At 39.3% G+C, this 121,896-nt stretch overlaps 6 protein-coding genes, 1 long non-coding RNA gene and 1 pseudogene across 12 annotated transcripts; 3 read left to right on the forward strand and 5 right to left on the reverse strand.

Moving 5' to 3' along the window:
• The first annotated feature begins 14,641 nt into the window (after window positions 1–14,641).
• On the forward strand, window positions 14,642–17,257 carry LOC131313795 (nucleobase-ascorbate transporter 6-like; annotated as a pseudogene).
• A 39,145-nt stretch (window positions 17,258–56,402) lies between these two features.
• On the reverse strand, window positions 56,403–65,628 carry LOC131315016 (BAG family molecular chaperone regulator 4-like). The gene is made up of 6 exons (XM_058344055.1): window positions 65,375–65,628; window positions 64,296–64,516; window positions 63,770–63,889; window positions 63,390–63,509; window positions 63,177–63,323; window positions 56,403–56,816 (listed from the first exon to the last, which is right to left on the reverse strand). The coding sequence occupies exons 1-6, from the start codon at window positions 65,505–65,507 to the stop codon at window positions 56,727–56,729; spliced, it is 831 nt and encodes a 276-aa protein (XP_058200038.1). The 5' UTR covers window positions 65,508–65,628; the 3' UTR covers window positions 56,403–56,726.
• A 9,243-nt stretch (window positions 65,629–74,871) lies between these two features.
• LOC131313586 (uncharacterized) lies at window positions 74,872–80,959 on the reverse strand. The gene is made up of 3 exons (XR_009196248.1): window positions 80,495–80,959; window positions 80,279–80,360; window positions 74,872–75,460 (listed from the first exon to the last, which is right to left on the reverse strand). It is a non-coding gene; the product is annotated as an uncharacterized LOC131313586 (long non-coding RNA).
• Window positions 80,960–84,349: 3,390 nt separating this feature from the next.
• LOC131313231 (multiple organellar RNA editing factor 2, chloroplastic-like) lies at window positions 84,350–88,991 on the reverse strand. Its single transcript, XM_058341428.1, has 4 exons — window positions 88,320–88,991; window positions 87,276–87,373; window positions 87,119–87,184; window positions 84,350–84,860 (listed from the first exon to the last, which is right to left on the reverse strand). The coding sequence occupies exons 1-4, from the start codon at window positions 88,751–88,753 to the stop codon at window positions 84,718–84,720; spliced, it is 741 nt and encodes a 246-aa protein (XP_058197411.1). The 5' UTR covers window positions 88,754–88,991; the 3' UTR covers window positions 84,350–84,717.
• Window positions 88,992–91,002: 2,011 nt separating this feature from the next.
• On the forward strand, window positions 91,003–98,566 carry LOC131312914 (BRCA1-associated RING domain protein 1-like). Of its 5 annotated transcripts, none has more exons than XM_058340936.1 (13): window positions 91,003–91,156; window positions 91,277–91,330; window positions 91,875–91,945; window positions 93,010–93,078; window positions 93,213–93,571; window positions 94,624–94,995; window positions 95,122–95,222; window positions 95,784–95,970; window positions 96,073–96,182; window positions 96,960–97,044; window positions 97,227–97,392; window positions 97,555–97,673; window positions 98,026–98,566. In XM_058340936.1, exons 1-13 carry the CDS (start codon window positions 91,068–91,070, stop codon window positions 98,359–98,361), a joined length of 2,118 nt encoding a protein of 705 aa, XP_058196919.1. In that variant the 5' UTR covers window positions 91,003–91,067; the 3' UTR covers window positions 98,362–98,566. The 5 variants fall into 5 exon arrangements, with proteins under 5 accessions (XP_058196919.1, XP_058196920.1, XP_058196921.1 ...); XM_058340937.1 differs by having other exon boundaries at window positions 91,004–91,156; window positions 94,660–94,995; XM_058340938.1 differs by lacking the exon at window positions 91,277–91,330 and having other exon boundaries at window positions 91,053–91,156.
• A 53-nt stretch (window positions 98,567–98,619) lies between these two features.
• On the reverse strand, window positions 98,620–102,916 carry LOC131312915 (protein NRT1/ PTR FAMILY 5.2-like). The gene is made up of 4 exons (XM_058340941.1): window positions 102,723–102,916; window positions 100,609–100,826; window positions 99,892–100,463; window positions 98,620–99,605 (listed from the first exon to the last, which is right to left on the reverse strand). Exons 1-4 carry the CDS (start codon window positions 102,850–102,852, stop codon window positions 98,741–98,743), a joined length of 1,785 nt encoding a protein of 594 aa, XP_058196924.1. The 5' UTR covers window positions 102,853–102,916; the 3' UTR covers window positions 98,620–98,740.
• Window positions 102,917–111,820: 8,904 nt separating this feature from the next.
• Window positions 111,821–115,984, reverse strand: LOC131313710 (heterogeneous nuclear ribonucleoprotein 1-like). Of its 2 annotated transcripts, XR_009196276.1 has the most exons (3): window positions 115,477–115,955; window positions 113,074–114,111; window positions 111,821–112,370 (listed from the first exon to the last, which is right to left on the reverse strand). XR_009196276.1 is itself a non-coding variant. In XM_058342163.1 (2 exons), the coding sequence occupies exons 1-2, from the start codon at window positions 115,696–115,698 to the stop codon at window positions 113,146–113,148; spliced, it is 1,188 nt and encodes a 395-aa protein (XP_058198146.1). In that variant the 5' UTR covers window positions 115,699–115,984; the 3' UTR covers window positions 112,823–113,145. The 2 variants fall into 2 exon arrangements, 1 of the variants encoding a protein (XP_058198146.1); XM_058342163.1 differs by lacking the exon at window positions 111,821–112,370 and having other exon boundaries at window positions 112,823–114,111; window positions 115,477–115,984.
• A 3,466-nt stretch (window positions 115,985–119,450) lies between these two features.
• Window positions 119,451–121,682, forward strand: LOC131314437 (protein JASON-like). The gene is made up of 4 exons (XM_058343060.1): window positions 119,451–119,779; window positions 120,072–120,163; window positions 120,305–121,358; window positions 121,431–121,682. Exons 1-4 carry the CDS (start codon window positions 119,690–119,692, stop codon window positions 121,512–121,514), a joined length of 1,320 nt encoding a protein of 439 aa, XP_058199043.1. The 5' UTR covers window positions 119,451–119,689; the 3' UTR covers window positions 121,515–121,682.
• The last annotated feature ends 214 nt before the right edge of the window (window positions 121,683–121,896 follow it).

The following is a 121,896-nucleotide window of genomic DNA, read 5'->3' on the forward strand; positions in this document are numbered from 1 at the left end:
AAAATTTCGTTAAATATTTAAATTTTATTTTAATTACTTGGATTTGCTACTAAAAAATTTCTTTTTAATTTTAATAATCCGTCATAATTAGATTTGAGATTTATAAAATTATATATTTTCACGCCGAGTAATCTAGTCATTTTCTAAAGACAAGTATGCTTGTAGAAGCACTTGTATATTTTTTTTTTCTAGTGAGTTAAATAAAATCTTTAAATTATATTTCTTGGCTAGAAATCCTACTTGGCAAGTAGAATTAGTTTCCAACCAATTCGTTAGAAAACCCTAGTTACCGTTTCAATCTAATTACGATTTCCTAACCCTAGATGGACCTTTTTGACCGTCTTTGAGCCTTATGAAACCCTCCGAACCCTATTGAACCATTAGACTGTAGGAGTAATTATTTTATTCCTATGTTTAGTCATTTCACTTTACCTAGCATCATTACTTACCCTACCTATTGGATAATAAAGGCAAGGGAAAACTTTAACCTTTGGTCCATAAATGTTAGGAAAAATATTATCCCTTGGACAATAGATTCCCATGACTAGTCATATCAAATTATTACCAATATTCCTTTACCCCTTGGTCCATAATTGTTAGGGGAATTTTTGTCTCTTGGTTATTAGACCTTTGACTTGCTAATAAGCATGACAAGACAAGTCATACTTGGAATCTCATCATTTTGCTTCCAAGGAAAGCAATGCTAGCTTTGCCATGCATGCACACCTATGTTCTAGTCTTAAAATCCTAGACTTACTTTCCTAGATTTTCTTGGATGTATATAGATACAAGAGAGAGAGAGAGAGAGAGAGAGAGAGAGAGAGAGAGAGAGAAAGGCCGGATGGAGAAAGTGGGGTGGAGTGTGTGCATGAGTTTTGATTACTTACACAAGCAACATTTATAGCCTTAAGCCTATTTTTGACCACTTTCCAACCCATTTCTAGTCTTTCAAAGTACAAAGCTAGCCCATGATTTTATTCTTTCTTGCAAGCAACCTCCCCATAGACTTGACAAGTCCAAAACCCTTCATGATGGCCTAAGATTTGGCTTAAAATGGAAGTGACAAGTCATGGAAGACTTGGCATGCTTTCAAGCTTGATTGGACATGACAATGGAGCAAATCCATGGGAGAGAGAGAGAGAGATATGGCCAGCCATATGGAGGGAGGAGGAGCTCAAGTTTTGGCTATAAATAGCACCCCATGTTTGCCTTTCAACTCACACCTTCACTCACTTCTCTCTAGAAATCATTTCTGTTTTTCCAGGCAGCCTACTGCCCTTCGTAAATCCTCAGTTTTCCCCTGCTTAGGCTAGTTTTTAGAACCAACTCCCTTCGGGAAAGTTGTAGAGCACTTCGAGACCTTAAAGTTAGACCCAAGAACCATCCCAATCGGTGAAGAAATGACAAAGATATTGGCATCCGAAGTTCAGTAAAAATCTCGGATTCCTATTTCCAGACAGCCTACTGTCTTCTCCTTTATCACCGTTTTTCTCCTACCTAAAGTAGTTTCTAGGACCAACTTCCTTCACGAAAGTTGTAGAGCACTTCGAGGGCTTCAATTTCGACCCAAGAACGATCATATTCGGCCAAATATTGACCGAATTACGGCCATCCAAAGTTCTGTCCAGATTTGCGATTTCACCGCCCGTAGAAAACTTTCAACTAGCTTATTCGGCCCCGACTAGTTTCGGATCAAGGTAGATAAATCTCTACTCATTCTCCCGAGTATAACTTAGTTATTTTTGTTTATGATAAGGCAAGTTAAAGTATTAGGAATAATTAGCAAGCTCGTTTTACAAAATCTTGAAATGACATTACGATCATGTAGATTTTCTCTACTCATAAGTATAACCCCTTGATCCCTAAACTCTACGTATAGAATCGTACGTTAGATAGTAGCATGTTATTGATTCAAAGTATCAACATCCTTATTGTTTTCCTTAAGTAGATAAGGTTATCTAGTGTTTAGTTTCAAGTAGATAAGGTTATCTATCGTTAAAAATGCATGATTGTCAATAATTTATCTCACTAATGGAGGTATGATCATGTTAGATAAATGACTTTGTCTTAAATAAACATATGTTGTATTGAATTTCTCAAAAAGAAAGAAAGAACGATTTTCGAAAGATAGAATTTGACACTTGAATAGAAGAAATCGTATTTTGATCCTTAAGGTGGTTTTGAGCATGAGTAACAATATAGAATTGGATGATCTTGTTAGATCACAATGAATGATTTATGGTTGCGTATGTGAAAAGTCCTACCGCGGAGTCTATGCATGAAAACGAGACACGAAAATCGAGGAAGTAGAAACATGGCACCTAGGGTATGGATAATGATGAGATGTGTTTTGAAACCGCAATGTGGCCGGATTTGGTAGCCCATTATGTGTATGGAAACCCACGATGCGGCCGGACGTGGTAGCCCATCGTGTGGATTGTGAAAACCGCAACGTGGCCGGACTTGGTAGCCCGTTGTGTGTATGAAAACTCGTAATGTGGCCGGACTTGGTAGCCCATTGCGTGGATTGTGAAAACCACAATGTGGCCGGACTTGGTAGCCCGTTGTGTGTATGAAAACTCGTAATGTGGCCGGATTTGGTAGCCCATTGTGTGTATGGAAACCCACGATGCGGCCGGACGTGGTAGCCCATCGTGTGGATTGTGAAAACCGCAACGTGGCCGGACTTGGTAGCCCGTTGTGTGTATGAAAACTCGTAATGTGGCCGGACTTGGTAGCCCATTGCGTGGATTGTGAAAACCACAATGTGGCCGGACTTGGTAGCCCATTGTGAAGATTGCCAATGGGGCCGGACGTGGTAGCCTCCTTGGTAATGTGGCTTGGTTATCCGCGGAGAGGAGCCAATGCAAGTTTTGTGTGCCAATGGGAACCCGGTGCGGCGGAACCATTGTGAGGATACTCGGGAACCCGGAACGGCGGAACCGAGGTTGGGTGTGTTAAAAAAAAAAGAAAACGGATTTTTGAAAATGTTGATTTGGTGATGAAAAGTGAAAATGGAGACACGGTCTACGATGAGTCGCGTAGGAGAAACACGGAAATCTTGGACACCAACGATAGATGATTAACGAATGTGGATGTGTCATTGTTAACTGTGTATATACGTATCATGTGGAAATTGATGCTTTATTATAGCCTTGATTGTAAATTAAGGTTGGTGGGTAAGGATTTCCTATTGAGCATTGTAGCTCACGGTGTTGCCTTTTTGGTGACCCTGACATATTATATGGGTGGCGACGCCGGTATAATGTGTCAGATTTCTTAGATGAACAGGATAAGATGTACACCGTGGAAGCTTTGGGAGCAGAGGAGCTTGCTAGGATGGAAGAGCAAGCAGAGTAGTATTAGGAACCCTAGTTTCCTTCCTTGTTGAATAAATGTACCCTTTCCTTATGATGTATTTATGATGTAATATTGAGCCAGACTCTCTTTATTATATAATAAATGCCTCATTTAACGTACCCAAAATTGGGGGCGTTACACCTTGGCACGCTTCGTGACATTCTTGACCACCAAATGTCCTATGAGGCTCCTAATGATGTCGTTAGGAGCCGGTGACAATGAAATGTGTCACGCCCTCGATTTTCAACATGAATAAATATTCATTTTCAGACTAAAAGACCTCGCATAACATAAATAGTACCCAAAAGATTTCCCACCTGTTTAACTTTATAAACAAGTCCCCAAGTTTATAGAATTACAACATTGGTATCACGGCCCAAATTAACTTAGATACATGTACTAACAAGTTGATAAGTTACAAACAGTTTAGTCAAAAGGAAATTCTAGAATAAATAGTTACAAATCCATCTTTATCAAAGAAAGTCAATTATAATATGTTTAAGTAACTAATGAAGTTAGCTTTCAAAAATGTCCTTCACATCTATGCACACGATGCATACATACTATTGTCCGGTATTCGAACCTGAAAAGAAAGATTAGGTTGAGCTACACTAGCACAGTAGAAATTTTTTTTACCAATTATATGTTTAAATATGAAGCCGAGTGCAAAATGAGATGACAAGGAGATGTAGTTCAATCAAGAGATATCAACGAACTCATAGGTATATAGACGTTCATTACGATCGCTCAAGGATATACCATTATCACAAAAGCCACACAATTCACAAGACACACGCATTCTACCAACTTAACATGACTCGCTATCTCAAACTCCCACCATCGGTATTTCCACCCCTTGCGTTACCGTATAACACTACGAGGATTACCGTGTTATCACCCCTTGCGTCCCGATGATCCCAAACGACTCGAGTCACCGTATTACCACCCTTTGCGTTACAAGACCCGTCTAAGTCTCTGTATTACCACCCCTTGCGTTACGAGACTTTCTAAACCAACTTCAGACTCAAACAACTACCTTTTCACACAATATGCAAGTTAGGACTCCCTTATGTCCACCTTCATAGATGAGACTTCATACAATATGCCACGTTATAACATATGTGTCATAAACATTCACAAGTGCCAACAATCCATAGAAAGTACTTAAAAGAAGCTTTAACTAAGTAATTCCTTAGTCATTCCTCACTAACGGAAGGCCAATGGGTCACGAATATCATCCACTAATCATATGAAGTCAAAACGATAGAATGAGGATCTCAGGGGTAGCCAACGGATGTTGGGAGACCGATATACCTCCACTCTAACGATCATAACTTTCTGTGTACTGAGAGTCTTAAGACGATTTTGGTGGCATTGAAAAGCTAACTTCAAGACCTTCGAATCGATATAAAGTTTGCATGAATCAGACTTCGGACGAGGAAGTTATGGCCGTTTGAAGTTGGGCTGAAAGCCAGAAGACGAGCAGAATTTCCAAAGAGGGGAGGGATCGATCCCTCCTCTCAAGGGGATCGATCCCCAAGGTGAAAATTCCAGATTTGAAGTGAGGGATCGATCCCTCATGCTTAGGGATTGATCCCTGGGCGATTTCGGGCAATTTCTGCACTTTTTCGACAGCTTTCTAGAGAACAAAGGGGGACGATCAAGGTTCGATTACCACACAAACTCAACATATAAACACATAAAAGAGGTAAAGAAGTTCCTACCTCGTGACGATAACCAAGATCTATGATATTTGAACGAGCCCTATCCTCTTTGAACTTCAAAACCTTGATTCAAGCTTGACCCAAGGACTTCCGAGCTCACGAACGCGAATGAAAGGCCGAAGGGAGGTTGATTCTTGGAGTGATTGAGTGATTGAGTGGTGTTTTGAGTGAGAGAGCAAGAGAGGGAGAGAGAGAGACGGCAGAGAGAGAGGGAGAACGGCAGAGAGATAGAGAGAGATACAAGGAGATAATTCTATCTCCTATAACCACACACACACTATTTATACCTCAAAAGCAAATCACACTTTTACTCCCTCTAATTCTCATTCATTTTCTTTAAACCCCAGTTCAATTATCTACCACATAAATCCTATTTTTTTTCAATTAGGCATTAATAAGACATTTCGATAATTATAAATATACGGGTCTCAACAAAATGTGTACCGTTGGGCACTTGAACACTTGGATAAATCCCGGAACATCCCTTGGCGTTCGAATCCACCTTTTTAGCACATTTAACCTGAAACACACACAAAAATACCTTACATGCATTATCGAATAAAAAACGATGACTTAAATATATAAAAGCTACCAATTAGAGGATTTAAGCCCCAAGATCATACAATCTTGGGTGCCAATCAGACTGTAAAGAGAATTGGAAGGAAAACGTTTAGGGAGAGAGAGAGAGAGAAAACCAAAAATAATGCGAATAAACACCAAAGACTATATTGCTCAATCAAACTTTCATTACCAAAAAAAGGGCAATAAAAAATCATTACCAAAAATCAAGCTTTCAATCAAGCTGCCTGTAAAAATATATCACCCAAAAATCTGCCATTATATTATTTCTCCCAATCAAATCTTTCCAAAAATTTGCCATGGCAACTAATTTTTTTGTAAATTAGGTCCTTCCAATCAAGCTTCTCGTAAAAAAATGTCACCAAAAAATCTGCCATTGTATCTTTCCAAAAATTTTGCCATGCCAACAATTAAGATTCCCGTGATTGAATATTGACTGAACATTTCCAAAACTTGAACATTCAAACTAAAAAACTCATTTCCAAAAACTGAAAAAATCACTCTCAACTGTCAGATGAAATCAATCTGAACTATTCAATGCCAAGGGTTGAATGAAGGGTGGAGATTTGTGTAGAGAAATGTGTGTTAAGCCAACGGTCAAGATTTGTGTAGGAAAAATATGTGGACTACCATACCATCACGAATTGTATTATAGACTAGGAATTGCTCGTGCCTGAAGGTACTACTCGAAATTGATATTCAACTCATATCCAATTTTGAAGGCCAATATCCCATTTGCAAAATTCTAACAAACTAATAGATGTAGCACCCATACCTGAAGGCACTTATTGCAGCCATTTAAATTCATGCCAATTTGACCACACTACAAATTTATCATATTTGTCTTCCTTTTCGTTTTCACAACGTAGTTGTGTGCATCTCTAAATCCTTCGTATGTTGCTTTAGTTTTATAAGGACTTAACCTTGGTTCAACGTATTTGATTAGCATATCACAAAGCTAGAAGTAGAGTGGAGGTAACAAATCATAGTAAACGATTTATAGAAATTTGTAGAAGAGTACATGGTCATGGTTTAAATTACTAATGCATGATCAATATTCAAACAACATAAATTTTTTTAAAAAAACCAGTAAGTATGGAAGAATCATAGCACTTGAATGGCATTTTCTTTTCCCATGCCCGTGGATGTCACCTTCTTTTTTTCCCTGCACTTTCCTCCAGGTTTTTCTTTTTTCTTTTAGAAAGATAGAAATGTATAAGGAAAATAGGGATAAAGTTACTCGATGAGGTGAACACATATGTAAGGAGAATAGGAATAGAGTTGTTCGGTGAGTTTACCTTCGCCACACGCATGTCATTTGAGGGTCCATCACGGATACCAATATCCACGTTCCATGTTCGACGCAACTAAAATTTAAATAGTATAAAAAGATGCAGGAATATTAGGAAAAAAAACATGCAAAAAAAAAAAAGAGAAATGAAGGATTTATCGTTGTTTGGCTCAAGATATCACAAAACCGCCCTATTTCGAAGAATTAGTAATCTATGCGGAGGGAGCACATTAGTTAGAGATAATAAAGATGCGTATCTAAAAGATTAAAAAGGGACTTACATGGACAAAATTCGAAATGTCATCCATGATAAAGAGATCCCTTCAAATTAGCTAGTCTAAAATAAAAGACATGAAAGTATAACTAACCAAGGTTTTATTTTACTAACCAAGATTACAACGCATAAATTCGATAGTATTGGATTTTTCAAAACAAAATACATGTCGTATTTGCAAAAGGGAGCCAAAATAGTAAATAAATAATTGACTGATATCAAAAATTGTGAATCTCTACAGTTTGTGTGAGAGATGTTGGATGTTTAACTCATTAAAAGCAAAACTTGACTTTATTGTCCACGCAGATTGATGGATCTGCTTTTTGGTGGCTTTGTTTTCACCAAGTCTTTGAATGGGAATGCCTAATTTCTGTTATGGATCGGAAAAAAGGTTTCAAATCTCATCTTGTAAACTAGACGAATCAGAAAGAGAAACATTAAAATTGGTTTCAAAATGCCCCATAGTACTCAAGATATCACAAACCGCCCCATAGTTGCTTAACAAATCACTCATAGTACTCAATAAATAAGCATAATGAAAGAGCAATTGATTTAGTAAAACCCAATTTATAAAATGAATGCAGAAGTTGAATCAAAGAATGGTGAGGGAAAAAATTCGAACCCTCTCAATTGCAATCTTGTCACACCAAAAAATGAAGTCATATTCAATGAACCATTTAATCGAACATATTGGACATGCAGAATCGTTAGGTATTTTTACATTAACCTAAGTCCTCAGACTTTGGACTGGTGCATTTGTCTTGGGTTAAAAGAGCCAAAAAGAAAGTAAAGAAGCGTGTTAAGAAAAATTCTGACCAATTTTTCGTAGAATTGAAAATAGGCGAAGATTACAAAGAAGCTAAAATTAGATTTCGTCGCCAATCGTCCTTTTTCTTGTAGTGAACACTTACCCTTTCAAATTAAGAAAGAAAAACCATCCCTTAAACAATTACTAATTCAAGGATGGAATTTCCAATCTACAAACTCACAACCAAAGAAAAACATATGTTTTTGTTCTCTGATTTCCTTTGAAAATCTCAATATCCTCCTACACAGGGAAACAAAATTATAGTAGTTCGTAAACCGTTTATGGAAACCCCTGCTTTTTTTTATTCTCGTTTTGTGCTTAGACTCTTCCAAAGATCTAGCAAAACATGACAATAGAAATTGGAGTCTAGAAGGTTCAGGAAAAAATTACTTCTTCAATAGCAGATTGGAAGGGGGCGAGAGCTGTCGGAGCCGGGGGATCTTTGCGAGGAAGGCTAGAGCCGCTATAGGGGCTCTACATTTAGCATTCAAAGCCAATCCTTACCAGCATTCATTACCAAAAATTCTTAGCATTATCCTTACCAAAATTGCACTTAGAATTCATATATTCGACTTAACCAATTCTTCAAAATAAATCATTACCGAAATTGAAAGACTCATTGCTCAACCATTTATTTTTATTATAGATTACCAAAAAAAAAAAAAAACTAAGTCTATCTATGTAACTACATAAATCAACGTAAACATATTAACCCTAAAAACATTGGGGGTATACTGAAAGAAAACAATGAAATACACCAACTTCAATTTTGGAAGCAGAGTGAAATACAAAACCGTATATATGCTCAATATGTGAATAATTGTATTTGACGAAAAATCTAATCCAAAAAAAAGAAAACCGTGAAATATAAAAAAAGAATCTATAATACAAAACCAAACCATCGGTCGTATTAAGCATGTGAAAAAAGGGAAGCAAGATAGAACATTGTATTGGGGGAAATCCCAAAAAAACAATGAAATACACTCACCTCAATTCTTGTTATGCCGATTCGGAAGTAGAGTGAGGGGGGATGGGGGAGGAGAGAGGGAGAGAGCAAAACAATAAAATACAAAACCGTATATTGATTTGCCTAGGAGTTGCCTTCTTACCGTAAATAAAGTGCATTTCATTGCTGTGAGAGTATATTAATTTGCCTTCTTATTGCCATAAATAAAGTGCATTTATTGCCATGGAATTATAAATAGTGTAGTGGGCCGAAATATCCGAGGGGTAAAAGAGTCCTAAAGGGTCTTGCCTATTTGAGCTCATCACGTAGTTGTCTCAGTTCATCTGTAGGTTAAGATATGGGTTGGCATAATGCGTTGACCCTTTTTCCGAAGGATAGGTGGATCCTCTGTGCGTCTCCGAACTTCGGAGGAAATCCGTGGGACGGGTTTCATTTGTTCGGATAAGCTATCATTGTTCAGAATATGTGGTGAACGTTCTAGGAGGACTTCGTTTATTCGGTAAAGTATTTGTTCGGATACCGCCTATGTGGAAGTTTTCGTAAGCTTTTGATGACACGCTGGCTGTAATCGAAGTGACATCTCTGAATGATATGACTTCTCTGACACTGACAAACGCGGTTCTGTAACCTTCATAGAAATGACACCTAATAAATGCACATGACACGTGACGTCATCCTAACGTGGGGCACCATGTGAGTTACAGAACCAGCCTGTGCAGCACTCTACATCTTTGCCTATAAATATAAGACCATGTCCAAAAAGCAAAAGGGTCTGGAAAAATTTACTATTACTCACTTCTCTCTCTTTGCAAATATTCTGACTAAACTTCTCTTTCCTCCTCCCCTTACTGACTTATTCGTCGGAGCTTCTTCCCGGAGGAACAGCCCCCTCTGATTCTGCAGGTACACAAGATCATTTTAACACCCCCATAGTTTGTAGAAGAAAGAGGAAGGTTCAAGAAGATTACGGTAAAATCAGCCCCCACAAATAGCAATATCAATTGTCTTTGATTTGGCCTTGCCGTATAGGATTAGGAATAGCAATAGCAATTATTGCCATGGGAGCTCATTAATTACTGGGGTCTAAGAATGAAAATGAATAAATGGTGAAGATTTATGCAGAAAAATGTGTTACAAATCTAATAATGAAGAAAAATATGTGGACTACCACACCGTCGCGATTTATTGTAGATTGGAGTTTGTGTCATCCGCATGGGTTGCACTGTGTACCCTTTCGTCTGAAGATTGAGCAGCCCGTGGTCCGTGTATAATGAAGACTACCTTTTTTGTGCGCACAAGGACCTGGAGCCCATCAGCTTTTTATATGGGCTTATGGGACATTTTCGCTAAAATTAAATAGACTAAAGCTATTATAAATAAATAAAAAAAGAAGACTAAAACCATGTTTTTTTGGATTTTTAGGCGGTCATTCTCATCGTATATACTATTTAGATTGCGTTCTTTTAAATTTAACTTTGAGAATTTTGTCATTATTTAAATTTTTTTTGTATTTGTTAATTTTACATTATAATTTTGTAGGTCATTGATTTGTCTGAACAAAAATAATCGAAAAAGTAATTTTTTTTACTACTTTTACCTTGTTCCCAGATACTTGTTTCTTGATTTCTTCTGTTTTTCGGGAGGCATGTCTTTAGAGTTTAGAGTAACCTTTGCCAATTATTGACAGTAATACTTTTTATTGGCTCATAATCTGTTTAACATTTTCGCTCACCCAAAACTGTGTTCCTCTTCACCTTCAATCGCTGAAGAAAAGAAGAGAAATTCCTAGAATTTGGGTATTCATAAATCTCCGATTCTCGATCACAAATGATTCCATGTTGCACGAGTTACTGGTTATGGGGAGCTTATCCGCCAAGTCATTCAAGAGTTTGAGGAGCACTTATGTACAAGAGGAGTCAAAGAAGAACGGAAAAAGTAAGTAGAGAGAAAATCGGTCTATCCGATCTTTCATTTCAGTTTTTAGGTAGTTTTTGTGCTTTTTGGTAAACAGACTTCTAATGCAGCGTTTATTTTCAGATAGAAGGTACTAAGTGCAACTTTAGCTCTATTTTGTTGAAGTGGCTTGTACAACTTGTTAGGGTATTGTTAGTTTTTGGTGATAACGTTGTTATGTGTTCGTTAATCTTTTTTAGGTTTCTGATAATTTGTTTTAAAAGGGTTTGGATTTTATGTTAGAGCAACTTTACTTACCATAGAATGCTGGCATGATCTCTTTTTATTTCGCAGTTAACACGTTTATCTTTAGACTTCAGAGTTTTTGAACGAAAAGTTAGGAAAGTACTTTTAAGAGCTACCCTCTTTGAAGTACTTTGGTAATCACTCAGACTCTGCAGCAGCAAGGATCATCCTCCTTTGAATGATTCTCTGTTAGATGTTTAGATCCTACGTTCTCATGACCAAGCTAATCACAAGCAGCTTAACTTCATATTTGTGGTTTCACTAATATATGGTGCAAAATGCAAATAGTTCTGGCATACGCATAAACCCTGAAGTTAGATTTATTACCTTAGCAAAGTTATGTGACTGGTCGTTAGCGTCAAAGTTCAGTGTCAACGGATTATTTTAAATAGAAAAGGACTGAGAGGCAACAACAATAACAACAACAAAAAAACTACTAAAAGCTTAGTTTTTTTTTAAATTACTCTTGGATTTTCCAAGTTTCTTCGAACACCTTGAGGAAAAAGCTGTTAAATCCATTCCCCATAGATCAACTAAATCCAGCATAGGGAGGAAAGAAAAAGAATATAGTGGATTACATTTGTTTAAGCTCGGGTTATGTTTGGTCTAAAGTTGATAATCGGGGAACAGGGATGATAATGCATTTTAAGGCATCATCATGTGATAACCAGAAATAGCCGAAACATTACAATTTACTTGTTTCTGAATTTTTAAATCTGTTAGGCGTAGTAGAGTTCTATTTTGTTTACTTCAAATACAGAGACTTGTGTGGACAGAGAAATCATGTTTTCAATGGGAAAACGTAAAGAATTTTGGTCATTTTTTGATGATAATAAATTCTTGCTTAAATATTTTGCAAAAAACAAAGGCAGGATAGCAAAGAAAGATTTGGTTTATGTACAATTTGGTCTGATATGAGCAAATTCAGCATGTTCTGCATTAGTCAGTGTTACTGGTTATATAATGCATTAATTCTCTCTCAGATGGTTGGGAGAACTGTTGGGAACAAGAGTTGACCCCGTGGGATTTTGGACAGACACCGCCAGTTATTGTACATCTTCAGTAGGCAGGTGCTCTTCCCGAAGGCAGAACTTTGGTCCCTGGATGTGGCAGTGTAAGTTCTTTCACCATCTTGCTGCATTATGACTTATGCCTTCTTGCTCATGAACTGCTATTGTAAGATATGCCTAATGTGAAGAGACATCAACAAGATATGGGACCAAAGACTTTTATGACCTTTGTAAGAGCCACACCTGATAAAGGGCAGTAATTCCCAGTAAGAATGAAATAGCACTTATCTGGCTCTTCAGAAAATAATATAACCCCTACACATGACCCACAGAAAAAAGTACAGAGCAATGTGCATCAAGCTAAGTAATTGATAATTGATCATAAGTTACAATTTGCTTACCCGGTCCACTCTTTTAATCAGTATCTACAAAAATTGTAAAATGTATCTACATCTAGGAAATTTATGTAAACTTGTGTTCACATATGCTAGAATATCACCATCCCTTGATTGTCTCTATTTTTCATCCCCTACTCATGGTTGACAATGGTAATTTTTCCGGTTCCATAACTGTTTTCCCCCATTGTCTTGGTCTCAGCTATGAATGTCATTTGTGATAGGATTATGATGTCGTTGAAATTGCATGCCCCAAGTGTTATGTTGCTGGAGTGGACTTATCAAATAAAGCAATTAAAAAAGCAATAGAGGTGAGCTCTGATTACATTTCAATCCATGCTAAGGCAGGTGGTTTCAAATTGAATATGCATGGAGCCTTTGATCAGAATTTGAAGATAGGAATTGCAGGTGGCCTTATACGTGATAGAAAGGGAGAATGGGTATTAAGTTTCCATAGGAAAATCACCTTGGCTCAATCTAGCGCTGCAGTGGAGTGCTGGGCTTTAAGGGATGGTTTACAATTGGCATCTGATCGTAATCTGATTGGTATTGTTTTGTTGTTGAAACAGATGCATTCGTGCTGTCTAGCTTTTAAAGGAAACTGAGTAAGTTTTGGAAGTCTTGCTCTTTATCAGGAATATAAGAGTTCTTTCTTCACTCAATTTGCTTTTTATTGAATAAACATGATTTCCTTCTCTCCAAATGCTTGCAGTGGCTATCCTATTGGCTTGAGGTGTTTTCTTGGGTGTATGATTGTCACCTATTCTTGGGTTGTAAACTTGTGATAGAAAGAAAGATTTTCTTGCGTTATCTCTGAGTTTGATTTCGTTGTGTTATCTCTCGATTTGATTTGTGATCCCATCTTGTGTCTTTGTTCTGGCATATGCATATACCTTGAAGTTAGATGTATTACCTTAACAAAGTTATGTGACTGGTTGTTAGCTTCAAAGTTCAGTGTCAACGGATTATTTTAAATAGTAAAGATGAATTAGTATTAAACAGTGGCAGGTCCTATATGGTGCTACACTAACGATTTTATTTTGTTGTTTGCAGGAACTTGATGGCAAAGCAAAGCATGTCCGAAATTGGATTCAGGTAGGGAGGTGACATTGAAGCTTCTGAAGAGGAACAAGACGACAGGGGCAAAATTTCTTAATTTGTGTACTTCGGAACCTTTAGCTTTCTATTTACATAAATGTGAATTATCTTATGTCGATCTACCCACCGCAGAGAATGACTGCCTTAACCATGATCAAAACTTTTAGACAACTTTGTCCTGTCAATGGAAAAGCGCAACTTTTGGACAATGTTATTTGCTTCAGCTTGTAACCGTAATTATGTCTCAAACTATGTGTTTGCAACTTCGAATGTATACTTAAAAATCTTGAGCTCTTATGTACATAAATGGAAATTATCAGTTCTTGATCTACCAGTTGCAAGTACTAGCCCTCCCTGGTGGCGTGAGCCTCTCACATCCTCTGTTTTTTCCCCTGAATTTAGACTCTCTGGTTTTTACGTTATTTTAGTTTAGTTTCAGATAGATAGATTCAGTGGGATATACATTGATTTTCTCACATATATCTGTGGATACCTTAATATAACTACCTGTGGTTTCTGATTCTCTGAATCTTTTTGATTCTCTCTTCTTAAAGGTTTATAGTTCCTTTTGTCAATCTTTTCTTTTTATCACTACGTTACTTTTGAATTTAGCATGTTTATTTTTTCTGGTGCCTCCATTTTGCCTTTCCTTTTATTCTTGTACTGAGACCTCTTATTGGAGAGGGAGAAGGCCATTAATTCAGGAGTTTGAGCCTAGGTTTTGTTTGCTATTTTTGCTTATGCAACTCGAGCTATGTGCTTATGGTTGACTTAGAACGACCCAAATTGAACTGTTCTCTTTGTTTACTGGAATCCCTTTTGTATGGTAAATGTTCTTTTTGTTTATCTCTTGTCGATTGAATTGAATCAGATATTGTAAAATTCAAATCCTGACTTCAACTTTACAGTACTATTTTGGGGATTGGCTAGTAAGTCATGTTTACGATTGAAAAAGATGGCGGCAATGTTCGTATCCTTCTTGTCAGCTTGAATTTTAGTAAATTCGTGGTAGCCATTCTGATTCTTATTTGGCCAGACAGCGTTGAGTTTTCGCATTTCCAATTTCACAGTTCAATGTATTTACCTATCATGATGAGGGCGCCTATTTTTTTTTAATTTTGTGGTGCATTCTTTATGCAGCCGATGCTATCCTCCATGGGTTTGAACATTATCTGGTGATGCTAGGCATGACAGTTATCATTCCCACTGCTTTTGTTCCTCAAATGGGGGAAGGGAATATAAGGCCTAACAAGGAAACTAAGCATTTATCATGATTTTGTCATAAATGAGTTAAATACATGTAATCAAACTTTATTTGTTGTTCTTTTAGGAGGAGAAAGCAAAGGTGATCCAGACCCTACTCTTTGTTGCTGGATTGAACACATTATTGCAAACTACTTTTGGGACTAGATTGCCTGCTGTGATGGGAGGGTCATATACCTTTGTTGCAGCCACAATTTCAATTATCCTCTCTGGTCAATTCAATGATCAGGATCCTATCGTGGTTTGTGATATAGATCCCTTGTTGTTAGAGTCTGTGTTGTTTGCGTAGAACATTGATTGTTTTTGTTACTATGTGATGCTTATTAAACACACATAATTAGTATTTGTGCATGTCATGTTCTTTGAAAGTTCTTTTTCCATGTTTGCATATCTAGAAAACCTTCTATCTCTCTGTCTGTGTGTGAGCACACGTGTTGAGAAACATGACTGATTTTCCTGTTTAGTATAGGGTTCACCATACTTCTGCCATCAATAGCATTTTCATGGGAACAATGCTACTGTATTACGGCTGGACGTGAAGTTTCATGCACAGCAACTACTACAAATATTTTCTTCTCTTTACATATGTTCTTTTGGTCACACATTACCCAAATAAAGAGAGGACAAAATCAAGTACTGATATTTTTTTCTAACCTTGTGGTCAATTTTTATTGTCTTATCAGAGATTCAAAAGGACAATGCGGGCAATTCAAGGTGCACTTATTGTTGCTTCAACTCTTCAGATAGTCCTGGGTTTCAGCAGCCTTTGGCGTAATGTCACAAGGTTGGTTCATTATCTTCCGAAACGCATGAAGTTCTAGACCGAGCTTAGCCAACTTGAGTTTTTTCTTATTGTTGTGAACTTGTAACCACAGTTATAGGCATGGACTACACGTAACTGCAGTACTGTCATTTTTCAACGTTACAATAGTTCATCTTATTTCTACTTGTGCAATCCACTAAATTCTCAAACTTTACTATGCTGTTTCACTACATCTACTGAAGTATGTCCATAACCATGATGCTTTTCAGGTTCTTGAGTCCACTCTCAGCTGTTCCTTTGGTTGCTCTTGCTGGTTTTGGGTTCTATGAGTTTGGTTTTCCTGGGGTAGGTGTACTTATACTGAACTTGGATACATTTTGGATTCATGGATGTTACTCTCTTTGCATCCGTAAGCGCGTTTGTATACTTTTTCTGGTTTTTCTTTGTTTCTCTATGGGTTGCCAACTGTTGACTATGTTTTCTAGGTGGCAAAGTGCATTGAAATTGGGCTGCCACAACTCATACTTTTAGTGTTCATCTCACAGGTAAGGTCTTTTAAGGTGTTATAAGTTTCATCCAAATGTTATTTCCTTTCCTCTCTTACATTCAAAATGTTCGAAAATACTTTAAGCTGAAACCATCAATCTCCTTTAATGTCTTCAGTATCTAGCCCATGTGATAAAGAGAGGAAAAGATATCTTTGAACGTTTTGCGGGAATATTTTCAGTTGCAATCGTATGGATTTATGCTCACTCACTGTGGGAGGAGCCTACAATGGTAAAGCACCACAAACACAAGCGTGCTTCCATACTTATCGTGCTGGACTTATTGATGGTGCTCCTTGGTAAGCACATGGTTTCTTGTTACTACTTGGTTATCTTAGCTTTCATTCAATATTATAGTGTTATTATGACTTATTTTTAACCATATGTATGGTTACCGTACTCTCAAACTCTGAACATTAAATGCGTTTCCTCGGGGAATTTGTATGAATTCATCTTCAGTTTCTGCAGTAGGTTTTAGACGGTGGCTTTCGATCTCATCTTCTCTGCGTGAATTAAATCTCATCTTCTCTGTGTGAATTCATCTTCAGTTTGGTTTCATCCGCCTTCGATCTCATCTTTTCTTGTCCACTCCTCTTTCTCTCTTTCTCCATTCGCTGTTTAGAATGAAAGATGCTCTAGTTTTATTGTGCCCAATTTTGATATCTCAGTATTTTTATAGTAGGCTAATCTCCTGATTTGCATGGATTTTAGAATGGAAGATGGTGTGGATTTATTGTGCCCTATTTCAAAATCTGAGCGTCTTTATCGAAGGCTAATCTCATGATTGTTATTTTGCATCAATTATTATGCTATATCTTGGTGATTATAGCATTAATTTTCCCTTTCACAGGAATCACAACTATGGTAAATGAGATGATTGCTTCCCCTGTAAACTGAAAGTGGCTATCCTTTCTCTATGTCCGAAATCGGTTTCCATATAGCAAAAACCCCCATGGGGAGATACATGTGATGCATTTTCCACAAAAACGCAATGAAGAAAGGGATTTGGTAGGATGTCTTTTATTTTTTGGTAATGGGTTTGGTGTCTTGTTTTCAAGAAAGAAAAAAGAGTAACGGGGGGGGGGGGGGGGGGGGGGGGGGCGGGGTGGTGGGGGGCACAGGGAGGATAGGAGAGGAGAGAGAGAGTAAATTTACAGGGGAGTCACATTGTGGTGCAGCAGATGAAACATCGCAAAGGTCTCGGTTTCTCAGCAAGTTTATTGTCCTTCGAAGTGGTATTTCGATAAATTTAAGCAGCATGACATATAGAGTACTGTTTAACTTACCAATACTATTTTGGTGGGGCTAATAATTTATTGTAAAGGGCTTAACTCTTTCTCACATTTTAAAAAAAATTTACTTTGGGTAGATTTAGTGGACTACTATCAGCTCATGTTTGGACTTGACGAAAGGAAGGGACGAGAAGGGAGAACTAAGAAAGTGCATCTTCCCTTGTTTGCTTTGAGATGAAATAGAGGACAAGATAGCAAAATAAAGCAGTGCCTAGGTGCTATGCAGACCCCCCAATGCCTAGATTTTAGGCTCTAGCCGGTAAATATACTTTTTTGCATTAGTTGGCTACTAATCAGCTTGGTCGCGATTAGTACGTATGGTTTATTCTTAATTTATAAGACATTACATGTGTAACAGTAAAAAGTATATGGTGTTAACTGTTGTATGTGATATAGACGTGACATATCAAAGCCCTAAATCGGCTAACAAACTATATAGTAAGTATTATTTTTTAGTTATTACTCGAGTCTTAATTCATTGCTTCCAAGTTTTATGCAATTTCTTATCGAACTTTGGGGGATGGGGGAATTTTTTTAAAGAAGTGGAAAAACCTTTTCCATACTTGCTATTTGTTTTAATACCAAATGCTACGGTTCTTATTTCTGTGATGTGTTTTACTATATCATTTTTACCATAGGTGTTTTTTTTTTTAAAGACAAAAAATTTCATTAATCTCTGAAAATGTTACAAAGATTCATAGGAACAAGGAATGATGACATCAAATTTCTAACCCGAGACCCAAACTATCTACAATGCTAAGGATAATCCTATGCCCATCCTATACCCAATCCCTGAGTTTGGCAAGAAACCAAACACGTAAAACCCATTGGGACAAAGTCCACAACTGTTGGCATAAAAGCCCGGATAAATAAATGACAGAACAAATACCTAAGGGCCAAAAGCCCAAATAATGGGACAAGCCCAACCAATACAGCGCAATCAAACCCTAGCTACTGCCGACAAGATCAGCCGCCAACACCTCCACCAGCCCCACGGCAAAAGGATAGCACCACCACTAGCCACCACACCAGACAGCCCCGAGAGACACCCAGAAGCCGCCACCCCACAATTTTTAGGCCAAGAATCGAGTGATCTCAGATTCTCAGGAGAAACACCGGCGGAGATGCGCGGACCCAAGAAACCACAGCCCTGCCGGGATGGCCTAGCCGTTAGGCAAAACCGGAAAATCCCAACAGGTTGACTGGCGGCCGACCAACGATAGGGAAAGGGAGGGTGGCCGGCGAAGAGAAATAGTGGAAGAAAACCAGCAGGAAAGAGGCCGAACAACAACATGGGCAGGGAACAGAGACTCTGAGTGTCGAAACCAACGCCACCGCGAGCCCCCGAACCATCGTGAACCCGCCTAATTGCAGATCCCAAAAACGAACGGAATCCCTCATCGCCATGAACCCACCACTCCAGATCTGCACATCCTCTCACCACCGAGCATGAAGCAGATGCAAGGGCAAACCACCGCCACGCGCCACCCAACCGCCATGAGCCCGCCGAATCGCAAGCCCCAAAAACAGTCGAAGAGAGCATGGGCAACGGCAAAACCACCACATCCGATCGGCCAAGCATGAACACCTGCACGAAAACAAAATAGGAAAGGGAGCCCGGGGGAGGAGGGTGGTGCACGAAAACAAAATAGTAAGTATTACTTTTTAGTTATTACTTGAGTCTTAATTCATTGCTTCCAAGTTTTATGCAATTTCTTATTCAAACTTTTGGGGACGGGGGAACTTTTTTAAAGAAGTGGAAAAACCTTTTCCATACTTGCTATTTGTTTTGATACCAAATGCTACAGTTCTTATTTCTATGATGTGTTTTACTATATCATTTTTACCATAGGTGTTTTTTTTTTTTAAAGGCAAAATTTTTTATTAATCTCTGAAAATGTTACAAAGATTCATAAGAATAAGGAATGATGACATCAAATTTCTAATCCAAGACCCAAACTATCTATAACGCTAAGAATAATCCTAGGCTCATCCTATACCCAATCCCTGAGTTTGGCAAGAAACCAAACACGGAAAACCCATTGGGACAAAGTCCACACATGTTGGCATAAAAGCCCAGATAAATAAATAAATGACAGAACAAACACCTAAGGGCCAAAAGCCTAAATAATGCAAAAATGATACTCACACAACAATCCAAACACCACCAAATACAACATCTCACATACATATGGGCTCCACACATACTACTATGTGTGGGCCCCACATGTATGTGAAAGGTTGTGTAAGTTGTTGTGTTTGGATTGTTGTGTGAATAACATTGTTGTAAATAATGGGACAAGCCCAACCAATACAGCGCAATCAAACCCTAGCTACTGCCGACAAGATCATCCGCCAACACCTCCACCATCCACCACCAGCCCCACGGCAAAAGGATAGCACCACCCCCAGCCACCAAACTAGACAGCCCGGATAGACACCCAGAAGCTACCGCCGCCCCACAACCGTTAGGCTAAGAACTGAGTGATCTCAGGAGAAACACCGGCGGAGATGCGTTGACCCAAGAAACCACAGCCCAGCCGGGATGGCCTAGCTGTTAGGCAAAACCGGAAAATCCCAACAGGTTGACTGGCGGCCGACCAACGATAGGGACAGGGAGGGTGGCCGGTGAAGAGAAACAATGGAAGAAAACTAGCAGGAAAGAGGCCGAACAACAACATGGGCAGGGAACAGAGACTCTGAGCGCCGAAACCAACACCGCAGCGAGCCCCCGAACCATCGTGAACCCGCCTAATCGCAGATCCCAAAAACGAACAGAAGCCCTTGTCACCGTGAACCCACCACTCCAAATCTGCACATCCCCTCACCATTGAGCACGAAGCAAATGCAAGGGTAAACCACTGCCATGCGCCACCCAACCGCCATGAGCCAGCCGAGTCGCAAGCCCCAAAAACAGTCGAAGAGAGCATGGGCAATGGCAAAACCACCACATCCGATCGGCCAAGCATGAGCACTTGTACGAAAACAAAATAGGAAAGGGAGCCCGGGGGGAGGAGGATGGTGACCCCCCCCACCCCACACACACACACACACACACACACACACACCCACGCACGCACGCGCAGCGGATCTGGAACCAGAAGTCTAGGAGATGTTTTGAGTTTTAGAGAGAGAGAGAGGTCTTTTAATCTTTTTGTGTCCACTTTACCATAGGTTTGTTTGCTGAACAATTCAGATTACTTCTAAAGAACAACGATGTTAATGACATTACATTTGTGATGAGATTGAAGTCTTAAAAGAGCTCTTTCTTAGCTATTTCGAATAGTTGTTGTTCAGGAAGTTGAGTCCCATTCTTGACCCTTTTTGGACTGAAAATGAGGAGGGAGGATTGCATGCGGGCGCACACTCACACACATGAAGAGGGAGAGGACTTATATCCATTTCTGAACTCATACGTATATGCTTTGTCATTTCGATCATTTGTGAAGTTAAGTCAATATGCATATGTTAACCATCTTTCCCTGCAAATCTGATTTTATCTACTTCATTAGGTGATCAGTTCTCATGATGTGGCTTATTGCGCTAAGAGTTTTGATCAGGACCTGGGGAGGACTTGTAGAGAGCATTATCGGAAGCGGTGTTGGAGAAGCGGGGGTTCGGTTTAGGGTTCAGGGTTGTGGCTCTGGGTCCTAATTTCAGAAAGCTCGCGGTGGAACATATTGTCTCTGTATACAATAAGACAAAGAACAGCCGGCTGATTTTGTTGGTAAGCATTTGTTCTTGCATATAAGATTTAGGATATCAGTTTTGTTGTTTTTTGTCTGCTATAGATAAATCTGAGTAATACGAAATGGTTTTGCTTTATTTGTTTATTGTTTGAGTAGCTTTTTGGGTATGGAAAAATGTTTTTCGGGGTTATTGTGTAATGATCGTGATTTTGTTGTGTAGAGATTTGTGCGATGTTTTGAACAGGTCTTAATTTTCAATTAAATCTAAGTTTAAGCAGGATTTATCAGTCTAAGTTTATTACTTGAAGAGCTTGATTTGAAAGCTGCTGCATTGCATTCATTGAAAACCCAGTCTCTGAGGCTTGCTGCACTGCATTGATTCAAATCTGGACAAATTCCTGTACTACTTGCAACTGATGTTGCCAGTCATGGTTTGGATATTCGAACAGTTGATCTTTTTATCAACTGCTGGTGTTAGTACCAATTAGTGTTCCATAAAACTGGATAGATGATGTAAAACTTCAAAATTTGACTCATTCTATACATTTCTCTACAAGAGTAAAAAATTCCCTTCATCTTGCTGGTACAAGGAACGTGGTGGCAGCTTGCATTAGGATAGACAAAGGTCAAAGGCAATGGATAAATCAAGTTATAAAAATTAAAGTTTCATCTGCTACTTTGGTAGAAGTTAAGGCTGGGATTTTGGTTCTTCTTTGGGCTGTTACCAACAATATGAAGGAAGTTTGCATTCAAAGGAACAGTGCACACAACTCAGAAAGAAAAATCAGATTCTTCTCCACCAATTAGTTCCCAATACTTCCCATAGATTGTGTTTCTGGGTTTCATCTGTTTCTATCGTCCATGCTGTCTCAGTTCTCTTTGTTTGTGATTTTTGGTGTTAGTTTGCAGGGGTATGAATTCTGTTCGTGGTTGTTTGCGTGTTGCAGATCATTCATGTAAATCAGCTTCTGCGTTTGTGGGTTGCGTTTACGATTTGGTCTAATATGAGCAAATTCTGCACTTTCTAGATTAGTAAATGTTACTGGTTATGTAATACTACATTAATTCTCTCTCATATGGTTGCGAAAAATGTTGGGAACAAGAGTTGACCCCATGGGATTTGGCACAGCCGACGCCAGAATTTGTACTTCTTCACCAGAGAAGTGCTCTCCCCCAAGGCAGAACTTTGGTCCCTGGATGTGGCAGCGTTAGTTCTTTCACCATCTTGCTGCATTATGACTTATGTCTTGTTGCTCATGAACTGCTATTATAAGATATGCCTAATGGGAAGAGACATCAACAAGATACAGGAACCAGAGACTTTTATGACCTTCACCTAATTGGAATTGCATCTTTTGCATTTGCTGCGTTCCATTTGCTATTCGTTTTTTGCGGATTGAGTTCCATAGGATAAGAGGTGGACAATGGGGTAAAGATTGTTTAGTAAGGTAGAATAGTAATGAGATAATATTGAAGTATATGACAAAGGGTGAAATAGTTGGCAGACATAAAGGATATCTTTCCATGTTCTGTGTTACGTAATCAACACATTTGTTGCTGATTATGTGGTTGGGGAATTTTGAGTAACATAGGCATATTTATCAGATAGGGGAATCTGTATAATGTCAGACAAGTATTCAGTACACGTGTCCGTCCATTCTTAGTATATCTGTGGTTCTTAGGGCTAGGCCTTGAGTGTTAGAATGCAGTTCTCATATTCCAACAAGACTGTGCCTGACAAAAACTGATGGGTGCTTAATTTTTGTTTTCGGATTTCAGATATTAAAAGATCTCATACCCCATAGTGAGCTGAAGAGAGATACAGGATTGTTTTTGTTGGAGGTAGATCTTGCGATGTAGAAAGGCAAGGAACAATTTATAGATACGTTTTGTTGATAATACTGACTGTGAATGACCAGTAATGTGTGTTTGCAGGTGATCAAGTATGTCCAATATTTACAGGAAAAGTTTCAAAAGTATGAGGGATCATATCAAGGGTGGAGTGTGATCTGTGGAGCCTACTAAGCTGATGCTATTGGTAATTTAGGCACTCATCTTTAAGCACTATCTATTAAATGGGCCAATCTACATGGTCGTGTGAATGATCAATTGATATTGCCGGATGGCAGATGCTCATTAAGCCTTGATTACTCCATGCAGTTATAGACATTCTCTTGAACTTTAGGTGTACTAGCCCAAGTGTAAAATGGAACAAAAAACAGAAGATTGAAACCGTAGATGTAATCTCGACTTGGTTTGCATGTGCAGCTTTTTGTTTGGCAACATAGCATGTGATTGTTATCAATTCTGCGGCAAATATGCCACACAGATTTGAAACTGCAAATCACACTGTTAGATACTCCAAGGTTAATTACTAAATTCAGACTGATCAGTTTGATTCGCGTACATCGACTGATTGTTATTATATTTCTCTGTGTTTTCTCTAATCAAGTTTTAAACCAACGGACATGATATTTTTTCGCACGTGCATTGCCCCTAATCAAGTTTTAAGCGTTCAAAATATCAAACACCTCTCTCTCTCTCTCTCTCTCTCTCTCTCTCTCTCTAATTCTAATTCTGATTTCAACCCATAATTCCCGTAGTGATTCGACGGAATTTCATGTTGTAATTCCTATGGGGATTCGTTGTTGCGTTGTTTCCTTGTTGGGTTTGATTTCGTTGCCTGATCTGCGGAGATTTATAGAGGCGTAGATGACAACGACGATTATGCCGTTGATAGCTTTCACCGTTGTTTTGTCCGGAGGTTCTCTGATCAAATCACTCAGGTCTGGCTTTCACCGTTGTTTTGTCCGGAGGTTCTCTGATCAAATCACTCAGGTCTGAAAACCAAATAGTATTTTTCTATCACGAATAGAGTTAGATTATGTCTTTCAGTTAGTCTTTCTGCTATTTTTAAATGAGAAACGTGAAAAATGTATTCAGAAATGAGTGATAAGGATAGTTCTGATAGATGGGAAACCATGGAGTTTCTTGCTTTGGTTTTCATCTGCCCAGATTGTGTCTGGGCAGTTTTTTTTTTTAAAGGGTGAGTTTTATTTGTGGTTTGTAAGGAATCAACTTGAGATTCTTTTCTTTGTCGGCTGCATTTTGGGTGGAGCATACTAGGTGCTCGGTCGCAAGATCTGCTAAAACCTTGTACCCTTGACACATACTGTTGTATTAGGAATCTCGTATCATCACCAAGTCAGGATCAAAATAGGGCTAATTTACTTCTGACAACACCATTTCCCTAACTGATAATGAACCCTAAATTTTAATTTATGCTTTGTCTTTCAAAGTTAGCCCATTCATATGTATCGTAACAATGTGCAATGCATTAGATGAAGTGTTGCGAAGATAAGTTTATTTTCTTTCTTTCTTTCTTTTGTAGTTGTGTTGGTTGTTGAAGTGTGGTTTATGAGGACAGATTAGCTTGTTGACGAGCCTAATGCATCACACATAGCTCCTACAGTTTAGATAGATGGGAATCAAGACTAGGACATATTCTTTGAGGACGCTCATTTGATATGCCTGATGATGCTGCCTTGTCAAATACAGTTACGATGTTGACATTCATATTTGAATTTTAGATTGTGAAAGCTTTTTTATGTACCTCTCTTATCCATAGAACTTATTGCTAAATTATGTCCTTTTGTCCAACAATATGGTTCAAGTATTAGTTTAGGAAATTCTCTTATTAGAAAGTCTTTTAGCAGCACGTGTAGATAATCAGTGAAACTTCCAAGACGTAAGGTGTTTGGTTGAATGTCTTAATGAAGATGTAATTTTTTAGTCTCTGCTGAATACCTATGTACCCCAATACTACATGCGTTGAAACTATAACCTACACATAGTACTATCATATATAAATGTATATAGATTCGTCTTTTACTGTCTCCGTTTGCACAAGAAAAGTTCTTTGATTGGAATGTGAGAAACATATTTAGTGATAGATTTCTAGCCATTCTTTTAATTAGACACATTTCTCATTAATCAAACATTCTATTTGACAAATTTGTGGATTTTGGGGAGTCTTTTACACTTGGGTCTATCTCATTCTGGTAAATCTAACTGCTTTGCTGTTCAAGTACTTCATCCACCTCAAGGCTGGCACTGATGTCTTTTGTTTCGTGACTTTAGTCCATTCCAGTTTTCTTGGACTGAGTTGGTCAGGAATCAAGGTAGGTAAATTTTGATTATGTTGGTTGTTTGGTCATGCCAATGGTGGTTTAGTGGGTTTTGGCAATCTTCTTCCTCTTTTTTCCCTTGCATTGTGAATGACTGGGCTTCTCATGTTTGATACTAGATTACTTTGCTGGAATTCTTTTGCTAAAAATTCTCAAGGCTCGGTTCGAGGGTGTCACTAGCTGCTGCTGTAATTTTGGCAAGTTCTACAGGAGTTAAGCTCAAGATCAATTCCCCTTCTGCCGTTTATGGAGTCAAACTTGCAGAATTTGCTCAAGCTACTGATGCACTTGGGTATTTGGATTCAAAGTTTGCTTGTTTGGAGCCATTGAATCCTGCTGGAAAAGATCAACTGGCTGCTTCTTTCAATTCAAGTGGTTTCAAACAGTTTGGCAACCTATATTCAACTGTTAGGTTTCTTTAGTTTGGGATTGATATTTGTGTGAGGTTGTTTGAGTACCCACTGGTTTTTTTTTTTGGTTCTTTTTTTTTTTTGGTTCTCACATTGATTCCTTATGAACTTGTGGGGCTGAGAAGTAGATGAATGTTGTCGTCTACGGTGGTTGTTTTTTTTTGTACTCTCTCCTCTCCCTTATTAATAAAAGTCTTCTTTGCCGCTTAAAAAAAAAATCTGAGTAGACCATTTACATACACATTGTATTAAATGCAAAAACAATTTCAAAATTAATCCAACAGGCACGATATTTTCGTGCAAAGCATGCGCATTTCAAAATTATCCGTGGGGATTGATAGATTAGGGTTGAGATGAAACTGAACCTAAAAAATAGGGCCGGTCTCTAATTTTCTATAATAAAAAAAATTACTTCCTCCGTCCCAAATAATAGGGCCGGTCTCTAATTTTCTATAATAAAAAAAAATTTACTTCCTCCGTCCCAAATAAGTGTCTGGTATGCAGACTTAGGTTTTACAAAAGATGAATGTTTTTTATTAAAAAATCTAATTTTTTTTCACAATCTAATAAAACTCATTGTTATTTATTCATTTGTGAAAAAATTTGATTTTTTTAAAGAAAAAAATGTATTTTTTTAAATGCCTAAGTTTACACGCCGGACACTTATTTAGGAACGAAGGGAGTACAATGAGCCAGCTCAGATTACAAAACTCGACACAAACAGCCCATTTAGGAACGGAGGGAGTATAATGAGCCCGCTCAGATTACAAAACTCTACACGAACAGCCCACTAAGAAAGCCCATACACAAGACCCTACACAAACGAACGGCCAACTAAGCCAGCCCATACCCTAACCAAGCAACCCAATATACTTACTTCGAAAAAACAAACAAATCTACAGTATACAGGGTTCGATCCCGATGGCGGCAGCTGCCGATCAGCCGACCATAGACGCTTTAGCCGAGGCTTTCGCCGACGTCATCCGCGGTGCGGCCATTGCCGGCACCCTCACCATCCATCCCCAACCACCCCCTCACGGTCATCCCCAACCCCCCCCTCACGGTCATCCCCCACCCCTTCCCGTTACCGTTCCTCTTGCCAATAATGTGAGAGAGTACGATGATGAAATGAATGCACACGGAAGGCTAAGAGAGAAGGAACTTTTCGACTATGTATCGACTATAGAGGGAAAACCAAGTCACAGTCAAGAACCGATATCCAATGCCTAGGATCGATGATCACCTTGATCAATTAAGAGGAGCGACCTGTTTCTCCAACATCGATCCTCGATCAGACTATCATCAATTAAGGATCCGGGATAAGGATTTCCCTAAGACAGCCTTTAGTACGAGATATGGACACTACAAGTTTGTAGTGATGCCATTCGCGCTGACCAACGCTCCGGCAGTATCCATGTGTCTCATGAACAAGATTTTTCAACCCTACTTAGACAAATCTATAGTGGTGTTCATTGATGACATCTACACCCTAACCCGTTCTACTTTAAGGGTTTTTGCACTTCTCAATCCAGCCAGGAGTGCCTCATATTCAGCTACATTATTCGATGCACTGAATCCAAGCCGAATAGATAGTTCAATCAGAACTCCTTAAGGAGGAAAAAGGACAACCCCAATTCCAGAACCAGTATTACATGCTGATCCATCAACGAATAGCTTCCATTCTTTGGGATCCTGTTCGGCTACGGGTTGATCCTTCATGGATGATGTCTTAGCCACCTGTTCCTTTCTTGTAGGAGGCAGGGGAGCAACAGTGGGGGAAAACTCTGCCACAAAATCAGCCAACACTTGGCCTTTGATTGTTGTGCGTGGCTGATATTCGAGATCGTACTGGCTTAACTCCACGGACCATGTCGAGATCCTTCCCGAGAAGTCTGCCTTTCGAAGCAGTGATTTTAATGGATACTCAGTATAAACCACAACCTTATGGCTTTGGAAGTAGTGTGGCAATTTCCTTGTGGCTGTCCTAAATGCCAGGACAGGTTTTTCTAAAGGCAGATATCTCGTCTCTGCATCCAACAATGTCTTGCTAACATAATAAATAGGGATTTGTTCGATCCCCAAATCCCTTAACAGAACTGCACTTACTGCATGCTCGGAAACAGCTAAGTGCATAATTAAAGACTCACCTGGCTGTGGAGTTGACAAAAGTGGGGGTTCTGCCAGGTACTTCTTCAGATCCTGGAAGGCTTGCTCACATTCTGCTCCCCATTCAAATCCCTCTCGCTTTTTCAGTAACTGAAAAAAGGGTCTGCACTTATCACTTAACCTGCTGATGAATCTATTGAGTGCTGCTGCCATTCCAGTCAGCCTCTGGACTTCTTTGGTAGTTTTGGGACTTCGTAGTCTCTGTAGGGCATCAATCTGATCGGGATTTGCCTCTATACCTCTCATCGTTACCAAATGGCCCAGGAACTTTCCTGAACCAACTCCAAACGCACACTTCGAGGCGTTGAGTTTTAACTTGTATTTCTTCAAGATTTCAAAAACTTCTTTCAAATTAGTAATGTGACTTCCTTTTTCTTGACTCTTTACCACCATATCATCTATGTAAACTTCCAAAGTTTTTCCAATAAGCTTCTTGAACATGATGGTTGCAAGTCTTTGGTATGTTGCCCCAGCATTCTTCAGCCCAAACGGCATAACACTGTAGCAGTACAACCCTCGTGGTGTGATAAACGAAGTCTTCTCTTGATCAAGTCCAAACATAGCAATCTGATGATATCCTCGATATGCATCGAGAAAACTCATTCGTAACCAGAGGTTACGTCCACCAATTGGTCAATCCTGGGCAGAGGAAAACTATCCTTAGGGCACGCTTTGTTTAGGTCTGTAAAGTCCACACAGACACGCCACTTCCCATTCTTTTTCTTCACTACAACGGTGTTGGATAACCATTCTGGGTAGTAGACTTCACGTATTGCTTTGGCCTCCAGTAAACGATCGACCTCCTCAATCACTACATCTACATGCTGCACGGCTGCCCTTCGTTTTTTCTGAATGATCGGCTTGTACTGAGGGTCAATGTTTAAATGGTGACGGATCACATCTGCATCCACCCCGGGCATTTCCTCTGGCACCCATGCAAAAACATCAATATACTCCTTTAGAAACCTCATCGATTCAGCCTTTTCGTCTGCTGGTAGTGATTCCCCAATTAAAAAATATCTTTCAGGATCAGTCTCATTGATCTGAATCTTCTCCAAGCCTTCAACCACTTTTTCAGCCAGACTTCTTCCAACATCCTCGATAGTTGGTTGATCAGGTACTTCTAATGTATGAACATGGTGGACCTTTGGGGCTATTTTGATGATGGAAATCAAACACTGTTGTGCCACCTTCTGGTTGCCTTTGAGGACTGTTACCCAAATTATGCAACCTAGAGGGGGGGTGAATAGGATTGCTAGTAATAATCACCGATAAAAATTTATTTCTAACAATCTATGCAAACAATAAGTATGCAATCAAATAGAGAGATAGAGAGATAGAACCCGTTTATAGTGGTTCGGTCCGGATTTGTCCACGGTCCGGCCCTACTCCACTTCTCCTCAAGCAATTACGTGAAGGTTCCACTAATCTTTAAAAGATTACAACTTGTAAGTCTTGTGGGTGCTTACAAAACCGAATGCTTCTAGCTTTTCCGAGGAGCTAGCACAACCGCAAGAGTTTTCTCCGAAAACTCTCTCAAAAACAAACACCCAAAATCTATTAGATTTTGGTCTTCTAAGGTTTACAAGTGATCTCTCTCAATCACTCACTTAGGGATACAAATTGTGAAGAATGATGAGAAGATGAAAGCTCACAATAACAACAAAGTTTTCTCACAACAATAAATATGACAATGGAATAGAATAAGTGTGTTGTTCTTGGATCTAGGAGAGAAGAGGAATATCTTTTTGCTTGGAAAGTGTAAGAGCTTTTTGTTGGGATGAATCAATAATGAACTAAAGTGCTTTATGCTCCTGGTTCTGCTCTCTAGCCGTTGTATCTCAAATCCTGCCGTTGGAGTTTAATTTGAGCCGTTGGATTTAGATCTGGAAATGCACAACTGGACGAAATTTGCTTTGGCCGGTCGTCCGGGCGGTCGACCAGGCGGTCGTCTGATTTGTCGTCCGGTCCCCTCCGGTAGACACACTCCTCTGGTCTGACAGCCGGCCTGTCAGCCGGTTCGTCAACCGGTACCTCATAAAATCATCTAAATAAATCCATTAAGGCATGTATTGAGCTCAATAAAGTCTTTGTAAATATAAATCATGAATCCAAGAGACTTAATGCTATTTTTCAAGGTTACGAAAATATTTAGTCCGTGAAAGAATTTTTCGATAATTTTATATTTGCCGAATAAAAACATCATTGAATTAATCATCAAAATAATTAATAGAGATGCATATAATTTTCCAACAAATTATAATGCATACATTTTTCAACAAGGACTTCAATCCCATTTGATCCTGGGAATTTCACCATCTGGTGATAAGTCGAGGAGACTGCTCTCATCTTGTGCAACCATGTCCTCCCTTTAATTGCGTTATAGGAAGAAGGGACATCAACCACTAGAAAGTCTGTTCTCAACACCACTGATCCAGCCCGAACAGGTAACGTTACCTTTCCAAGGGGCCAGACTGCTCCTGCATTGAATCCAATAAGAGGCATTGTAGACTGCTCTAAGTCTGTTTAGGATAATCCTAGCTTTTTGAACGCGTCTTAGTACAATACCTCTGTACAATTCCCTGAGTCTACTAGAATTCTTTCAATGTCATATTCCCCAACTCGTAGGGTTACGACCAATGCATCATTGTGGGGTATTTGAACCTCTCCCAAGTCATCATCAGTGAATGCTATGCTCTCGTTGCACACATCATTCTCTCGCCCTCTCTTGTTTCCCAATCGCATCACATGCTGATCATGTTTAACCTGCCTTTGCAACAGCCTGACCTCATTTCTCGTATAAGGTGTGGCCAACCCATGTATCATATGGATTACTCCTTTAGGGTTTTGCTCGTAACCCAGCTCCATAGCCTTCCCTTTTTCCTTTGGATCCTCCTGGATAAATTCCTTTAGATAGCCCCGAGAGACCAAATCATCAAAGTGCCTCTTGTACATCTCACAGTCCTCGGTCATATGGCCCCAATCTTTATGATAACTGCAGTGCTGATTCGTAGCACGTTTTGCATCTTTGTCTCCGCCTAGACTCAGGGGCCATTTAAAATATGGCTGATTCTTTATTCGATAAAGAATTCTGTAAATTGGCTCCTTCCAAACTGTAGTGATAAAAAAGAAGGATTTAGGTCAGGAGCTTGCTTGTCCTTGTATGGCTCTTTCTTAGCCTGCCCGTACTCCCTTCTGTCTCTATAAGTCTTGGGCTCTGGCTTATCCACTTTTTTGGCAGGTGCCTTCGGCTGTTCGGCAACCGTCCTGCCATCCTTACGGAGTATGTCATCCTCCATTCTGGCATGTTGCTCTATCCGTTCCATCAATTTAGCCAAGGTGGCTACAGGATGTTTATTCAATGAACGGCGCAGCTCTCCCCAAACAGGCAAACCAGTCTTGAAAGTTGCAATTGCATACTCTTCACTGCAGCTTTCAATCTCATTGAAGGTTTCCCAGTATTTCTTTGCATAGTCTCTGATCTGCTCGTTTTCCTCTTGTTTCATAGTGGAAAGACTTTCAAAGGTCTTTGGGGCTTTTCTGCTTGTCAAGAACCGAGCAGTGAATTCCTCGGCCAACTGCCTCCATCCTCGTATGGACCGTGGGGCCAGTTTATGAAACCAAGATAATGCTACCTTGCCAAGGCTGGAGGGGAACATCTTGCATAAGATGGCATCATCCCCTTCATGCATAAACATGGCCTGTTGATAGTGCTGTATGTGAGCCACGGGATCCGTATTTGTCTCGTAAAGTACGAATGCACCGTGCTTCACTCTGCTCGGCAACTTCGCTTCTTGTAGCCTCTTTGTAAAGGGGGAGGCTGCAATATTACTCAGGGCCTTGCGTGCTGCTTCTCGTGCAGTCACTGTCCCATCCTCTTGCTCCTTTGACTTGTGGGCCGAAGCTTTGACCCAATCAGCATCAGGTCTCCCGTACCTGTCTCGATAATGTTTTCTTGTGTCCTCTTCCTCGGGGGTAGAACTTCGGTCTCTGCTCCTCCTTTTTCGTGAAGAAGCCCTTCTCTCGGGTGTTCGGCTTCTACTTCTTCTTCCCATTTTTTGTGGAGAAGCCTCATGATGCCCTATAACAGGACTTCTGCTCCCTCTTCTGCGTGAATGAGTCTGCTTATGAACCACCAGAGCCCGTCCGTCTCTCTGAAAATTCCTTCGAGAGAGTCCAGAATCTTCTGGGTGCTCTCGTACCCGCTGCAGCTCCCGTATCTCATACTCTCATTTTCTAATTAAACGAGCATACTCCTCGATTTCGCTTCTCTTTTTATCAAGGACATCATCATCATTGTGTATACTCTTTGAACGAGTAACTGACTCCTCTCTTCGATGAGACCTACTCCTTCTCGTGGAGCCAGTAGCAGTTTTGTCCCCTTTTTCTTTGGAGTTATCTCTGTCGTGTCTACCAGTGGGCTTTCTCGGAGCGCCTGGTGGGGATTTATCTCTTCCCCCACCCAACTGGTCCTTTGGACTAAACGGAGTGACTGGATTTTCTTCCATCATGATTACTTTTTCAGAAAAGTTTGTTCTTTCCCACAGACGGCGCCAATTGTAGGGGGATGAAAATAATTGATGCTTCGGTTCAACTGGATTGCAATGGCTTATTCGTGCCTCTTCACCGAAACCCTTATTCGTCGTCTGAACCCTAATCTACAAAATAGACAGGGGGTGAGTGCACCTTTGTCTCTCGTGGCAAAGGCCCTCCGATGCTTTTGTTAGTATCACGTACTAAGAACTAAACCCTAATTATCAGTAGGAAAGCAATAAGAATGCAGTATATTGCGTACCTTTTTCCTCTAGGTTTACCTCATATTTATAGATTTTCGTATGCTTGCTGGCCAAGCATCCCTGTTACCCTAGGATTCCTAACTCGTATAGGAAAACCATGATATCAAGGATTCTCGTTTCCTTTATCAGTTCATTAGAAAAGAGTCCTTTTAGGATTCTTTTCCATTACTGGCCGAACATCCCATTCTCATTGGGTATCTTTCTCAGATCCTTTATTCTCGGGATCTTATTCCTTAACGGAATACCAACATTCTGGATTCTTCCAGAATGTTCCCCATGATCCAACAATTGATTTGGGGTTCTTTCCTTGTTCGGCCATCTCGTTGCCGAACAGACTGCCTGGATCAATGACTTCACTCGTAACTTGGTCCAAACGTAATGAGAATGTCTCTATCTGCCGAACAGTTTAGTTTTACACCACTGACTTTCTCATGTCATTGGCCTTTAATCAGCCGAACAGACTGCATGGACCAAGGACTTCCCATATCATTGGTCCATGTCGCTGTTCTTCATACTGCCCGGTGATAAGTCCCGTCATATTCACCATGTGCTCCCAAACATCACGTGTTCGGCAACTAAATGTATCTGCTCGGGAATACCTCCCTACAATAGCCTGCAATCATTTTATTTGAAAGAAATCGAAAAGAACGGAAAAATGAGCATGCCAACGTCGTTGGTGTCCTCCTAAACTCTAGAACTAGAGAGAGTCTGCCTTACGACACTCGGACAGTTGCCATAGAATCCTCGAATTTTCTTTTCGACGGTGTATCCTTGATTGAATCGAATGTTACTAAAAGATGCCAAAACAGCCTAAGCCTTTGGCTTTTCCACTCTCGAAGTTTCAAATTTTTGATTTCGAAACAACTCGGCGTAGATGGCGTGATACCGTAACCAAAGTGGCGTAAGCAACACTGTGCCAGAGCCTGAGCGGTGTAAGTGATTAGCACTTTTAACCTGGGTGGTGTAAGCATCACGACATTCTCTCCGTTGTCCCTAGTTTTTCAGTTTGAAACCTTGATCAGGTGTTAGACAAAGACTTAGAAAGTGTTGATTTCCCAAAGTCTCATTGGTTAAGGACTTGAAAATTTTTGGTAACGTGCAACATCGAGATGGATGACTCGTCATCGGTCCAAGGCAAAGTCGAACGGGCGCAAGACAGACTCGACGAAAGACATCCTAAAAGCCGCCCTAGCATGCTCCTATGCAAAACAGTCATGAATGTATGTACAGGCATGCGATAAGGAAAGCGGTAACACATAGACAGGATATAGGGGTTAGATACAAATAATCCTACCCTACGGGTTCCTGTCTTAGGATGAAAGGTTCTAATGCTTTATAAGCGCTGTAGAGGCCGGTTTTGGCTTAAGAGGTTCCTCTGACTAGAGCCGCGATATACCTCCTACTGCAACGCGTAGAGCAAAACAATGGTCGAAAGGTAGTACGACTCATCATCGTCCAAGGTTGTTGGGCGTTCGAGGACCCCGGGCTCCAATAAATTATACCGATTACCTAAAACACCTCAACGGGGCTGACCAACTATCGATGCGAACGGAGAATGCCGAAGAATGCTTTGACGAGAGAAAAATGCAATGCTTTTGAAACAAATGCCTTTTGAAGCTTGGCTCACTTTTGTTAATTGAGACTTGGAGAAAATTACACAAGTGAACCATAGTAAAAGCCCCAGTTCGGATTGGTCGGATGCTGAGATCCTGTTATGTTACCATTCCATTCTTCAGCAGCGCGAAGCATACTGTTTTGACAGACTTTTGAAAATTGTTCGATTGTGTATTAATCGTCAAATACCAATCAACGCGATAAGTTCCCCAGCAGAGTCGCCACTGTGGGCACGTGCCCCAAAAATGCTCAATTTTCATGTTCCTTTTTAAGATTGGGGTGCGGCCCTCTTTCGGAAAAGCGTGCGGCGAAACGCCTCGATTCAGAGTCGCCCCTCGGGTTTTAGCGGTGAAAACACCCAAGGAACCAAACTCGAAAATGTTTATCACGTTTTGTTTGATTTTGAAAAAGGCATAGACGGTCCGTCGTCACCTTCGATATCTGAGGTTCGGGAGCCAGGTTACGAGAAGGGAAGGGTTTTATAGCACCCCTCTCGCCCAATCCGGAGATCGGTCTCTACTCAGGCATTTTTATAAAACTTTTGCATTTTTCTCTCATTTGATCATTTTTTAGCTAGTTAGGGCGGGGGAACAGTTAACGGGGATTAAGACTGTAACAACTTACAGTTATGTGATAAAATGTTTATGGATGACTTGCTTGCAATGATGAATATAGATTGAGAACAAGCACTGAGCAACCTGAATAAGTTGGAGTACGCTACCCCGAAGGGACCTGAGCAGGTTCTGCACCAGCATGCACTGGCCGATCCAGCACATGCTGATTGGACCTGCGCACGCCACAACATGACTGGCGTCCTCCACTTATCTGGTCTCACAGTCTTTGTTTGCAACCCTCTGGGCTTTGGAAAGGGACCAGCGCACACCCAGGACAAACCACGCAGTTTAATAGAATAGAATATATACAGTTACAGACATACGAAATGGCTTCAAGCCACGAAAGGCACAGAATACCCCAAAAACAGTGTGGGGATACGAACGAGGCCAAGACTAAACTGAGATGCAAGGGCCAGCCACTGGATCATCATGACAACTGCCGTACGCCAGCCAGTAAAGGCCGTACGCTAGTTTGATCTTGGTCCAATGCTTGGCTTTTGCATCATCTGGGCTGTGGAACATGACCAGAAGGATCCCAGAGGCCTTGTGAACGGATGATAAATAAGCACTAACCATTACAACTAAGCAGTTCTAATCATACAGCAAGCAGTAAACTGATTATTAGCATGCAAGGGTGATCGACAGAAATATAAGTAAGCAAAAATGATGATCGATGATCCCCACGCCAACAATGCACACACTGCCACTATTGGCATACGGCATTACTGGACTGGTGTGCGCCATGATGCATCTCAAACGGCTATCGTATTTTACCAGTTTAAGGCCAGGACTAGTATTGCTTACTAGCCTGGACCTTACAGGTCCCCTTCAAGAGTTGAAAACAGAAAGGAACGCAAAGGTGGTATACCTTTTTGTTTTGAGGTTTGAAAGGTGGTATTGAGCTTTAAAGGTTGAAGATGGAGGTTGTATGGTGACTGGACATCAGTGGGTGTATGGAAATGGGTTGACCTCCTTTCTCTTTCAATGGAAGAAGAGAGATAGAGAGCAAGAAGAGCGAAGAAGAAAGCTTTTACCTTTTAATGTGGCTAACCCCTTACAAATGAATGCAAGGGGGGTATTTATAGAGGAGAGAGGGACTGAGATCAGTTGGGCTAAGGCCTTGTTTGGCTGGTTGATTAACGAAGGGAGCCTCCCATGCATTAAATGCATGGGACTTGCCTTGATGGGGGTGTAGGAGAGAGAGGGAACGTCCCTGCCGAGAGTAATCATCAAGGAGACTGTAGCAGAAGTCAGGGTGGCACAAAAGTCTCATCCATGTGGCTGAATAAAGTTGATTTGACTGAGACTTACTGGCGTGCGCCAGTTGTAACTGAGTCAAAGGTCGTTGACCGACACATGGCAGTTAACTAGCGTACGTCATCAAGGTACTGGCGTAAGCCAGTTGGGTTTTGCCGGGGCTGTTTGGCTCTGGTACGAAGGGTTTGAAATGGGTTTGAAAGAGGTTCGGGACGCTCAAAGCTCAAACATACCATCGTCCTCAGGCTGTTCTCGACCATTAATCATCATTGGGGAAATAAAAGATCAAAAAAATAGCGCTCTCTGGACAGTCCAGAATGGGGTGTCTACATCTGGTGACGGACCAGCAACAAGCCTTTTTCAAAATCAAAATCAAAACAGAGTTACGTTTCAAATTCGGTTCTTTGGGTGACAAACTTTCAAATTGCATAGTTCTAAAAGGGGCGCACCCATTATCTGATTTTTGCGGCATGTGCCCACAGTGTGCTACGTGAGCGAGAAGTGGGGAGCCAGTTGCACGTGGCCCCTCATGGAGAGAGGGCACGGGCGTGAGACAAAGGTGAGGCTGAGGGGCAATGGAGAATGGGATGCCAGAATGTGGCTCCTGTAGAGTTTTTTCAATTCATTGCATGTATGAGTCTATATATATATATATATATATATATATAGAGAGAGAGAGAGAGAGAGAGAGAGAGAGCCCTTCTATTGCGGGCGTCCGCATTTTCCTTATATGCGGACTTCTTTTTTTGAGCCGTTGGATGAGATCCAACGGCTGGGGAAAGGAGGGAAATCTCGCGGGTAAAATAGCACCATGGGTCGGGTAAAATTGGTTCGGGGTCAGACCGGTTCCTACACGCGGATCCTTTTCTTTCCAGCTTCCACTGTACGCTTTGCTTCAAACGGAGAGAGAGAAGAGGGCGATTGAGCGACAACGACGAACAGACCGACGAATCGAACACGAAGAAGATGAAATTGAACACAAAGGTATCTCTCTCTTTCTCTCTCTCTGTCTCTCTTGATTTCCCCCCTCGATTTTCCCCTAGACAAGCAGAAACCCTAACTCGAAATATTTTTTTTCTCCTGTAATACCAGATACATCAAGCTATCTCTCGATCTTGTGAAGGAGAACACGAAATACAACCAAATTAGGGCTCCATTTCAAGGTATCCTACTCTCTTTTCGGATCTGCTTTTTTTTTTTTTGAGTTAGGGTTTGTTCGATTTACCAGAAAATAGCACAGAAATTAGGGTTGTGATATTGGGTTAGGGTTTGTGTATTTTTTTTTCGAGTTATGGTTTTTTACAAGTTAAATTTTCTAAAAATTGAAAGGTCTGTTGTAGAAAATCAGTTCAAGTGAGGGCAAAGAACACAGTAGTTAACTGCCCAATTGTTCGCATTTGGTTCATGCTCTTGATAAAGGTAATTTTGCTAGAGTAATTGTGGTGGAATGGTAGTCCTTCGAAGGCAAACAATATTCATACAACTGTTATTAACTGCCCAATTGTTGTTTCCTAGCTTTTCCAAAAGTTGGATCATTTTTTGATATGAAACAGTACATTGATATTCTGTCAGCCCTTTGGTAGTTCAATTTTCCACTTTTGATTGTTCCATAAAGAATGTCCACTCTGAAATCTCACTGCAAAATTTGCTTGCATTCTCCAAAATGGACTAAGAATGGGATAGTTTTGGGGTTGATCTTGACAAAATTAACAGTGTATTCCTTGACAGTTATAAAGCTTCTTCACGTGATGATCTTGTATTTTTTTGCATCATTACATCTGATGCCTTGTCAACTTTTACAGGAGTTAGAGCGGTGTAGAGAGGAACCATTTTTTGCAATATTAGGTAGACATTTGAAGCCAAAATGTCTTCAAACACAATGGGAAGCCCTAAAAATCAAAACTATATCAAGTGTAAGAACAGGAGCTCTTATAATGGTCATGGCAGCTATAATGAAGTCTTAAGCTTGTTGGATGGGATATTTGTTGTATGTTATGTACATTATGTTAAGAATTGATCTTTTTTGTATTCATGACAAGACCTTCATTAACAGTTTGAATAGTTGTCGCTTGAATTTGTACTCAAACATGATTTATTCTTTGGCTGCTCCTTCTCTTCTTTTATTTGATCGTACTTTATGGTGAAGAATGAGATTCATAGACAGGTTCTTGATCTATCAAAGGAGGTGAAATGGGCTGGTATCCATAGAGGTGGTACCATATTTTTTCACAATTTGGATGGTTAATTTGTCCAGATCCCTCAAGCTGAAGAAACAGTAGTTCTCCCCCACGGAGTTTTTCAATGTATGCTATTATATTGGTGATATTGTAAGTTAGAGCTCGTGCCTTTTCGATAGAAAAAAAAAACAGTATCGGACAAGCATAATACAATTTTTTGAAAAAGTTTGAATTTCTTTTACAAATCGATTCAGAGAACTGACTTTCAGTTGTAAGTCTTTTGCTCCCCTTATTGGTGTATGTTTGTTTCACAATCTCAGCCATCAAAATTAACAAATGATGATGTGTTGCAATCTAAGAGATGGACTGTCATCAGGATTGAACGAAAAGAACTGTTTCTTCAAACAGGGACCAAAAATCAATTTTTTTCTCTACAAGGATCACCCAAACCATCTTTATTCCAAAACTTCTGGGAAAAACTCCCAGAGAGATCATCCAATGAGATATATATATACAAGATTAATGACAAGTGTCACATTCAATGAAGAGCATCTCAACTATGTTGGCACTACATAATCATCACTCATCAGTCAGTATGTACCCAAAACAAGAACAAAGGAAACCAACTAGCCAAGGATTTAATACAAAACATAGAACAAAGGAAGGTTAACAAGCTTCTTTTAACTGCTCAAGCATCACGAACTTCAAGTCAAAATATAGTGTACAAGCCTGATAATACTAAACTTCGACCACAGATGTTCCTATCAAAACTTCCAATGGTACCACAGCAACAACAAAACAGCATCAGAAGCTCATGCATGACCACCAGAACAGTACGACGACCATAAATTGAACAATGCTTGTAGTGGCAACCAACTACAGATCAGATCAACATGTACAGATCAGAACGGACTAGAGTACTAGCTAGACTGCCCACTTTTTCTTTGATAACATCTTGGAGTCTCTCCCATCTTCTCCACTACTCCCAAAAAACCACTTCTTAGCGGTGTACCTGTAATGACCATGCAACGAGTACCACAGTCAAGAAATGCTAAAATTGCCCACTAGTTCTCAAATTAAATGTTAAATAGAGACAAACTCTTAATTAATTTTCGGTATCACGTCATTCTTAACTTGAGGAATGTAAGGTATTTGGGAAGAATTGGCAGATGATTGACACGTTTGAGATAGTAATGGTGAGACTACGTCCATTTCTTCCAAATTTTCCAAACACTGCATTCTAAAAACCAATTCACAAAACACATATTTTTTGTAAGCAGCTTAATGTGAGAAACAGTTCAAACAAAACAGTAGCAAGTTTACATCCTTAAATGCCACGAGATAAAAGTTCAAACAAAACATTCAATCTATTAAAACACCCATCTTATTCGAAAAGAACTATGTGGCAGTCTTAACAGCAACGATTGTACGTACTGTAATAATAATTCTACTAAAGGCTAGCACTAACTTTTTCAGCTCAACCCATTCGACGATCTGAATCTACTAGGCATTACATCTAATACAAACGTACTACTCTCTTTGTTTAAGAAATTAAAATCACCTAAGAATTCAAATCAAAGCACCATAAAATCAATTCAACCAAACTAAAACCCAGCCCCTTTGAAACGTTAGTTAGGATCCATTGGAAGGAAGGAAATATTCAAAAGTAGTAGGACTAGTATACTACTACTCCTATTTAATTGAGCAGCCATAATCGAAGAACCCAAACTCGAAACTAGGATTTTCCTTGTAAACCAATTTTCTTAAATTAAAAAAAAAAACCCTAACTCCAAATAAAAATAAAATGCAGATTTTCCTTGTAAACCTCTTTTTTTTAGCGTTACATTTTCTAGAAAAAAAATGGAAAAAAGATCCAAACCGAGAGAGTAAGATACCTTCAAATGGAGCCCTAATCTGGTGGTCTTTCGTGTTCTACTTCACCAGATCGAGAGAGAGCTTCGTGTGTCTTTGACTAGAGAGAGAAGAAAATCGAGTTAGGGTTTCTGGGGAAAATCGAGAGATCGAGAGAGAGAGAGAGAGAGAGAGAGAGAAGGAAAGAGAGAGAGACCTTGTGGTTGTGGGTCGTCCTCTTCTTCGATCGATCGAAGAAGTTCGTCGTCTTCTCAGCCGCAGGTCGTCGTTCGTCGCCTCTGTTCTTCTTCTCTCTCTTCGTCCGCGTTGAGAACGCGTGAAATGAGGGATTTGGGGGTTTTGTTGGATCCGGCTGCTAAGTCCGGATGACCCGCGGACAAGATTTTACCCGACCCACGTGTGTATATATATATATATATATATAGGGGCTGGTTCTATAGACATCAATTTTGACACAACTTTTGCCACTCTATCTCAACCCTTGAAATGGAGGGTTGAGATTAAAACTCTTAAAATGACACACATACCCAACCTCACCTAATCTCTCTCTCTCTCTCTCTCTCTCTCTCTCTCTCTCTCTGTGTTACGACCCATCCCCTCTTGAGCCTCTCTTGCCCCTTCATATCCGCTTAGAGTCCTCATCGGCAAACCCATCTCCGGTTATCAACCCAGTACTCTCTCTTTCTCTCTCTCTCTCTCTCTCACACACACACACACACACCCACACCCCTCTCTCGAATCCCCAATGAAGCCCTAATCTTCTTACCAATAGATCAAAATCAAAACAATTACCTCAAAACCAGAGAGGAGGATGCTAATTTCTGCAATTGTAATGTGATTTTGCTTTGCACTTGAACTTTTTAGATGTTATTTCCGTCCAGAAATTGAAATGGGGTTATGGGTTCTGAAAATTGAATGTTAATCTTGAATGTTATGGGTTTCCATGGTTTTTTCTTTTTATGCCCATTAAAAAATCTTGAAAGGGTTACACTGGAAATTGGTAAACTCTTGTTGATGCCGACATTGGGAGAGAGAGATGATGGTGTTCGTCGGAGATGGAGGCGCCGAAGTGGGGAGGGGAGTCGCCCAGGGTCATGATTTGTGAGGGTACAAGGAGAGAGAAAACTTTAGAGAGGGGGGGAATTATTGAGTACAATATCCTCTTTTAAGGTTTAATCTCAGCCCTCTATTTCAAGGGTTGAGATGAAGTGGCAAAAGTTGTGTCAAAAATATTGTCCATGGAACCGGCCCCATATATATATATATATATATATATATATATATATATATATATATATATATACACACACGCACGGAATGGTGAGTTTTTCTCTGAAATTGTGTGTGTGGTGTCCCTCCGGTCCCAATAAGAATAGACCGAGAAAATAAATCCAGGGATTCCTGGAAATAGGCCACGTTTGACAACATGTATCATATTCTTCATTGTTACCAGAACAAATGTATATAATTAACAACTGATGGTTAGAGATTATGATCAGGTGGATGATATACACTAGGTGTATTAATTCCACACACGTGCCATGGCCGGACTATTAGGCGGCCTTCTGTCTGGGCTCCTAGCAGAGCCAGCCCTCCGCCGGCTCATACTACGTACCGGTGGGCAACACAAGGGGTGCATTTTACGGGTAGGGGCGGGAATAATCCAATTCCTGAAACAGCTGGTGGTGACATTGCTTGTGATCTGCTGGAACCTTGTTCGTGGGTTTGAGGATTGGTATAGGGGATCCAAAGCGAGATCAGCAATATAAGAGATTGGTATAGGGGATTCAAAGCGCGAGATCAGCAATAGAAGAGATATTAAACAACATAACCAAACCTACCAAACCTATTTAGGTTCGGTAAAAATATATAGGGTTGGAATAAAACTGAACCTAAAAAGAGGATCAGTCTCTAATTTTCTAAACGTGAAAATCTTTGTTTTCTGTTGCCCCATAGAAAATCAAGGAATTGGAAAACACAAATATGATTATGTATGGAGAATTGAAGGAGTGGTGGGGTTTTGAAGGAGTAGTGGGGTTGGGTGGTGAACGTGGGTAAGGATGTGTGTGAGTCAAACGTGGTTTTTTTTTTTCCTTAAAGAAAATGGAAAATCAAGGAATTGTGTGACAAAGGTGAGCGTGGGTTTTTTTTTTATTATTATTAAAGAAAATATAAAATCTTAGAAATTAGAATTTGGGGTTTGAAAGATTGTGGGGCTTAAATACATTCCTATAGGATGTTGTTGATAGATAGATAAATATTAAATTTGAAAACCCATAAAACATGACTACTTCCCTTTCTTTTCGGCACTTCTCTCTTCCTCATCTCCCCCAGTTTATCTCTTCCTCACTTTCGTTCTACACTCCATCACCTCAACCTTTCTCATTCTGCATTCCTACTACCTCCAAACTTGCCCCCTCTCTCTCACTTCCATATACAAACCCACATCCCTTGGGTTCCAAAAATTGATACCCAAATCACTTTTTTAACTGAAAAATTGTGGAGAGAAAAATAGAGAGAGCTCTTCCGAAAGCTCACATGGAGTTTTAAAGGGAGGGTGAAAATCAGGTTGTCACTCGCACCACCCCATCATTCGATTTCAATCCTCCAACCTTTCACACAAATATCAAGCATCCCAACCTCATCCACCAACCAACCAGAAGCAGCCCCGACGTCCACTATTCCTGTCATCTTCTCCGTTTATCCAAAGTCACATTTTTGCTTCTCGTCCGGTACCGAGGTAGACGAATCGCTTCCCTACTCTCCCCTAAGTATATTAAGTTCTTGTATTGTAATTTATGAGTTATAATGTTAAAAATGGAGCCCATGTATCAAATCCCATTAAACTGAACCATGCTCTGTTCTCGAAAAAATTAATGTGACTGTAACAAAAAAAACAGTTTGCATGTTTATGATTTTTATCATGGTTTAGACCTTGCACTATGATGTTAAGCCTAGAAATACTCCTCATCATGAAAAATCAGCCCCTTGAAGTATATAAACATGATTTATGATAATTGTTTTTGCTCATGTGAAGCTACTGTTACCATGCATGTTGCGCTAGAGGATCTCGTTCTAATTACCTTATCATTGTTTGTATGTGAGAATGATATCTTAGATTGCTTAAGTGTATCATTATCATTTAGATGTTAATTTTGTGATCAAAATCTTACTTAAATCAAAAAGGGCCATCTATACTTCGAAAATTGTTATAGCTAGTAAATAAGTTAGAACTAAAACTTAGAGATCCAGGAAACAAGTTATAAGAATAGTAAATAATATTCATGGATCTAAACTAGAAAAATAGTGGCTAAAAATATCACTTATAGCTAGTGTGATAAAAGATTAAAATACTAAAAGTAAAAGTAGCTATTAGTTTTTGTAATTAAACCTATGTTAACAAGAATGGTAAATAGATTTTATACTAATTGAATAGAGTAATACGTATGATGAAATAGCTAATACAAATTACTTTAGTGAACCATATATAATTAACCAATAAAGTATAGACTTTATATGAACAGGTTAAGTTAGTAAAAAAATAAAAGAAAATCAAAAACTATTTAAAAGTATAATCTGTTAGCGAGTTTCAGTTAAAAAGTTGAACTATGGTTACTCTAGTAATTATTGTAAGTAAAGAAACATATGTCGTTATCAAAATATATTAAACAAGTTCATTAATTTTTATTTTTAAGAAACTGTATATATACTAATGGAATGCTTTAGGAAAATCCGAGAACTAAGATCTACCCCTACAGTAACAATTATTATGTTTTAAGTATTAGAACCGAATAAATAATACTTAGATCCTTAGGCCTAACTAAAGTACCAGATATTCTAGAGTTACAAAATTTCTTGTTTTATCCTCTAGGGCCCGATTGGATGCTGTTTTAATTGGGCGTGTTCCACAATACACCCGGATAAGGGATGATGAGACTGATTTAGCTTGATTTGGCAACCCAATTTCCACATGTATTGGACTCTCCCCCTTCTTCGTGTATACACCTCAATCCAGTGTATGAGGTGCTAAATTATTGCCACCCCTTGAGCTTTCCATAATTTAGCCAGCCTAATACACCTGCTTTTTGACCAAAACAACCCTCCTCATCCCCCTCTCCAACGGCTCTCTTTCTTTGTTAACAGAGAAGAAGAAGAAGAAGAAGAAGTTGATCAAAAAAAAAAAGAGAAGAAGAAGAAAGAAGAGAAGATCACCACCACACCTACACAAAAACACACACACAAACCATCAGAACCGCCACAAACCGCCGCCACCACAAACCCCCAATTTCGAATTTCAAACCTTAAATTTCAGAGAAATGAACAGTTAACAGAAACAAAAAGAAGAAGATGAACATCAACAACAGATCAGAGAGAGAGAGAGAAAGAGAAGGGGGGGTTTCACCATGATCGGAGAGCAACAACTTCTTCTTCTTCTTCTTCTTCTTCTTCTTTTCTCTCTCTCTCTCTCTCTCTCTCTCTCTCTCAAGGCGATAAAAACAAAGAAGAGAAGAAGGAAAAATGATTCGGTGCATGTGTGAGTCGTGTGACCATGTATAAAAACAAAGAAGAGAAAAATGATTTGGTGCATGTGGGAGTATTGCTTAATTATGAAAAAATAATACTAATAATTGACAGATAAAATAACTTATAACAAAAAATTAATTCAACTTAACATTTGTACATTTTCATATTAAACAAACCACAAATTGAATTAAATACAATTGAAATTGATTTTTTATTATTTATAAATATTAAATAAATTATTTTTATTTGTAAACTAAATTATTGTTCCTTAAATTGTGAAAAGTAATTAATTTTATTGAATTTTGTTATTATATAATGAATAACCTAATTTCATACTGCATAAGGGCAAATGAGTCATTTAACAGCTTTTTACATCATACACCCTTCCTTATACCACCAATTTATTCTTCATCCAAATCAAATATTATTTTATCCCCCCTCCATAAATGTTACATCAATATGGGACATTTCTTCTTAACTAATACCCCTTACTATCTTAACCCCCTTCATAAATAATACACCCAAAATTTATACGTCATCCAATCAAGCCCCTAAGGTAATAATAGTGAATCTCTGGTCCGATAAAATTTTAAACGAACCAAAAGCATCGGCCTAATCATAATTACGATATTATGTGTTTATTTACTCACACAATATTATTTGATATGTATTTTTTATCTAACTAAAATATATCATGCTATGAATTGAGCTGTTATTGATTGTATTATGTTGTACGTGCTAGAATGGACTTAGGTTCACTGGGTTGTTACGAGTAGTGGTTCTCGTAAATGATGTTAAGTAAATGGAAAATGATAAAGTGTTTGAGGTTTGAGGTTGTGGATGTTATTTGGGCCATGGCTATGGTAAGGGTAACCAATGGGGCCTTGTGTGAGATGGGGGCCCGGTGATAAGATATGTTGTGACACAAATATATGATACGTCATGACAAGTTTCTCTTTGAGGAAGGGAATGGGTCCCATGAGACAGTTACAATTAGTGAGACGTTAATGTATGATACGTCATGAGAAGTTTCTCTGAGGAAGGGAATGGATCCCATGAGACGGTTATAATTAGCGTGGGATAATGGATGTCCGACCCTAATGTACGATACGTCATGGGAGGACTCGATCATCCTGTTATGGTCTTAAGTGAGAACATGCTAAGTACACTACAAGAAAAAGTATGTTCAGTGACGAAAAAATAGTGGCAAAATTTAATTTCGTCGCTAAATGAATATATTTGGCAACGAAAAAATAAATTCGTCACTGTTTTGACAACTTCCGCGACAAAATTATTTCGTCATCAATTATAACTATTTAGCGACGAAAAAGATATTTTCGTCACCAAAGGTACCTATTTGGCGACAAAATAAAATTTTCATCGCCAAAAGAGTAAAAAATGAGACAAAATTATTTTTTGTCGCCAAAAATAACTATTCGGTGACGAAAAAAATATTCCGTCGCCAAATGGGCCAATTTGGCAACGAAAAATATTTTCGTCTTCTTTTTTACGTTTTTAGTGACGGAAAATTTGTTTCGTTGCCAAATGGACACCTTTGGTGACGAAATTTATGAATTACGCTTTGTCACCAAGTATATTTTGGGCATAACTTTTTGCTCAGAACTCCAATTGAGATAATTTAAATTGAATTTGAACAATAACATAAAGAGCTACGACTTTCATGTTTATCAAAATTGATAATTTTAATTGTTCAAAATATATTTTAATGTTAAATATATGTGTTATATAATAGATATTTCAAACATATGTTAAAATGTGTGTGTAATGTAGGTGGTTAAGGCATGCGTGCAAAACCAAGGAGACTCGGGTTTGAAACCCAACAGGAGCAAGAAAGTGGGATTTTTTTCACATTTGAGAATGTCTTTTGTGACGAAAAATTTCGTCACCAATTTATTATATTGGTGAAGAAAAATTTCGTCACCGATGGATAACCTTTGACAAGCCAAGGGGAATAATTTGTGACAAAATTTTTTGTCGTAAAAAAGCAAAATAGATGACGAAGAAAATTTCATCACCACGTCATTTTTCCGTGACGAAATTTTTCATCACCAATACGTACTATTGGTGACGAAAAATAGATTTTGTCACCAGGTAAGAATCCTCGACAACCTTTAGTCGACAAATTTTTTTCGTCACCTATATTATTTGTGACGAAAAACATGCAATTTGTGACAATTTTCATTCGTCACCCAATGCAATTTTTCTTGAAGTGGTACATAATTTAGGTGCGCTCACCTAGGATCCCGGTGCAGGACAAGCAAGAGAAATGGTGGACCAATGAGACGGTTATAGTTAGTGAATATGGGAGGAAAGAATCTTGTGAAGAAGATCCTTAGATTTCATGTAAGTTAATGAATAGTAAAGAAAAGGACGATGTGCTATTATTCTATGTACTTTCTGTGTATTACCAATTTTTATATTGTTGAATTGTTGACTGTAGAGTAAGGGGTTAATAGGGTTAGGATTATTCTACTGGATGAATTATCACTCACAGATACATTTGTATCCTAGTAAATCGGTTGCTTCAGCGATCAATTTGCTAGAGGGTGCAAAATTCAATGGTGGATCAGTTTGCCACAGGAGGAATACTAAGGGCAGAGACCAAGTATGTTTGGGATCTATTAGAGTCGCGCTGGAGATGTCTAAATAAAATTTTAGATTTATTTATTTTTTTGTATATTTGTTTATGTAAATTTTGTATAACGACAAATAAGGGCCTAGTAGTTTATAAAATACAATGTATTTTAGGGTTAATACTTTCGAAATTCCGTGGAAATCGAGGCGTTACAATTCTGGTGACGGACCAGTAGCAAGCCTTTTTCAAAATCAAAATCAAAACAGAGTTACGTTTCAAATTCGGTTCTTTGGGTGACAAACTTTCAAATTGCATAGTTCTAAAAGGGGCGCACCCATTATCTAATTTTTGCGGCATGTGCCCACAGTGTGCTATGTGAGCGAGAAGTGGGGAGCCAGTTGCATGTGGCCCCTCATGGAGAGAGAGCACGGGAGTGAGACAAAGGTGAGGCTGAGGGGCAATGGAGAATGGGATGCCGGAATGTGGCTCCTGTAGAGTTTTTTTAATCCATTGCATGTATGAGGCTGGTGAGTTTTTCTCTGAAATTGTGTGTGTGATGTCCCTCCGGTCCCAATAAGAATAGACCGAGAAAATAAATCCAGGGATTCCTGGAAATAGGCCACGTTTGACAACATGTATCATAGTCTTCATTGTTACCAGAACAAATGTATATAATTAACAACTGATGGTTAGAGATTATGATCAGGTGGATGATATACACTAGGAGTATTAATTCCACACACGTGCCATGGCCGGACTATTAGGCGGCCTTCTGACTGGGCTCCTAGCAGAGCCAGCCCTCCGCCGGCTCGTACTACGTACCGGTGGGCAACACAAGGGGTGCATTTTACGGGTAGGGGCGGGATCCAATTCCTGAAACAGCTGGTGGTGGCATTGTTTGTGATCTGCTGGAACCTTGTTCGTGGGTTTGAGGATTGGTATAGGGGATCCAAAGCGAGATCAGCAATATAAGAGATTGGTATAGGGGATCCAAAGCGCGAGATCAGCAATAGAAGAGATATTTTAAAAGACCTCTGCACTTATGGAAAAAAACATCCGCAATTATTTTGGCAATAAAACTGTTCATGCCGTTAAAGCATATGCTTTGTGGGGAGATGGTGAGAAGTATGACCCGATCGACTAAGCACGGTTGGACTATGTATATATCTTGGTGCTGAGTACATTGTTGTTACTAATTTAATATTTTACATTTATATATGAGTATTATTTTCCATGTAAAACTTGTAACATGGATAATTAGCTGTGAACCTATTGACTTAGTCTCCTACGTTCTTTTACTCCAATAATTCGAACCACTATCCTACTACTACTCCTATACTACTTGCAAAATAATAGGAAGTTTGTTATTACTCGGAAAAAAGCCAAGTGGTCTTGGACGTTTGTTATAAATTTGATGGTAGTGGTGTTTGCAAAAATATTATACTTCCCTTAAGAAGGAGTCCTGCTACACACACAGCAGATCTATGCACAGATTATGAACAGATTTCGTTGTGGAGCCCACCACGGGTCCCACACAAATCATCCGAGCCGTTCATTAAATGTAAAATATTTTTTCAAGGGTCCCCGTAAAAAATAACCTCAATCCGATACCTATAGGTGCTTCATCTAACCATCTAACTTTTCATTCAGATTTTCGGATAATGAAAAGTTATATGATTGGATCGAGAATCTATAGATATCGGATAGAGCTTATTTTTTTCGGAGACTCTTGAAAAAATGTTTTACATTTAACGAACGGCTTGGATGATTTGTGTGAGACCCGTGGTGGGCTCCACAACGAAATCTGTGCACAGATCTTTTGTGTGTGTAGACTTTCTGCTTAAGAAGTGCATTCCATACTCTGACTTCTCTGGATAAATACCTTTTGTAATGACAATATTACCGTCATTTTCTTTTTAAAAAAAAATCACTAGTTACTGTGACTTGTTTTCGAAACAAAACAAGAAAAGGTTTTCTTAGTTTGAACAAGGATCCTTCCAAATGGACAATACGTTCAATAGTGTCAACAATGTATCGAAAGAAAAAAAAAAAAAAAAAAACCCTAACAAATGGAACAATATCTTTATAATATGGAAAATTATCAATTGGATAATACTACCACATACCATTAAATAAAGGGTAGCGCTAATGCCAAGATTCTTTATTTTAATGCCACGACAATTCTGACTGAGAGACTATTATGTCCTCCCTTCACTCGTCGACTCAACTCTTTGTTCTAACAGTTCTGGCCCCTCTCTCTCTCTCTCTGAGCTCTGCTCCCCCTTTCATCTCATCTCATTTTGGGCATCTACCATTTCAGATCTATTTATTTTGAGGAATCAGATGGCGGAGAAAACCAATTGAGGGTCAAACATCCAAGGTCACCAATCTGAATATGATTTTGCAACCCTCATATGATACAGACCCAACCACTTCTTTCCGCACAAAAACAGCGAGATTTTTGGCGATTGGCTCCTTTCGCTCATGACGACAGTGTTTCTTCGAATCGAGCACTACCTGAGTACCATTCACTCAATTTCCATCCGCTATCTAAAGTGTTCTTACCGCATGAAAAAGTAAGAAGCTTCAGCATCAATGAAGTGTGGGCAGAGGAGAAAAAAATCACAGTTTTTCTGTCGGCCCCTTCATCTTTTTGTCTTGTGGACTGAAGAAATTTATATCTCTCTATAAAAACAAACAAGTAGTGCTCCAATTTTCCAATGTCTGAATGTATAAATAGTTGCAGTTTCCGAGTGAGTATCTTGATGAGTTACGTTGGAGGGATGCAATCAAACGGGGCGGTGGCTTTTTGAGGTTGGAAGAGTAATAAGGACCCCAAAAAAGGGAGAGAATGGATGGAAGGGGGTTTCGTGGAGTCGGGAAAAATTGGGGGCGGCAGTAGCTAATTTGTCGTCGGAGTCGTATGCATTGTGCTGTGATAGTGATGATTGGTGAAGCCAAGGGAAGAAGGAATAGAAAAGAAAATTGAGTTGCTCTGTTTTGTGCTAAAAAGGAGGAAGGAGAGAGAGAGAGAGAGAAGCGGGGGGGGGGGGGGGGTGGTTGGGGGAGCATATTGACTGCTTTGACTAACAGGGCTATATTTGTCAAAAAATGTAAGTTGTCGTGGCCTTAACAAAAGGCCTTGTGGCATTATGGCTGCCCTAAATAAAAACCTAGGAGTCTCATTTTTCAACATCTAAAAGAGAGAAGAAAAAATTACAGTTGTATAACAACCGTAAAAAATTCAGGTGAGATATCAAAATTAAAAAATTAACGAAAACTCTAATTTCTAATACTTCACACAAAATATAGGATTCAATCCTATATTGCTCAAAGTGATTTTCTTCTTCTTTTGTGAACAAGTGATGATTTTTTTCTTGGCCGGACACATAGTAAAATTGTGCCCAACACCCTTGCACAATTCACTTGGGAACAATTGGAACGGACTTGCGAACAATTAGTTGGTAAGCTCTGTTGAGTTTTTTGTTTTTTCATTTTATTGGCTGCTATATTGAGCATTTGTCTCTAATGGAAAAAGAAATGGCGGCACTGCTTTTCATTTTCACTTATTTTCGTTTCTCGAATAAAAGATAGATGAAAATGAAGAGTCATGGTCATTTTTGTCAATCAAAAAATTGTTGACCTCTTTTGATGGAGTGATTTACATTCTCAAGATTATTATTAATAGATCTTGGAATGAGTATAAAAAATGTAATTAAAGTACTTACGGAACTGTACGTAAACTTGTGCCCCAGGGGCACCTTGTAGCATTTGTCTTTCAAATATCACTCAGAATCAACTCGCGCGAAAGACTTTTTTGGTAAGTGTACCATTTTATAACTAACCAAACCAGAAAACAAAGGGAATAAATCCCAATACAAGTACCTATACACAGAAGTATAACCTCACTACAATCTACATTTGAAGAAACAAAGAGAGAACAAAAATTACGGGGTAGCATTCCCAAGGACTCTACTTGAGATATTCCACTGGCTACAAAGCCTTTGATTCTCAAGTGAGTTTGGGAAGTCCTTCCAAGCACAGACCCTTGGCCTTATATTTTCATCAAGATGAGCTAGCACTTCATTGGCACTTCTAGGCCTTCTCCCAAATACTATGAAATTCCTTTCAGCCCAGATGAAATACACTCCTGCAGCAAAAGCTAATTTGAACAGCATGGAACGAAAACTTTTGCCTTGACAGAAACTAGTTGCCCAATTCACTTCCATGTTCCAAGCCTTGGCTCTCCGGTAAATCTGGAATCTATGTAAGATCACTTCCCAAATAGAGCTGGAAAAACCACACTCAAAAAACAAATGTTGCAAAGTCTCATCGCATTGGGAGTACAAAACACAACCAGGTTCAATCTTCATGCCCCATTTGCGAAGCCTTTCTTTAGTTGCCAGCCGCTTCAAACATGCTAACCATAAAAGAAAAGACCATTTAGAAACATTATTAGAAGACCAAACAAGAGAGGGCCATGGAAACTTTGGACCTTTGTGTCTAATAGTCTCCGATCGACGTGTGTTTTGTAGTATAAGCACCAGTCAGAGAGATAGTCCGATCCACACTACTTCATCACATCCATCCCTTTGAGGCTTCAAAGAGTCTGGAATTGAAAAGCTGAATTTGTTGCATCAGAGTGGATCTAGGCTTCATCACATCTGTCCCTTTGGACCTTTGTGTCTAATAGCCTCCCACGTGTGTTTCGCGAAAGACTATTTTGCACTCTCACTCTCTAGTCCTGTCAGATTTCAACATTATGAACCTTCAAACATTTGCAGATTGAGCTGTTTCGAAATTTGAATGAGATCCCGAAGTGGAATCCAACATAATGTGATGTATATTTGCCTATTTGGCGTACACCAAAATGGTGTAGCCATGGTTTTATTTCTCGTTTCCGATCCCTCTATTTCCTCCCCAAGTTTTTTCTTCTTCATTTTTACGGACCACCCTGTAAAGCTACCTAAAATCCCTGGTGCATATGTTTAATAAAAATTCGAAGCCTAATTGACGGTGAAGATGAATGATAACCGAACCTAGGGCAATAAAAATTCCGCAAATGATTTTGACACTCTACTATTTAATATATGCTCTCCAAAGCTTGTCTTTTAGTATACTTTAAAAGTTGTGCTATGTGTAATTTTTTATATATGCACTCAAAAACCTATCTTCCAATCTGTTTTGAAAGTTGTGCTAAAAGACAAGTTTTGGAGTCAGAACCGGTCAAAGGGTTTTTAGTGCCCAAGGCCTAATAAAAAAAGTGTATCCTTAAAAAATTAATACTTAACAATTTTTACAGCAACAATCACAATACGAAAAAACCAAACCAATATAAAATTCTACTAATCATTACATATAAACACAAAATACGATATCGTCAAATTTTGGGGGGAAATGATTTTTTGGAGGTGTTATTCGCTGATTTCAGGGAAGTGACTTTGGGGATTTAGTGGGTTGGATATTTGGGCTTATGAGATAGTGGGTTGGACAAACTCATTACCTCTAATTGGGCATTTTTTTCATTCTATTGGGCTTTAAAAGAGTATTACTCAAACCCAAACAGTAAAAATATTAGAGTGCTCCTAAAAATTGGATTTTTTTTGGAAGCCCAAGGCGAGGCTTGGGCCTTAGGGTTGGGCCGGCCTTGTTTGGAGTGCTACGAATACATATATATAAAAAAATAGAGTGCCAAAATTATTTTCCCAAAAATTCTGAAAGCTCCATCACGGTATCACCAACAATGCAGCGCTGACGCATTCGAAGTTCGAACCACCCACGCATATATTTCTGTTCAAGAGCTGGGCAAATACATGGTTGTTCGTATACAGAGGAGGTTGGAAAGGGTCTAAACCGCAAGACGGCTTCTCGAATAGATTCCAACGCCGACCAATCTATTGTATAATATGGGCGAATTGAGTTGGGTTATAAGTGAATGTATTTATAGGTCGCGTTGCAAATTGCCACCTCTACTGTGTACCATATGGCATAACTTACATGATGTTATTGCTAATGAGTTAACCGAAACACGCTATATGAGGCAGCTAAGCTTGTCTTTCAACAATCCAACAAAAATGAATCATGACATTTTATCCGTAAAGATTGATCACTGCATGATTTGTCAGAAGTATCACGTAAAATACCACGCAGCAATCTGGGTGCATCTAATTATCACACATAGGAGATAAAAAGTGATGTCAGTAGAAAGAGAGAGAATAAATATGATAGTCAGGTCACATAAACATTTTCATGAACATTGTAGTTCGGTACATAAATATATTGTGGCATTCTGACTAGCGTGACACAATGTGTACATGGGTTGGGTGAATACTGGTTTGGATCAAGTAGTTGGTTGAGAAAGTCACCCAAAAAGGGTCGGGTGGTAATTCACGTTTTGGGGTGTCGTGAACATTGTCAGCTCATGGGCTTGTTTTTTTTGAGCTGTGCTACTACAGACAACATGTACAGTAGACTTTTGGATCCGTCTCAGATCCAACAAAAATAATTAAAACCGCTCATTTTGTTCAAAATATTTTTTTAAAGGTCCCTACAAAAAATCAACTCCATCCGATATCGTGAAGGGTGTTTATGAAATGTCCATATCTGCTAACTTGCTAGCCTAAATTTTGAAGTGAAATTGGACGTTTCGTAAACACCCTTAATGATATCGAATGGAGCTGATTTTCTACCGAGACCCCAAAAAAAATACTATGAACAAAATGAGCGGTTTCGATTATCTTTGTTGGACCCGAGACGGATCCAAAAATGAGCTGTACGCTCTATCTGTACAGCTGTACCAGTAGCATTTCTGGGTTTTTTTGGCTTAATTTCAAAAACATCACCTCAACTATCACCTTTTGGCAACATGACCTCATCATCTAACAAACCCGACAACATGACCCCCTCAACTATTAAAACTCAACAATTTCACCCCCTTCCCTCGTTTCTGTTAAAAAATTGGATGGACTAAAAGAAAAAGACCAAGGTACCCTTGGGTTAAAAAACACGGTGGGTGGGACTTAGGGAAAAACTCTCTCTCTCTCTCTCTCTCTCTCTCTCTCTCTCTCTCTCTGGATCGATCGAAATGGAAGAAATCCTACAACCCAAATAAATAAATAACCACTGACCACAGCCCGCACCATCTAACTTTTTGGGTTTCGAATTTAATCTAACTCCCTCTTTAATCTAAATTTTTTGCTACATAGAAAACATGCTTGAACTTAGGTCCCTTTGGCTTTTCAAATTTGAATTATTGGGTTTGATTTTCTGGTTATGGAGGTCATGGAAGCTTAGGGTGTAGGGTTGAGGGTTGGGGGATATATATATATACACACACACACACACAGTTATGTTCACATCAGGACTCCCCCCGGATGGGAGATTAGGTCCAGACCTCGCATGTAAGCCGTTATCCAACGGCTGGGATTAAAAAAGAAACTCGCGGATCTAATCTCAGGTAAAATAGCTCCCGGGTCAGCAGTATTTGGGTAAATCAAACACGCGGGTCATCGCTTCCCATTTCCACGACGCGTACCGGGGAGAGCGAGAGAGAGAGAGAGAGAGAGAGAAGAATGACAAACTACGAACAACGAACGATCGATCTACAACCAACGATTTTCATAGATTAGGGCTGCCAACACCAAGGTCTCTAATCTCTGAAAATCGAAGCAAAAAAAGAAATTCAGATGATCGAGATGGAGCCAGAAATCATTCAGATGATCGAAGCAAAAAAAAAACCCATAACTGTTAGTACAAAAAGAAATTCTGGAAATCAATTTCGAGAGAGAGACCTTGGTATTGGCAACCCTAATCTCTGAAAATCGTTGGTTGTAGATCGATCGTTCATAGTTCGTAGTTCGTCGTTCTTCTCTCTCTCTCTCTCTCTCTCTCTCTCTGGAACGCGTTGTGGAAATGGGAAGCGATGACCCGCGTGTGTGATTACCCAAATACTGCTAACCCGGGAGCTATTTTACCCGAGATTAGATCCGCAAGTTTCTTTTTTAATCCCAGCTGTTGGATCTAATCCAACGGCTTACATGCGAGGTCCGGACCTAATCTCCCATTCGGAAGTCCTAATGTGAACACAACTCTGTGTGTGTGTGTGTGTGTGTGTATATATATATATATATATAGAGAGAGAGAGAGAGAGAGAGAAGGAGAGAGAGAGAGAAGAAGAGAAGAAATTTGGGTTCGAGGTTGAAGAAGATAATCTGGTTTGGTATGTAGAGAAAGAGAAAGAGAGGGGGGGTGGGGAGTTGTGTAAAGGGCATTTTAGGGTTCAAATTCATTGATCCGATAAAAACGTTGACAAATGTTAAACACAATTGGCAATATTTTCACTGAAGGGGTGATGATGTTTGATTTTGATAGTTGAGGAGGTCATGTTGGGTTTTTTAGATGAGGTCATGTTGCAAAAAGGTGACAGCTGAGGGAGTATTTTTGAAATTAAGCCTTTGTTAACACAGAAGAAACAGACAAGGCCCTGTTTCAAAACTCCCAATAAGTACTTCTTTTTAATAAAGGAATTTTAAGCTAAAAAATTATATGTTTACGCAAATAATTTTCCTATCAATATAGATTTTGTTTAATAAATCACATTGAGAGGTTTTAATTGGTGCAAAAAAAGTCGAAAAATTATTTTTCATTTACATTATTTTTGAGTTTGAAAATGCTACCTTTTTTTTAAGAATGTTTCTGGAACGGGGCGCACTTCTTTTTGTAAATCAAAAAAGTCAACCAAGAGAACATATATACAGAGAAAAACAGAAATCAATAGAGAGTTCAGATGACAGTTATAGACCCAAAGCAAAAACAGAAAGCTACCAACAGCAAGCATAATAAACGCCCATTACGAAAGGATGGAAGACAAAAAGGAAGAAGGTAATAATCAACAGACCTAAATAAGCTAAGGCAAACAAGAACAACCCATCCGAAAGTTAAAGCCAAGTTTCTGCTGCTGCTATTAACTGATTAACCCGTACCAAAAGGGAAGGTCACTTTAGAAATTCGAGTACTCAATAGGGAATCATAATGTGGAAGTAAACACTGTTGCTTCAATCATCTTTGCCCTTGCACTAATGACATTTGTAGTAAAAAAGAACAATCTGAACTAAAATTGGACAGAGGGTGGACAAAAGTAAACACTGTTGCTTCAATCATAATGTAGAAGTAAACACTGTTGCTTCATACAGTAGCTAATTGAAGTGTTCCCAATCTTGACTCACTGCAGTAGATGATGCAAAGGGTGGAGGGCCACTCACACATTCCTGCTGTCATTGCCCAATGGATTCGAGTTCATTCCCTTTAGAGAGTCCAGTGTATTCAAAATGCTGTGTATACGGACCACCTGTTAAACAAGCTTTATGTTGAATCACAAACAAAATAGGAATCTGAGATTACATTAACTACGTGAATTTCAACCGTTAGCAGCTTGAGTCCCTAATCTAATTCTATGTCATCATTACTTAGGAAAATGAACTTCCATCAAATTGAGGACGATGTTCTAGCGCGGCAGAACAATCCGAGGGTTTTTTTTCCAATGCCAAGCATGAAGCTCTTCAATGTCTTCCACACTAATTATGCCACAAAATCCACATTCGATGCATCCAATAACCTACTAAAGGGAAACTTTAGACAGCGGATTGCAATGATTTCCCACAGCTATCTTGCGTTTCATGGCAATTTTCCAGGAAACTTGAGAAGACCTATGGGAACCAAATGGGGCCCATAAGAAACGCTACTGTAGAAAATAGAAAATCAACCGAATTTTTTATCATAGCTGTGTAACAAATCGCCTAGGGATGACGATTCCACTTGGAGTGCAAATCCACGGTTTAGGGAAGAAATTCCATTCAATATCGACATTCCCATCTAGATAAAAATGCCCCTTCAAACTGGGATGGAGCAATCAAATGTACACAGCAAATGGGTCCAGCCCCCACACAAAAGAAGAATACCCCTAAGCAGATGAGTAGAGACAAAGCAAAGCTAGCAGCCGGAGGAAAAAATGTGAATGGCATAGAAGAAAAAGGAAAGCTAACAATGGAACAGTCCGAACAGAATTTAATACCTTGACAACAATCAACTAATAGCAACCTTCAAACTTGATAGAGAATCAGGATAGAAAGTGAACTACCAAATTAAGCAAAAATAAAAATAAGTTAAATCCACTCTACCACTCTGTATGTCTATGTTCATAAAATAAAGAAAGCAAAATTTGAAATTTAACCAATCTCCAATATTTACCATTAACAAATACTTCATTAAATGTAAGTACCCTCTTATATCAATGCTCCCCAAGGCACCCCACCTTAAACTCTACTATGTGCCATCACTCCCCGCCCTGCCCCACTCTCGCTTCATATAACTGGAGATTTTTACGTATAAGCATGTAAAGCAACGTAACAAACTAGCATTGAAATTAAAACATCATAGAGAACCATGTATCAAGCTGAACCTTGGTCACAAAGTTGTCAATCCGTACCGGCTAACGTACCGTTTTCACTACTAGAATGGTATGTACCGATACCGGTCTGTATCTCGGTACCTTTCCGGATTTACAGCAATTAATATTATATATATATATATATATATATTTGATATATGTATACCCTTTCGAATTTATCACTGTAAGCAATTACTTGTTTTTAATTGAAAAAATTTAATATACTTCACTTCTTTATAAGAAGCAATTATTTATTCTTGTGGTCAGAGAAACATTTTATGTGTGTGCGCATGAGATAAAAGCTCCTTGCTATTTCTTTCCTCGAAAAACCCAGCAGCTCAAACCTTTACTAGTATCTTGGTGACATAAAGAAAAATAAAAAAGCAATAAAGAGGAAGATAAGCAAAAAGCAGTCTGAGCCCTTTGTCCTACCTCTCTCCATCTCCTCCTCTCCTCTTTCCTGAGTTTCCTCCCATCGTTTCTTTCATCTAAAAACCACCATTTTTGCCGATCATGATCCCCCACCTTCTGCCCTTTTGTCTCTCTTATCACTATTTTTCACACTAGAACGGGAAAATCTGCATCTTTAGTGTTCGGAAATCCCAAAAACAACTCAGTTTTTGGTACCGGACGAGATCCAAAAAATGTCTGGAATGACCCGAAATAGCCGGAATGACCACAATAGGGCGGTTTTTGGACCGGAAGAATGGAACTCAGTGTATCAAGCTGAACCTCAGTCACAAAGTTGTCAATCCGTACCGGCTAGTGTACCGTTTTCACTACTGGAATGGTATGTACCGGTACCGGTCTGTATCTCGGTACCGTTCTAGATTTACCGCAATTAATATTTTATATATATATTTGATATATGTATACCCTTTCGAATTTATCACTATAAGCAAGTATTTATTTTTAATTGAAAAAATTTAATATACTTCACTTCTTTATAAGGAGCAATTATTTATTCTTGTGGTCAGAGAAACATTTTGTGTGTATGCATGAGATAAAAGCTCCTTGCTATTTCTTTCCTCGAAAAACCCAGTAGCTCAAACCTTTACTAGTATCTTGGTAACATAAAGAAAAATAAAAAAGCAATAAAGAGGAAGACAAGCAAAAAGCAGTCTGAGCCCTTTTTGCCTACCTCTCCCCGTCTCCTCCTCTCCTCTTTCCTGAGTTTCCTCCCTTCATTTCTTTCATCTGAAAACCACCATTTTTGCCGATCAAGATCCCCCACCTTCTGCCTTTTTGTCTCTCTTATCACTATTTTTCACGCTAGATCGGGAAAATCCGCATCTTTTGTGTTCGGAAATTCCAAAAACAAAGTTTGTTTTTGGTACCAGACAAGATCCGGAAAATGTCCGGAATGACCCAAAACAGCCAGAACAGTCCAGAACAACCAAGATAGGGCAGTTTTTGGACCGGAAGAACGGAACGCAGTGCAGAGTATCCTGTTTTTGCTCCGGTACGGAACGTACCTGCCCGTTCCGGCCGGTACAGAACAGATTTAACAACTTTGCTCGGTCAGATTCTACCGCTAATAATTCTAGGCGTAAACTATGATCTCTTTCCGATTTGCCCCCTTATTGTTTAAACTCAGACACTTAACCCCCTTTAGGTATGAAAATTGGAAATTGAGCAAACACTGTGAAGGGAATAGCTTAATTTACTTGTTTGCCCTCTCACCCTCGGCGGCTTCATTTCTTCCTCAAACCCATTCTCAAGTCACAACCACAAACACCATTCAGACTTCAGAGCTCTCCACTCACAATGATCCCACAGCCCTCACTGCTTAATAAGCCTACAACACACCACCTACCCCAAAATCAAACCCAACCACCATTCTTCTCTCCTCTCCTTGTACCCAATGAACCACCGAAACTGTTAATTAACACAAACCCGAATTATTTGGGACGGTAAGGAATAGAAGATTAGAGTCGATGAGGACTCAACTGGCGGTAGGCTAGATGGTGATGGAGTCTCTCCCTCTCTCGGGGCAATAATTGCGTGGGTTTGTGTTATGGTTAGGGATGAAAGTTTTAACAGAAAAACTAAATTGACCGACTGAACCGATGCATTTTTAACAAATTCGGTCGGTTTTTAAGAGCTATTCGGTTCGGTTTTGAATTTCGGAACTTTTTAAAACTAGAATGACTTAGTTTCGGTTTGGTTTCGGTTTTTAAGTGAAATGCACCGAACCGAACCGACACTTTAACTCTTCCATATGATTTTAATCCCAACCGTTCATTTGTTTGGTAGCAAGTCTCATTTGCTCTCCACGTGCCCAAACAAGGAGTAAAGTTAGAAAGCCTATATCAGAAAAAGCTAATGCCTTGTTTGGCAGCAAGTCTCATTACCTCTATCTCCAATCATTACACTTATTTCTCTCTCTCTCTCTCTCCGTTCATTACCTCTATATCCAATTATTACTCTAATTTCTCTCACCACTCATTACCCCAAAACCAAACCCAAGAATTTTCAAATCTCCATCCAAACAAGGCATAAAACATTGAAGATTCAACTCTCTCTCTCTCTCTCTCTCTCTCTCTCTCTCTCTGCCACATCAATGGCGGCGATCTCCGAGCTATATGTCGTGTGTGGCTTCAATTTAATGAAGGGGCCCATTTGGTCAGTTGGGCCCAGTGTTCTAAAAGACGGCCTAGGCAGCCGATTAATCGGCGCCTAGGCGCTAGGCGGTACCCTACCGCCACGCCTAGGGTCCTAAGCAATTGTCTAGGTGCAGGGCCGATTAATCGGCTAGGCGGGCTAGGCACTAGGCAAATTAGGTGGGGCTAGACGGCTAGGTGGAGCTAGGCGGACGATTAGGCGACTCGGCGGGGAAATTTTTTAAAATTAAGGACTAGGCGCTAGGTGGATTAGGCGGGGTTGGGCGGCTAGGCGGACGATTAGGCAGTGTAATTTTTTATTGGAGTGCCATATTTAATCTTTTGTTTTACTTATGTTGTTATATTTGCTCTCAAACCTTAGGGAGGGGGTAGGAGAATATTTAAAAATAAAATAAAATAAAATAAAATAAATCCATCTAATGTCTAGGCACCGATTAATCGGCCTAGGCATTAGGCGATGCCTAGCCGCCCGACTACCGCCTAACGACTTTTAGAACACTGGTTGGGCCCATGGGTTGCTCTATAAATATGTGTGTTCAACACTCTCTAGGGTTAACCTACTTGTTTTGGTGAGAGAAACCTAGAGAGACAAAGAGACACACTTGTGAGGAGATCGAAGCTTGCAATCCTTATTGAGTATAGTGAATTGATTCGTCCATTCCCCCCGTGGAGTAGATACACAGCCTGTGTATCGAACCACGTAAATCTCATGTTCTTGTTTGCTTTGTTTCTTGCTTTCCTTTCATTCTTTATCTTATTGTTCTTGTTTGAGATTGATTTTGCTTGATAGATACGTTGTGTCTTCCGCTTATCGCACAACAAAGTGGTATCAGAGCCAATGGCTGACTCTCCTGGAAGCATAGGTGGTTGTGGGCTTGCACGGAGACTCTTGGAGGAGTCAGAAAATCCATTGTAACTCTCGATGGAGCCAGAAAATTCATGGTGCATGCGTCAGGTGGCAGGCAGCAAGGTGGCTCTCGATGGAGTGGGTGTGGCTCTCGATGGAGCAGGGATATTCCTAGTGCGTTGCGGCAGGTGGTCGGCAGCAAAGTGGCTCTTGTGGAGTATGGTGGTTCTCGATGGAGTGGGTGCTATGAATAAGCCCGAGTTCGGACATAGTATTGGAGAGGAAATAGATCAATAATTGAGGGGGAGTCGAGTGGATCAGATCGAGGGGAGCTAAGGCCCAATGCATGGTTCCCACATGAGGGGGAGATTGTTAGGAACATCAGAACATGTATGAATGATTGAGTCCCACTTGTAAGGCCTAGGCTTAGCCTTTTAAGTGGATATGGGTCATTGTAATTCAATGTATATTGGGTCCATGTGATGTGGTCTGGACTCTGTGGATACTCCCCAACGGATTGGGCCTACACGCACACGAGAAAACCTCAAGCAGATTAGACTCCCTAACACTATATCACAAATCCGAGTATCTCACCTATTCAATCCCTCATCTCATTCATATAAACAAGATTTATCATTGCTTGCCATTGATTGTTATAAGAAGAAGACCAAATGGGTGTGGGCGTGCCGCTTGTTCAGTGCTCGTGCAGCATCCAAGTTCGATGTTCGATATGTGGTCTGCCTGTTGGGTGCTGGCTGTGAAATCTCAAACTGCAAAACCGACGGCATCGACCGAACCAAACCGCTTTTGCAAACACCGAACCGAACGGTTTCACTCATCAAGTGATCAGTGTCTGTTTTGGATCTTCGAAAACCGTTTGGATCGGTTCAATTGAAATATTGGCAAAAACCCAACGAATTGAACCAATATCATCCGCCGTTTTGATGTTTTGATTTGGGCGATAGAGGTTTGCTTCGTGGAGTGGACGGTGGAAATGGAGGTGGAAGGGTGGTCGATTGTAGCTAGATCCCGATCATTTCTTGCAGAAAATCGAACACCTTAGGATCGTCATCAATTTGGGGGGAGCACCGGAGTATTAGTGTTAGAAAGGGGCTCAAATTTCTAGAGTGAGAAACCCATATTGGTTTCACTGGTTTTCTGGGAGGGGATATGCATTTGTGGGACTCCGCATTTGTGCGAGAATGGAGGGATTATTTATCGAACAAGCACAACTCCTTCAAGTGCCTATGGGGTTTCCGGGAGTAGAACAAATGGAGGACATTATTCCTACAATTGAATCAATTGAGGTTCTTCACTTCTTCTCTAATTTTTAGTGGAGGTAATGCTGCTTTGTCTTGGTGCAAAATATTGGTTATGGAGGTGATGATAACTGTGGTTTAGCAAGAAAAAAATGAATATTATACTTGTTTAGATAACCCATTTATACATAAAAGAGGGGTAATTTTGTCAAAGAAACCTCATTTACAGGTCATGTGTTGCTCAGTTGGTATATTCCATCCAATGCCATTAGGTCAGAGAAGTGGTTTATTGTCATAACATAGTAGACAAAGGGGGCTAAGTGTCTTGAGTTTAAACTTCAAGGGGGTAACTAGGAAATAGGTGATAGTTGAGGGGGGTTTACTATAATTTACCCTAATTCTTCTAGGAGTAAACTGTGAACTCAAAACCATGGTTACAAGTCTACGGTTGTGCATGCGACAAGAATTATATCCAGCGGACAAAAACAAAAAATAAATAATAGCAGCACACTTAGTGGCACTGAGCACAAACCTCAAGCTTTTGCTGCTCTTTCCCTTCTCCTACATCCTTAATGCCATCCAATTTCAGCAGCTGCCCCGTTAGTAACTCAGTTAGCTTCGAGATTTCCTTCTCTCCAGCCTGGGTCCCACCATTCACAACTCCTTTCAGTGCAGCCACCTACAAGAGAACCATCTTAACTCGGAAATAGGAGATAGTTGAGTAATGGTGTATGAAGGGACTCACCTGTTCTGAAAGCTTATCATCCTCTGCTCTGACTTTAGCAACGGCTGCACAAGATGTAAACTCCTTAAGCCTGTTCTCCTTCTCAAGCGGTTCTTCGACTGGGACTTCCACGGATCCCGACTGTTAAACAAAAGAACCAGAAATTACTCCCCAAGGAATGTGTGTAAATAAGGGAGAAACTAGGGCTACTTTTGTTTGAACCTCAAATATCTTTATGGAAATGATAACTTCCGTTATCTGAAATATTTTACCAAGTAAAATAGTGTATATTCGCATGGCTAAAGGTGATATCATTTCAAATTATAAGGAGTCACCTACAAGAGAACCATCTTAATTCGGAAATAGGTGATAGTTGAGTAATGGTGTATGAAGGGACTCACCTGTTCTGAAAGCTTATCATCCTCTGCTCTGACTTTAGCAACGGCTGCACAAGATGTCAACGCCTTAAGCCTGTTCTCCTTCTCAAGCGGATCTTCGACTGGGACTTCCACGGATCCCAGCTGTTAAACAAAAGAACCAGAAATTACTCCCCAAGGAATGTGTGTAAAGAAGGGAGAAACTAGGGCTACTTTTGTTTGAACCTCAAATATCTTTATGGAAATGATAACGAAGTTTCTGTTATCTGAAATATTTTACCAAGTAAAATAGTGTATATTCGTATGGCTAAAGGTGATATCATTTCAAATTACAAGGAGTCATGTAGATATAGGTTACTCTCATGACTTTAATGCGTATCTTGATACATTGTCTTTGCTATGCTGTCTCGGATTCTCTGTTTCATGAAATTTCTTGCAAACACAGGAAACAATTGGAAAAGGATTCCTTTCCCACATTAGTTTACATGGAAAATTTACATTGTAAAATGTTCCACTTCGAAACAAACAAGCCTAGGTAAAAGCAATCTACCTCTTTCTCTGATCTGACTTCAGCAGCGCTAGATAATCTACTGCCCTCACCCTCTTCAAACGTTCTCTTTTTCTTTTTTTCCACGAGAAAAACGTTTGCATTATCATTCACACCCACCATGTCCAAATACTCCTGATCGTCTCTCTCCATTTCTTCGAACAACAATCTTTGTCTATCAGGCTCCAACAGAGTTTCTTGGTCAATATGCATTTTCAGCTCCCCTTTCAAAAACACAAATAAAAGTAAGCCCAAAGCACGTCCGATGTAACAAGCTGCCTATCTTAGCTTTTCTGTATTAGGACATGCTTCAAGTTGAGTGTGTGTGTGTGTGTGTGTGTATTTTTGGTACTTCGGAATATGTATATTGTTATATTTGATTATCAACTACCTCCACTCCACAAACAAAGCAGCATGTACCTATGACAGGGAGAGCATCCTAACACTTCTTATAATTTTTGTTTCTAACCAATACTTATAAATCATAATGAAACAAGCATGTCAAAAAACAAGAAAAAATTCCTCCATCACAAGCGACGTATAGAGATATATGCACGCACCACATATACTAGGTCACCAAGTATAACCTAATCTAATCAACGTTGAAAAGAAATCTATGACCAACCCATTTCCATTCAGTACATTACAAATCATTGTGTTTGCTTCGGGTTTCTTGAACCAACCCCTCTCTCTACGCACAGTACCCAATAAGTTTTCTCTTCAATTATCACTCTTATTTATACATCTATCTCTCTTTATTCATTACCGAAAAACCTCCCTCAAAGCTCAAACCAAAAGAGACATACGAAAAACTAACATGCAAACATGGTTGTCGTCAAATCAACAGTCATGAGGTACCCACAATGTTAAGCACCAATTAACACACGCACACACGTCAAACGGAAGAGAGGAAACAGAAGAGAGAATTCGTATATCTAACAGAGTAACAAAAGCTTATAGAATTTTCTTTCTTATTCTCCCTAAAACCTACTGAAAACCCAGACCAAGTGAAGAAACACAGAAAAAGACCCAGAAAGGAATACTCATCCATTTTCCTTTTTCTCCCGTATAAAAGAAGTTACCAAAAGTGGTATGAGCGGGAACAAGGAGGCAAAGCCGTTCATCGGCATCCAAGACATTGACCCTGATTGTGGGCCCACGACGACGACGACGACCACCGTGAAGAAGATCGGCGTTTCGGCCATGTCCGTCCATGCCCTAATTTCTGCAAGAGCCAAAGCCGAATGGGTTTTGGGAAAAACTTGGGGTATGTTCGGTACTGAATAGTGATTTCTCCATATTCAAAAAAAAAAAAAATAATAGTGATTTCTCCTATAGCTTACTCGACAATTAAATGTCTAAATATTGAGATCTATTTTTAAATTTTAATCGGTAATAATTTATTTTTAATTTGAATCATCTAAAATATTTTTAAACACGTGAGTTTAAATTCTATAAAATTTATTTACTTAAATATAGGCCACACATGTAATTATGGGACACATTTAATTATGGGATAGATGCCACACATCCATTTGAATTTTTTTTGGAGTTCACCCAAGCTCGAATAAGTGCATGGGACGTGTAGCTCTTTTGCACCCAAGTTATGGTTGAGACATACAGTTGCAGAAAAACATATGCTGATGGTTCTCTAAGGAGGTAGGGCCTATGGAGGAAATTCATTTTTTTTTAAATTATTCAAAAAAGTTAAAATTATTTTTTTTCATGCCCGACTAGAATCATGTCGTGCCCATGTCATGCCCAGTTAAGACCATATCGTGTCAGGTCAACTTTTGTGTCGTGTCCGTCCACTTCCGTGCCCGTGTTGTGTCTCGTGTTCACTAAGACTGTAACATGTCGTGCCGCACCAAGCCAAGACTTTGCCTGTAACGTACCGTGCCCATGTCGTGCCGGCTTGGTCCATTCGACACTTCTATTTGTACAGTGTTCCTAGACTTATTAATATTTTAATTTCCGGTTGTTGGTATAAGAGGGTGGAAAAGTCTGTTCACACAGACTTTTTCCAAATTCAAGTGTGGGGCCATTTTGGGTTCTATACAAGCGATTCAAGTCATTCATTAAATATAAAATATTTTTAAAGGGCGTCCGCTAAAAATCAGTGCAATCCGAGAAGTATAGATACTTGATCCAATCATCTAATTTTTCATTATCCGAAAAATTTAGTAAAAAGTTAGATGATTGAATTGAACATTTATATGTCTTGTATTGGACTGATTTTTGCGAGGGCCCTTGAAAAAAAAATACATTTAATTGACGGCTTGAATCATTTTTTTGAAACCCATAGTGGGCCTCACACAACACAATGACCTGTGTGCAATCTGGGTAGAATTCTCTGTGTTGGTGGCGCGGTTGTAAAAGGGCAGAGGACAGGTGCGGGTCCTGCGGGACTAGATAATCGGATAATTGTTATGTACAGGATTATTTCATGTTGGGTGAATATCACTGACACCCCCAAGGTTTTTGATAAGTACAGATTCTCTCTTCAGGTTTTGGTAAATGATTTTGTGATGCATTTCAATTATACCCCACTCGTTCGAAATGCTTACACTGGATTGTGTTGGACCCATCTCGGAGTCCCACACAAATAATTTGAGCTATTTAACTTTGTATAAAACCAATTTTTAAGGGCCCTCGTTAAAAATTGACTAAGCCAAATATCAACAAAAACTTGATTGACTCGTCAAATTTTCAGTCTTTAAAGTTGCGAGGCCCTTAAGAACACATGTTAAACAAATTAAATAATTCTGATCATTTGTGTGGAATTCTTAACTGGGTTCAACACAATCCAGTGTAACCATATCGAACAATTAGGTGTAAGTGAAATGCATTACCAAATCTCAGGGGGTTAAAAATTATTTCTCAAACCTGGAGGGGAAATCTGTACTTAAGGGAAACCTTTGTATGATGCTTTTCCTGAAGATGTGAAAAAGAGATTTTTACCGTACAGAAAAGTGAAACCCATTAAGGATAAACTCATTTTTTATTTACTTCTAAATAGTATAACTTTATTAATAAGAGTACCATTTATTAACACAATTTTACACTTTACTCTCCCACCACTCCCCACCTCTCCCCGTCATCCACTTTTGGCTGGCAACCATCTCCGGCGAAATTTTACTATTTTTTTGGGTTTAGGCCATAGAATTTTAGGATTTACTTTCTTATTTTAGGGTTTTAGCAGTTTAGATACTTTTATAGGATTTTTAGGATGCACTTAATTTCATAAGATTTTAATAGTTTAAATACTTTTATAGAATTTTAGTATGTCAAATTTTTCAGCTGTGGAGTTGGGCTTGTTTGACACAAACACAAACAAAAAAAGAGTTGTGCATACTTTTTAAAAAGTGACCTGAACTTGCGCGTGTATTGGGTCCAAAATTTGGACCCCGCGGTAAAATCCCCGAAACCGCTTCAAAAGTCACCGTAACGATCAAGCAAAGGTGAAGTTAGGGGGTGTCAACAATGAAGAATTTATGTGCAATTGTGGGTTTTCTCTGTAATTAGGAGAGGAAAGGACAAGTGAGGAGGCAAGCTCTCTCACTTTCTCAATTAAGGGCATAATAGTCAATGAACTACAAAATTCATGTTACTAAATATAGGCTCGTGGCATTATCACCCCCCACTCCATATTTATACTTTCAAATTATATATAACTAATTTTTTAGCTCTTTAAAAAAAAAATTAATAAGACCGAAATAAGTGGCCTAGAGCTATTTTAATGAGGTAAAGTACCGAGAGACATAAGAGTTTAACAAATTGAGAAAAGAGAAATATAGTAGCTGCAAACAAATAGAGAGAGCTTGAAATCCGAAATTCAATATACGACATCATACTTTTTGTTCAGAATGCTTCCATGAATATACCGCAGGATTACTTTTCATGGGAATAGTGGAATAACATACTTCCCTACATCTCATACTAAAAATAGAGTTTCAATCTTTGGTCATCGGCCATTTTCACAATGTCAATTCTGCCTACGGGTTGGGGGATTACTTCTGAGTCCTTCATAGCCATTTGCTTCCAGTGTTTTCACTGCAATACCACACCAATACCATTGGCATTCGTCAGAGATTGCCATTCAACAGCGTCCAATATGTTTTACTTGTATGAAAGAACCAGTAGAGAAGAAAACAAGGAGTCTATACCACAATATATAAGGAGCAACTAAATTATCAGAATCTGCATTAGTGAGAGACGAGACTTGCACATTCATGGTACATGGAGGCACCGATGGAAATACTGTAATGAGAGATGCCTGACTCCTGAAGAAACACATCAAAAGAGTCCTGACAGAGAAGAAACAAAGGGAGGATCAATCTCCAATCAAATACATTTACTACTTCTTTAGGAATCACAAATCAAACATTACTTGAACTAACTTACAAGTTTTGAGAAAGGTTCCTTAATAGGGTCTTCAAAAGCTATGAAACAAATTCAACACAGTACGCTCAAAGTCACAGTTGAGGATTCCAACTCTTAAACAACAATACACAACCCATGACCTCATTGGCTGACTTATTGGGCCTGCTACTTCAGTCTGCTGTTTTCCTTCAACAGAAAAGCACATAAATCACTCTAGACACATGATGGCAGATTCCAACCATGCTCAGTTCCTCAAACGCTTACCCTCATAGTTGGTTGTTTCAAAATTTCAAAGCTTGATCACATTCAACTATGATTTTCATACACCTCACAAACACGATCCAAGGACAACTATCCTTGACTTTTTTGGGCTTTGACCACTCAAAATTCTCACAAAAATCCCACAGGGAAGCTACAGAAGGAAAGTTACCTCACAAGTTACAAATAATGCAAGAGCAGATCAGCCGAAGAATTCTTTAGCCTACAGCTCTGCCCGATGTGAACGTCTCCAAAGACATATCTGTACATTATGCAGCAAGTGAAACAGATGGCCATAGAATCCCAGGGAACACAGATGTTCAAAAGGTAAGAATATCGCAATGCTCAGGCCATGCACAACGAGCTTTACCATGTCCCAGTAACAGTCCTCATCCCTCAGAGGGCCATGCTTAGCTGTTCTATGTAAAGCTTAAGAGGTACTAAAATTTAACAAACACCAAGAATATGGAAGGAATAGATCTACCTTTCATAACAAACTTAGATTTTGCATCAGGATGGATGTCGTGCCACATCTCAAGCCATAATTCCCACATTAGAACTGGAGCTTTAACAATGTTCCTGTGGTTTGCTACAAGAAAGCAGACAATGTAAAAAATATATATACAAGAGAAAGAATGAAACTGGATCCATCTATATGAGCCTTAGGTTCTTTCCTATCTCTCCAAGTTGCAAGGCCGTATGGACTGTGTTGATCTTCCATTCTGTTGCTTAGAAGGGAGATAAAGAAGCTTTCATAACATCTTTTTATGCCACTAAGGGAACTAAGGGGACACGAGCATTAAAAATGCCTTAGGTCTTGTGGGCTTTAGCTGCAAGAATGCATATGTGGCTTATTTCACTTTGGGATGCATCATTTCCATCTCTTATTAAACTTTGACCTTCAATGCAAGTGTTGTGCTTAGAAGTGACAAAGTGAATCCACGACAAAGACGAATATGGGAACCAAAGTTTCGTAATTACCTTTGCTCGCCTAGGAGCAAAGAAGCAACTAGTTGGTGGTGACTTATTTCATCCAAGGCTTTTGGCAGCAATATGTATATTATAACAGTGTTTTATCTTTTAAGCATACATCAAGAATAATCATGACTCATGCTCAGCCAAAAAAGTTTCATGTTAAGCATTTTTTTTTCATGCCAAGTATATACTGTCACTGAGCCTTGTATCCTTGAGGCCTACCCTTGTCAAGATCCCAAACAGCTGTCCTTCTCCCAGGAAGATTCTCAGAATCTTGTACTTCACCATAGGTGACCTCATCATGCTGGGAACTATATCCTCTTCTACATTAAGGTGCACTTGTACGTCTGACCCATCGTGCTCTGACTGAATTCATTAACAACCCAAAGAAGCAAAGACAATAAGTTAATTTCTCAATAGGAAATGCTACAACTATCAGATGGTTTAAGAGTGAAGGTGAAAATGAGGCCTCAGTTCCAAGTACATCAGTGCATATTTCGTGGCCCCTTATTTCCACAAATAGGACAGATTAGAGGAGAGAAATATGCAAAGTGAGATTATGGAAAAGAAATTAAATTAAAAAGCCATCAAAATTGAAGTGCTAAATGATGCTGTGAGATATTATCAATTTCCGAGTCTTTGCTCATTTAATCACTGGACAAAATAGTGGGACAGAATAGATCGCATTATTTCTTCTGTAGGATGAAAAACCATCAAGAACAACTGCTGTCATGGTGTATTTATTCTCTTCAAATTTTAGCAGTAATTGAGGATGTTAAATGATTTTCTACTCTCACAGTTTTTGAGAATTTTAGTGAGGGATGACGGGTAAATGCTGCCATAAACTCTTTCTACATTTTGAATATCTCTTTGCCCATGTCAGTCCCAAGTTAAAGCATAATGTGGTATGTGGTGTTAAGAAATAAAAATGATTACATACTATATGAAGCATTTCTATTGAGGCATCAAGACACCCAAAATGCATATGTTGTTGTCGCATGTTGAAAACATACAAGTTAAAAAACTTTCCTCAAAGGGTACCTGCCCTGACAGTAGAGTTCCAATCATGCCCCCATTAAAGTATCCTTAGGGATGGGAATGGGGACGAGGTTGTCCGCAATCTGTGCCAACTGCCAACTGCCAAGACCAAGAAAGGGGTTTCCTGTGACTCTCCGAAACTCACCTATCCTCGTTTGGCCACCATCTTATTTTCTTATTTGAAGCAAATAAAATGGTTTGGCAAAGCAACATGCGTTCTTGATTATTTTTGCACCATTCAGTCCATCACGCATAACAGTAAGTAAATAAGCTATTGTCGATAAAAAAGAAGAAGTAAATAAGCCAGTGCAATAACCAACCAACCCTAGCTTATTTTGTGTTTCGCCTATTTGCTTACTTCAAGAAACAAGCAACTAAGCCAGGTTACCGAGAGCCATTCCTAAGCGCAATAGAAACTTGTTTTGATGTGAGATGTAATTATGGGAGCAAGTAATAGTTCATTACGTGCACTTGAAGGAATATGGTACTTGAGGTGCCCCTGTGATTTTGACTTTTGGTCCAAGCCAATTCTTGCACCAAGAAAGGGAATAGTACGCCACTTGTTCACGAATCCCTCTTTATCATCTAAGCTAAACAACAGACTATTTCAAAGTGGAGATGTAGATGTATGGATCGAGCACCTATAGGTATCGGATTGAGTTTATTTCTCTCGGGGCCTTTGAAAAATAGTTTAAATTTAATGAACGACTCAGATCATTTGTGTGGGACCCTTAGTGGGCCCCACATAGTGATCTGTGCTCAACATGTGCACAAAAAATCTGTGTGAGTAGACTTTCTGTTTTTGCTAGCGCATGACAGAGCCAAAACTTCTACAATGCTCCAAAGTGGTATGGGAGTATGATAATCTCATTAAATTTGAACCCTTAGATTGAAAAGTAGGTAAATTACAACTTTTAGATCAAAATCACTCATAAAAAAGTAGGATGGATTTGCTAAAAATGAGATGATTTTCAGAATTTTTGACGAAAAAATGTAGTATTACGTACCACATAAACATGTTTTATACACCATTCCGTAAGGCAACACTTACTATGTTACATGGCTACACTTCCTTAAAAAACGCTTACTAGGTTTGTTCAGCGGATGAACCGAACCGGCTAATCTGTTCAATTTGCTCAATCCGGACCAAACCGAACCAAACCAAGACATGCTACTGACAGATACGGATCTGAAAATACTAATTGTGGCGGATACTGTTTGGCTCCGGTTCCAATCCACCCAATCCGCAAATTCTTACAAAACACTAGAAAATAGATTGCACTTTAGTACCCGTGGCCCTATTCCCATTAGCATCCAAATCATAAGTAAACTTAAATATCACACTGAGAATCAGATTCTATAAACGCAACCAACCAATTAGCTTCTTAAAAGTGTACTATTGTGCTGTTGTTTGCTTGAATTCAGTTGATATCGAAGTGAAATTCAATTGACCCATGTTTTGAACTTGTTTTGATTTTAGGGTAGACGAACTTGTTTCGATATTAGAGTGGATCAATGTTTAGAATTGTTTAAATTTGTTTAGACTTGATTGGACTTGAAGTTTTGGAGCTTTATTTTCTAATTTTTTGGTGTATGTAAAAAAATAATTAAATTGCATGCTCAAATCCGCTAAAACCGCCCAAACCACATCCAAACCGAACCATTCAAACAACATCACAGACGGTTGACGGATGGAGAAAACAACAAATCGGATTGAGAACCGGAACGATCCATACCAAACCGATCCGCGGGCAGCCCTAACACTTACCACGTTGCTGCCAATACTTACCATAGAATAAGGGGAAAATGACTTGTTAGCATCATCTCCGTAGCCCGTCTTGAGCGCTTTGATGAACTGGCTCCACCCTCCTCCGTCTCTCCGGAGACCTTTGAACAATCTCTCCATTCACAAACAGCTTAGCAGCAAAACATAGAGGATTGAAAACTAGAATCCAAATTTCAGAGGGAAGTAACGTCGTCATCCATCAATTGTTAGGGAATCAGAAACTATCCATGGTTCAAAATTATTTCCTGCCAACACAAAACTGTTTAAATATTGCTGGCACAACAAATATAGAGACAGTATATAAAGAAACAGCAAAAACAACAAAACAATTAGGGCAATCCTGAAAAGGAAACAAAAAATGGACACGATACACCTGAGTAAAAAGCATCTCTCACAAACTTTCACTTAAATCATCCAAAACACTACAAAATAGATGCGACCACCAGAAAAATTAATAACAATTTCAGCATTAATAAAGCATAAAATCCATTATTAAAACAATCAACTAAGGGTGGCGTGGCTCCTGTTGTGGTTACTGTTGAGTGCTGCAGTTTTGCTTAACGTCTTGGTAAGCACCCGCAGCAATGGCTGGTTGTTTGATTGCTGCATCAATTTTCCCTGTTGGGATGGCCTGTGGAGGCATGGTGGTGATTGGAGAAGTTTGGCCGGCGATCGGGTGCTGCTGTCTAATTGTGGGCGGCAGCAGCGGGCAGCTTGGTTGGGTTGAATTTTATCCGGTTAGGCAGGTTGGTTGGGCAGCTTGCGTTGGGCCTAGCCCTCTGGGCTAGCTGCTCTTTTTTGTGCTTAATTATTTGATTCAGACTTTTTGGGTCTTTTGAGGTGTCAAGCTTTATTTGTATTATTTAGACTTGTTTAAGTATTTGGGCTTTGCCCTTTGAATGCATTTTTCAACTTTTGGTTGGATGTACCTTTTCTCTCTCGCCTTAATAAAATTGTTGCTTTTGCCGTTCAAAAAAATAAAAAAAAGATATTGGGTATAAAGGCTGCAGAGAATAATCGTAGTTTCTATTTTCTATCTTCGTACGGGTAAAATTTTCTCGAGGAATTGTAGTTTTCTCTTTTTTTCCCTCATTTCGTTGAAAACTAAGGAAAAGAGTGAAATAAAGGCATGGGAAAGCACGTACGGGGCCATCAATGTGGTGCCGCAAGTTAGCTCCTGTTCCCTCAATACTCTCCCCTAATGGAGTATCTAGAATTAGCCGAAACAACATTTTGATCCTTGATTCTCACACTCGTAAAACCAGTACCACGAGTGGAGTTTGACTTTTCATGGTTAACTTAGAAGAAACGCAATCCTTTTAATCTGCATATGTTGCAGCCCTTGTCCATTAGGTTTCTTGCATTTTTTTTATCCCTGGACTTGAAAGTTGGTACCTTTTTTCTTATAAATATCAACAGGAAGGGCGGCCAAATGTGAATTGCCTCGTTTGGTGGGTGTCTTTTGTTCTCAACTGAAAGAGAGCTAGCTTCAGATTCCTGTTCCCTGGATATAGAGCTCGGATATCGAATAAGAATGCTTCCATGTCCTATCTCAACAGAGACCATACTTGTGTCCCTCTCAAAAAGAAAATCCTCTTCATAAGATACAGATATGTGGGAGGACCTCTGTTTCATGTAAGATCGTGCATAGATCTTTAGTAAGCTTCTCCGCTGAAGATGGCTTTAGACGACCGACACATGTTCTCTTTCTTCCAGGTACCATTGTGTCCTATACAACAGAATGAGCTGGATCTGCAAATCTATAAATGACGTTAATACAAGCATATGATGACAAATTTGTCAAATTCACAAGTGGGACTGACAACACTTGAGGGTGTTCAGAACTTGGGGAACCAAAAAAATTGCCCAGTGAATGAAACTAAAGGAAAAAGCACCCGATTTGTGAAACAACTAAAGATGGGGTTGAGATACATAGAAGATAAAATCTAGGTTTCTATTTGTTGCGTCTCATTGCAAAACAAGTTTAGCATTTATATTGGTAAGACAGATGGAAAATGATGCAACAAGCAGCAGCAAGCCAATAACAAAAAGGGCATCCAAAGACAAATTTGCAGAATTCTATCATACGGATCAATATTCTAGTCCTGCAGTCACATTATTCCCTATACTTCCCTTAAATATTAAAAAACCCGACACGGATCAACCCCCTGGTCCCCCTCTTCTCAAAATATACGATTTGTGTTTTGAAGGGCATTTGCAATTTTGAACTGGAATATGACCCTTCCACTGGAAATTTGCACTATAAAATACTACATTGGCAGAGGTAAAAGATAGGTTCGTGCTTTGTACAGAACCAATATAAACCATGCAGATACAGAGACTAACCAACCTGTCAAATCACTTGCATAAGCACTACCAAACAGTACACAGCTATCAGAGTTAGCTATAGCAAAGCCAGAACTTGAACGGTTACTGGTATCTTCATCTAGACCCTTCCGGAAACCGTGAGTATATTCTGGGTCAACCCCTCCAACTACTGCATTGTTACGGACGTTATGGTTTTGTTTCTTTTTAGCACCTTAGCTTCTTTGTTGTTAATAGATATGCCCCTCACTTTTTGAAAACTTGTAATCCTCAAATTCATCAGGTTCTGCCCTAGCATGAAAAGGGGTGTGGTTTACAAATGTTCCTTTTGTTCTCCACCACGGTCCACAAGCATTACACAATATTGGCTTCTCCGGGGGCCCATTGCGCCAAAGAGGTGTGTCTATAGCGCCATACAAGTGTTTAGAAATAAGTAAGTGGACAAGAATGGCAACATAAGAAAGATACAAAAGCATCAAAGAAAAAGAAGGACCAGCTCATCTAAGGTCAAATTCAGTCAAACAACATTGAAACATGACAGAAGCATCTGCTCGTTTGGAAGAGGTGTGAAACTTGCACACACATGTATGCATATATGACCCCGCATGGCAATGTCATTATTATGCAAATATACAGGGTCTCATTTCTATGTAAATACAAAAAAATGAATGTACGTCACAAGTACACAAGCTGAGGAGAACTACATCCTATAAACCCCTACTTGCAAGGATTTTCTAGTTCAGACATACCTTCTTCAAATTGAAAACTTTTGTAGTTGCTAAATAATATTTAATCACTGAACAAAGTAAGTCAAAATCTATTGAATACATTTTCGAAATAAAACACATTAGAAGATAGAGATAATGGTACAGGAGATCTTTTGATTAAGCTAACAAACAATAAAGATGTAGTCAAATCCATCCGATAGAATGAAAGCAACTGTGTGATTCTCAAGCTGAAGATACAATAGAGCAACAATGTTTTACAAAATGGACTGTGGTTTCCTACTTTCTGTGGGCCAGCACTCAGCTGAGAGACTAAGAATTGAATCACTGTCCCTAAAATCATTTGCATTCTTAGTGCTGTGTTTGGTTTGGTATTTGAAAAGTTTTTTGAAAAATAGTAGGGATAATAAGTGAGGAGAGATAGAGAGAGAAATATTGGAAGTAGGGGGAATCTAGGGGGAATTTTTTGAAAAATGCTTTTTAAAAGGAAAGAGAACACAAATCTTTGCAATTTTAACTCTTAGCTTTTGGTGAGGGCAAGCTCGAATGTGCCAAAAAATGGCAACTGAAAGAACACCGACTCTCAACCAAACCGCACTGACATTTGCACAAGTTAATAGACAAAAAAGGACAATGTGTCTATTGGCAAGAACTAGAAGTCAAAGGAATTGCATAAACAAGGCATTGGTAGTAGGAGTGGATTTATGTCCAAAAGGTTCTCAGGGATTGCAGACAAAGCAATGAAATTGAAGCTCAAATCTGAATTTGAGATCATACAAAGACGTAATTCAATTCCTAAGAGAAATCAAACCGAACGGTTCGACTCAAAAGGCAGTTTAACAATCTCAGTGGGAAGGAGATAGAAGAATGTGACCGAAAATGGATAACTTATGTTGGTTGCGATCATGAGTGTAGTTGTTAGACTAACACCGAGCTAGAGATTTATAAATGAATTTGGACTATCGCAACAGATTTGTTTGGCACTAAGTTTTTCAAAAGCCATAACACAACACGACAATATGAGCCAGAAACGAACTGAGACATAAATTTGACACCGAAAAATAATCAAAAAAGGGGTATTGCAGATGGGTACATTTCTCCAATTTCATTTTCAACACAAATACATCCAAGGCAACTAAGACCCTGTTCGTTTAAAGGTTTTAGATTTTGAATTCTAATAATTATTCTATTTCTATCCAATTATTACTTTCATTTTTCTCTTTATCTATCTCCAATTATTACTCATATTTTCAATCATTAATCTATCTGTCTCTATACTCATTATCTAGAAATCCAAATTTAAAATCTCAAAACGAACATGGTGTAAAACAGCAAAAAATAGAACTAAATATAGACCGCGAAATTGCTCAGTTGTCCTAGGACTCCAAGCCAAATTTCAAGGATAACATATAAAGAAAGAGAATCAATTGGGAATTCCAAAAAAACCAAAGAGGACACAGAACCTATGAAGAACACAAAAAGGGCAACCCAATTCTGAACAAAAAGCAAATCTCGTACTCAAATTAGCATTTTTGTACTGGGAAAGAGGAATAAGTTGCTCTCTTCAATTGCTATAGGTTTTAGGAAGTATAATTCCTCTGTTAATTAAAATCTACCATCCTACTCACTGTCTATGGATATGTATAATTATACTTCTGTTTGTCAGACCTTGTTTCTGCTAATTCTCATTTGCTGGTATGAAATGGTGGCGGCAGACAATTCTGAAAGTGACAGGGAGAGATGTTTTTATTAGTCTTTCTCCAAAGCAGGGAGGTTAGTAGGAATTATTTTCTCAAGTCTTTAGTATTTTAGTTGAAGGTATGGGGCTCCATGTAGCTTCTTCCTGGTTACGACATGCTCATGTGTCATTGCGTAGTCTTTTGCAATTTTCTTTTACACCTCCACATGTAGGATGCTTTGATGCTCTTGTTGGTAGTGGCTACAGAAAACAAACAACACACAGTCATATGCCCAATTTTTTAATTTGGGGTAGCAATGTTTTGTAACGAAACACGTAACCAACCCGAGGTATTGATCACGTAGGAAAGGAAATCAAATGTGGGATGCATTAGATATGCATTGGACCATTACATGTCAAAGTTGGATGAATAGCTGTTGGGTTAAGAGTGAACCCTCTATACTTGTGACTTGTGATCACAAACATCTTACTAACATCCCTCATAATGTTCACTCAGAAAAAGAAAAGAAAAGAAAACAAGACAAACCCCAACATAAAAGGTGATTATTAATTATATGATTATTGCTTTATCTATCTGGTTAGGTAGAGTGTAAAAACACGGTGTTACATTTGATTGTGAGTTTTTGTTGTGGATTTGGATTACGCTTATGGACTTATGCTTGTTTGTGGTGATTGACACCACTTGAGTTGTGGAAGTTTGAAAATTCATCCATTCGAGGAAGTTGTGAATTTGCAAAGAACTGGGGATGCCTATTCAGTGCTGATGCACCGGGTGAATATCTTGGACTTCTAATCATGGTTTTTGTTAGCTGTTGATTCACTTGGAGGTCGGAGAAGTACAATGGGGCGGTGGGAGATACACTATCTTCTCAAATCTCGTACTCAAATTGAGGAGCTTGATAGGAAAAATTCGGAAAAGTTGTCCCTTGGATTTCATGTTCTTATATATCCATCTGCTGATGGATAAAGTGATTTGTTAAACTCATTATATAAGTAACCAATTCTGTACAATATGAACTTTACCTCGTCATAAAGCCAACGAATTTCCAAGCGATCTGGGTTACCACAGTCAGCGACTGAAATTTCTTCTGGAGCTACACAGAGAGAATAGGTCGACCCCATATCAGCTGTATCTAAGAATAGGTCGACCCCATTTCTGCTGTATCTAACAGGAATCTCTTTCTCAAATGTTCACAAACAGTGAGCCCATTGTTATTTACAACTTTTTAGATGAAAATTCCAACACCCGAAACCAGGTAAAGCTAGGAGAAACTAGGCAGTAAAACTTCAAAACTCCTTGAGGACTGAAAATGTAGACGATATCAGCCAATACCATCATAACAATTGTTGGATATCTTGATATATATTTGCGAACCCATTACCTAACAGTTTAAGTTTTAAGACACTATTTGTTATGCTTCTCCCCTTTGCATGTGAGGGAGTGAGCTAGATGGTTTGATATATGTGGTTGGGTCCATTGCCTAGCACTTAAACCTTTTGGGACAATTGGTAAATTTTAACATGTAGGAAATATGTATCACTAAGGTCTACATTTGGTAGAAGGCTTTTTGAGCTTTACATACCAATAGAGGAGTGAAATCAGTTCAAGCAATACATGCCTTCAACCAATTAGTTGCGACTGGAGAGACTGTCGAAACTCGGACACAAAATTTGGAGGATAAATTAAACAATGTGGGACAAGCTCTTAACAGTCCCTCCCATGCGGTGAGGTAAAAAACGGATCCACTTTATAGGGATCATAGTTAAACATTATGCGCTTTCGGCACAAACCAATGGAACCAATCACTGAAGAGTAAAGATATTATAGAGATACCATGTTAAATTTTGGAGGCATCCAACCTTAAACCAATTGCCTAGGCCAGGTCTCATATACCATTTATGGGGGCATTATTTTAACCATATGTAGAAGGAGCACTCAACACATTTAGAGAACACAAAACAGTTCTAAAAATTGCATTCCTAGAACAAGCACCTAACACATCATCTTCAAGTTATAAATATACTGCAACATATCTAGAATCCATCATTGATGTTTCAAAGAATGCAACTAATAAAATGAGGATATTTATTAACTAGGACATGCTCAGAGGGATTATGCAGCATCGCTGCCAGGTAAGTGCCCAATATTTATGCATTTAGTTCTAGGTGGATCGAATGTCAATGTCCAATATGGGCATCCGTTCACACGTCGCCTCCGTTGAAGTGTCTGTGCTTCTTAATTGAGAATGATATATGTTCTACTACGGTAAAGTGTCAGTTAATGCACTGATGGCATTGTGCCAATGATGCAGTAGGGTTCAAAAAATTGAAAGCCTAGGAGCCTCAGCCATTATCTCAACAAAAGTTGTGCTCGGGTACAAACCTGCAACCTCAAGGTTAGTTTAACCACTGAACCAGGGACCCTAACAAATAGTATGCCACGTAGCCTCAGGCATTATCTAAACAAAACAGTTGCGGTCAGGTTCGAATCCACAACCTCAAGGTTGGTTTAACCACTGAACCAGTGGACCATAATAATGATGTACTTAGGTATTTCAATATTTATCTTTCTTGATAACATCGAAATATTTCCTTTCGAGGCATCAGGAAAAACCTCGAAGGATGAAGTAACATGATACTCGAGTGGTCTGGTAACTGAGACTTACAAACTACATATCATGTTATACCAGGGTAAAAATTCAGAGAAACAGGGAGTACACTTGCTGACCACGTCTACTTCTTGTAAATGACCAGTACTGAGCCATATAAAAAGAAACATGCAAGAACAGTGACAAACCTTAAAAGCCTTGAAGAATCCATCTTCTTCTGCTTCATCCAAATTAGCCCCCTTGTCTCCAATCTGTTCACGATCAAGTAACCTAACAAATTATACAGTTAAATGTGAGGGATATTCATCTCCATATCTCAAACAATAAACTAATACAGAAATATATATATATATATATATATATATATATATATATATATATTAATGAATTTGCCGAGATTTTACCGCTTCAACATTCTCGTCATAAAATAGTTCCTTTAAGCCATTCCCAATGATATCATCTAATTCTTCCGAAATTCAGATTTCAGAGGGAAGTAACGTCATCATCCATCAATTCTTAGGGAACCAGAAACTATCCATGGTTCAAAACTATTTCCTGCCTTAATGCTGGATTTGACACAACACAAAATTGTTTAAATAGTGCTGGCACAACAAATATGCAGACAGATTATAAAGAAACAACAAAACAACTTACAGCAATCCTGAAAAGGAAACAAAAAATAGACACCATACACCCGAGTAAAAAACATCTCTCACAAGTTACAAACTTTCACTTAATCGTCCAAAACACTACAAAATAGATGCCACCTCAAGAAAAATTAATAACAATTTCAGCATTCTACAAAGATAGTAAATATTCTCACTACTTACAAACATCCCCTACGTATCCCCTCATCGACTATATGTCTCCTCATCGAATCCAAAAGCCATTCGCCTCAGCCCATGCCCTCACATGTTGATGTTGTTCGACATCTTGGAAATCGGTAATATCACGCGGATACATCGGGTCCAGTATGCACCCAAATTCAGCCCTCAACCTACTGACAGATATCGTGTCCGCCTCGTTAACCACGGGAAGACATGTCTCACTCAAGACTCTAACACCAGCTCTACAATACAGTTCCTCAAGATTTGTTATCTGATGGACATTGTCATCTACTTGGGTTGCCCAGTGGCCGTAAGCATATAACTGTCTGTGGATTATAATTTGTTGCGGCCGGTCAAATTGTCCCAAGTTTTCGGTTAATGGGAAAGTGTGTATTTCATCTATCAAATTTGCAACTTCTGCTGGAGTCAATGCGGGATCTCGTGTCAAAAAATCAGCGGCGGGTTCCGTCGGATAAACAATACATCCGCGCCAACCGCACTCAGTCCACAACCTCAGAACACATTCGACGTCAAAATTATTAATGACCGGAATAGCGTGTACCTTCAATAATTCAGCCACAGAAATATACATCCTTCTCTTGGATTCTCTGAGAGCACATATTTGCGTATCGACATCATTCCTCGCAACAGTAAAATCTCTTAGCCTTCTGTGTGCATTCAGTTGTTTAGCGTGCTCTCTCACATCATTAGCGGGAGGGGCTTGGGGACCGGGAGCCGCCGCCATCGTGATCCAAATTTCAGATTTGCGGCGACTGTTCGAAATTTCAGGTTGGCGGCGACTGGTGGTTCGTGATCGAAATTTCAGAGGTTGTGGTTGTGAATAGTGAACCCCGTATACTGTAGATTTGTTTGTTTTTTCGAAGTTAGTATATTGGGTCGGGGGTTGCTTGGTTAGGGTATGGGCTGGCTTAGCTGGCCGTTCGATTTTGTAGGGTCTAGTGTATGGGCTTTCTTAGTGGGCCGTTTGTGTAGAGTTAAAATGTCTTTAATAAGTAGTTGCTGAACACGGAAAAAAAGAAGGGAAAATGACGGCCAATGACGTATTTAGATAATTAATATCCGTTAAGGACAAGTTAAGAATATTTTTTAATTCTGAAAATGTCCTTGACGGGTATTAATTATCTAAACATGTCCTTAGCCGTCATTTTCCAAAAAAAAAACCCATTAGGCTATTCCTTTGTCAGTGTAAATTTTTGCTACTCCACTAGTGTGTGTGTATATGTATATATATATATAATATCGAAAAAAATAAGCTGTGATGTGAATGAATTTGTGTTTGATTGTTATTATTGTCTGTTCAAATTTTGTTTGTGTGCGTATTTTTCTATGAGAACTGTGTATTTTTTTATGAGAATTGTGTATTGTCTATGAGAACTATGTTTTGTCCATGAGAACTATTAATTTTAGTATGTGACGAGTCTACGTAAACTGTGTATTTTCCAGTTCACATAGCCCAATTGTCATAGCCAGTTCTCATAGCCACAGTTTAGGAGTATTTTTGTCCAAAACAATATGTTAACTCAGGATATGTGAATTTTCAGGGGTATTTTTGTCCCAAATATTATGTTAACTAGCTATGTGAACTATTAGGGGTATTTTTGTCCAAAGGGGTATTTTTGTCCGAAATAATATGTTAACTAACTATGTGAACTGTTAGGAGTATTTTTGTCCAAAATAATATGAATCAGGACTATTTTAAAAAGAATGTGTAAAGATAATATGTTCAGAATTGTTTTCAAACCAAACCTAAAAAACCAGGCCGGCCTCTAAAACCCTCCCCTTTTTTTTATCCGTCCCATTATACTAGGTATAATACCGACATACGCCTGCCGCATGTTCTCATTCTCGCACCATATGGTAGGGTAGTTTTACAAAGTTGACTGTTGATAATGCAATGGGTTCCTTCAAACATAACTAAATACACAATTTAAAAAATCAATCGAAACTACGTCTAGAACTCGCACTGTCACCATTTCTTTTAACAAAAATAAATAAATTAGTACTGTATTTCGTTGTAAGAGCATCTGCAATCCTTCCCCCAAATTCAAAATTTGGGTAAAAGCATAAAAAATGCAAGAAATTGTTTTTGGCTTTATTATTACTGTAGAAAGAGGGAAGGGGGAAGAAAATTAAGCGATAAACAAGAAGACAAAACAGTAGGGTGAAAAACAATAAAAATAAAGAGTAAAGGTAATTTTAAAGTTAAAGAACCATCATTATCTCTAATAATCAGTAATTATTCTAACAAAAATGATAGGAACACATTGAAATGTACATCCATTTGTACATTTTCTTTCATAAGTGATTATGAGACCCTAGCTCTCTAAATATTGTTGTGGGTCTTACCTTTATTTGTGGGAGAGATGTAAAAATAGATGTAATATTCGATGTGTCTCTAACATTGCTTTTATTCTAAATACAAGCGTACATGCATACTCAGTTGCGAAGCCACGGTAGCCTCACCTGGGCACGGCCCCCATTGCACTTTTTTATTTTTTATGGTTGTAATTTTTCTTGAATCAAATATAGTTATTGCTTTTTATGTAGTTTAGCCAACTCGCACAAATACGTACATATCTATATATCGGGCACAAATGAATATCCATAAATGTATTAAAAAATGTACATGAATTCGACAGGACATATGTAGAGTTCATACACATTGAATATTCCCATGGGATTAGTACTCCAATCCCAAGCCTCAAATCTATTATCAAACGGGGCCTGAACGAGTTAGACTTGGGTCAAAGGGCACAAATAAGCAGGAGACAATTTGTCACTAGTAGGTAGGCGGATATGGTGGCTTCAATTTACGAAAGCCATGGGTGCATATGGAGACATGGTTTAGGATGTAACTGTGTCAAAGTTTTGTATGTAGAAATCACAAATTCCGAAAGGGGTTGTACACCTCGAAGCAGATGGTTCTGAAGGGGTGCACTTGATCCCAGGACAAACATTCAAGAGAAGATTGAAGAAACATCAATCCTGAAAAATCGAGCAACCAACTTGATCGATCTGCGCAAGTGATTTATAGGGTAGAAGATGGTGTAGAAGTGGATCAACCAGAAACTTGCGCATCTACGGAAGATTTGTGCTATAAACCGCTAGCTTGTGTTGTACTGTAGCAATAACGGTAGGTCAGTCTTGAGACCTTGAAGAAGACTAAAAATCCCTGCACGGCTGCAACTGTTAGAAAGCCGAAGAGAAGGTAAGGGGGAAAGGAAAGCTTGATTGTCTACCAGTCATAGTTAGCTTCAGTTCCTCCTGCACTTACTCACATTACCCATCCTCCGCGTAATTAGAGCACATCGTAGACTTTCAAAACAAATGAAACATTGCCCGCAAATCTCTGATCACAATTTAACACAACCGATGCCAACCATTGTATCACAATGTAGCCTTCAGAAACAGTTTCATAATCTAGAGCAATGATTCCTTAAGCAACTGTCGGAGCACACTCTTCTCAGTTTACCCTCTACAATAAAATTACTGTACTACATTGGGAAGCAAAATCAAAGAGACAAACGCCAATCAGCAATAGGAAAGAGAAGGTTACAGAGCAAGGAACATACAGTCGCCTTATTGACAATGCATATGAGGTTCTGAAGTTCATAGGACACAGTTTAGTCACACGTCCAAGCACAAAACATCAACATGACACCGTAAATAACAACTATCTAATACGAAAGACAACCCTCTCTGATATCGTAGACCAATATGCAATAAGCGTTCTTGTGCAGATTTGACCCCTCTTTCTTTAACCCTGCATAATAGAGAGGTCACCGCATATTTTCCCGGCGCCTGACATAGCGGGTCCTGTCATTGTATCTTGGTCTGTCTTGAGCTCTTTGAGGCACTGGCTCCACCCTCCTCTGTCTCTCTGGAGACCTTTGAACAATCTCTCCATTCACAAACAGCTCAGCTGCAAAATATAGAGGATTAAAACTAGAATTCAAATGTCCTCCCTAATGGATACAAATATTTATCACAGCTATGAGGGTGAATATGAGGTGATGAGAGAGAATCGAACCACCAATTATAATAGTCCAAGGAAAAGATAAACAAGAAATTGAACTTCACACAAGCAGAGCTAGCTAGTCAACAAAGTGGATTGTCAAGAATATAAAACTCACCAAAAGCCCAAAGATATTATGACATAAAATTCACAAAAGTGCACTTCGAACTATCCCGAGCTTTTATTTCTGAGAAAAACTACAGTCCATCAAAAATTAAACTTATTTTGCAAAAGTACTTTTAACATAAACAGAGTTAAAACCAAAGCAGCAATGGATACTTTGTGAGAAGTAAAAGCTACAATGAACTGACAACAAACAATGAAAGAGTTGCAAATTTAGAGTGTTCCACGGACCACCCATGGCACAAGATTTTGTAAACATAGAATGCTAACATTGAGGTCGTGATAAAATCCCAAGTAAACCACAATTCTTGTGTAAAACGCTGATCAAAAAGTGTAAACCAGAAGCAAAAAGGGACATTGCAATCTACTTTTTCCAACTCCAATGATAGCAAACAAGAGATATTCATGCGAGACGACTAGCATTCAAAGCTGTTCACTGCTCTTTTAAGGGTCTTTCCTTTATCAAGCTGGACTCAATTAAATTCCAGAGAGATACCTCCATCTTATGGCCTTGAGCCTACAGAAACAGAAATACTGTTCTGGACCTAATTTTGTCAAGAAATAATGCCTTGCGAACAAAAACCTAACAAGCATTAACACCAAACAAGTAGCTTGAACCTGGAGGCAGATGATAATGCAATGTTTCATCTCCACTAATGAGCAACTCTATGGAGTCTGAGTAGGCCAGAACAGTTAAGAGACAGGTTTAATGTAAGTCCATAAGCAATCAAAGCAATTCAACGCCCTTATTAGGCTCTTTGCTCTGCCAAGATGGACTTGGTAAATCCATGTTTGTAAGACCAAGCATGAAAAGCCATTTGACAAGATACTAGTTGTTTACTCACAATGACGACCAATATTCAGTCAAAAAGAGGCAGGAGAAAGGAGCATTTACAAGCTCATAAGGCAACACCTGCGGCACAGGATGAAAGCCTAAATGCTAATGCAAATTTTCATGTATAATCTCCACTGGTCAGCAACTCTATCCAGTTTGACCAGCCCATAACAGTTAAAGATAGACCTTATAAATAAGTCCATTAGCAATCAAAACAATTCGCTGCCCTTTTAAGGCTCTTTGCTTTGCCAAGATGGACTAGGTAAATCCAGCATTGGACCATAATAAACATCATATGCAGTAAAGCAGCCATTTGGTTGTCTAAAACCTGAAATTTTTAATAACAAAACCATGAGAAGAAGACTCTGAAGCTCATAAGCTATAGCAGCACATGCCTCCAGACAAAATGCTAATGAAAATTTTCGCAAATACTTGCTAACATGTCTCCTGCATTGGTAAACACCGTAAACATAACAAGAAAATATATTGCACTCACAACCATGCATAGCATTGAACCTCAATTTTGTGGATACTATGTAAGCCAGATCTCTGTTGCCACAGTTTGCTAGCACCCTAGCAAATTACGTATTGGAATGCATATTTTGATATTATATGGTATACAAATGTTCCAACACAGTAAATTTGACGATCCAAACCCATCCCGATATTTTCCCTAGTTCCTCCTCATTCATTTACCATTTGCCATAGGACAACAAGATAAAATGTAACCAACCAAAAAAATGGAGCATTAATAGGACAAATGTAAAAGAAAATCTCTCAAAATGCTTCTAGAAATGTGTTGTACATCATGTATTCCAAAAAAAAACATTCTACTTATAGGATTTCAAACAAGTACATTTTTATACCGTAATCAATAGAAGTCTGCCCCAACCATACCACTATTTAGGGCATGGGGCATATGGCGTTCTTGTTTCCGTTCCTCGTACCGGAATGGACATGTTCTAGATAACAGAGAGTCAGACCAATAATGATCACCAATACTCCAACTACGTGTGCAGAAAGCTCCTAGTGAACTATCATAGGCAAAAATTTTGCGGACATGATGCACCGGGCAAATATGACGAAACCCAATTGCCATGAACTCAAAAAATCAAAGACAGATGTACAGTCATGATAATTTCTCTTGTATACCAAATCATAAATCATAATCAACTCAAAGTGGCACTTAAAAGAGTACAAGACATACCGCCATAATCCTTATTCTCGGGATCAACATAAGAATCAGGAAGGACAAATAGAACACCAGGCAGACCTGTCAACAAAGAAAGGATAAAGATAACAAACCAATACATCAAAGCAGCCATTACAGATACTTGGTAACACAAACACATAGCAACACAAACCGTCGAGCTTGTTAGATGTCTCCTCGTCAATTTCACACCCAAAACCAAAGTACCTCTCGCAAGACACGTTGTAAATCTTCTTCTTAGCTTCCTCCTCACTGTTACATAATCACAAAAAATACGCATCATTTCCCGACCATATATATAACTCCGGTTCTAGTTATTCCACCAAATAAGCAATAAGAGCATCCAATCCTTCACTCCTTTGATTGACTCAAAACCAAATTTTGAGTAAAAGCTCTGTAAACTCACTCAGTCACTCACTCAAACTCGAACCCGAACCCGAACCAGATTGATTTTACTCACATTTTTAACAAAATAAAAAAAGACTCAAATTTTTGAAGGCTTATTTTGCTTTCGCAATTCACAACTATCCCATTCATGAAGCTTTAATCCAAATTTGTGCTTAGATTTGCGTTTGTACCTGACTGTTTCATACCAAATGAAGCTGTTACTCGAATTCGAGTAAGGTCTAGCGATGTTCTTTAGCCTATAACTGGTTAAAAAACAAAACACACACACAAAAAAACAAAAAACAGAAATACAGTCATCATTTTCCAAATTTATAAACAATCATGGTGCCTTCACACAATGCATAAAACCAATTCCTCATTTTGGTGCCTTGACACAACACGTAAGACTCTCATTAAAACTCTCTCCACCTCTGGAGGCAGTAATTAGCTGTAAATAATATTCCTTACACCCTAATATTAACCTGGTGAAATGGAATAACCCTGAATTTCAACAAAAAAGAGTACCATTTTACAGACTATATTACCCACCGTGACAAAAAGCAGTAAACATGCGTCGTTCAATAACCTCAGCAAAATATACTCTCTGAGTCTCTCTCTAACAAACCCTAGTATAAACCTGGTGAAATGCAATATCCCTAAACTTCAACAGGGAAAAAGAGAGCATCCTTTTGATAACCATGGTGATAACAAGAAAGCAATAAGCACCAAACAACAGCGCACTTCAAATAACTCAGTAAAAAATACTCCTCTCTCTCTCTCTCTCTCTCTCTCTCTCTCTCCGCTTAATTACCTTCCGAGGACCTTGGCTAGGGTTTGGACGTAACAATCGATCATCTGCTCCTTCGTCGCCCCTTCGCCCCCAGGCTTATCCATGACAATGAGCCAGTGCTCGTAGTCGCAGCCCGGAAACAGCGGGGCCATCTCGGTCGGCGGGCGGTCGCTGAAATTCGACCCGGAGTTGAGCGGCGAGTAGGCCGACCCGCCTGACCGGTTCACCCTGCACCGAATCGCAGTCAGCCGAGCCGCCGCTCCGGGCGCCACGACCCGGATGGAGTGCGAGAGCAGGAAGGTGGGGCGAGTCGGGCGGGCGAAGCCGGGGAGGGGTGGGGCCCGGGATAGGGATGAGGACGCGGAGGAGAGGAAGCGGAGGTAGGAGAGAGATGACGATCGGACGGTTAGGATTGATCGGGCTATGGTTGTGGCTGCCGCCGCTGTGGTCGCCATGACTGTGAAGTGGGGTTTCGAAGTGTGTGTGTGTGAGAGAGAGAGAGAGGATAAGGAGGGTTTTTGGATGGGGGGCTTAGGTAAATACTATTACCGAAGCATAGGGCGAATGAACGTGGTTGGGCATATGATTTTGCAAAGAGTAGACTCCGTAAAAACCCTGGGAACTGACTTAATGCGAGTGAACTCGCACTGACACTCGCGGCTGGGGAGGATGAATAGGTTGCGTTGGCCGTTGGGCAAGTGAGCCCTGTGTCCAACATCCGCTAAAACAATCCAAACAACCGGATAAGGGTCATCATTTAGTCCGAAGGCACACGACCTGCCCAAAGCCCGCCCGGTCCAAGTCCGTAAAATAGGCCGGCTAGCCCGGCCTATACTTTGTAATGAGTGGGTTCAGGCCTATAAATTTTTACTCGGTCCGCCTGTAAGCTCGGCCCGTGGTACCCGTCCAAAAGCTTGCCAACGGGCCCGCCTATTAGCCCAAAATCCCACAACATCCTTTCTTTTTCCCCTTGGTTTAGTTTTGCCCAAGGAAATTTAAGCTCGCCCGTTGGCCCCTCCGGCCCGCCAATCGGGCTAGCCCGTGGGCCGGGCTTAGGCTTCAATTTATGATAGGTAGCCCAACCCGCCAAAAAGAAAAAGCCTAGTCGGCCCGGCCCGTGGCGGGCTTGGGCAGCGACTTAGCGGGCTGGGCCGTCTCGGCCAGGCCCGATGATGACCCTTACAACCGGAACAACCTAAGACCAAAAGAAATAAACCAAACTCAAAAGAACAAATCGAAAGAGCAAAGCCGAAACCAAGAACACAACCCATACTCGCCAAACCTTGGTATTGTTTTTCGCTGTGGCGTTTTGATTGGCTTATTGCCTTTTTTTGAATTTGGTTCTTGGGATTCGGAGGTGCTATAGTGCACCCATGTGTAGTGCACGTGTAGGGCGGCACACAGTCGTCCATCTCATCAATTAACGGTCCACATTAAAAATCAATTATGACCGGTAATAAACGATTCTTACCGGTCCTGATTAAAAATCATATTTCTACCATTCATTATCGAGATCAATGGCCTAAGTGCGTCTTATAGGGCTTTGCACTATAGAATTTCCCAATCCTTGTTCTTGGGTGGCGTACGCCGGTGCGCCTATGATCTATTAAATGAATTGGGGGATGGTGTATGTACAGTGATGTGTTGCGCATCTTCGAGTCGTTGGATCATGCATTCGACGGCTCAGATCTCATCTCGGTAATGAACGGTTCTCGATTGTTGGTTACCGGATGCACAATTCGACAGCTCGAAAGTGCGCAGTACGGTATCTGAGTCCACAGCACCAACCGAAGTCCCTATTAAATCTTTGATCTTTTTCGAAAGGTTTTTTTTTTAAAAAAAAATTGTTGATAAAAAAAAAAGTGATAAGCCATGTGCCGTGGCTGGGTTTGGGGTTTTACTCCATCGGTCACATTTTAAATGTTTTTTACAGAAATTCTACATTTTCAAACAAAAAAAGGGGAATGCTACGTACAAAGAAAACTTATCCCGAAAGTACCCCGAAAGCAGTAATTAATGGTTGAGAATCACTTTGATGATTGGGTCACATATATCAAAGTGAATCTCAACCATTGATTGTTGTTTTCGGAATATATTCGGGGTAAATTTTCTTTGTCCCTAACATTTCTGTTCTACTATAGTCTTGAAATTATGATATGTAAGCATTTACGAAGCTTCTTTGAGAATATTTCAGGTGCTATCAATTCTTATGATGCTAATCCCACTACTCGTTGATGGTCGATTTCGTTCCTCAGAAGTGCATGTTAGCTGATCGAAAACTCCCTGGGATAAAAAAAAAAAATTCTGGAGGATTGGAGTGGGGCACTTGCCCCGGTGGACGGTCCGGCCCTGCTGCGAAGGAATAAATTTTGTGTGCGTCTGGGGAAAGAGAAGAGAAAATCTTCTTTACAGGAATGCACTCAATTGTGACCGTTCAAAAATATTTTCGACAGTTAAGATACTAATGAATTTTTTGGGAAAAAAATTAATTGTTATCAATCATAATTAAAAATAAATCTCAACTATTAATTATGTTAACAAACGATTGAGATTACGTCACTCTATGAGCAACTTCGGTGAAAAACTATCTCCCGGGAAAATGCATGTAGCAGTTGAAAGGTCGCACGCAAAACGAAAACCATACCGCCTCCACCTCGATCCTAGACCCTCCCCCTACGAATGCAGTACCGTTTCTCTACTCTATACACTGATGGAGTAAGAGAGAGAAGTTGTAGTACGCTCCAGTATTCATCAGAGAGAACAGTACCAATGGCGGAATCTCCCAACAAGTTGCTCAACCCATCAGGGCTGCTTCTCCATTTCCAGAAACTCGGTCTCGAGCTCAAATGCCCTCTCTGGTACTGCTACTTTTTCACCCCACTCTCTCTCCACACAACGATCTTCTTCGTGTTACTATTGCAATTTGACGAATTGTGTATCTGAGTTGGTTTTTTTTCTCCGTTTTGTGAATTTCCCAGCCTAAACCTGCTTAACAGGCCTGTTTTGCTCCCATGCGATCACGTCTTTTGCGGGTTCGCTTCCTACTCTCTCTCTCTCTAGAATTATACATTTCTTGTCAGGAACGCTAGTATTGTACGCTTCTTGTGCGGGGCGGTCGCGGGATTTTATAAGTTTAGGTTGCCAATGCATTATAAAAGTACGACTCCATAAAAATATAATTAAATCCTTTTCGATTATAATAACGTCCCTATTTATTACACGAAAATAAAATTATTGCTAAAACTAAAAGCCTCAAAATACCGTGGTTTTCAAATTTTACTTTCTTTTAATTTTATTTTTCAATCATTACTCAATATTTTTTTCCGATCATTATCCTATTTCTATAATTATTAATTTTATTTAAAATATCTAGTTACTTTTTTCTTCTATCATTATCTTCGCACACATCAAAACTAAAATATCCAAAGTTACCAAACCAACAAAGTACGTTACTTTTCCAAAACTCTTGGTATAATAAAAGTGTGAAAACGAGGGTAGGGTAGGGTGATCGCCGGCCGGCTCATCCGCCCCTCGATCCTTCCTTGCTTCTTGTTGAATTTTGACATGATTGTTCAGTTTATGCATAACGAGATCGTCAGAGGCTGTGTCCGAGTGTTCTGTGTGCAAACAACCGTACGCTGATCGAGGTATGAATTTTACTCTTTCGCATTGTTTCGGTCGATGGAAAACAGCTACGTAAGTGCTTAATTTCCCTCGGTTTGGTAGTAGCTTAATATCCAACTCTAAAGCTTAAGCTATTAGGTTGAGAGATCCCAACATTACATTATGTCATCACTCATCCCATACACCAACCAATCCAATGTGTGATTGTATTCCTGGGCATCTCATCACGTACAGCCCTTTTGAAGTCTATCATGTATAGCCTCTTTTTTTAATCTATTATTGGGCAACCTTTTTTTGGTTGGCTCTGGGTGTGGATTGTAATTTTTTAATTTGTGGGTGGAAGCCCCCTCTTATACCAAGTGAAAATTTTATATCCAAATATTAAGTTATTAGGTGCAGAGCTCAACATTATATTAAATGATATTTAACCAAAAAAAACATTATATTAAATGATCACCTATTCCATACCCAAACGAGGGATACCCAAACAACGAGGGATTGTATTCCTTGACAAGTTTTCGTTTTGGTTCGCAAACTGTGTTACCTAGAAGGTGGATCCTACGCAATCAACAATAGTATTCTTGAAAGTAATTATACATCTCGCATGTTGATCACTGTTTCTACATTTTATTCCGTTATTACTCTGCTCTCTAAATTTTATGGTTTTTACGTTGGAAATTTGGATAAAAATTGGGGATCTATTGGCCCGCCAATTTTTTTTTTCCCGGAATGAATGTGTTCCGGATATGGGAAATTGCATTTGAAAATTTTGCAATATACTGAAGCATTAACAAAGGTTCCAAATTTGTTCCAAAGCGTAATTCTTGGATATTTGCATTCCTGGCAACACAATACCAAAATGCATATATAATCACCAAAGACCTCGAATGAGGATCAGAATTATCAGAATAATTGAAATTTGTATCAATGGATAAAGTTGCCATTATGTTTTGCTTGTCTTGAGGTCATTATTGCTTCACATTTGCTTTTAGGACACATTTAGAATCTATAGGAGAGAAAATTTTCAGTAAATCGAATTGGTTTATGCCAAGCCAGTGTGTAAAGAAATACCTCCACGTTGTTGCAGATGTAAGACCAGCACCCTACATGGAAAGTTTGGTTACCATCTATAAAAGCTCACATGCAACTTTCAGCAGTAAGCTCCTTCTGCCTGTTGTTTATGACAGCCCATTTATACCTGTTGACGAATTTCTATATATGCATTTTTATTTTAGATACTGTATTATTGGCAATAGAGTCTGGAATTTTTGACACTCTGTATTGCGGCAGATACTGGAAGGGTGACACAACAGTCCCCTCCTCCAATAAACACTTTTGTTGATAACGGATTGAAGGAGTTACCTGAAACACCTCAAGATGGAAATTCGAGCAACCGGTCATTGACAATGGCTGAACGACTTCAGGCTCTAATTAACCAATCTGTTGAAGGCAGGAGTAAGTTGACACAGAAATTTGAATCTGACAAATCAACTCCGCCAATCTCTAGTAAGGAGCAATGTGGAAAGTTTGAAGAGCCTGAAACAGAGGGAATGAATGTAAACCATGTCTTGAAGTCGTCACCGGGACCTCCTTCCTTTGATTTCAGAGTCAGAGAAGATGACCCCGGTGATCCTGTCAGCAGCACTTTTGTAAGACAATACTTGTAACTGTTTTGAGATTGTATAAATAATTCAAATTAGTTATTTATATTTTATACCCAATAGGTAACACCCTGCCTTTAGTACTTCTTTACACTGTATTCATTAAATATGTGTATTATATTGCTTGACTATGTCAACGTTGGAATAGTGATTGGCAGTTCGTTATCTGGATCGAGGACTTGGTAACAGGAAGGAAAAGGAAAAGGAAAAGGAAAAGGAAATGGAAAAGTTGAAGGATTGAACCGCCTTTAGCCGTTAGATCCTTTTAACTTTTGTGCTACCTTTTCTTTGCTCAATTCCTTGATCCAAATATGACCTTATAATTGTGCTCGTGATCATTTATTGTCGGGACTGGGGTTTCGCTATAAGCATACTTATTTGATGAATTGATGTAACCTATGTTGGTTTGGGGGTGGAGGTAGTGGTTTCACAAGAAGTTTGGAAAGGCAAATAAATGAGCATATCTGCTTTTGCATGCCAAAATTGGTTTAGCATCTGGAAATGAAAATTCATTGCAGTTGGTCCCTAGGAATTGGCCTTTTTCTGTAGCATTGAAAAATCATTGGAACCTAGTAAGAAGGACCTCGTACAACTTAGCTAACTGCAAATTTTTAATTGGAAACTTGGATACTGTTTCGTTGATTCACAGCCAAAGTTGGACGAGTTGAATCTTTGTGAGTTTGTGGGATAGAGGTAGCTGTTGGTGCCATTTTAGCAGTGACTGCTACTTGCTGTTGATGCCTTTGTGAGTTTGTGGGATAGAGGTAGCTGTTCAAAGATTCCACGCTAGGGTTTAGTTTAACTTCTACACTTCTATTAGTTTAGTAAGTAAAACCTCTGAATTGGACCGAATTGGCAGGAGATGCTGGAACCTCTAGGGCACCTTTTTGGCTGCATGGTTTCTTCTATTTCTCCTTTTGCTTTAAGTCAATTTAGTTTTTTAACGAAATTTGGATTATGCTTCCTAAACTGTTGTACATCAAGATGGAGCTTTGGAAGAGGTATCTGATATACATTTCGTATTCATCAAACGGATTTAGGTTGCTGAATTGAAGTGTGGATTGATATTTTCGCAGAGTACGCGAAAACATCCAGCTGAGACTATGGGATTAGTCGAGGACAACTCTGATAAGAGAGGAGGCGAAACGAATAACAGTACTTCACCTGGAACCCCAGAAAGTGATGCCAGGGACAGCAAAAGACGAAAGAAATCAAACCACGGGTCCTTTGATACGGAAATGAAAAGCAATGGTTGTACTCAACCAAATGTCCTTCAGTCTGAATTTGTAGCAACTTCAAAACTGGAATCTCAATTGGGAGAACTCTCCGGTGAAAGGCTGCCTAAAATATTGGATTCAAGGGATAAAAAAAGGAGTCGATGTGCTTTTTGCCAGACTGCTGACTTGACAGACGTGAGTTTCCATCTCAGTACGTTCTTGCTTCTTCATTCCTTCACTGATAAAATATACTTCTCCGACTTATGATTGTAAGCATTGCTCCTCAATTTACTATGTCGTATATCTGTTTGGTATTTTCAGATAACTGGGCCTATGTTACATTACGACAAGGGGAAGGAGGTGAAAGGACACAGAGCAACAAAAGCCAATGTTATACATGTTCACAAGACATGCATTGAATGGTGTGTTGTCTATGGGATTTTGTCGAGTCTTTGAAAGTAATACTGGTTTCAAGATGTGTTCAGAAACAGACAATTTCATCTATGATGATGTTGTGAAGACAGATTTATCTGACAAAAATTGGACTGATATTCATTGTTGTCAGAAGCAAAATCGAATATGAATTTGTTGTTTTCCTTTCATGGCTGGTGGGGCTTCAAATTTTCAGTTTGTTGCTGATTTGGGCATCTAGTAAATGATTTTCCCCCTCCTTTGCCCTGTCTATCCTTTTTTATGACCCTTTACTGGTTCTTCCTGGTTCTAGGGTTTAAATTAGTTAGAACTTGTTGTAATAGTGTTTTTGAAAGCTATTTTTAAATGCTTTGGGGTAAAATGTTCGAAGGTATTTTTAATCGTGTCATTGGGGACAAATTAGCAGTTTAAGTTGACCCTGACGGGCCTGACCTTGCATTGGCTATGAGAAATTATGCAGGAGATGTGATTATCATGATGCTGTGATGAATTTTCAATTTTACATCACAGGTTGATGTATTGGACTTACAATTTTTTTGCCCCAATCACAGGACACCTCAAGTTTATTTTATCGGTGAAACAATTAAAAAATTGAAGGAAGAGGTGGCAAGGGCTGCTAAGCTAAAATGCAGCAGGTGTGGGCTAAGAGGAGCACCTCTTGGTTGCTTTGAAAAGTCATGCCGCAAAAGTTATCATGTGCCTTGTGCGGTTAAAATTGATGATTGCAGATGGGACGTGGTGAGTAGTCTCTGTTTTACTGCAAGTTAAACACAAACACACCCCTCTTTGTCGAGTGACTTGAGCTTTATTTGTTGACGTTGCTCCTCTCACTCTCTTCAGGAGGACTTTCTGGTATTGTGCCCAAGTCATTCCTTTGTCAAATTTCCTCGTGAAAAGGCCCAGTTGGGGAAGCATGCCAGTGAAAAGCAAAATTTTGTGGCAACTGAAATGTAGGGTGGTCATTTTCTAAGATTTATCCTTTGGTAGTTGTTTCTAGTTAATAAAAAATGGCTTGTGAAACAATTCATTATGTTTCACACTTACAATTATACATGGGAATGGTTATATGAGTCTGGCTTTCTACTTCATGGTAATTGTGAGACACCTGGCAATGTTATGATCACTCAATTATTTTCTGTATTCTTTGGTTAAAGTGTGAGGATTTAGCAACAGATAAAACGTGCTCTCTTCCTTCCTTTCTTTCATTTTTTTGGTCTTTGCTATATATTCTGCAGGTCACTTATTTTCGCTAGAGTACACGTCCTCCCTTGTGTGTCCTCTATTGTAAAGGCAACTTTGTTTTTTGATACGTTCGCTTACATATATTTAGCAAAACACTGGATAAATACCATTGAATTCCTATTTTTCAGCAGCAAAGTGCTTGCTTCTGTTTTGTTAAGTTCTTTGTTTTATTTCCTGTTGGTCCGCCTCAAAAGTTTCTTCAGAATGTTTATACACATTTACCTATTTTCTTTCCTAAGATGTTTTCAGGTGGGTAAAGGCAATAACAAGATCTGATGTTTTACTGTTCGATAGGATTTCTAGACTGGAAATATTGTGCTATTAACAATCTATTTAGCGCTGTTTTCCTTGATTTAGCTGCTACGACTTTATCCCAAAATTTGGTTTGCAGGAGATGTTTCTTTTGATATAGCTATGTAAACTGCGTCTTTTTTAATTGACAACTTGTGGTTGGATATCTGATAACTTCATTGGTGTGAATGCAGAACCTCTAAACAGTCCAACTTTTGGGGGGACAAGGGAATGAAGAAATGGGTTTTTTGTGGATCTGCTCTGTCTGCCGAAGAAAAGGTTTGTAGAATAGTTATCTGGTCTATATGTGTGCATTACACAGTATGGGTCCATTGGATCAGACCACCGTATCCCCTTTTGTCACGGTATCAAAGTAGTTGACCATTAATAGTGTTGGCATGCGCGCTTCATTTACCAATTCTAGAGTAACCTAATTTTTCGTTCTGAATTCGGATGTGCAGTATCTTTTGGTCAAGTTTGCGGGCATTTGTGGTGCGACTGTGACCAAGTTCTGGAAACCAAATGTTACACATGTGGTTGCTGCAACAGATGCAAACGGTGCATGCAGTAGGACATTTAAAGTTCTCAAGGCAATTTTGCACGGAAGATGGATCCTTAAGACTGACTGTGAGCCCTATAATCTTTTCCCCTGTGTATTTCACTTTGAATTGAAAATGTTAAATCTTTGTTGTATTTTGTGGTACAACATTATGGTCAACCTTGTGTTGTTTTTTGTGTACCGAAAACAAACTGTTAATTCATGACCATTTGGTTTCTGTGGGATTGCAGGGATAAAAGCATGCATGGAAGCTATGCATCCTGTGGATGAAGAACCTTATGAAGTTAGTCTTGACAATCATGGCCATTGTGATGGGCCAAAAACTGGCAGACTAAGAGCCTTGGGTAATGTAAGTTCACACAGTTACCCAAAAAAAAAGTTCACACAGTTTTGGAAAGATTACGAATGCATATATCCAACAATCTGACATTTCTACATAATTGGTGGTGGTTGTTTTTTTTGCATGTGGCTCATCATAGTCTAACATGTAGATCACTCCCAGTCTGGAATATAGTTTGAGCCATATGATAAAATTGACGTGCCTGTGTGAGCTTCTGCTGTGTAGTTTTTGTGCAGTCCGCTACTTAGTGGATCTGCATCATCTTTGCTTGATCTTATAGATTTGAGTTTCTTCTTTGGCATTTATTTACATACATATTCAAGTTTATATGACAATCTTAACATTTGAACTTCTGCTGTAGGTACCAAAGCTCTTCAATGGCTTGGATTTTTATTTTAGCGGAGACTTTGAACCAGATTACAAGGAAGACCTCCTAGATTTGGTTATTACTGCAGGAGGTACAGTAAATGAAATCAAGGAACAGTTATTGGCACCAAGTCATGAAGCCCAAGCAACTCCTTCAGTGTCTCTAGTTGTTTATAACAATGAATGCAGACAGGATGATGAAGGTTCCATTGTGTTCAAAAGACGAGGAGCGGCAGAAAATTTGGCCCATGAAATTGGGTCCAAGGTCATTGCGCACACATGGCTATTGGAGTCAATGGCTGCACACGAGTTGCAGCCTCTTGCTTTCTGATAAAGGATTCTACTATACATATTTTTTGGTTGTCATTAGTGTCTAATGACCAAGTTAAATATACACCGTTCTTACGATGGATTGTAAAGTCTAGACTGGGATTACCAATCTCATAGATGAATATTTCGGTTCGTTTTGTTTAGGGCCACCGAATATTTGTGCTACTTTCCATGGATTCAGAGTTACGTAAGATGGATTTTTGATCCATGTGCTACGATGATAGAACTGTTCCCATTTATCAGGAAAGATGGAACAATGGACCTTAAATCTTTTAACATCATCATTTGACATTTCTATGCCTTTTCTTTCATATACAATGGGCATTATTTCAATAATCTTTGTATTTGTTTCTAAGAAGCAAATGAAACATGCCGGAACCTTATTTTGAGTGGTTTGGCGAACCTACAATGGCTTCTTGCAACTCTTTTCCGCGTTCGTTGTCCAGCTCTGCGTTATACACGAAGAACTTGGAAATAACCAGAAAGAAGAGAAGGTTGAGAAAGCTCAGCACAGCATAAAAAGCGTAGTAATAGTCCAGACGAGAGGCATTTAGGTTGTCCAGAACCCAACCCGGGTGGCCGTGTCTCTTTGTAAAATGAGCCACCATCGATAAAAGGAAGCTGCTGAGAAAATTCCCAACTCCCAAGCTGATGGCGAAATAGGCAGTGCCAAGGCTTTTCATTCCCTCCGGTGCCTGGTCGTAGAAGAATTCGAGCTTTGCGACGTCCAAAAAGTTGTCGGCCACCCCCATTAGTGCAAATTGAGGGAGGAGAATGAAGATGCTAAGAGGTACGATTTGGTGTTTTTCCGTAATGCCATGTGATTTTGCAACACTCAATCTCTTTCTCTCAGCTAAGCAAGAGACGACTGTGATGACGACGTGCAATACTAGGCCAATTCCCATTCTCTGCAGTAGTGAGATCCCTCTCGGGTTTTTCGTGTACTTTCGGATTGCAGGGACAAAGAGTCGGTCGTAGAGGACAATGCTGACCAACATGAAGATGGTTATGAACGCTGTGAGACAGCCAGGGGGGATTTCGAAATTGGGACCCATGCTCCTCACCAGTGTGGTGCCTTGCTTGATGTAAAGTGTGTTTATCTGTGCTCCCAGGGCACTGGGTATGAATGTTGCAATTAGAATTGGAATCATTTTTATCATTTGCTTGGTTTCTTCAACTTGGGTTACTGGGCATAGGTTCCATGGTGTACTTGGTCCACTCTTTACGGCAGCTTTGTCAAGAAGTCTGCAGGAAGTGAGACAGATAGGTGATGAAACAAGTAGGAAAATTGCATTATGTTACACTTATTTGTCATTTCTTGCCATGAAATTTCTGGCAAAGGTGTCTTGTGTGGCATTATCATTACTCCAAGTGTGTATAGGTTTTTTTTTTGTGTGTGTTTGTAACTCAAGTGTCCAAGTTAGCTTACGTGCATCTCGACTAATTTCTGAGGGACCAATCCCACCGCCCACTTGCGGAGGTCCTAATAAAAGTAGACTGCCCCCAAATGTGTACAAGTTGAGGGACATACCTTAATGAAGGGGTGGAGTCAATTCTGAACTTTCCAGGTTTGGAGTACTCATCCAAGCTCAGCTCATAAAGCTCTTTTGGGTCATTTGGGACAACCTTTTCCCACTTCCTCACCGTAGCCACCAAAACCCTAGCCATCTTAGTAAATGGACTCCCTGAAGGAGGTTTGTGTCTATAGTAAGGTGTGCCCAAAAGAAAGATCAGTATCGACACGGCCAGCCCTACTGTTGGGAGGGTATAGCCCACAGTCCAGCCCACATTGTCCTGTATATATATGAGGAAAGTATTGGAGAAAAGGATGCCAAAGAAGATGCTGAACATCCACCAATTGAAGAAGGAGAGCTTGTGGATCCTCTCCCTGGGCTCGAATTGGTCGAATTGGTCCGCGCCCATGGTCGAGATGTTGGGCTTGGTTCCGCCGGTTCCGACAGCTATTATGTACAACGCACAGTAGAAGATGCCCACTTGAAACGGCGAGGCCCGTTTGTCGCAGTCGTAGTCTTGTACCTCATGGCTGCATGATGGAGGTCTCAGGGCTGGCAGCGAAACTGCAAGAGTCACTAAGCACATTCCCTGGTTTACGGTAGGAGAAGCATATAGTTGGCGTTACACAAACAGAAAAGAATAGCGAAAAAACGATGATAGTATATGATTGAGTTGCGAGTCTATCACTCTAAACAAAGAATGTGTCACATAAATGGTGAATGAGTATATATACCACAAGGTAAATGCCTGAGGCGATGATGAAAGTCCAGTAACGGCCGAGATGAGCGTCGGCGACGTAGGCACCCAGAAGCGGCATCATCCAAACAGTCCCCACCCAGTTTGTGACATTGTTTGCTGATTTCACAGTGCCCTCGTGCAGTTTCCTTGTCAAGTACAGCACCAGATTTGATGCAATCCCATAATATGCCATCCTTTCAAACAATTCATATGCTACCCCAATAAAAGGAAAAAAAGAAGCAGCAGAAAAGATAAAATGGTGAATAGGGGGTGATATATATAGCAATCTGGTTGATAAAATCTGAGGAAATTAGAAAGCTGGAGCTGGGATTTGATAGGGTTGCAACTTGCAAGTTAATGATTATGGTGTCCTTGTTCGTTTCGGGGTTTCAAAAGTCAAAATCCTTAGGCATGGTCTTTAATAATTTTTTTTTTCTCTCTCCACTCATTACTTTCAAAAAATTTCCTAAAAACCTAAACGGAACACGGCTCTTCTGTGGAGGATACAAGTTGAAGGAAAGAAACACTACACGTGAAAAACCATATGTTAGACCATTAAAGGACACCGGTACAGAACAGATCACAATGAATCTCATAGACCGATGGAGGCACAACAGGCAGCTATGCTGTTCATATGAGACCCATTGCAGGTCCAATAACGTGATCCAACCCGTTCATTTCATTCGGCTTTGTTGAGATTGTAGTGCTCGAAAACTTAGATTGATCGGACATCAGTGCCAAGTGAACAAAACACATTAGGTTTTTTGGAAAAAAATCAACAGCTTCTATGATTTTGAGAATAAACTAAAAAACAGGCGTGTTACATTCATGTTGGTACTAATGCCCGATCAACATATTTTTTTACAAGCATAACCGAATTGACGAGATGATCAACATGAACGATTTGGAACATGTTTTTAGGGCTGGGATGGGACCCATATGACAGGCACAACAGCGTCCAGTCCAAGGCCAGTAGCATGTGGACTCATAAAAAATGAATAGTAGCATGTGGACTCATAAAAAATGAATGGCTGTGAGTTCTGTCGTACATTTGGATACATTCCATAGTTAAAAAAATAAAAGTATTTTTTTTAATCGAAGGTGGTGTATTGTGAGAGAATGACTTGTCTTGTAAAACACGAAATAAGTACTTAAAAAAATAAGAAATTTAGCGGAACGGGACGTCAAGAATTAAGCATTTGAGATCAAACTTCTACAGAGGAGACAAGTTAGGAAAGAAACACTCCATGTGAAAAACCATTTGTTTAGGCCATTAAAGACACCGGTACAGAACAGATCACAATGAATCTCATAGACCGATGGAGGCACAACAGGCTGCTATGCTGCTCATATGAGCCCCATTGCGGGTCCAATAACGTGATCCAATCCGTTCATTTCATTCGGTATTGTCGAGTTTGTAGTGCTCGAAAACTTAGGATTATCAGACATCAGTACCAAGTGAACAAAACGCATTTGTTATTTTGGAAAAAAAAAAAAAAAATCAACTGCTTCTATGATTTTGAGAATGAACTAAAAAACAAGCGTGTTTCATTCATGTTGGTTCCGATGCCTGATCAACATTTTTTTTTTACAAGCATAACCTATTTGACGAGATGATCAAAATGAACGATTTGGAACATGTTTTTAGGGCTGGGACGGGACCCATATGACAGGCACAACAGGGTCCAGTCCAAGGCCAGTAGCATGTGGACTTCATAAAAAATAAATGGCTGTGAATTCTGTGGTTCATATTGATACATTCCGTAGTTATTTTCTCTGTTTCTAAACTTGCAGTTAGCACCACAAGCTCGGCATAGAGGCACATGGATTTTCGGCACAGAGAATCATGTCTCCACAACTATTGGTTCTTAACATCCATTACAGACCTCGGATACAGATAATGAGCAAATTTACGAATAACGGACTGCGAAAACTCGAACGGATTCGAAAACAACCCCAAATCCAGCAACTAAGAAATTTTAGAATTGGGAGCTAGAAAAGTTCCCAGAATACCAAATATGGACCAGCCACTTTGGATTAAGGGAATTTTTCTTTTCAAACTCTTGAGTCCAGAGAGAGAGAGAGAGAAGGGTAGTAGTAATAGTATACCAACAATGAAGGAGCAAGCTTTCCATCTCCCAGTTTTTGATCTTAGGACAGGTCTGCCCTTTAGATCCAGTGTCCCATCCTCTGTGTAATCCACAGCACCTTTCTCCTCCTCCTCTACTCTTGTCACCATTTTTGGTTTGGATAGAGAAGCCACTGACCAAGAGTCCTTCAGTTGCTCATCACTTTGAGCTACATGTATAGGCTTTTATAGACGTACGTACCACGAAGTGGGTGGTTGGGTTCATCGGTTAAAACTTAGGCTCCGTTTGTTTCGAAATTAAACATTTTTTCCAAAATTATTTTACCCACTTTACGGTGTTGGGTTAAAAGGCCGGTAGACACAATGCTCGTAAGTCATTTTTGCAACTTCTGCGTTGCGCCATCGCTTAGCCCCTCGTCCCCGTGACTCCGTCGACCCCACACCAGCTATCAAGCCATATTCCCTCATTTCCTCTACTCCCACCTGGTCTTTGACTTGGTCTTACCTCTGTTTTTTTTTTTTTTTGGAGGGGGGCGGTGGCGGCGTCCTACCTCTGTTCTGAAACATATTTTTCATGGTTAACCAAACACCAGAAAATAACTTGTAAAAAGATTTCTTTCTGCGAAATCATTTTACATGAAAAATATTTTCCATTTTAAAATGTTTTACTTCGAAACATACGGAGCCTTAATTCTTCTGATCAAGGCTTAGGTTCAAGTATTTAGAGCTATTTGAATAATTGTTCAGTGCCCCCAGGCACCACGTGGTGGTGCCCCAAACTCTTCTCTGCCACACATTTGTGTGGGCTTCACATACTTTGTAGCTGTTTGAATAATTTTTCGAGCTGTTTAGTGCTCCTCGTACGCAGTGAAACTTTAACTTCGGCCCCGACAAGATGTTGTAGAGTCTCATGCAAATGGCTATGTAGTGCTGAGAGCAATACTATCTAGCATATACGTGTAGAGTAACTTGTTTATATATTCATTTTAAGCTTGAACAAAAAATATATATAGCATCCAGTAATTATAAGCATATCATAAAGCAAAAAGAATTTCACGCTCTAGATTTTGTTTGGAGCGTATTTATAAAGATCTTTTCGGTATGTACAAGCATTCACCTCACAAATGAGTCGTTATGGACAAAAGTTGAGAGAGTGTTCTACTTCTTCTTATCCTTCAAAGAAGTAACTATAGTTGAGTATAATAGATTAGAAGTAACCAATAATAGGTTGGTCAACATAGTTGAATTCAAAGAAATGAAACAAAAAGAAATAGGGTGTCCACCTCTTCGTTCTAACCTCATCATATGAATCACGGATTTAGAAACCTATCACCTCATCTTTCAAACCTCCATTTTTTTTTTTTGGTCGACGGTCAGAGTGTTTGGGCCAGCTCACCCGCTCGACTAATCCCCTTTCTGGTCCGATTAAAGACAGATCATCCATGCTGGAACTAAGGGATTCCCAGGAATTTTTTTTCTTGAGACCTGGTCCCAAGAATTATACCCTGATTATTCGTGTAAGGAGCAAGCCCGCCAACACAACCGGACTAACCCGGGCTAACCTCCTACACATGTGCATCAATGCATTTAGATCTTTTCATCCCGTTTTGTCACTTTCGTTTTCCTCTAGAACTTCTTCCTCAAAAGTCGTAGATCCAGCATTGCAAAAGACAGAGAGAGAAAATGAACTGTTTGGCAAGATCCATTTTTCCTTTCTAGATGGGGGTCTGTCCACACTTAGCTTAATTCATGGGCTGTAAAATTTGTCAAATATCTTGTCCATTTCTCTCCCTCTTTTCCTCCCTAGTGGCCCTGGCTCCCCAGAATATCTCTATCTAAGATTCCTTCTTTATTGAAACTATGGTAAGAACTAGCCAAAAAAGTAACTTCAGCCTTGAAATTTCAGCTTCAATTATTGGAGATAATTGTGCAACTAATTTGCATAGGTACGAACTAGCTAGTCGACACAAACGGATTGGTTGAGTGGGATCTTGACATCGGATTAGGGGCTTACTTTCCCCGGTACGTAAGTTGGAATCGCACCGGCATCATAATACGCACGTACGTACCCTAGGGACAAACTGAAGGTTGGCCGGCCTAGTACTTAACTTTGCAGCTTCATAACTAATTAGTTAAGATGTGAGTAAGTTGGTATAGATACCCGATTATCAAACAAGTACAAGCTAGTTATACGGAGTAGCAACTAAATGAACTGAAACTGCATGTCGACAGAAGATTCTGTTCTGGGAATACTAGCATGTAATGTGCAAATAAGGTATGTATTTCGATTTAATTTGTCGTGAATGATGATGCTGTAGATTATGGAAAATGGTGAAGACAGCTTGCTGAAAATCCACAATGACATAAAGGCTGGATTTATTATTTTGACATTTATTGTATAAGCTGGATTCCAACCCTCAAAAATTCAATTAGTATGTGTATCATATACTCTCTCCGTCCCTCCCTTTTCTTATGACCGAATATATTAGTTGGAAAGTCCCTTAGTAAGTACTATCTATTCTTATAGTTAGTATATTTCTCCGTTGTACGATTGATTGCTTTGCATAGTTTTTGCTGATAATTTTACTTAGTGATTCGCGTTCATTCTGTTAGGGTTTTTTAAGGATTGTTAGAGAACCCTGATTTTTCAATTAGTATCAGAGCGGCCTGCTCCTTCTGTTAGAATTTATTTTTCTAGAGCAGATCCATCATGAGTATGAACATGAATCACATGTCTAGAAATTTTTCTATACTTGATGGTGATAATTTTGATTATTGGAAATCTAGAATCAAGGCTATAATGAGATCAGCCGGTGAAAAAATTTGGGACTCGTGTGTTGTGGGTTACACTCGACCCATGAAAATTGTAGGCGATAAGCTGGTTCAAAAAACTCAGTCTGAGTTATCAATCACAGAAAAACCTTTACTTCAGGCTAATAACCGTGCACTTGATATTTTATTTCCTGCTGTTGATATAAATGAGCACATGAAAATAGCTAACTGTGAAATTGCAAAAGAGGCCTGGGATATTCTGGTAACTTGCCATGAGGAGACAGACGTTAAGCAGTCTAAGCTGCAAAGGCTTACTACGGAGTTTGAGACCATCAGAATGCTGGAGGAAGAGGCCTTCAATCAATTCTACTCCAAGCCCATCGCCATCATCAATAGCTGCGAGAACTTGGGTGAGCAAATTCCTTCTTTTCGTATTATTAAGAAAATTTTGCACTCTTTACCTCCTAGATTTAAAATTCAAGTTACTATGCTAGAGGGTAAGAAAAATTTAAAAGAAAAATCTATTCAAGAAATAGTTGGGATTCTCCAAACTTACGAGGCTAACTTATTGCAATCTGAACTTGTTAAACCCAAAGTAAAACCTTCGGAGACTCCGATTGCTTTTAAGTACTAAAAAAATATAAGAAATGTTCAGATAGTGATAGTGATGTCGATCTTGAGGAGATGAAAGCATTTTTCAAATAATTTAAAAATCGTACGAAAAAGAAAAATGATAAAGGAAAAGGAGAATTTTCTGGAAAAAATAAAAAAGGAGAGAAAAGGACCACCTGAGGAACGGGGATCACAATGCTTCGAGTGCTATGGTTTTGGTTATTACGCCCAAGAATGTACTAACAAAATGAAAAAGAAGGCCCTCGTCACTAAAACGTGGGATGATAGCGATTCCGATGAATCGAATGAAGAACAAGGGGTCGACGAAAAAGATAAAGTAAACTTTTTGACTTTTGGAGTAACTTTAAATTCACATGGTCATTCCGAATCGAGTGGTTCTGAAACAGATGATAGTGATGCGGATAGTTGTGATGACATAGATGAGGTCAGAGAGAAGTATAATAAACTCCATGTTTTTAGTAAAAAATTGATAGAAGCGAGTGAAAACTTTCTGATAAGATTAAGAAGTTAGAGAATACTTTGAATGAACGCACTCAAGAGAGTGATGAGAGAAATAAAGAAATTGAGCTCCTTCTTAAGAAAAACAAAGCTTTGATTGCTAGAGGCAAATCTAAGGATAAATCAGAGGATGACACACAGACAGGGACCAAGGTGTTAGATCATATTTTGTCCATCCAATGGCGATCTAGCGATCGTTCAGGGCTTGGTTATCATGCAACATCGACTCCATCAATAGGGAGAAATGAAAGTAAACATCAAGGTAAGAAGACTAATGCGAATGACATGCAGAACATGATTAATTCTCCTACGACAAAGAAGCAAATGGCAACAGAGGTAAGCGGACATCCCAAGCGCAAGGAGGTAAAACCTAAGGTTATTAATACCGATAAGTCTCACGTTTTTACTCCTGTTGTTAATAAATTTGTTCCTACTTGTCATTATTGTGGTATGACTGGCCATATTAGACCGCATTGTAGGAAGATGCATGAGTCATACACTTCACATGCACATGTAGCTTGTCCTTATGGTCATAATTATTTTGTGCCCACTTGTCATCACTGTGGAATTAGAGGCCATATTCGTCCATACTGCTTTGCCCTACACTTCACATGCACATGTAGCTTGTCCTTATGTTCATAATTATTTTGTACCCACTTGTCATCACTGTGGAATTAGAGGCCATATTCGTCCATACTGCTTTGCTCTTTATGGCTACCATAGGACTCCTCCCTGCTACGATAACATGAATAGCCATAGAGAATATTTTCAAGAGCCTAAATGTAGGATGCCGTCGCATGCTGAAAGCAAAACCTCCTTTGAAAAATAAAGCCCACTTTAGTCCCCATTTTCTTATCAATGGTCCCATAAACCCATTGATAAGTAGGCCTTGCAATTAGGGTACAAAATTAAAGGGGTGGCATGGCATGCGTGTAACAAAAGGACCATAAATAGATCCTATAGTACAGCGAAAATCTATCTTAACAAGGACTCTAGGGACCCCTCATTGCCCTACCTTGGAAAAGAGTAACAATAAAAAAGATATCCTAATTAATCTTGACTTTTTCAGTTGTGGGCATGTCTACTTCAAGGCCAAATTATGAAAACAGGACTAGAAAAGAGCTATGAACAAATCTCTCAACAATCAAACCATGAATCAAAATTTAAAATATAATTCGAAAAGCACCCTAAACTCAGCTTTTGTAGAATAAAATTTCAAACTTTTCTCTTAGGAATATCTAGAAAACTACGGAGCATTGGCAATTCTAACTGCATGTCGTATTCGTGTTGGACGCTTTAGGGACAAAAGATATGCCGGAGACACGGGAGGACAAATATGGGACGCGTGACATGGATTGTCCAATAAATTTAATTGATTGTAAGCAGGTGATATACCAGGAACACGCATGTCTCAATTTGGACACGAATGGAAACATGATAAGGATGAATATGTAATATTGAATGCTTATTTCCAGGGTATGATATTCCAAAAGTATGAAGAAAAGAGTATGAATAAGTGAATTATGACCAAATAAAACCCTCGTTAAACTTGTCCTATTTGAGGAGAAAAAAATAAGAATTGTGAAGATATTGTTAGTTTTGGTTATTTTTGTATGGTTTTTTCATATAAATATTAACTCAACATCTATCACAATGTACATATATAATTTTTGTCGTGTCCCCTGCCAAATCACCGTCACTATTTATTTAGATTATAGCTTTAGACGCTGCTGCATTGAATAAATTTTGGAGGGATTTTAGCAAAAGGAGATCAACATGTTTACTGTAAACTATGTAATTATGATTAACAGATTAAGTTGCAGTAAATGCTTGTATGGTTTACTGCCAAAAACTAAAATCAACTTTTAGATTACTCAAAATTTAAAATATAATTTGAAAAGCACCCTAAACCTAGCTCTTGTAGAATCAGATTTCAGACCTTTTTAGCTCCTAGGAATATCTAGAATCCCAAAATTTGTTGATACGAATTTTTGAGAAACACTCACAATAGCTTTTTAAATCCAAATCTCAAATTTTGCACCTACAATTTTCCCGTTGTGACGAACATTCTCAATTTAGTAGCTCAACATGGCTGAGACCAAATTTCAAAGTCTTAATTGTATTGGCAATTTCGTATGACAAAACACATAATTTATATTGAGTTGTAATTTTATTATTTTTAATAGACTAGTGAGTCTGTATTGGATTAAAGTGAAAGGAATCTTTATTTGTAATTCCGAATGAGCGTATTGGATAAAAAAAAGAGATCGATTGCCGCTAGAAATGGAAAGATAGAGGAAGGTGGATCATTTGCTGGGTGACTAACAAATTCACGAGATTGACTTTCCAATTCATCTGCACATTTAGTGGCAGCCTCTCAATTTACGTTGGAGAAAGATTGCATGCAGGACTTCTCTCATATAAAAGGTAAAGGGTTATGCTCTAAAAGGGCGTGAAGATATTGACAAAAAGAAAAACAGTAGGGTTGCCCCTTTTGTTGCATCGACAGCCGTGTGAAACAGGAGATGGTGAAGAGTAACCATTGTTGAGCCACCTCTTTTGAGGGATATTGATTTGAAGTGGTTCGGTACGTACTTTGAGTCTTGGAGTACAATGAGATCTTCGATCATTGATATACAATGACAACTCCAAGAAGTTTATGCATCTTTCATTCAACTATTTGAGAATCATCTTCCGGTGGATTTCTGGAAGTATTTTGGAAGGCTTGTGGATTCAAGGCAGCGGCGGTCAATCACTGAGTGCGGTGTACATGTGACTCAGCAGGTAGTACTTAGAATGTTCTGAGGATTTATACCGTTTGGATAGGTATATCTGTAATTGCACAATGATTATAGTGATTTGATTCATTCCCGTGGTTTTTACCCATTCTGGGTTTTTCTATGTACATAAAAGTTGATACATTTTGCATTTTGTTCAAATTAAGTAGTTCTCAAAGAATTTCATAAAAAGTGTAATGATGATTTCTGCATAAGCTGATAAAAAAAAAAAAAAAGATTTCTGCAAAAGGGCAATTATGAAAAGTGATAGTAATTATTTAAGTGTGAAGATGAAAAGTGATGTCTCCATAAAATGTTAAATTACGAAGTTGGACACTTAAAAAAGGTCATGATATGAGTAAGATTGTTTGGTTCATTACGGCTAATAGCTTTTTTATCGGGACCATAATTTGATCAAAAAGTCTTAAACTTGACTCGATAAAATACCATGCAAACTTCTAGTTTGACACGTCATAAATTCAATAAAGCTCATTCGAGATCGGTTTAGATGATTAAAAAAAAAAAATTGAATGTGTTATAAAACCTATTTGTTGGTTCTAATTCGAGCTTGAAAAAAACAAACAAATACTCAACTTTGTGTATATATATGGGGATGAACCTCACCTTAGGATTAAGGATCGAGAAGACAATATTTAGGACTTAATTTTCATGAGGTAGCGTCTCAAAACTCTTTCCATTACACATTAATTTGTACGAAAGTCCAATGAACTGTGTTGCTTACAATCAAAATAGTACTACATACTACCAAAAATAATTAATGTTGAGTGTATCCCGAGTCTTCTTTCTTTTCTCTCCCGAGTAGTACTATCGAATGGTACTACCAAAAATAACCTTGGCATTCTTATTTTGGGTCTAATCATTGAAGATGCTTTTCACAAGAAAATTTCGCAAAACTACAAAAGAGACAAGTTGTGTTAGCATTAATTATAGATGCAAATTGAGTAAACGAATTCTGCTTGGAATATTATCAAGGGGGGAAGAATTGAAGTATACTACAAGGACCATTAACTAGGCTAGGCTCCACATGCATGCAAAGAGGTACACACATATCTCATCTATGGTTAATGTCGTCAAGCATGTCAACTCTGAATGGTCTTTTTCTTGTCTTTCGTTTGCTTGAGACCAATATTGGTATATGTCTCAAACCTGATCGATCACACTAAAAACCGAAAACGATAACGAGAATGTCAAACACCACATGCTCTAAAGTCTAAATTGTGGTACGTACGACTTGGATTAAGGCCCCGTTCCGTTAAAGTTCCTCCTCCTTCCGTCCCAATTTAAATGACTCAAACAGTTTTTCGTGCAATTTCAAATATTAAAATGATAATTTGTAGAAATTTTTTTTTGATTTGAAAAATGCACGAAAAACCGTAGGAGTCATTTAAATTGGGACAGAAAGAGTATTTTTTAAGTACTTATTTTCTATTTTACGAGACAGACAATTCTTTCACAATACATTACCTTTAATTCAAGAAATAAGCTACTTTTTAGAAAAGGTGATGTATTATGAGAGATGGACCTGTCTTGTAAAGCAGGAATAAATACTTACAAAATAAGAACCTCTAGCGGGACAGAGCCTAATTTCCCTTAGCGGAGCGGAGCCTAACTTCCATATTTATAGTTAGAATGTAAGCCTTTCAAGTGGTAAACATTAATGCTTTGGTGATCATCTAACCACATTTTAGATACCATATGACATGCCACCACTGTATTGGTAGAGCACACTTCCTCACTTGACGTGAGTTGTACGGATTCCCTTCTCGTTTGTGGAATGTACAATGTCCTAAAGCAAAAGTTATGCACACTCGGGGCAAATTCACAAATATATGGACTAATCAGTATTTTCGAATTGTTGGTAATTTAGTCCAAAAATACCCACTATTTAAAACAACTCATTTTCCTTATGGACTAAATTGCATTTTTGGTATTTTTAATAAAAACAAGTGGTGTTTTGACATTAGTCTGAAAAAAAAAAAAAAAAAAAAAGAAGCGTGAACTCACCCTTTTGGATCCAGCATTAGTTTAGTCTGATTTTGGAGAAAGTTTTGAGTGCCGAGTGGGTACCACGTGGTGCCTGCTCAACGCATCATGGCCGTCCATTTCCGTTTTGGACAGCTCGAATTTGGAGAGAGAGAAAGAGGAGAGAGAGTGGTGCGGTGAGAGAAGAGTGGAGAGAGAGTGTTTCAATCTGGGCCATCCACCACACTTTTGGACGACCAGGATGGACTGCTCGGACACCACGTGAGCACAGCCTCATGGTACCCGCCCGGTACCCAAAAATTTCTCCTGATTATGGCAGTGACAGTGAATGATTTCCTTTGTGAAAGCGCGTGTGTGCACATATCAAAATAAAAATGTATACACACTGACACAGATACGTACCTACCTACCTCTGCAAACATGAACAAAACACATTTCACATGATAGTGTAATAAACAAATTGAAGTCGGTGAAAAGAAAAGCTTCTCAACTCATATAAAACAGTTACGTTTACCTTCTAGCCTGAATTTCCTAATAGTGACTACAGCTTTGATACAACAAAAGGATTCATCAAATCAAACACTTAAGTGAAGGTTTGCGGGAGAAGATAACATGACCACCCACGAGGCGCCTACGAAAGCAAAAATAGCTATGCCTGCTAAACAGCATCTGTACCTCGATGGGGAGAGCTCTTATTCTTGCTACAGTTTACACAGCCCTTTCTGATAAATCATCACTCCCATGATCATCCAAAATCGATAACGGCAAAACAGAAACCTACGTATCCTTCAAACCTCGCATTAGACATACCGTATCCTGTTTCAACAGGAAACAGTCCAGCCACAGTCCACAATCCGCATGGAAGATCAGGCTGACCATTGCCTCAACCGAGAATTCCACTTCCACCTCAAATTCCTTCCCACGCCACAATTCCAATCTATCATTTTCTTTAGAGTTCCACTTTCGGACAGTAGTATCTGTCTCCTGTGCAAAAGGCAAGTTCAGGCAAACAAAAGGTTATGCCTCGTAATGAGAAGTGTCGGGCTACCACTACAATTGCTACCGCTACCACTACTGCTAGTGTCATCCACCACCAAAAATTACAACTATTCACTAAGCAGTGTTGGTGATCAGGTTACGTATAGAGGTCCATGGACAACATCTCCCAGATACTTGCTTAATGCCAATTTGTTAACTAAACCAAATCTATAACACAAAAAGCAGCATGGCTCAGAAACTGCTATAATCAAGCATGAACTTCTACACCTATAGAAAAAGTTCACAAATCTATGCTAATAAAATCCACAAAACAACTATAACTACTACCATGAATACGCAAAGCACTGATGAAAAATAATTTGCAACTCTAGCTTTAACAGTAACAACAGGGAAAAGCATTTAAAGATGAAGAGGGACAAAGAGAGAGGGCAAAAGCATTTAGTGACAAATAGCTAACAGATCCAACTAGAAGCAAACCAAAGTGTGACACACAAATTAACAGGCAATGATCAAGGAAGTGTTAAATATTAGTACTACAGTCAACACTAAATTTACGCTGGCGAAATAGCTACTGCCAACTACTACTAAAAGTCAAGCGCGCAACCAGTCCAAGTATCTACTTTCATCTGCAGATGAACTCCCAGGAACCCATAGGGCACCATTTTACGAGGGATTTCTGTAGAAGTACCTCAAGCCATGTTTAATCAGCATTTCTTGAGCCGCCTGCAAAATGACGAACATTACCCCAACAATCAGCTTATCAAGAGTCTGATCTCCAAGCCGCATTTGAATACCCTGAAGGCCCATTGCTGTTTCCATACCCACTACCTTTGTACCCACCACCTGTTGTTCCTTGTTGCTCTAGCACACTATTGCTGCCACCAGAGTTGCGGTTAGGGACACCCCCAGCACGGCCACCAGCAGTCCCATGCCCAACAGAATCAAAATAAGAACCTTCACTTCTACCATAATTACTATACCCATAAGCAGCAGCTCCACCAGGAGAAAGACCCATAGCACTCCAAGGAACTGTAGCCCCATAACCAGCATTAACACTATAAGCTAAAGCATTATATCCAGGAATCTGGTTACTCCAAGGGATTTTCATGGCATCGGGTGCCAAACTTACATAACCAGTACTGGGGGTATTGGGATTTCCATATGCCCCTGTAGGGCCAGTGAAGCCGCTATTAGCATTCCCATAACCAACATACCCACTGTAGCCAATAACACTATTTGCTGCTCCATATCCGTAATTTGGCCCTCCGTAACTAGGATATGGTGGATAAGAGCCACCAGCAGTTTGTGGCTGCAAGAACCTATTGGCACTAGTACCGTAGGGTTGATAGCCTCCTGCACGGTCACCACCACCTGGATTTGCCTCTTTAGGAAGGGCAGGTTTCACCTCAACAAGTTTGTTACTCAGTTCATGGAAGTTTTTGTGGAGAACTCTATCAACAGCTTCTTCCATGTCAAAGGTGATAAATCCAAAACCACGAGGCCGTTTAGTGTTCTGATCGTACATTATTACTACGTCTGTCACAGTACCGTAAGTTTCAAAATACTGACGAAACTCTTCTTCTGTAAGCACGGAGGGCAAACCTCCAACAAATATCTTTTTGGTTCTGTGATTTACTGTACTGCCAGAGCTTCGGCCAGCATTTGAATTTCCAGGTGTAAAGGATGTGCGCTGTTCTTCTCTTGATAAAGCTCTCTTAGCCTCCACCTGCAAGAAAAAACAAATACACAGATAAGCTGTTATTAACTCACAACTTAAACCAGTTAACAAGTTATATGCCACAACGCATTTAAAGGTAGGCCTTACGGGGTAAACTTCATAAAACAATTCATGGAGAGAAAGTTACTGCTACAAACAATCATATTTTATCTGCTTGACATTTTCTCAACTAGTCCACAAGAATGGAGAAACTCAAAGCACAGAAGCATAAACCAATAAAACTACCACATGAAAGAAAACATGCGAACATCAAGCCATATCACATTAAGAAAACAATGATCAAATCGCATGCAGGCCTCACTTGGATCAACTGTCTATAGGTTTTTATCTAAGCAGCTTTCAAAACAAAAAACTAGTAAACAAGCGGCAAACCAAAAAACTAGTCAGTAAAAAAGCTAATCCAAAGTCCATACAAACCCATCACTTGCTCATAACATAAAGGCGTCCATCATCAAGTATGCTGAGTTCCCAACCACAAACTGTAGCAAGCTCAAAAAATAGAACCATTTGTATGTTACAAATAGGGAACGGCCAAATTCATAAGCTCTTCATTTGATAAACACTAGCAATGAATAACCACCAGACAACTTTTTCTTTAAAAAAAAATGCAAAACAACGCAGGCATAAACAAAACGAAAACCACTGCAACCAAGGTGGTGAGGTGTGTGCGTGAGCGCGTGTGTATTTACTTCATCTGTTCATCATATCAGGCCTTCCAGGATGCAACCTCAAAGATGCATCCATTTTTTCTTGTAACCGGAAAAAAAAGGTCCATGTCCCTTTTTTTTTTTCCTTTTCCTGGTAATATTTAACAAGAGACTGAATATATTGCATCATTAACTCAATATCTAGATTCTCACATAGTAACAGCCAAAAACCATTGAAGATATATTTGTGAACTAAGACAAACAGAGCGAACTGTGAATTGAACGGGGACTCTCACACTTCTGCCATCAAAATAGATAATATATTTGTAGAGAAAGACGGCTACAAACCCATTGATGATTATGACACAAGCAAATACCCATACCCCAAATCAACGAGAAATCACCAAATATGGCTGAAAAAAGACCAAAAGAACGAACCCATCACTATATTTGTCGAAAAAGACGGCTACAAGGTATGGAATTGAATGGGGGGATGTCTCACCGTTCTGCCATCAATAATGTGCTTTTGTTGAAGCAAATACCCATAACCCATTGATGATTAACACATAAAAGCAAATACCCATAACCCAAATCAACGAGAAAACACCAAATATGACTGAAAAAAGACGAACAGAGAAAAACCCATCAACATACGCATCCAAAAAGACGGCTACAATGCGCGGAACTGAATGGGGGATGTTCTCACCGTTCTGCCATCGATAATGTGCTTTCCTTGAAGAACGGCGTCGAGGACGGAAGGGTCGGAGAAGACGAGGAAGCCGAAGCCGCGTGGCCGGCCCGTGATCTTATCACGCATGATTACGATCTCAGTGACGTCTCCGTAGTTAGCGAAGTGTTCTCTGAGGGTTTCCTCCGTTGTTTCCCAAGCTATCCCTCCTATGAACAGCTTTCCCTCGTCCGAATCCATCTCTCCTCTCTCTCTCTCTCTCTCTCTCTCTCTGTGAAGTGAATGGCTAGGGTTTGGGTCGGACCACCGTCGCCGAGTGGCAGTGGGGGGGAATTTTATTGTACGGCTCCGTGAAAGGAAAGATGCGAATTGAAGGCAGAATTTCGGCGTCGTTTTAAGTTAAGTTGTCGAATCAAGATTTGACTCAAAACAGTTTAGCTGGTCGGAGAATTGGGGAGTGATTTTTCAGGGTTCGTGCCGTTGGTTGATGACTTCCCTCGTCCCACAACTGATTTGGGTTTTGATTATTGGGGTTAGATTGCAAAAATATGTAATTTCTTATCGAGTTGTGCTATAAGTACCGATCGGCCGGGGCCGCGCCGGGCAGTCTCCGGCCACCAGACGGCCGATTCGAGCCGTCCAAAAATTCTATAAAAAAAAACCGAAGGGCCCTTTGCGGGAATCAACGGCATCCGAGGTGTGTAGAGTACTTGATCTGAGCACCCATTTTTTGTGTATATACTATACACGAAAAAGGGGTGCTCGGATCAAGCCCTCTACACATCTCGGATGCCGTTGATTCTTGTGCAAAACCCCTCGATTTTTTTTTAAAAATTTTTGGACGGCTCGGATCGGCCGTCCGGTGGCCGCAGAGGGCCCGGCGCGGCCGGTCGGTACGAAATTCCTCCCCGGCCGTTGGTACCTATATCATTTCTGTTTCTTATCAATCTCCTAGTTGCGGTATGGATGACCTGTTTTTGACCGAAGAGGTGATTAATCAAGGTGCGTAAAAATTGACTCGGACAATTGATCTGGATTTGATTATCGAACAATTGATCTAGATTTGATTATTGGGTTAGGCAAAAAAAAGAAGGGAAAATGACGACTCATGACGTGTTTTGATAATTCATATCCGTCAAGGACATTTTCAGCATATCTTTGGCGGCTATTAATTATCAAAACACGTCACGTCATTTTCCCCAAGAAAATTTTGTGAATCTCCTAGTCGTAGTATGAATAGCTTATTTTTTATCGAATAAAAATGAAATTAGTCGAAGTGCACAAAACCTAGCCCGGACATTATTGGCTGTGAAAAAAACCTTGGCAACTTCAACCTTTATGAGAAATATATTGGAGTAAAATAGTAGTACAAATTTTGAGCGATAATTAGAAATTTTGATTATCCTGCCGGAGTCAAAAATTTTGGGCTGTTTAACAAATTTTTTTTTGTGATCACAGATGTATGGAATTATTATCATTAGGTACAAAAAAATAAAAAGCATTTTTCATTAAGGTAAGATAAAATATTTAATTACCACTAGATCTACTTTTTACAAAATACATATACCATTAATGGAAGTGCCATCCTACGACACCCTAGAGTTTTAAGTTACAAAGGGTTTTAAAATTGGAATTTTAAGGTTTAGGATACCCTAGGGTTTAGGATACCCTAGGGTTTAAGTTTAGGCACTTTCTTAGAGTCATAAGGTTTAGGTTTATGCATTTTCATAAGGGTTTTAGGGTAAACTTTCCTATCATAAGGTTTTAGTGATTTAGACACTTTCATAGGATACCTTAGGTTTAGGCATTTTCATAAGATACCCTATGTTTTAGGCACTTTTATAGGGTACCCTAGGATTTGGGCACTTTCATAATGGTTTTAATGTGCACATTCCTATCATAGGATTTTAGTGATTTAAACATTTTTATAGGATACCTTAAGGTTTAGGCATTTTCATAAAATACCCTACGGTTTAGGCATTTTTATAGGGTACCCTAAGATTTGGGCACTTTCATAGGGTATCCTAGAGTTTAGGCACTTTTAGGGTTTAGGATTTTAGAGACTTTCATAGGGTTTTGGAATTTCATTAATTGGAGGTGACCTGGTAGGAAAATACTTTTTATTTTTCTGTACCTAGTGGTAAAAAATGTATAGCAATTTAATTGTGTGATATTTTTTTGTAGAAATATTTATGGACACATCGCACTAGGGATGGCAATCTCGGCCGACCCATTTAAACCCGCCCCGTTCTCCGCCCTGAAAATCCTCGAACTTCGGGAATTCGTTTGGAGATTGGGTAGGGTATAGGGAATTTTTAAAAAAAAATTCAAGGATTGGGTAGGAGACAGGGATAGGTCTGTCCCCGCCCCGAACCCTACCCGTCTCCATTCCCCGTTCGTTACCTGCCCCGCCCCATCCCCAAATCTCCGAAATATATATATTTATATATAAAAATAAATAAATATATACTATAGTAGGAAATGGAGGTGCTATTATGTGCCGCAAATACAGGTGCATGCCAATGTGTGTTGTAGAATTATGCTGAAATTTTTTAGTGATAAATATGGCTGTTCCTGATACCTTACTTTATTTTATTTTGTTGGCTTTTCTGATTCTGTTTGTGGAGCTTTGTTGACTCCCAACTTTCTGGCCAACCGACAACCGTTACTAGTACTGTTTTCTCAGCCCTTTTCCCTGAAAAAAAATACAAAACAATTCAAGTCCTTTCGGCTTTCACATGCTAGTATATGCTGTTAGGTGCTGAAATTGTGAAATACAGGTGTCCGAATTCTAAATCCCCAAATTCCCGTTTTGGATCCCCGTTCCCCGTTTGGGTTGGGAATGGAGGAAAAAAACAAATCCCCATTGGGGATCGGGTTGGGGATGGGGATAGGGATAGGGTAGGGGGTAATGGGTAAGGGGTGGACGTAGTACTCCCGTCCCCATTGCCATCCCTACGTCGTACCAATTTAAGATCAGACGATCCGTTTAGTCATGTTCAAATGTTAGCTCCGTGCCTATTGTTATATATAAAGAGAAATGAAGTGAGATGAGATCCTAATGATAGAGATAATTTTAAGATCCAAAATATAAGCGAGTCCAAACCCCAATAGTAACATGACAATTTCCTAAATTCACCAAAATATAAGCGAGTCCAAACCCCAATAGTAACATGACAATTTCCTAAATTCATTTAAATATATATACCTCTCTTCTAATTAATTATCTGGTCTAGTGCAATTTTAAATTTTCTTGCACGCTCTTAATTAAAATATCCGGAGTTAATTGTAGGCGAAGACAATGTACTTTAATTAATCATTTTTTTCATAATAGGGGTTCTTTCTTAGTTTGTCTTTTACTGTATTTTGAGAACGCACAAATACAAGAGCGTGCAAAAGTCACTATTGGTCTGAAAGTACAAGAAAAATATTTAAAAAAAAACAAATACAAAAGCCGGGAAAAAATAGTAACGGTAGTGAAAAACCCACGAGTCCACTCAAGACTAAGTTTTGGAAGAATTAGATCTGACTCAAGCGAAAGCATCAACTCGCCGTTGCTGTCATTACTGGCGGACTCCACAACCGTTTTTGAACTGCCATAACGGGCCCCAATATTCTCGAGCTCTGAATTTTTTTTTTTTTTGCCACACGATAGAATATTAGTATGTTAGTTAAATTATATTGCGAAGGAGCCGACCTCTACTCTGTGCTCGAACCGACGACCTCACCCTGGGATTCAAACCCAAAGGAAAAGATCACTTATTAGCCGAAGCCCAAGCTCTCTGCGAGCTCCCAATTTTAACCCAACTGCCAAAAAGAATACCAAACCCCACAAAAACAATCTGACGGCCTGTGGGCTCACACTCTAACGGTCCAGATACCTTTTTTATTACTCCTATCATTATTCTCTTTCAAAGAATTTCCTTTATAATAAATAAAAGAAAAGAAAAAGATAAAGTAGGACTCACATTTCTAACGGTCACTTCCCCTTCTTCAATCAAACAAAAACCCTAGAACTCCATACCCACCATTCTCTTACTCCAGAGTTTCCCCTTTCTCCTCCTCCCTTTTCCTTCTCTCTCTAAGATCCTACGCTCCTCTCTCTCTCTCTCTCTCTCTCTCTCTCTCTCTCTCTGTGGATGAGGACCCTTTAAGATCCAGGAATCTTGATCATCATTGGGTTGAAGAAAAAAAAAACCTTCAATCCAAGAGCAAGATCAGTGTAACTGCAATGGGTTGTTTTCTCGCGTGCTTCGGTTCTTCGAAAGAACGTCGGAAACCCAGAAGTCAGATCAAGAACAAGGTCCTCCCTCGGCACCAAGTAAGTCTAGATTTTGATTTCCATCGCTTATAATTTCTAATTTCTCTTGCCATCTGTTTGGCTGCCAAGAAACCGAAAGAAAGTTTTGTTTTTTCCTTCTGGGTTAGCGTTGAAAAGATCGACGGATCAATGCATCGTCCTTGACGGCCAGTTATGGCTGATTTCTGCAAAAAAAAATTCCCTTTCTCTGAGTCTTTTTCCTCGGCAGCCAACGAAGCTTCGAAGGGTTTTCTGCATCTTTTTTGTGTATCCAATATTAAGCTAAATCAAAATTAAATTCTTGAAATTGTAGCAAAGACATGAAATCCAGAGGCCTCTGCAGTCCACTCTCTATATAGAACAGGAAATCTCTGCAAAACCCGCCAACCTGATTTCAGAAGTGCCGTAAGTAATCAACTTTGTTGGATTTAATTCGATCAATTCCTTCCTAATTTCCCCCTTTTTTTCTTTCCAGAAAGAAAGAAAGAAATTTTTTTTTCTTATTTTTATTTAGTAATGGTGAAAATTCCTGCATTTTGATCCCAGATATAAGCTTGAGGAGCAACTGAGCTTGAGTACTAGAAAGAAAGTTACTTTTGATACAAATGTGAAGGCATATGAGCCTGTTTCAGTCCATGAAAGCACTGAATCCTTACCGGATAATGATAAGGACGTTGAAAAGCAAAAGGGGGATAGTTCAGGAAAATCAGGCTTATCCTACTCACAATCTGAAGATGATTCCACCAATTCAAGCGTTCAGTCTTACCCTCCGAATCACAGGTATCAGAATTGCAGAGACAGCGATGATGAAGCCGATGAGTTCGAGTGTGAGGAAAGTGATTGGGATGATGAAGATGAGGAACTAGAAGATTATGGTGACTATGATGGTGATTATGATGAGGATGAGGACAGCCAAATTTGTGTTCCAACTAAGTCAGTGGAGTCGAGACCAGAAATGTTGTCAGCTCAGGCGTTTATGGAGGAAGAAGAAGTGAAAAAAACTGGATCTAACAGAAATGCGCGAGACAGAAGTGTATATGTTCACCCAGTGTTGAACCCGGTAGAGAACCTTGCTCAATGGAAAGCTGTGAAATCGAAAGGGCCACCGCAACCTTTGAATCCCCAGAAGGAGAATCTGAAATTGGAGCAAGAAGCACCTCGTATTTCATTTAGCTCTGAGCCGATTTTAAAGCACCCATCATTCAGCTTCAAGTCCAAATCCGACCAACCCAAGAGAGAAAACCAAGAAATAGCAGTTGATGCTAGCCTTTCGAATTGGTTAGTCACCTCGGAAACCACTCCAACCAAGAAAACTAGGCCCAGTGGGCTTGAACCTATTTCTCAAGAACAAAGCATTTCTCAGGGATCAAATTCGGTGGTGAGCCTTGACGATAGACCGATTTTAGGTGCGTTGACCATGGAAGAGATCAAACAGTTTTCAGCATCAAATTCACCAAGAAGGTCGCCAAGTCGAAGCCCAGATGAGATGGCTATAATTGGTACCGTTGGGACATATTGGAAACAGAAAGACGGAGGCAATGATTCTGGCTCATTCTCTTCCTATAAAGGCATACCAAACACAACTAGCAAGTACAGAGAGGTATTTGTGAAGTGAAGTTTCATGTGGTCTATAAGTGATTTTGGCTACTAATACGGTGTTATTGGTGTGTAGGATAAGAAAGTGAATTGGCACTCGACCCCATTTGAGACAAGGTTGGAGAGAGCTTTGAATAGACGACGACCTGCCGATGCTTAATTTTGCACATCTTCCCTGTGTTGCTTGTGACATGGTTTCGGGAGTGTTTTGTTTTCCTTGATTTTTTGTTTTGTGTATGGTTGTCTGTTTCTGCAAAACTGTTTGTTTGTTTGTTGTAATAATTCATTGTGTTGATTTGATGGTCAATATATCTAATTTATTTACCTTCGTTTCGTTTCTTCACATTGTTCTTGAGACCCTATAGAAAGAAGCTTTTTGCTTACCTCTGAAAGAGATCTCACGCTACTGAACTCCATTCAGAGGCAGAGAAACTGTCTTCTCTCTCAGGTTTCATTCTGCCTTTTAAGCTATCTTTTGTTTGATGTTGCCTTGATCGTTTTTGTTTTCGGTTTGCCTAGTTATGCATCATTCATGTTCAATG

The sequence above is a fragment of the Rhododendron vialii genome, chromosome 13a (genome assembly GCF_030253575.1).
Source record: "Rhododendron vialii isolate Sample 1 chromosome 13a, ASM3025357v1".
In the NCBI taxonomy this organism is placed as follows: Eukaryota; Viridiplantae; Streptophyta; class Magnoliopsida; order Ericales; family Ericaceae; genus Rhododendron; species Rhododendron vialii.

Bases quoted from the DNA above. Each gene is read 5' to 3' on its own strand.
- LOC131315016 (XM_058344055.1), bottom strand. From the start codon at position 65,507: ATGGACGGACATGGCCGAAACGCCGATCTTCTTCACGGTGGTCGTCGT. The intron at 63,510-63,769 runs GTGAGTCCCTTC...TTTGTTTAACAG, and splicing joins ATGATAAGCTTTCAGAACAG to TCGGGATCCGTGGAAGTCCC. The intron at 56,817-63,176 runs GTTTGTGCTCAG...CTTGTTTAACAG, and splicing joins AAGAGCAGCAAAAGCTTGAG to GTGGTCCGTATACACAGCAT.
- LOC131313231 (XM_058341428.1), bottom strand. From the start codon at position 88,753: ATGGCGACCACAGCGGCGGCAGCCACAACCATAGCCCGATCAATCCTA. The intron at 87,374-88,319 runs GTAATTAAGCGG...ATTATGTAACAG, and splicing joins CTAGCCAAGGTCCTCGGAAG to TGAGGAGGAAGCTAAGAAGA. The intron at 84,861-87,118 runs GTATGTCTTGTA...TATATTTTGCAG, and splicing joins CGAGAATAAGGATTATGGCG to CTGAGCTGTTTGTGAATGGA.
- LOC131312914 (XM_058340936.1), top strand. From the start codon at position 91,068: ATGGCGGAATCTCCCAACAAGTTGCTCAACCCATCAGGGCTGCTTCTC. The intron at 93,572-94,623 runs GTAAGACAATAC...AAACGGATTTAG, and splicing joins ATCCTGTCAGCAGCACTTTT to GTTGCTGAATTGAAGTGTGG. The intron at 95,971-96,072 runs GTGAGTAGTCTC...CACTCTCTTCAG, and splicing joins ATGATTGCAGATGGGACGTG to GAGGACTTTCTGGTATTGTG.
- LOC131312915 (XM_058340941.1), bottom strand. From the start codon at position 102,852: ATGGTGACAAGAGTAGAGGAGGAGGAGAAAGGTGCTGTGGATTACACA. The intron at 100,827-102,722 runs GTATACTATTAC...TTATTGGGGTAG, and splicing joins AGCTTGCTCCTTCATTGTTG to CATATGAATTGTTTGAAAGG. The intron at 99,606-99,891 runs GTATGTCCCTCA...CACTTCCTGCAG, and splicing joins GACTCCACCCCTTCATTAAG to ACTTCTTGACAAAGCTGCCG.
- LOC131313710 (XM_058342163.1), bottom strand. From the start codon at position 115,698: ATGGATTCGGACGAGGGAAAGCTGTTCATAGGAGGGATAGCTTGGGAA. The intron at 114,112-115,476 runs GTGAGAACATCC...TTTTTCTTGCAG, and splicing joins ACATTATCGATGGCAGAACG to GTGGAGGCTAAGAGAGCTTT.
- LOC131314437 (XM_058343060.1), top strand. From the start codon at position 119,690: ATGGGTTGTTTTCTCGCGTGCTTCGGTTCTTCGAAAGAACGTCGGAAA. The intron at 119,780-120,071 runs GTAAGTCTAGAT...TTGAAATTGTAG, and splicing joins AGGTCCTCCCTCGGCACCAA to CAAAGACATGAAATCCAGAG. The intron at 121,359-121,430 runs GTATTTGTGAAG...ATTGGTGTGTAG, and splicing joins CAACTAGCAAGTACAGAGAG to GATAAGAAAGTGAATTGGCA.